At 36.5% G+C, this 143,628-nt stretch overlaps 1 protein-coding gene across 1 annotated transcript; it reads right to left on the bottom strand.

Annotated features, from left to right (window-relative positions):
* Window positions 1-12,860: 12,860 nt before the first annotated feature.
* On the bottom strand, window positions 12,861-109,679 carry LOC141438765 (zinc finger protein castor homolog 1-like). The gene is made up of 28 exons (XM_074102721.1): window positions 109,231-109,679; window positions 45,227-45,321; window positions 43,913-44,798; window positions 43,681-43,837; window positions 43,333-43,465; window positions 42,724-42,828; window positions 41,552-41,611; window positions 40,588-40,591; window positions 26,978-27,062; window positions 26,029-26,155; window positions 25,585-25,725; window positions 25,040-25,241; window positions 24,590-24,812; window positions 24,147-24,282; window positions 23,573-23,715; window positions 23,146-23,296; window positions 22,254-22,658; window positions 22,074-22,175; window positions 21,471-21,990; window positions 21,037-21,380; window positions 20,813-20,923; window positions 20,484-20,632; window positions 20,041-20,166; window positions 19,288-19,407; window positions 18,408-18,503; window positions 17,792-17,880; window positions 16,711-16,860; window positions 12,861-15,879 (listed from the first exon to the last, which is right to left on the bottom strand). Exons 3-28 carry the CDS (start codon window positions 44,757-44,759, stop codon window positions 15,722-15,724), a joined length of 4,884 nt encoding a protein of 1,627 aa, XP_073958822.1. The 5' UTR covers window positions 44,760-44,798; window positions 45,227-45,321; window positions 109,231-109,679; the 3' UTR covers window positions 12,861-15,721.
* Window positions 109,680-143,628: the final 33,949 nt, after the last annotated feature.

The raw sequence follows: 143,628 nt of genomic DNA on the forward strand, positions 1-143,628 counted from the left end.
TTTGCCATGCAGTCGAATAAAAAAAAATACTGTGATGATAGGATATGTCAAGACGTGATAGGTATTTTAGCTCCCAATCTGGAATGGGCCGCGTAGGAATTACGGCCCAAGCCATCGACCTCTGTATCTCTCTATATCAATAGACTGCATGTTTCTTACATCAAAACGGCGCACCAAATTTGTCCACAGCGCGGATTTGTGAACCTTTCACTTCACTTCTGAGACTTCACTATAGTTTGTTGATGTTCGTGACAGGGGTTGTGTCAAAATAATATTGATAATTGATGCGCCGCGCGTTTTGTTTCAAACAGCCAGTCTAGTGCCGCAAGGTACATATGTAGATGTCAATGATCCAAGCCCTCTCATTCTGAGAGGAGGCCTGTGACCAGCAGTGGGACGCATACAGGCAGGGATGAAAGATAAAACAAAAATAGACTCAAAGACGCCCACACTGACTCTTTTGTATACGGCAAAACCGTTATGTCTTTGTCATGGAGGTATTTGTATCGTGTGACAACCGAACCGTAAAGCGACATCGCACCTATGCGGCCAAATTATGTCAAAATGTCAGCGTAGTCAAAGTTAAGCCACGCCCGAAACAGGGTTCCGTAGCCATAACGAAAAAAATAAGTAATATTCTTCTAAGGATTTCTTATTTTGTACGGAATATTCCAAATTTAGGTATATTTTATACCATAGGCTGCTATTTACTCTTATACTACTAAATATTCTCGAGAAAACTAACCCCCTTATTCATAAAACTTAACAAGCCTATGTTAACTAACAAATGCTTTGTCCCTTTCTAACAAATACAAATGTCGAAGTGACAGATAAGGACAAACGAATTTTAGCGGCATTTTAACTAAAATAGGTTTAATTGTCGTTTATGAATAAGGGGGTTAACCGTTATAGTTTTCCTTGTAAGTTTGATATACTTACTGTCATTTTTTAATTTTCCACCCACCGGTTTAGATTTTAGAGGGGGGGGGGGACGCTCGATTTCAATGAAACTTTGCACTTTAATGTTGAATATTTTGCAAAAAAATCACTGAATCGAAAAACCGTTTTAGCAACCCCCTAATGGTTTAAAAGACCTATCCTAGGATACTCCACACTACAAGATTGGATATCACTTTATGTCTATGGGAGGAACCCTAAAAAAAATTTCTTAATTCCTTTGAATAACTTTTGACATTTATTCGACATCTCTTAGAATATCAATGTGCTGTCAATTTTGTTTTGTATCGCATACATTGAAAATTAGGTACATTTAATCTGTATAAAAAAATAAATTAACAGTGATCATATTATCTTTAAAAAGTTGCTGGACAAAAGTAGATTAGTTATGCGAGTAGAATCGAACCTTGGATTAAAAGCTCCATGGTCGGGGACTCCCCGTCCAGGTACACAGCAACATGTAAATCGACTAATTATAACATTCATGAAGAAGATGACAAAAATAAACTTAAAAATAGACCCCGCTAAAATAGACTTAAAGATAAAGGAAGAACTTTGCGCGCCTTAAGTCTATCAGAGACCCACTTATACCACAACCGGCTTGCCTGGACGGTATATGAATAGACATAGAATATTGAGTTTAAAAGAAGGACGATAGGAAGAAAGTTCTGAGAACATCTAACAGAATAGATAAATCGCTCTTTGAGGTAGCAAGGGGAGGATTGTCAGGAATATTAGACTTAGTTTGACTGAGGTTGTTTTGTTTAATTTCGGGATTATAATATTCGAAAAAAAAGGGTGTAAGTAGGCCGCCAAGTGCTATTTTACAAGCCTTTTTATACTACCAGCGCTTTCGAAAAAACTATCATTGCCAAGAAGAACGCGCCGCAAGAAGGTCGGCACAAAGTTATTTTTTCAGAACAAAATTCATCGGTTAAGTACAGTACAATTCACCTAACCTTAAAGTAATACAAGCGAAGCAAAATTAATTAAAAAGTCTAGTTACGTATGTAATGTACAGTGTAACTGTTATAATTATAATTAAATTAACTTGACAGGCAGAGACTGGAATTTGCATCACAAAGTCATTTTCTATTTCTATTTCTCGGAAACAAACTGTACAGTCATGGTCAAAGATACCTTTACACATTAGTACTTTGTAACTGTATGCCTTCTGTCAATTTTATATGCGAGTTCAAATATGAAGTGTCAGTGACAAAAGTGTAAACATATTTTTAACCTCGATACTGAATTTGAACTGTTGTATCTAATAATAAGCCATACGAATAAATAAATAAATAAAACCTCAACTATGCAGGATGCCTTGAAGCAACAAAATTTCCAGTTTAAACATTAGAAGTAATTCAGCAGCCATCTTGTCAACAAGCAATGGCCGACGTTGACAAATGATCCCGCGACGGCCGCGCAGTTTGCATACTGCAATGAAGGATAATGGAAAACAATTAAGGATGGTAAATGGGATTCAAATTGCCAAGAATAAAAAAAACTTTATCTTGCGCTGTAAAAAGGAGATTCTGGATACCACTAATGAATATTTCATTAAATGTTAAGTAGAGATTTTAGAAAGTCTTTAAAGTTCGATCAGCTTTCGAGCTCTAGGTACTTTGGTAGTTGTTTTTTTGCATGGCAAAATTTGTTTAGGTGCATAAACCGACGTACCTATATATATATATATATATATTTTATATCTATATATTTTACTAATCTAGTTGGTTAAAAAATGTTCATCATTAATTAATTATTACATTATTATAAATGTATGCCCCTATCGGATCAAGCCGTAACCTCTGGGTCACGTCACTGAGCTGCTAATCTCACATAAGTAGGTACGTACGTGTCGTGACCTTACGATACACATGTTAGATAAACAGAGATAGGGTTACTAACTCTATAACAAAGGGATCGCGGTGGACGCGGAAAACACAAGACCGGTCTGAGTGTCCAGCAGTGGACGTCTTTCAGCTGACATGATGATGATGTGGTATATTAATTACTAGCTTTTGCCCGCGGCTTCGCCCCTTACCTCAGGAACTGCGCATTTTCCAGGATAAAAGTAGCATATGTCTCTGGCCCATAAACTATCTCTATGCCAAAAATCACGCCGATCCGTCGCTCCGTTTCGACGTGAAAGACGGACTAACATACAAACACAAAAACACACACACTTTCGCATTTATAATATTAGTATGGATTTTGGGTACTTTTCCTTAGGGCCTGTGTTCACCTCGAACGGGTATAGGTACCTACCCACTCACCGAGGGCTCCCTTTCAGGCTTAAAATAGCACACTTATCATTTAAATTCTACTTAATTGTGTTCGTTAGCGGGGCGTATATTTAGCAGGTAATGGAGACTGGGACATGCATTAACTAGCTAATTCATTTAAGTGAACGTTTCATTAAAGTAATGTGCTACATAGAAGCACGGGCTCCGTTAAAAGCAGGATTTGAAACTGGTACTAAAATAAGGCATGACGTAGTCATAAGACAGCCGTGGTGGCCTAGTGGTTTGACCTATTGCCTCTCAAGCGGAGGGTCATGGGTTCACCTGCGCTCGCAGCTCTGAGTTTTTCAAAATTCATGTGCGAAATTTTACATTTGAGATTTACCACGAGATTTACCAGCAGCTATTCATTGGTGTGCGTGAATTTCCCAATTCACACTGGGCCCGCGTGGGAACTAAGGCCCACGCCCATTCATTCTGAGAGAAGGCCTGTGCTCAGCAGTGGGGCGTATATAGGCTGGGATTATGATGATGATGACTAAAATAAGTACAGTCACCAGCATTAATATCTGCTACAGCGGGGCGTGCAAAAATATCTGACACGTCCTTCCGGCCTTGAAATAGAGTCGTATCAGATATTTATGCTTCTTGTGTCAGACATTGGTATTGTTGACTGTACCTACTGGCTACAATGATAAGATATTCACAAGACTACGATAAATGCCTATACTATACCTACCTATCTTGGGATCCTTAAGAATAAAAAAATGTTTTGGTTATAAATAGAATAATTTACTGAAAAAAAAAACAGAAATCAAAAGTAAGATGAAGGGTCTACGGAAAGAGTATATTGTCTAGTCGTCTTAGTAGCTTTTTGAGTTATAGCGGTTTGAAAGTTAATCATCATGAACAATTACTATGGTTACCATTTCTTTAAAAGTTAAAAAAATATGTTTTATATTGTTTTCAGATTATTTTAGACAATGGTGTCATAGTACTTTGCGAGCTCTACATTTTGAGATGAAAATCTCAATTTTAAAAAAGGTGACTATAGTATAGACATGTTTTTTCCGTGGCCCCTTCAGATAGAAATAATGGTTGATTAAATTAGTAAGAAATAGATATTTGTTGGATGAATTTTTAATTTCCCTAACTGTACCTACCTAAAAAAAAAAAACACACAAACACACAAAAACAGTGTAATTACACACTGACGTCAGTAAAGATTACAATCTAAACCCCTGAAACACATAGGTTACTTTTTATCCCTCTCCGTCTAGGAACATAAAATTCTACACGATTTTTCTTCATAAACCTAAATGAAAATCACGTTATTGGGAATTCTATAAAATCCCGGAATTTCACGCCAGATTTAATAGTTTACGCGAGCGAAGTCATGGGTAAAAACTAGTTACCTATACAAAGCAATGTTTCTGAGTGCAGAGGTTGCTCTTTTTAAGACTAACAGAGGGCGCATGTTTCGGCGCAGGGCACATGTATAAATATACATATATACGTATGTATTGACCCCATTTTGTTCTAGGTCAGCGGGGCGAAATGAATGAATGGATCATTGTGAATGAATGCTATTTAGATGAGCAGTGAACAGAAATATATTTGGAAAGGTCAGTCTTCCTTATCAATATCAATATGCCATTACTGATAAAAATACTGAGATGTTATGTGAAAATATGCAGCAATCGAATTTGTAAGAAATTCTTTGGTTCGAAACCGTGTTGCCTATCTATACCTATTTTGGATTATTTATTTATGACCCACTGCAAAGCACAGGCCTCGTCTTAGAAAGAGAGAGCTTAGGCCGTAGTTCTCACGCGAGCCCAGTGCAGAATGTAAACTCACACACGTTACTTTCATTCTTTAATAATTGGCATTTAGTTTACAAAACGTCATTACTTTGCCTTTATACTCTTTTTGTTTTGTTGTGATGTTTGTGTTTTATGTTTTCTGTACATTATATTTCAGTTTTAGTTTTCAATGGTGAAACGTATGTAACATTATAACATTCTTGAATTGATATAAATGATCAAAAGAAACTATTAAGTTTCATTCTTAGAATTTGTATGAAAAAATACGGTTTGAATGTATTTTAAATGTATTAATATAATATATTATTGCTGTAAAACATTGCTTTGGGGACATCAATATAATTATTATTTATTATTATTATATTAATACAGCATAACACAGTACACATACTTTTCATTAAATTAAATGTATTTAATTAAAAACGAAAACATATTTTTGATTTCATTTTACTGGTAAAATTCAAGCCAATTCAAGCCGTGGTGGCAGAGTGGTTTGACCTATGGCCTCTCAAGCAGAAGATCGTCGGTTCAAACCCCGGCTCGCACCTCTGAGTTATTCCAAATTCATGTGCGAAATTACATTTAAAATTTACCACGAGCTTTACGGTGAAGGGAAACCTGCACAAACCTGCGAAGCAATTCTACGGCGTGTGTGAAGTTCCCAATCCGCACTGGGCCCGCGTGGGAACTACTGCCCAAGCCCTCTCATTCTGAGAGGAGGCCTGTGCCCAGCAGTGGGACGTATGCGGTTTTATTTATTTATTAAGGATCACCAACAGAACCAACAGATACATCATACAAAAACATAAATATCAAGTAAAAGACATTCCAGGTAGATGTTTATCAAATTATAGGTAACCATAACTAACTTCTGTGTCATCGAACATGCAAAGAAGAAAAAAAAATACATGTGCTATAAGTCTTTTAAATACTTAAATAAATTTTTTAATGAAAAGTTAAAAACAGGAAGAAAATTATACAATATATGAGCAAACTACAGACATTAAATAAACAAGTTAATTCACAAGTTTTGCATGATCAGCAACCCGCCAGATCCTGGGAGCTGTAATGCCTTAAAACTGGTGATGATGATGATGATGGTAAAATTCAAGTGGCCCTTATATTCTTTTGAGTAGTATACACTTATTATATCTGTCCGGCAAAAGATATAATGGATACACGGATACAGTCAAATAATCTGTGAAACCTTTGTGCTTTTAATGCCGTACCTATTGACATCCCATACATTTGCCAATGAAATCACAATGAAATTGATTACGAAGGGTTCCATTCTGGTACGTAATTCAGTTTCCTCCACTGCTATTTTTATGTACAGGTATATATACTCGTATAGATAAAAGAGGGGCTGAACAAGACTACGAGACCTCTCGAGACTCCATGGCAATAGTATCCCAAAACACCTGTTCCATTCCTCTGTCCTGACTTTCCCTATCATATTTAGGTGAGCTTCCCATTTTTGGATTTTATTCTAGACTAGAACTACCTATAAGAAGGCAGACGTCGCATCAAAACCGAATGTATGGTGGTAATTGTGAAAACTCCGTTCTAATAATGATTGGGTCTCCAATTTGGGTTGGGGGCTCTTTACGCAAGACGGAACTCTTCAACGGTCAACGCCATTGACTTGTAACTTGGTACAGATGTAGTTTAATAAGATATCCACTGTTAGACATACAGAATATTCACTCTGTATTCCCATAATAGCCAATATGTTTGAAGTATACCTCTTTAGATTGTTATTTCCTGAAACGTCGGCTTCGTCTTATTCCGTCTTATTTCCGATAGATTCAAGTCCGTTCAATAATTTATCTCCATAAAAGGTCGTATTTCATTACTCCTTACAACTTACAAGTCAAATTTCAATTCAAATAAAAAATAAAATAAAAACAATACAAAGTGAAAATTGATGTAATTGAGATTTGAGTTTACCTTTAAATTTATATGTTAGAAATATTTTTTTCTCCCTTTATCTCACTATTTTTGTGACATGCAAAGGAATTGAGTAAGAAAGAAAAACTGGGCAAGCACGAGTCGGACTCATGCATCAAGGGTCCCGTAAAATTATTTATCAATCTATTGGTATTTGTTAGTAAAATACTATAAGTACTTACATAATAATGAAATTATGTAAAAAAACTGAATTTGGTGGCTTTTCTGTTTTTTCTTTTTAACAAAATTTTACGTCAAATTGCCATCCATATAGCAGTAGCGTAGAGTAAACATTTTTGTTAGACAAACCAGATAGTGAAAGCATCCTGAGTTATAGTTATATTTTATATTCGGATGCAACACCTCGCAGTTATTGATATGAAATGAAATAGTTTATTTTGCTTTACACATGGTAAAATTGGTCTTATAAATGGTGCTAGGCCATTGTGCAGTGACAGTCATGTCTAATCAGATAGGTACATTGGCAATATTGGCATGCAAACATTGTCTTATATGTATATTCTATAAGATAATATTAATTTACTCTCAGAAACTGTGTACATCAGATCATTAACGTCATATAAAAGATCCAACAGACAAAAGTTCTAAATAGGTTTATTTTTTGTACACAGCTTATCCCATAGTTGTCATCAATGACGTTCTTAAAAAATTTGAGATATTTGGTGGGGAATCGTTATGGTACCACGCTACTACCACATAGTCGACCTAACCCTATACTAGGTCCAAGATCCAAACTTTCGCTTAAACCTAGAAACTATTACCAAACGGTAGCCAGGCCATTCAGTAAAGCTATACACAGCTACCTAGTGGTTCATTCTGGCACCAGTTGCTCCATGAATGGGCCCATTCAATACTGCGGCGCGGGGCGCGCAGGCGTCGCATCGATCGTCGCTGCGAGGGGGGGCGTTTGCCATTGGTGCTTTGGGTTCGACACAAAATTTAATATATTGTCATAAGCTAAGACCATCTTGCTCGCTAATCCTGACTGAAGCAGCATGCTTGCAGTTTGTTTCGGCGTGGAGAGTAAGACAGCCGTGAAATAACTGCACTTGAGGTATTCATCTTAGGCCTCTATTGGCAACGCATCTGCATACCCTGTGTTGCATTGTCTAGGGCGGTGGATTCTAGCATCAGGAGACCCATTGCTCGTTTGCCATCCAGTCGTAAAAAAAAATTTAAAGTCCAGTTGCTTCTCCCTGATGCAACTGGTCTAGAGGAATGAATTTTAAAACGCTCTTGTATACCTACCATAAGATAATTTCTCTCCAGGCGGATGTTATGTGAGCTATGCCTATGTCCCAACAGTGGATCGCCTACGGCTGAAAGGATGATGATGAAGATTTAGAGAGTCAAGATCCGATTAAGGCATGATTAATATAAGCTAGTATCTTATCATATCTAACCTATCTTTAATTTTGAACGGATGTGTCATTTAGCGTAAATGAAGACCACAATGTTGTGAAATTTTGTAATTTAATTCGTCTGCCAGATTTTATACCTACTTCACGCGATCGAGGCGCGGGTAAGACTATAGTAAAATAGTGTACTATGGCTTATTATGTATATTATATCATTTCATTTTTTATTTTATATAAACAGTATCTACAACAATAAAAACCAACAACTTGAATTGTGTCGCTTTCACTTTGTTTTAATGTCATTTACAATGTATAATGACCAATGGTCCCAAAGGTAGATCAGTGTCGTTCGCAAGACCGGCAGTTTACTGATTTGGAACAATTTTGTGTCATGTGCGTTTTTTTGTTTTTTTTTTTTGTTTCATATAGCCATGAGTAAATGTTTTCTTTTTTTTCTTACAAAAAACATTTTTAAATGCAAACATGGCTGCACTCGTTCCGACACGGCCGTCTTCCGACACAGGCAACCAGTGGGCAACCGCCCCCGTCCGGAATGTTACGTTTTGGGTAAAATACTATATCTATGTGTCGGAGCCTTGTAGCCAGACCGATATTACTTCCACATAGTACGCCATAATTGGATTCAGCTCTATTCATGATCACGCACACAAAATTAAATCTATTATTAAATTAATTGATGGCCATTTTGGGCACCTACGTAATCATTTGTGAGGCGTATGGATTTTAACCGAGCTTGAGTAAAAGAAATCCTTTAAAACTCGTCAGGTGTTTCGCCGCGACTCCGTTTGACGGATCAAATAGAATTTGTTTATCGCTATCCCGCGGAAAGTACCTATGCAATTTTCCGGAATAAAATTATCCAGTGTCCTTCCCTGGGACTCAAACTATCTGTATATCGAATTTCATTTAAATTGTTTCAGTGGTTTAGACCAGGGACCCTACCACGCTCTCTTAATGCGATTCAGTTTAGGCTCTAAACTGAACTGCATCGCTATTTCGTACCACTACGTTGCTTTTGCGATTCAATTCAAGCACGGTTCAGCGACAGCGATACAGACATTTTCATTCACTCACTTCAAGCGGTTTTCGTTACCATGACGCTTAACTTGAGTGGGAATTGAATCGCTTCAGTGTCAAATTTAGCGATTCAGTATAAGTTACTCATTCTGAAAAGGTAGCACACAAACAAATAGACTTATAAACTTTCGCTTTTTAATATTAGTGGGATAATGGGACATATACATGTTTTATTTTATTTTATTAAAAGTTTAATAGTTTAGAACACAAATAGTAATAAGACGTTGATTTCAGTTCTTAAAGCGATATGGGAATAAGTACTTTTTTATTCAAAAAATTAAAACTTAAAACAATTTTGAATGTAGTGAATTAGTGATACCTACATTGCGTACATTATTAGGCGTTAACATCACGCCTGTATTCCCAAATGGGGCAGGCAGAGCATACGAAACGTTACCGCTTCGGAGCCGCTTTTAGCAATTTTAGGTTTTTGGGTGTAGAATTGTCATTACAAGTCATTTCAATTTATATATTTTCAATTATCCGATGATTCATTGTATAGTTGACTTAGTTCACGAAAAACGTTTTGTAATTTATTGTTTCAATTTTTTTTTCACATAACATAAAACTTATTACTTCATGTAAAATCACTAGAATACGAGTTATTTTTCAATTATCCTAACCTACTTTTCTGGTATCAGTTCAATTGTGCGAGGGTCAGAGTTCTGACCTAACCTAACCTAACCTTGTCTTTTGGTAACAGTTTGATTCTGCATGGGTCGCAGTTCTAACCTAAACTAACCTACTTTTCTGGTAGCAGTTCTAACATCTATCTAAAAATATGAAAGGTCCACCCTAGTACACGGTTTCCTCAACTGTACGTGATGTCGATTATTTTACAATGTTTTGTAATAAAACTTCGAAGAAATAAACATTGTTCTTTACTAATTCTGCCATTTAAAAACTTGAACAGTTTTTCTAATTCGGTGATATTCAAATTTCAATTCGATTGCTGGATCTAATGATTTACGAGTGAGTGAGATGCCGCGAATAGGCAATAGTTACAAAATAATGATTCACTAGTCGATAAGTAGGAAAGATTGCTACGCATGGCGAGATAGAGCAATCTCCGGAACTACTGAACCGATTTTAATATAACATAGACAACATTCATTTTCTCGCACTGATTGGTACACGACGGGTATCTTTTTCGTCCAATCATTCGCTTTTAGGGTTCCGTATTTAAGAAACCCTTTTAAATTCGCCATGTCTATCCGTCTGTCTTTAGCATTACAATATACATCTAAATCAAACCGCTATAATGTAGATGAAACAAAAATTTGAAAACAAAGGATTTTAGGAACCAATTCAATCGTGCACCATCGTGGAATCTTTTAACAAAAAAAGTCATAGTGAAACCGTATTATTTTACAAGGGAATTGGTTATGAAACGTACTGGGAGAACGTTGTAAAGAGAGTTGGAAATCAAGTTTTACAATGGTTTGATATTACATCCCACACGTGTGGTAGTTTTTTTATCAAGTAGCTGGCAAACGAGCATGCGGGTCACCTAATGGTAAGCGATCACCGCCACCGATGGACACCTACAGCATTATTAGGACTGCGGGTGAGTTGCCGGCCTAAAGGGGAGGGGGATGGAAAAGGGGGGAGGGGAGTTGGGCATCCGGATCTCCCACTCACCGTACGAAACACAGTAGCAAAACAACTAAGTATTTCACGCCGGTATTCTGTGGGAGTAGGAGTGTGGTACTAACCCGGTCGAGCCGGCCCATTCGTACCTACTGCAGCAGCAAGTGGTTACACTGATTCGTGATTGACCTCTATCTCCTGGTTATAAAATTATTTATGACTTATCTCGATAGACGAGAAGACTAAGCTTCTAAGTATCATCATCATCCCAGCCTATATACGTCCCACTGCTGGGCACAGGCCTCCTCTCAGAACAAGAGGGCTTGGGCCATAGTTCCCACGCGGACCCAGTGCGGGTTGGGAACTTCACACGCACCATTGAATTGCTTTGCAGGTTTGTGCAGGTTTCCTCACGATGTTTTCCTTCACCGCATAGCTCGTGGTAAATTTCAAATGTAATTCCGCACATGAATTTCGAAAAACTCAGAGGTGCGAGCCGGGGTTTGATCCCACGACCCTCTGCTTGAGAGGCGATAGGTCAAACCACTAGGCCACCACGGCTATATATATTAACATGTACATCTACACTATTTTTACGAGTATCTTTACAAAAACATGTTTTGCACGTGTTATCGCGGAGCAATGAACTAATTGGTTTTATTTCAAGCAAAGGAACGTTTGATTTAATTAAGTACTTTATTTTTTTGTTTTATGTAGGTATATCAAATTTAGGATAGGTAGTTTTATTTTAATTTAATTGTTATTTACCGTTTTCTGTTGTATTGGCTCTGTGCACGACATCAGCGCCACCTAGCGTCCGCAAGTTTGTCGGCTCTGAGGTTCTGACGTTTTGAAATTTCATTGCGACATTGTGAGAAAAATCAAACCTATACGTATTCATCTGTGATACCGTGATTTGGGTGTACAAAGGGCTGTGAATTCATTTTTGGTCATTAAAATTAAATGAGGTAAGTAAAATTTATTGCAAAAGTGTGTTTTATTTTGGTTATGTCAGGGTTTGTTTATTTCATGTTTAGTCGTACTTTTATATTAAAACAAAAAGATAAAGCTGCTTTAATGGTTTCTTTGAATAATAGTAAACATAATACATATAATTGACGACTTTTAGACGACCAGATGGCCTAGTGGTTAGAGAACCTGACTACGAAGCTTGAGGTCCCGGGTTCGATTCCCGCGTCGGGCAGATATTTGTATGAAAAATACGAATGTTTGTTCTCGGGTCTTGGGTGTTTAATATGTATTTAAGTATGTATCTATCTATATAATTATATTTATCCGTTGCTTAGTACCCATAACACAAGCTTTGCTAAGCTTACTTTGGGACTAGGTTAATTGGTGTGAATTGTCCCGTGATATTTATTTATTTAATTGTTTTATTTAATTTTGACGACCGGTTTTGTGTGTAAATATAAAAAATCTAAAATTCTCAATATAAAATTTCAACCAGAAACCGTTTGAAAAGGAAAATTGTTGGTATCTGCTGGACATGTGCGGGATGTAGAGGAATTAAGAACAAAACAGGGACTGAACACTGACTGAATTCAAAAAGACAAACATCTATTACTAAAATTAGAGCAATTAAGTCTACACAAATTGCTTTGTAATAACAGATTCATATGAGTATGACAGACGACAGAACCTACATTATTTCTACTTTTGGCCACTATAAGCGCTGCGATAGATTTCATTACCCCCACTAAGTACTTCGCAGTCTTCGCACCCAGCGAATAATAAATTATATTTAAGCTATAGGTTACTTCCGTCATGGTTTGTAGGCATTGTGATAAATAAAAATCTTGTTTCGTATATTCTCGTTTAATTTCTAGAACTCATGAGGTAAACAACACTAATCTATTTTTCCATACCAATAGTTTCAATCGCAAACAAACTTCTAAAAAAGGTATTCGGAATATAAACGGATTCTAGATACAAGGTTACAAAAATCAATTTTGTACGAAACATTCATTTTTTATTTGTTCAATATTCTAGAAAAACACTCCAGTCCTGTCTCGTATATTTTGTGCGTTATAATTAAGAAATTATTTATAAATTATAATTACTAAATTTAAAGCTACGTATGCTAAAATACATAAATACGCGATTAAATTATTTTTAAAAGTGTTTATGACAGGTGAAAACTTAAAAGAGTCGAAATAAAAACATTAAATGTAAAATTAGATAACAAAACAAGTAGAATAACAACCAATAATGTGAGAAATCATATTTTTATTGCAAATAATTGTGACTTTTTAGCTGCCAATGCCTTTTGTAAATAAAAAAAAAAACGAAAATTATAGATGATTAAAGAGGAATCTTAACTATTTTTGTCGAAATTAATCGTATTTTTATACCATGACTACTTTTATGGCACGGACTTTTACAGAAACAAAAAAAGTTTACATATTTTACATAAATAATGGGGGTGCAAAAAGTTTCAAAACATAATCAGCTGTCTATTTATTGATAAAAATGCCCATTTACAAAAAAGAAAAACTCAGATATCCAGATTGTCAAGTGTATTTTATTCTATTTTATGGAGGGGCATACATCCGTCTCATAAAATATCTAATATCTGACACAGGATTAGCCTCTAAGATGAATTCGTTTTATTAGCTAATTATTCCAACCAACTCATAATATCGGATAAAAAAAAACCACTCGAAAACATTATTCATTCTCATTCATCTGTGCGAATACAGTTGTAATTGATATATTTAAGTGTTTTGTCATATCAGATATCATGAGTGTACCTACGGCTGAGCTAAACGTAGAAAAAAAAACAAAATCGTTTCATTTGGGGAATCCATTTTTTTTGAAGTAAATGGGCCAAGTGCGCATAAAGTGACAATAGGAACAACGTGAGAGAGCTTACTCTAAAAAATACTGATACAAGCTAGGCGTAGGATTCATACAGGTTTAATCACTAACTGTCACATTTAGAGACGTCAATGAACATTAATCGTTTATTAAACATTTTCCGTAAAAAAAATTGACTTAAGAACAAATTCTTGTCTTCATCTATCCCGTGTTGATCGAAGTCTCTAAGTGTGGTAGTTGGATATTCCAACGACACTATATATCTACCGAGGAATGGATATGATAATAAAAACGCTGGGAACAAAGGAATGCAAAAGGTGCTCTCTGAAGGACACTTTTGACTAATACTGACTTTAATTTCAGTGATTATTACTAAACATATTTGTATGAATATGGCATTTTATGGCTACCCCATGAATCACAAACTTCAATCGATCCATAACTGTACATGTACATTGTCCAATTTCTTTAACATTCTATATCAATATATATTTTTATTAACAATGATTTTAATATATCTAATCTTATTTACATTGTTTATAAAATTGACGAATTTTAAATACTTTTTTGTTAAATTAATATTTTTTTGCACGCTAACCTAATGCGCGGTAAATTTTGACAGGGAATTTTGACAGTACCTTTTCGTACTCTGTCAGAAGATACCACAAGATATTGTCGAGTTCATGCGTCAGGCACATTGGTAATTTGAACCAAAATGTAATGCCTTACTTTAAAAATTTTACGAAGCCTAAATTAATAATACTATTCGTAAAAATGTCTTTTCTTGGGATAATAATAAATATATTTTTTATATAAACTATCATCTAAGATTGGTCGGGAGTTAGGAAAATACACACGTTCAATATAATTAACATGCAGTTTTGTAACTATTTTAGAATTTTCATCGTTATCTATTAAACCAGTTTATAAAAGAAACGAATATTCCAATTAAAAACGACTTTCTTTAGAGGCGTGAACATATAGAAGTATCTGAATTGTATTTATATATCATTGTCAATAATATTAAGGACTCTTTAACATTTTCAATAGGAATAATATAACCTACAATTAGAAATGAAAAATATTAAACTCGTATTTAACGGAGTTATCAAATTGCAAAAGTAATATAGTTTTTTATAAAGTACTTTATGTACTTTATGCATTTTAACCAAAACTTTAACACGTTCACGCCTCATTTAAACACACAATTACACATTTTCATTAAATTACAATATCTACTTCAATAATTTGAATAGTGTTTTAATTTAATTTTGGCACATTTTTGCCACAGTACTAAATCCGTTCAAAGCATCTAAGGCACTATATTGAGGGACAAACACACATCGTTACAAAATACAATCAAACTTTCTTTTATTGCTCTCGTTTCAATATAAGTCATAATCATCAAAATAGTAAGTTCCGGGTCTACTAAAGTCATTTATGACTACTAGTAAAGTCGCATGACTACTCACAAAGTCATTTTATGACTACTAGTCTTCCGCAGTAATCACTCACTCAATGTCTTTTCACTAACGACCTTTAATAAAGTCATTTATGTCTACTATTAAAGACACTAAAAGATAACTGGCTGTTTAATGCCGTTATAATTCGTGACTGAATAGATGTATGAAGAAAATTTTAATATAGTGTGTTATTCCATCACAAATTTTCTTTTTAACACAGGATTTCGTACGGCACCCAAATGCTTATAATATCCAGTATACAATACAGTACCATACAAAATGCTATTTTTACAGTCATCATTCAAATTTTACTTTCACTTTAGTCATAGCTTAGTCTAAATGACTTAACCCTTTCGTCATTGGGTCGCTGACGCTAGTCAGTTGGTCGAGCTGGTGGAAGGTCCGAGGTTCGCTTCCTGGTGCTTGTACTTGTGTGACGTCATCTGCGAGAGGCCTAGCACGGCGAAGCCGCACTGAAGACAGTGGTAGTGAGTCTGCTTCTTACTGTGGATGCATTGAGGCTCGTACCCGCATGCTAGAACGGAAAAAAGTTACAACGTCAGAGCAGAGATAATAAAATAGTCGGGTAGAGGTGTTTTTGAGGTTTTAATTGAATAGTTTCCTGGGTGGAAGGAGGTTAAATTACTTCACAAGACTTAGTCTAGAAAGTCACACGTCGTTTCACTTTAATGAGCGCATAACGACAACAATTTATTACTTATTAACGTAGTTAAGTAAAACGTAGCATCTTAACTAAGTAAGTAGGTATAACGTATTTTTTAAATGAAGTTAAATGAAACCAAAGTACGCAATATACATTCGAAATTTACCACGAGTTTTACGGTGAAGGAAAACATCGTGAGGAAACCTGTAGACACTGGTGAAATTTAATAACCTAACCTAATCGAAAATACAAATTGAGACATGGATGCACAGAAAAACCAGAAAAAGAGACCAGCGCTGGGAATCGAACCCAGGTCCTCAGCAACCCGTGCTGCGTGCTATAACCCCTACACCACCGCTAAATTTTTCCTGTGCACACATATCTCAGGTTGCTTTTTTCCACTACGCTACTTCAGCAGCAGCACTAGCGACATCTGTCTCAGTTTGTATTTTCGATATGGTTTCACGGATACCCGTAAAAGTAACAAATTTGGAGTTGAAATAAAAAATACAAAAAGACTCCAAAAAACCAATCATAACCTAACCTAATCCGCACTGGGCTCGCGCAGAAACTACGGACCAAATCCTCTCGGTCTGATAGGAGGCTTGTGCCCTGTAGTGGGACGTATGTAGGGCGAGATGATGATGATGACGACAATGATGATGATAATAATGATGATGAATGAAGTACGCAATAACATACCTTTACTAGGCGGGAACTTGTCGAAGCCAGCAGCTTGGATGCTGTCCAGTTTCTGATGCTGTCGACGATGCGCCACCACTTTGTTGGTGTCGGTGCAGACGAACTCGCACTTGAGGCAGTGGAAGTGAGAGGCTTTGTTCTGGCCCGTACCTGCAAGCCGGCCTTCACTTAACATAGTTTTGCAATAGAGCAGGAGCAGTCGGGGAACTTCAGTAGGTTTGTAATATCGTCGATTTTACCACAGTCACCAGAACCAATATCTGAGACAACAAAGTGTGCGTACCTATAACCGATACAATTCTATTTGTAGGGCCGGTAGGCCGTGTGAGATAATTTAGCACGCTCCCCTGTGGCAGATATTAATGCAGGTGACTGTCCAAATAACGGTAAAGTTTAATAGATTGGAGCTCAAAATTATCTACATTGGTATACTTTCACTTGTATCCCTTAGGGTGGGCACTTGGGCAGAGAGGTTTACTAATGTTTCTGCGAATAACGTTTGGCAACCTGTTTAATTTCGCAACTTTTCATTTCCCAACTGTTTAATATTTCTGAAACTGTAAATATTTCAGGATTTTTATAAAACTAACCTAACCAAACCTAAAGGGTTCTACACGATGGCCCTAAAATAAATCCTGAAATATTTACAGTATTAGAGTTTGCGAAATGAAAAGTTGCGAAATGAAACAGGTTGCCAAACGTTACGTTGCGAAAAGGCAGTACCCGGGGCAGGTTATGCAGAATATTAAACGCTACAGTTTTACACACCTCATTGAAATGTGGTGAAACCCATTCATGACTCTTTCAATACAAGCTCGTCGGTACGGGTACTTCTAAACTAAAACGAACTCTGATCATATTTTATTTAAGTATACAAAAATAGGCATAAATTAAACCACAATCACGCCTGATAGTAAGCTTATTCACCCTCGAAAAAGGCTAAATTTTAGCGATCAGGGAACACAGACGCAGGCAGGTAATTCCACTACTCACATTAACTCTAAACGATACTGGCAGTAAGCATTACAATACTCTAAGAAAACTTATCAGTCAGATTCAAGTAATATTGTGTGAAAATTACCGAAAGTCGACGCATGTGGACAGTCCGGACGCTGGCAGTACACGTTGGCTCGGTACTGCTGGAAATCACCACCCATGAGTGTATCCAATCTGAAATATTAAGAGATCATTTAAAGATACGAGTACATCAATAAACTTTACCCTCCTAGGTGGACGACATTGTGGGAGTTGCGGGTAACGGGTGCATGCTGGAGGCAAGCTGGGCCACATCGAACCACGAATAACAGATAACCGTTAGAGGAGAAAATTCTTCGAGTGGCGACCACGAAACGAAAGACGAAGCGTTGGCAGGCCTCCCCCTAGATCAGGCTTTTTTTCATTGAGCCCCTTGCAGATTATAAATAATACTCCTTGCCCCTTTAGTATTTTTATTGCTAAAAACGCGTTAATTTTTTTTATTTCAATATAGTTCTTGCCCGCAGCTTTGCCCCCGTTCCAATCTTTTTTAAATTTGTTTAACATAAACCTTGTCCTGTCATTCGCAATTATTTTATAAGCGTACCTGTACATACATTTCATTTTTATTTATATAGATACCCCCCCCCCCTCCTAGAGGCGCAGCAGAGGACATCTCCCGTCTGATGATGATGATGGTTGTCAAATAGATTCTTCCTTACCTTTCATGCCGTGCAGTGTGCTGCACGAATCTGGTCTTATCACAGAAGGAGTAGCCGCAGTCTTTGCGGGTGCAGTGGAAGTGCGTCTGGTGTTCCCTGCAATAGCCAAACCTCCGGTTAGGAACAGTATCGTAAAACAATAACCTAACAAACTTAGGGGCTGTTTTACCACCCATTGTTTAATTTTATTTGATAGATAAATGTGATGCCGTCTCGACTATTCTAACAAAACAAACAGAGGCGGCATAACATTTATTCGTCAAATAAATTTAATCCAGGCATGGTGAAACAGGGGGTTAGAAAAGTTTAAAAACGCCCGACGCTGATCATTTCAAAGTTCAATATCTCAAAAACGGCTAAACGAAATGTAGATAGATAGACATATGTACAGATATTGGCGTCAGCCGTCAAAGTTATAACACCCTTCTTTTTGCGTCGGATGACACACACGATGTTTTTTTTGCGCTTGTTGGTATCGATACAAACGCAAGTCGAACGCTCAGCAAACGCAAGAAAGCCGTCATGTTTTAACCACACGATCCACGTTTTTCGAACACAAGCGTTTCTATCGCGTTTGAATGGCGTCTGTCAACAATCATCGTTCCCCCCTCGCTGAGGCGCGGTGCATTTGTATAGATACAAACGCGCGCTTACAGCGCGTTTCATTTGCGACAAAAAACGTGTAAAAATCTGCCAAAACGCGATGATAACGCGCAGAGGACGGGCGCGTCGTGAGCGCGTAAAAAAACATCGTGTGGAAGGTCCCTAAGAAAAAAATCACAATTAATGTGTTCCATTGTGAAGTCAAATTGTTAATTTTAAGAAATTTGATTATGTTTCTAACTTTCTTTTTTTGCAACAAAAAATAACCGGATGTTACCTGTATCCGCAGTGTTGGTACGCGCAATCCTCATTGAATCGGAAACGCAGATAACCCTCAGGGATTGGCTCGTCCTTCAGGACGCGCATGTGCGGTCCCCGCGTCGTATGTGTACGTCTCCTGGAAAAACAAGTAGGTACAAATGTTTACTTTAGTCGTATCGTATAACTCAATATTAAGTTACTGTCTGAATGATGTAACTGACTAAAAGACAACGCACAGCCTAAACTAATTAGAGCTAGAGGCTCTAAATTTGGCTCTCTACTCCTCCTTCTTCGTTCATCCGTTCCTTTCTTAATTAAGGGTCACAGTAAACTACTTAAGGGACTTTTCAAAATAACCACGGGCTAGGAAACTCGCCTATTTCTATTCAACTATGGGGTAGAGCCACCAGAACCAGCTATTATGCTATAAAAATATTTACAGCCCCCAAGTAATTGAACGGTCTTTCATAATAATCATCATCATCCCTACCTCTATACGTCCCACTGCTGGGCACAGGCCTCCTCTCAGAGTAAGAGGGCACGATTAAGAGAGAGGGGCACGGGGGAACGATCTTTGTAAAGTGCCAACTTTATGCTATCATCAACATAAATTACTAAAATGACCCAGTTCCTTTACATGAGAGGCTTCTATGCCATAACTTACATATTCTATGGTATCTTTAGTTTATTATTGAATTCTATATATTCTAAGGGTTCAGTTAAATGAAACAAATTAATAAATAAAATGAAATTTGCAATGTATCCTTACGTTTTAGCAATCATCTCGGCCTCCTTGTCCAGACCAGGCGGCATGCCGTGGCCCTGCAGGAGGCTCTGTTCCAGGAGCAGTTCTGGGGGGTACAGCATCGTCGGGTACAGGGGGAAGGGAGAACCGCTGAAAACAGACCATCAAAATTGTTAGACTAAATGTCTGCCTAAAGGTGGGTTAAAGTCTATGGCGTGCATTGAGTAAGCAGCAGGTAGGCAGCGCTAGTGCTGTTGGTGCTCTGCGGCGACGCAAAGTACCAACTGCCTACCCTGGATTCGACCCAATACAATTATATCTTCACAGAAAATCTTTTACTGATAATACTAAGATTAAAATCACCAATTGCTATGGTACATACTTCTTTGAGATGAGACTTCGAATTTATTTTGTCAACAAAATATTTTATTAATCAGATTAATAAAATCAAATTTTATGAATCTTACCCTTGGCCAAATAGAGCAACTTGTGCTAGCCCTGGCAGGCCGGCCAGTGAGGCAGTGTACTGCTGCTGCATTTTGAGTTGATCCTGAAGACTGCCCTTCCTTCCACCAGCTAGGTACTGCTGGAGAAGTAGACTCTGCACAGCTTGAACCTGAAAGAAATGAAGACGTCAATGATTAACCGTGAGAAGAGAAAGGTGATGTTGAATATTGAGACTAACCACGAAAGGCCAAATCATAGCGATTGGTCATGTAAGTGGTAATAATTAGAAATAAAAAGATGTTTGGCTAAGAAAGTACATTATAGATGAAACCAAATTGAGTTTTAGTACCTGATCAGCTGGGTTCGGAGGTCTATGACCAGGCGATGGAATTTGGCTTCCCGATGATGAAGCCGTGGACGGCAATATCGATATTTCTGGATATTCTCTTTCCAATGTTTCCTATAAATCAAAAAAAAATCAGCAATGCGAACAGAAGAACACAAACAAATTTATTTAAATGAATTTATTAATAAAGTTACTCGTAACTAATGTAATTCAGCAACTTAGTTTACCTTAGTAGCAGCCAATCCAGCTGGTCCCGGGTCTATGGAATTACTATGTTTCTTCACCATATGACTGAACAACACTTTTAAATCCACGTATGGCTGACAACAATGTGGACAATGGTAATGCAGGTTCATCCCTCCAGCATTCTTGTTCAGTGGACATGCTTGATCATGGCAGGAAGGCGGGATGGTTGGGCCAGAGGTCTTTGGTGGGTCGAAAGGTTTCTTCTGGTCGTAGTCCATTCGTAGTTTCAGATCTTTTGATGGCGAAGCGTCGTAAATGCTACGCGGCGACGACGTATTGCTGCGGAGGTGAGACGACGGGTAAAAGGTTCCCGTCGCTTTTACTACTAGAGAGAAACAAAAAAATGTAATTAGAACCGTTTTTTCAGCAATGACTTTGAAAATAAAATTGTTATATTTTGAGGAAAAACGCTCACCCGACATGTTATCTTGTTCTTTCTCAATTTCACTCTTAATAGAGAAATTGGTAGGCGTGTATGATTCATTCATATCTTTCATGGAGCCAACACTGTCTACTGATGCTCTCTCTTTTAATGAATAGTCTTTCACTTCTTCATAAGGCTTATCTTGTTCAGCCTCACTTTTAATTACTGGAGTACCTCTACCATGTTTATGAGTAGCTAAAGCCGAGTACTGAGTTAAAATTGCAGGGCAGTTGTTTCCTTGTGCACAATGGAAGTGGTTCCTCAATTGATTCTTGAAACAGCTCTTTCCACCACAGTGGTCAAATGAAGCGAAGTAATCAAAGCCTTCTAATAGTGGGCTAATTGAATGAGATTCCCTCATATGAGTTTCCATGATGACGTGGGTTTCTCCAGCAAAGCTACAGTTGAAACAGTGGAGATGTAGTCTCGTCATCCTCAGTTGGCAGTTTGGATATGACTGTGAGCATGATTCTGGTGATGTGAACACTTCAAAATGCTGAAATTTGATGCGCTGTAACAAAAAATAAACGATGTTGTGTTTTGAACACCAGAATCTTCTGAAACTCTAGTACTCTTTGATGATAAAAGACTCACCGGAAACTCTTCAATAGTAGCTATAACAGGAGTCTGTGGAGCGGACGGCAACTGGTTGCATTTTGGTAATTTGAATGACGTGAATATAGCTTGCGGTGTGACCTGAAATTACAGTTTCTTTAGTCCTCGATCGATACAACCAAAATTCAGTTTGTTATTGTTAAATGCAGTAATACTTACATTGTCGGTCCAAACTTCAACTACCCTATTCTTGGGTGGTCTTCCTCGCTTCCTACTAAACATTTCATCCAAAGATGTTGAAGGGTTCACATGCTGAGGAACTAACCCGTGATTGGGTCCAAGGCTGAGTTGAGCTTGCAAGTTAGGATTCAGCTGAGAGCTGAGACTTGGCGTCATTTGAGCCAGCTGGGCCAAGTTAGGAGGGAGGTTTGGTATATTAGGCACTTGGCCGAGCTGAGCAGCGACATTAGGGTGTAACTGAGCAGATAGTTGAGGAGTGAAGTTAGGTGCGAATCTTGCAGCTAGGTTAGGTGACATGGGGCTTAAAATGGCATGTTGCCGGTGGTGCTCTAGACGTCGGAATGGGTGCTCTTCTGAGGACAGTATGACAGCTCCGCAGTTTTCCTGTAAACAAAGCAAAACTTATTAAGGTAATAAACAATTTAATATAAAGAGGTAGCCAATGTTCCAGGTCCTTACCCGGCATTTTAAAGCTGATGGCCATATGTTTATTTTTTTAATGAAATAAGACATGCAAATGGTCAAGTGGGTTCAAGTTGCACCTAAATTAGAACCAGTGCCCATATGCGTTGGCTCTGATCTGATGCACCCAAGTTGCCCAAAGCCCCACAGCCCAAAGGCAATGCCTCTGATGCTATTTTTTCCCGAATGCTTTCGCTCCACGCCACAACAAAATACTGCAAGTACCGCAGCTTAGAATCAAGACGAACGAGTAAGCCGATGAACTTATCTTACCATCCGTTAGATTGTTAGAATCGCTAGATTATCTAAGTATGAACTTACTGCAGCTTAGAGACGAAACGATCAAGAAAGACAATGTTAGCAGTTTAGATGAACTTCACCAATCTTTAGATCTAGATTAAGAACTTACCCAAGTGCAGTGGTAATGCGTAATATCCCTGATATGCTGGCAAGCAGAGTTGCTGCAAGGGTTACCGCGCGAGAAGGTCATGAAGTAGGCTTCGGTAACTTGGTTTTGCTGCTCGTGCTCCATGGCGTGCTTGACCATTGTGTTGTGGCAGCTGAGAAAAGAACAATTGTACATTACATTTAACATCGCATCTAGATGTAGGCATAACAATGCATGCACTGCCGGTTACGTATGTTTTCTTTTTTGTATTGCTACTGTCACAATTTTGCAGGAATTAGAAGCACATATGCGTAAGTTAATAACAAAGTTAAGAATATTATTAATTAATTCTATAAATAAACTGAAACTATTATTTCGTAATGGGACTAAAGAATAATGATTATTGATTGACTGACTCCCAATACCTTAATGCGTTATTGAAGCATACCTGTGGGCCATTTTGCAGTTTTCAGCCAAGCAGTGGTAATGCTTGTTGAAGGCACTGCATTTGCTGCATTTGTCCTCTGCTTCAGTCCCACCATTAAAAGTCTCAATGTACTTTCGTGTCACTTCCTCAACTACGGCTGGGTTCTGTAAAAAAGATTATTCGATAAAAATCTGTTGGTACTTAATTGGAAAACCAAAATATTTCCGAGCTAACCGTAGGTAACGAAAAAAATAAAAAGCATATAATAAAAATAAGAGATAAATAGCAGTTGTTTTCAAGCCTATCATCTTCATCTTAGACTATATGTACATATACAGGTACAGGCATCCTCTCAACTCCAACAATCAAGTCCAACTTACGCGGGTTGGGAACTTTACGCACACCGCCGAATTTTCACAGTAAAGCTCGTGATAATTTTCAAATGTAAAACAATGTTTAAAAAAAACTCAGAGGTGCGACTCCGGGGTCAAAGCTATGACCCTTTGTTTGAGAAGCATCGAACCAATAATCTACCACGACATCAGTATAACCTAACATTTTGATCATATTGGAGATCCTAAGTCTGATTACTTACGAAAGGGTAAGGATAGTCAGAATCCATCATGGAGTTGGACATGTCGTCGTCAATGTGTAAGTTGGCGCCGGGAGAGTACATGCTGAGGTCAGCTCCTTGCTGCATCAGGGCGTTCTGGATCACCGAAGTTGGAAGACTGTGAAGTATGAAAATTTAAGGTAAAGTAATGATAGATAAAAAACTACCACCTACTTTTACGAAATGACCGTAAAAGTAACAAAATTTGGAGTTGAAATAAAAAATACAAAAAGACTCCAAAAACGAATGTTAAAATCGTAGTTATCAGTGACCTGGTTAAAATTTAATGAAATAAGTTATCTTTTCAGTAAAAAGCAAATTACTTTAGCAATAGATGACAATTAAGTAACATATTAGATAGTTATTTATAAGTTCTACAGTATTCCTACAATGTTACTGACAAAAAATCACAGGTCTTCACTTACCCAAAGCTCATTTCCTGCTCTTTCCTCTCGTGTTTCCTCTTATGTGTGAAGATTTGACTGCTAGAGTGTAACACGTAGTTGCAGTGCGGACGGATGCAGTGGATGTGGTTGCAGGTCCTGCTAAAGCGACAGTCGCGGTAGGGGCAGGCTTCGTTCTTCATGTATTTTTTGAACCCGTCCTTTGATAACGCTTCGTCTTTTATATGATAGGTCTTGTGTTTTTCTAGAAGATGGTAAAAGATTAGTATTCAAATTTTGGTAGTATTTTGTCACTGCGTGGTCAAGAAATTTGCTAAGATTGCTCTTGAGACTTAGGAATGGAAAGGAAAATATCGAAGATAAGGAAGGCGTGGAGAAGAATTTGGACCTTCAGGAGTCTAACAATAAAGTTAACGCATTTAGTATTTGAACTTAATCAAATTGCAGCTAAGAAGTTCTCCATCTACTAACCCATGTCAGCTTTATTCTTGAAAGTGTACGTGCAGCCTAGCCTTCTGCAGTGGAAGTGCGTAGTCCGCTGGCCAGCAAAGACACAGTGAGGGGCGGAGCAGCTCTCAGTAGCCCTGAACCTTTGGAAGCCTTCCTGCAGAATAGCTGAGTCCTTACGGTGGTAGTTCGCGTGCATTTGGACATCTGATGTAGAGATGTAGACCTGGAGAAAGAAAAATGAAATTAAAACTAATTAAATCAAACCCAGAACATGTAGTTTAGTTGTATTCAGTTATAATACGAGTACCGTATGTTAGAGCAAATACTGTTTACTTATGTCAGTTGCTTAGAAATATGAATGATGAAAGATATGGGTAAAAGATGTAAGACAAACAAGAAGAAGAAGGAATGATGAACATGAAAAGCAGAGGCAGAACTATTTTGAAGAAACTGGTAGCTATGGTATCACACACAAAACGAAAATTGAATTGACACAAAATATTGAACCATCTAGTAAAACTGTCTAAGAAGAGAAAGATAAAAGATATTAGTTTGACAATGTTTACCTTATCGCAGCCATCTTGAATGCAGTGGTAATGCGTCTGGCTCCTGTTGTGAGGGCAGTCGCTGAAACGTTCGGAGCAGTCGTCCAATGGGGAGTATCTCATGAAGCCATGGGCTAAGGATTCATCGCGTTTCTTGTGCCACTGGATTAAAAACATCATATTTTAGGATTAACTTTATGTAAAACTCTCTTTGTGATATTTAAGATTCAGATTTACGTAAATGCCTGGCAATCAAGAAATATGCTTTCAACAAGTATTCCAAGTTGATTTTCATCTTAGTAAATTTACAGAATAAATAATGCTGCCAGCTCCTTAGAAGATATTGAGCCTGACGTCATGTAGGTTGAAGATAGTTAGATGATTTCTGCTGGGGACGGGATTTTACTTAAAATACAAAACAATATGGAAGAGCTAGAGGACAGTAAAGACCAAACTTCCACTGACCTTGAAGTGCCTGATCATCTCTTCTTTCTTGCAAAACACTCGAGCAGGGCAGTCCATGCAGTGGAAGTGTTCCCGGTAGCCCAGGTCTTTGCAATATGAGGAACCACATTCGAGTGTTGAGCTGTACCTGTTAATGACGAGTTCATTGTGAATGATTTTCTAATAGTTAACAGTGGAATTATGATAAAAATAGGAGGATCAAAATTAGAAATAATTTAATAAATACAGTTTTTTTATGAGAATATTAACGTCAATTGGAAGAAACTCAACGTTAAGCTTATATTGCGATAAAAGTATTAGCAAAAGTAAGTGATAAAAGTAGTAATAGTTGTGTAACTATTAAAATTTTAAGATTTAGAAGTGACAACTTTCTAAACTACTATTGCGATTACTTAGTCAAAGCTCATCGTGAGCTTATTACGAGAACAATGCAAAAAATATTTTTAATTGTGTATTAATAGTATTGTTTACAATAATAAACATTCAAATATCAATTTATACGTATGTGGAAGAGCACTTCGGTGGGGAACCTAAATCGTCAACAAAGTGTCTTCCTTAATGTTGATTACGCAATTGGTGTCACTTATAAAGAGTGACATAAAAAATGATGTTCTTTAAATTGATGATTCAATACTTTACAGAATATGATTCCGAGTATAAAGATGCTATTGGACACGTTTCCTACACGACATTCCTTAAGGTTACAGGAAAATTTTAAATAACTCAATAGCGTAAGGTTGCTTGAACAATCATGGATGTTGTTAATAATTACTTTTCAAAACTTAACTTCTATTATGAAATAAAACTTGAAGTTGCTAAATCAAAATTCGTACGCGAAACAATGACATTCATTGTAATGCTCAACTGTATTATCTATTTTGAAACTGCTAATCCATATCAGCGTGGGTTGTATAGTTGTTTTTAAAATAATATTACAAATATAAACTACCTCTTGACATATCTAGAGTAATCCACAGTCGTTTGCAGAGAGTTCTTCCTAGCTTGATCCAAATGATTCAGAGCCGACAGCAAACCTAAAAAACACAAAAAAAACATATGCTAATATCCTTGGAAACAATCATAACTAACGATACATTCAGGCATTCCTTTTCCGTCAAAACTTATTCTTTTGTTTGGAACAGGCAAATCACCTCGATGCATCATATTCAAACGAACAATGTACTGTTTTCATCGTGTAGGAAATATTAACGTCATGCTATACGTTTACGTTATAGTTTCTATCGTTAAGAAGTTTAGGTCGAGAAAAAACCCAAAACTTTGTTGGTTACACAACCGGCCCCTCCCCGTATCAAGTTTTGGAGTATCAAATAAATTATTATGGTAATTAATCAATGTTTTCTCCGAGTCACTCTAGAGCGGCCATTGTGAGTGATCGTTGACTCTGCTCTAGTGCGTACATTGTAACACGAAAGCGTTTTTGTGTGGCAACTGTTCACAAGTCGCCGGGCCGTAGCATTTGTCTCAAACGAAACAATTATAATAAATTAGCACCAATATTTTATCAACTCCATTCAACTCCAAAAACGTTTAAAAAACAAAAAATATTGAACGTTTCTGTCACATTGTTAATTACGGTTTGTCTTGGCGACGCAGTTTTTTCTCACGCGAAACACTTTTGCGCACGACCTTACATCATCCACATACACACACGTATCGCATTGTATTGAAAATTCGGATTATTCTCGAGGAGATTAAACTGGTGTTTGTGCTCCAAAGCGCTGTGTCGACACACCACCTCTGCCTTTTTTTACAAATTCGTTTTGAAACACGAATTAATACCTATACTTATGTAGATTAGCGCTCAACACAATGGATGTTAACATACAGCTTGATAATTTGGTGTGTTACATAAGTCGTGCATGAGTCGTGATTGTTACCGATATTAGAGAGCAGGTTATTATTAATGAACGAAACAGATCACCGGTTTCCGAGATCTTTCTACATGTTAATGGCTCACGATTTGGTAACACTGCCAAATTGATAGAGAAAAATAAGCATTGTTACACGTCAATAAGTGTTAAGAATCAAATTTATTGCCTTTAATTTATGGAGATTGAAGATTAAGTGATGCGATAAGCATTTGACGAAACGTCCGAGTAAGATCGTGAAATTTGAGAGGAGCGTAATGAAATTTTCGATTCGTTGCAAGAACCCGTACACATTGATGAAAATAAAAAGACAATGGCACGATCTGACATCAGATAATGCCCGTTCGACATAATAAACATTTATAATACGAAGGTGGTTTTTAGGAAATTTCGTAAGATATTGTATTAGTTCATTCAGCCGAAACAATGGGGTCCTCATAATGTTCTACATAATGGGTTTTTGAACTCGCTCAATGGAACCTCGCGGTGATCGACGAAAGTTGGGATTTATGATTCAGTAAGAAAAGGGTGTGCGACTTCCTTCCTCGAAGAACGCATTCGTGCTTTGGTAAGGCATTGTGCAACATTCGGTACTAATGTTTAAAAAAACATCATCTCGATAAAGAATATTGGGTATAATTACTTAAGACAGTTTAGGCAAAAGTTAATTCGTATCCGGAAACGTTAAATTCTTTCTGATCTGTTACTAAATTACATCCGCGTATATTATTATCCTTAATAGTATCGGCTTTTATAAATTTGTTCACACGACTATTAACTTCAAAACGTTTAGTGAGAAGTCTATGACCGTTAATGCCGAAAACTAAACCACGGTTCTGTTATAATCCCTCACTGGCATTTACTTAAGTGAAAAATGTTCAAATGTCACTCCGCTTGTACAGCTTTACAATTCTGTCACTAATTGAAGTAAAATGTCATTCGAGATTTAGATAAATGCTTGGAAATGTTTGCTTTGGAAGAGCGGTGTGGGTTTTGAATTGCATCTTTGTTAAAATACCTGGTTTATTCGATACAATAAATAATCAACTTCAGATAGAAAAACTAAATGGTTTAGGAAACTTTTTGCTACAGTTATCCTATAAACAAGCCATAATGTTTGCAAAGGAAGTTGTGAAAACGTTTGAGAAAAGGTTCTACAGAAATACCTGATGCTAAATGTAATGACTGCTATGATTTTTTCAGTGTCAGCTTTTTAAAAATAGAATATCATATTTAAATGACTCCATATTCTGCGGTCCAGCCGTCAACAATCAGGTCATCATGAGTTCAATAACTGCGTCTTCAATTCCTCGTTCGTCTCTCAATTGACATTTTATTCTCTGCAACTATCTCTAAAATGTAAATGCGGTCTACAGACAACTACAACGTTACAATCTACAACTCGTTCACCATCGTCATTGAACTTTGAATCTTATTATTCAACAACAAGATGTTAGTCTATATCGTTAACGGTAGAGTTATCGTTGTCTACAAACTTACATGTCCGGTGTAACTGGAGACTTGATGCTGACTAGTTGACGTGTAATTTTATTGAATGCAAGGGTTCATGTTATGTTGGAAGATGTTCAGTATAATAGTACATTTTATAAGGCTGTGTATCGTATAGAGGAGGTAATGAGGCGGTGAGGCGGGGCAATGGGTGTATGTACGGACAAAGATATGGCTATTGACATGTTGCAAGATCATCTACGTATATATCTTTAAGCACCTTTAAGCTTATTAACTACTTTTATAACGAGTTTTGTGGACTTAATAAACTATTGTCTTAAGCCTTGTTAACTTTTTACAACCGCAACTTAAAATTACTCTGTAACTTTAAATATCCCGTTAATAGAATTACATCCACAAAATAACGATGTAGTAATGCTTAAATAAAACGGGTTAACTGAATATGGTATTAACATAGAAGTAAATCTAATTGAATTAACAAGGAATCTTGTAACCCTATTTGTACGTGCTCCAAAACGAGATGAATCATGCGATCCTCAGAATATTACGTCAATATATGTGATCGATGACCAGGCTACAAATATACTTAAACAACATAAGTATAATGCAAACGTAACTTTATCTCCAGTTGATATGATTGTAAATGAAGGAACGTAGAATACACCTGGTACCATTAAGTTTGCGGCAACATCGTACTTTTTGTAACAATATTTCGTTTTGGAGATACTCCGATAAGGCCAGACACGTCTAGTTTCATTTTTCCATATATCGATTAATGTATTGTTGGTACGAGATTGGAAATATGTTTTTAACGTTTTCCTGTACAGATAATTTTAGTGCTATTGTTATTTTTGTTATTTGCATCTATCGCGTGAGATCTTTTTGTGTGTTTTCTGAATACCAGTTATTATTGTAATAGCGTTTACGTATTTGTTTTTTTACGTCTTCAGATTTTTATCTCTGGTATTTCCAAGAACAAGCACGCCTATTGCTGTTTTCTTGTTTTAGCATACAATTTTGCTATAAATTACCTCTTTTGACTTAGACATTTAGCGATTTGTTTGTTTTTATCGCCAACATCTATCATATTAGTTTCTTTATCAACTTTTAAACTAGTTACTCTTAACTTTTAGCTTTCGTACCTTCACTTAGAGGCACTCTCTAACTGCGATGAATGGCCGATGTTAAACTTTAATTAGACAATAATTACAGCATTGTGTACACCATAGTTAATAGTACATATCAAACGATCCATTAGTCAGTTGCCAATATGATTTGAGACGTTTACAGGGGTCCCTAGCCCATAAAGTGAGTCGGCGGATGAAAGAGCTTGATAATTATGAACGTACGCATGCATAGATCAAATCGGGTCCGTCGATAGATAAAGGATCTAGATGTGTTGCGCTCGCGATCAGACGCTGTTACGTGTCATTGAAATCGCGCATGTTGCTATGGGCGGTGAATGAGTTAAGCATATTTTTAATTGCAGATGTTATGTTAATGACGTTTCACATACATTTTGAAAATGTATGCATGCATACCCCTTTCCTTTAGCCGAAGAGATACTTAAATCACGCTTCTCTCACTTTCTGAGTTGCAAAAAAAAAAGTTTACCCTTTGCATGGGTTTATTATCGTTTTCCTATCTATCAAGCTCAGTAGATACAGAAAAACATGACAGATCAAGATGGTAACAACTGGTACTGGTAAGTAGTCATTGTCTTGTAAATAATTTATAGTAAAAACATTGTATGCCAAAAACTGGCTGATTGTGATGGTTCGTTTGTAAAAAACCTAATTGTAACTATGGATCTAACTGCTTTGCCCGATTTGCTGATTCTTGTCTTAAAAGTTAGGCGGGGCGCCACTTTCATCGTATATCAACCATATTTAATGGTTGAACGCAACCGTAAAGCCCAGTTTTAAAGCTCCGCCTGAGTCTGACCTGCGCCCAGTGCTAATTGCCATGGCTTATCGGATTCAACCGCGAGCGTCTCGGGGCCTTCGTCTCCGCCGGCTCGGCGAGCGGTGATTGGAGTAAATGATTCCGCATGATCTTGTTTGGTGTACTTTCTGGTTTACCCTGTCTTCAAATGCCATATTTAATGGTGAACGCAACCGAAGCCCAGTTTTAAAGGCCAGTTCACCATAAAGTTGACCTGCGCCAGTGCAATTGCCATGGCTATTCCCATCACACGTAACCGCGATCTGTCTGGGGCTTCGTCTTTGTTCGGGTGTCTCCGGCCGGCTCGGCGAGCGGTGATTGGAGTAAATGATTCCGCATGATCTTGTTTGGTTTTTGCTCTGTTTACCCTGTCTCACTTGATGGTTCGCTTCTCTGTTTTTACTGCTCAGTAGTCAATTAGTGTTGTTTTGCGAAAGTTAGTTGTTTTAAGTCGTAAGTAATGATGGGGTGCATTAGTTAGTTGTTTCGTTTCCGCAGCTTTTTGCACGGAAATGGGTAGTTGAGGGGACTTTTACTTTCATCTCATTTTTGATATGATCTAATAATCATCATCATCATCGTCCCAGCCTAGTTACGTCCCACTGCTGGGACCAGGCCTCCTCTCAGAATGAAAGGACTTGGGCAGTAGTTCCCACGCGGGCCCAGAGCGGATTGGGAAGTTCACACACATCATTAAATTGCTTCGCAGGTTTGTACAGGTTTCCTCACGATGTTTTCCTTCACCGTAAAGCTCGTGGTAAATTTCAAATGTGACCGCACATGAATTTCGAAAAACTCAGAGGTGCGAGCCAGGGTTTGAACCCACGGTCAAACCAATTGGCCACCTCGGCTTCGGATCTAATAATGCTTATATTAAATGAAGCTCACAGAACTCTTCAAGTTTACAGAGAAAATGTCAAGTACCTACTTTTGACTTTGCGTCTGTAAAGTTAAAATGACCAATAGCCTGGTGGTTAGAGAGCTTGGTCTATGAAGCTTGCGGTTTCGGATTCGAGCCCAGGTTCGATGTCAGGGCAGATTTAATGTTTGAATAATGCAAGTTTGTTTTGTAATCTAGGTTATTTACTATGCATTTAAATATGTGTATCTCTATACATATAAATATGTATAGAATTGGTGTAAATTGACCCATAGTAATTTAGATATTCTACTCATTAAAAAATTGTTATGTGAACAAATTTTTAAAGAAGAGACAGTGGTAAAGTTCTAAATACGCTTAATGTTTTCATTGGCCAACGGTACGTTTTATACAAAATGCATCACTAAACAAACCTTAATTACCATTTCCCGACTTCGTCCCGTCCTTTAATAAAATAAAGGTACAATGATGGATATAGACGCGGAGCCGATCGCATCGATAGTATCGATACGACCGAATCGATTATGTGGATTAATGTGGCGATAATCGAGAACTTTGCTCAGTTCGCTCGTTTTGTTCTTGCAATCGATTTTTACATCGAATACGCAGGTGATGTACAAAGGTTCGAATGCGGTTTTGTTTTAATTTCAATAAGTTCAAAGTATTATCTCGATGTTACTCGCTTTACCGCGGATGATTAAGAAGTTCTGGAGTCTGTTTGTTTATTTGCAACTAGCTGTTGCCCGCGATTTTGTCTGCGAATTTGTATAACGTTATTCCATGGGAACTATTTATGCATTTTTTGGGGATAAAAACAATTTTATGCCCATTTCAAACTATCTCAAACAATTTCGTGTAACACAGTTGAGCGGTTTAAGTATAAAGAGGTAACAGACAGACAGAGTTATATTAGCATTTATAATAATTACTATTATTAAGGATAATAACGACGGATGTGGCATCAAATTTAACTTTAGCCTCTAGAGCTCTGAAATATATGTAGCGTTTCAATTTATATTTTTATCCTAATTGTACATTTTAAGAAGAAATTTTTAAATCAAATCATTATATAGGTAGCCATAATACTCGTATAAAATTAAATTATAGCCAGTTAAATTCAATATCTTAATGATTTTTAAATGCGTTTGGTGCCAAAAGCCATCATTAATAAACCTCTTCAAGCAAAATCATCATAACAGACCGTTCACATAAACCCAGACAGAAATCCAGTAACACGTATAAAGTATAAAATCTGCATGACATTATTATTCTGCGCATACGCACAAAATGACGGGGTCACATGCCATATGACTGTCATATTAAAGCGCATATTTGCTATTATTGTACAAATTGGAAAGTCGATAGTGCGAAAGTCTTGCCTCATTGTATGTCAATGAATATGACAATAATTTGTTGTGATTGTGAACGTTAGTTTTGTTCAATTTGTGGACAATTCTTATTTTGATGATTTTGTGAATACGACAAATCGAATTGGGGTATGTTAACGTGTCAAACAGTTAGTACAGAGTGAATATTTTTTCGGAGTATCAACAATATAATTAATAAAGTTAGTTAATCGTATAGTAATATTAAATACAATTTTAGGATCTAATGAATGGAAAGTGTTGTTGTGTTGTCGTGGTTAGCGTTTTAAATTAGTGTTAAGTTTAGGTCAGTGAAACAGATAATGGGCCACAACTCTCGTAATTTTACAAACTCGAAGGTTTACTTTACAATTTATTTGGAAAACTTAAGGAGTGAAAAAAATTTTGTTTTACTTTTTTTTGTAAAAGTTTACAATACAATACAATAACTCTTTATTACATACCAACACATAGTAAGCAGTACAGAAAAAACAGGTATACTTATAGATATTTTAAGGTAAGCAATAGGTGGCCTTATCGCTTCAGAGCGATCTCTTCCAGGCAACATTTACAATGGACTCAAGTAAGGAATAAATTTTAGCAGGTGGTTAAATTTACAGTAGATTAGAGCAATATCAAGATTAGATAAAACTAACATGTGTTGTATTGTATGAACAATACACATACACAACAAATGTAAACAGACAACAAATTCTAATTTGCCTACCAATTAACCAGCTAATTAATACCAGTTTGAGTAATTTCAATTTGGATTAATAAAATTACACATCAAAGTATTATTTTTAAAGAAGCAAGGCAGGCAAAAAAGCTAGAATTAACTCTTAGTATTTTACAGAAACAATCTATTTTGATAGTTAGGTATAACACGGGATAGAGTAAAAAGAACCAAAGAACACTAGTATCTGCCTTTTATAACGCAAAACGAAGAAAACGCTTCGGATCACATAATGCATTATAATTTTATACAAAGATACAAACTGCAAGACTCAAATGAATATGCAAAAGCGATGAGAGTGTAGTGCAATTGAGTTATTGTGATCGTACCCTGGTGTGCGTAAAGTGCGTCGTAGATACACTGTGGGTTAGCTTGCATGTGTGCACGTGTTACCGGAGTGTGCGTGCAACTCGTACGCATCCAAAGAAATGCATATTTTATGACGTCTGTTCACATTCTGCGCGGTGCCACAAAGAAATTATACGCACATTAAATCTGTGGAGGTGCTTTTTTTCTTTTTTTCCTACGCTCCTTAGTTATGGAGGAAAGTTAACGAATCGCCTCGGTTTATAGCGAATCGATGGTAGACGAAGCCTTTGAATATTAATAGCTCTTTCCTAGACTAGCTGGCTCTTTGTAAAACAGATAAATAGTCGGAACAACGTCGTAGAGTCGGTATAACTTGGAAAAATATTTAAGTAAAATAAAAAAAGAAGAATAGTATTGAGAACGTGATTTATTTTTAATTTAAAATTCACCTTTTAATTGCATTGTAAACAACTATAAAAACATGCGTTATCATTTCACCCGTTATAATTTGATTCACGGTCTGCGCGTACGCAGTCGACTGCGAAAACTTTTCTTTGTTAGAACATTTTGATAATTAGCTGTATTGTAAAAGACAATAAAGGGGTTTCTATGAGGGTTTATTGTTACAAATCTATGACGAAACATAAAAAGCATGTTACCGTTTTTCTTCTGTGCATATTTTTTACATAAAACTGTCCTTTTTTACATAAAACTGATTCGTGATTAACCGCTATTTTACCTAATGAAAAGTGTAGATGAGATTAAAAGTGTAAAACAACAATTAAGAATAAAAATATATATCTCTTTTAGTAGCTTTTCACTTCATTCGCATACTCAACCAGCAATCACTTCTTAGCTATATCAACCAAAAGCTATGTAAATTATGTTTTTCACAAAAATAATACAAAAATATTTTTAATTACTAATTTATTTTACTCAGGTCGTCTCCATATCTCCACTGTTCCTGGTCGACAGGATATGCAAGACTCTAAGTTAATTAACAAAAGGGCTCGCAACTATACTTTATTCGCTATAGTACACACGCGTGGCCCGCGGCATCGCGCAGCATTAACGATGTGCCAATGTATAACAAAGTCTTGAAATTTACGATTGATCGGGTATATTACAATCAGATCATATATGAGTTCGTTGGAGATGGAATTGGTTTGGTTTCGTATGTAATATTCAACTAGTGGTCTTTTGAATTGTAGAAATGAGTCATGTTTTACGTTCTCAGCCCCGGTGCTCCCGCCAGTTCTTAAAATATCTAAAAATCGATTAAATTCACGCGATTTCGATTAATTCGCGTAATCACCGAAATTGCTTACGAAAGAATCGATTTAGAAAAACAGTTTGTTATAATCAGTTGGAGTCATAGAGTATCCACGATTTAGCCACAATAGACGCCAAATGATTTTAGCTAGCATGACTACCATTCCTATTCTAGTTTTGTACCTGTAACAAACTGCCGGATAGAAACATGGGCGGTTCCTCCTATCCTCTCTTACTCTAAAATCCACGCAATAGCAGAATAGTTTGCGACAATAGCTTTTACTACCGTCGTGGTAAATGGCACTTGTAAAATCCTAATTCAGCCGGGATCGTTGCCCGTCCCGCGATATCCTGTGGGGGAGCAATAGGCAAATGGCGTTTCCCATTTACTGAACAGTCTAGGTTAGCATCCGGCGGGTGACGATTTGTGACGATTTGTGCTTTATTGCCGTGCGACCGGCGGTCAGGCGATTGGCTGGACTACGAGTATGTTACTATTGTAGACTGTGCTACGAACGTACACAATGCGGTGTCTTTTTTACATTTTCTTTGTATGAAACTGACGCGTGATTGATTAGCTCGTTGAAGTGGCTATGGGCTGGCCATTTAGCACGGAGAACAGGGCCGTTGGGGCCTAAAGGTTCTCGAGAGGAGACCGCGAATCGGCAAGCTCAGCGTAGGATTTCCACCAATAGCGGCGTTAGAGTCGGGCGCGGGGGGGGGGCGACCGCCCAGGACGCCGGACTTAAAGGGGCGCCTGAAGCCCATATTGTATTGGGGGCGCTGGAAGTGCTAAAACCGGAGGAGGAGGTCCTACGGTTGATAATATGATAATGATGATGCTGATCGACCCCTATCTCTCTCTCTCTCTCTCTCTCTCTCTCTCTCTCTCTCTCTCTCTCTCTCTCTCTCTCTCTCTCTCTCTCTCCTGTATATATCTATCCTCCTTTCTCCACGATGTTCTCTTGTCTACCGCCAGAGATCTCTCTCTACGCAGTCCTTCCACCACTTCCTGGGTTTTCCCTTGGACACTTTTTGTTGCAGGGTCCACGTTGAAAGACCCCTATCTCTGTTAAACATCATGATGACAAGATTCTAAAGTAACTTGAGAGTAACTTGGGAATTAAATTGGCTGAATGTACGTACAGAGCCTACCAGGGGTGTTAGTTAAATTATCTCAACCTGTGAACCGTTCCATTGCTTTTAGTACTTACTTCTACGTCTAATATTATATAGGTTGTGTGTAGTTAAGGTCAGCAAAGCGTAATGGAATGAAAATGTTTAGATCTCCATAATCAATAGTCTATGGTGAAACAAAACAAACAAATATTTTTGTTTACAGTTTAATTATAAATACAGTGTGTATCCGCCAATTAGAAAACAAATAGTCGTACAACGTTGAACATTATTATAAATTATAATAACAAAAGATTATAATGCGATAACTAGTGATGTTTCATTAGTTGTAAGTAGTTAAATAAATTGAATAACATTTTTGAGGCAAAAGCTACAAATTTTATAGAAACATCTGATCACACTAACGTATAATTAAACCATATATTTGGCGATACAAAAAAGGGTAATAATAGAATTCACATGTCAGTAATTAATGGGCCAGCACAAATTAGAACATATTGGAAAAATCAAACGGCGCCGCCGGCAAACTCACTGCCTAGATATCGAATGACAAATCGATTGTTTGATAAAATCATCGATTATCGAGTCGCAACCTCCCACCGGACCCAGCGTTCCCACTATCCCCATCCCGCTTCGATATTTCCGTTAAATATCCCTTTCTTTTTCTATAAATTATTATACCGTGCGCTCCTAAGGCGATAGAGATATAATTTATTAAGAATTCGTTAATTATAGCAATTAAAAACACGGCTTCTTCTATATTTCCGATGTTTATTGTGTGCCGTGAATATTTATCAATATTACAACGTTTTACACCTACATACAAAACTGTTTATGAATTAGGTATTCTAATTCGGGGGACGGTGCTCCACGCTTGGCTCGATTAATTAATCGATTATTTAATCGATTAGGTTGTTGTACTTTTAATTTGATTTTGGAATGATTTCTTTATTACGACTTAATTTGGATTATATGGAGCAGTTAATAGTACTGTTAAACCGACTGGTTGTTTAAGAGATTGATTATTTGCGTCTCTCGAATTAGGCAGTACAGCGGTTGGAACATGAGACTTAATGTAAGTTTGTCATTTTGTCCTTAAGTTTATGTTAATTTGATGACAATAATCAATTACCTGATTGGGGTTTATTGACTCTTTTGAAAGTTTCTTTAAATGAATTCAAACTTTTCGTTCCTATCTTCTTATATTTACCCGCAAAAACTAGGTATTTTATTTTAAGGTTGATGATATAACATTTTAGGAACTTCATGGTCACCCATTTTAGACATAATCATGGTTGACGACGCTGGGCAGTCGTGTATTATTATGATTATTTTTATTTTTATATCATTTTATTTTAAGTTCACGTTTGTCTTAATTGTACCTACCTACTACTTAACACCACCTGTCCTGTTATTATTATTTTCACTGTAACTAACCTCTATAGATTCTGTCCGGAATAAATGGCTTATTATTATTATTATTATAGATAGGAGTATGATAAGAAAAATATCGTGCAGATCGTGAATGGGTTCCATCTTGGTACATATGCTACTGCAAATTCAGTCGATTGGTACTTTAACATTACCCAGTGTTAGATACAGCGCGTCTCTATCACTATGTCATTTCATCTCAACTGAGTCCTAATCCTTGTTACCATCGAAATGTATCACACACGCGAGATCCATACAATCTCACGGTAGACATTGATGACACTGAGATTGGGGGCCCTGGGCGGGTATTTCGAAACAGTTGTAAACAGATCTCGGAGCCCCTCAATTGAGTGAACTGGCTAGATTGAGCAGATTAGTTGTATTAGGCCGTGGTTTCCATACGCGGGGCCGCTAGCGACGCGGTAAATAGCTTGTATCATCATCATCATCAGCCGGAAGACGTCCACTGCTGAACAAAGGCTCACCCTTAGAACGCCGCAATGAACGACAACTCGCCACTTGCATCCACCAGTTGTCCGAAATTCTCACGATGTTGTCAGTCCGTCTAGTGGAAGGCCTGCCAAGTGCCAACGCTTCGTCTTCCGATTTAAAGTCGTCACTCGAGAACTTTTCACCCCCAACGGTGATCTGTTCTTTGGGCGATGTGGCCCGCCCGGTTTACTAATGTTTCGGCGAATAACGTTTGGCAACCTGTTCCATTTCGCAACTTTTAATTTCCCAACTGTTTGTTTCTGAAACTGTAAATATTTCAGGATTTTTATAAAAGTAACCTAACCTAACCTAAAGGGATCTACACGATGGCCCTGAAATAAATCCTGAAATATTTACAGTTTTAGAGTTTGCGAAATGAAAAGTTGCGAAATGAAACAGGTTGCCAAACGTTACGTTGCGAAAAGGCAGCACTCATCATCATCACCTCCTCCTCCTCCTCCTAGACCTCCAGTTGCTTCGGTTGGCAGCGGCCTGCATCCACCGTGAACCCGCGGCTTTAACCAGGTCATCCGACCATCTTGTTGGTGGACGTCCTACACTGCGCTTGTCGATCCGCGGCCTCCACTCGAGAACTTTTCGGCCCCAACGGCCATCCGCTCTCCGTGCTATATGGCCCGCCCATTGCCACTTCAGCGAGCTAAGCGAGTTAAGCGAGCTAGTAGTATAGCGTCTAATAATATTTGTGTTTTGTATCATTTTCTCATTCAATTTAATTATTCATTTATTTTTTGACATACATTTAGTATTTTTTTGTGATTTTCCATATTTTTGATTTTAGTAGTAATTTTCATTAAAGTTTAATGTAATATTTGTTTTGTTATAATTATCATTTAATCCTAATGGATTAAATGATTTATTTACTAGAGAGAACAGTAATATTGTTAGACTTGTCATCTTTGAGGATCCGGGTCCTGATGATGATGTTTTTGTGCGAAGTATTCTTGGCAATGATAGCCTTTTCGAAAGCGCTGGTATAACCAAAGAAAAGAAATATAAAAGATGCCATTTTTGATTTCGATTTCTGCGATCCTTTCTTTCTTACAGATGGCTTCATTGAGAGCTATGAGTAAGAATGACAGCTTCAAGTAAACATCGATGACAAAGTTGACATTATTGACAGCTCTCTACGGGTTTACTGACCTTAGTAAACATTTGTGTGGAATCGATAATTAAGCCGAAACTACAGAAACGGTTGATCATCGAATAAATTAGTGGACCGACACTTTTCACGATACCGTGTAAAGAATGTACACAATTGTGGAGAACATTACTCGTAACATTTAAAAGTAGAACGACTGTCATCAATTGCTTGCCTTACATTGCGGTGTCGTTTGTGACAGAAACCTAGCTAGAGTTATGAAAGGCAAACTAAACAAGCGATGTATGGTAAATGATGAGAATGACTGTAAAGTGAAGGATGGTTTATTTAAATCATGTTTAATTTGAATGCATAATTATGTTACAGTTATGTTCTTGTTGGCTTAGTAAGTTAACCGATAATAAAATTTGGTAGCCACAAAACGTGAATGATAATTTGAATTGAAATTGGTTTTAGGACATAGACTCTATTTACGTGAAGTAAAACATCGTATTGAATGAAAACAAGTTAATTACCGGACTTAAGTGGTTGTAAAACTAAGTGCTTGATCTGGAAAATAAACACGCAAATAGCAAATATTTTTTTAATTATGATGTTTTCGAATAATGATTCTGAAAACTAGAGAGGATTTTGAATTATCGTCAATTTAAAGCTTAGCACTTTTAGGGGGAGGTCTTTGTTCAACAGTGCATGGACGTCTTCAGACTGATGATGATGATAATATTGGAAATGAAATTAAAATGTTTTGTACGATTTTTTAAGAATAAGCCAAAGCTCTTGGGACAATGAATATTCAGTCTCATATTAAGCTGTATATTGTCCGTTTTAATGCAATTGTTTGTTGTCTTGATTTGCACAAGAGTAGCTATTGCTCCTTATAGCCGGATACATGAACTATTAAATTTGACATAACGTTCAATATAATAGTAAAATAGGAATTCTTTACAACAATGTAACTCATAAGTAAAATAATATATGACACTAGGGAGTTGCAATGACACACAGACACAGTTTCCCCGTTAAAAGACACTAACAAGAGGAAAACCTGCGCGTGCGCGCTAATATCGATAAATACTGGAAATTAGCGGTTGTGTATGACAGAATGCTTAAGAAGTGACTTACGACATGAAAATAAAAAAGTGTTTTATTTATTGAATCCAATAATTAGTTTTTGGCATTCACAAAAGACAATGTAGCTTTATTTCGTTAAGACCGACCCGTCATCACATCCAATCATAAAAAATATAATTTCACGATATAATACGTACTTTTAAGATTATCCGTAAACAATACCTAACTAAACTATTTAAAAAAAAATGAGAGCGTGTTAAAAATCTTTACTTAATTCCTCTGATGTCATTGTATGTCATCCTTATTATAGTTTAATAAAAGAAATTATAATTAAATAATATTACGCTTTAACTTACCACTGGCCTGCTAAATGTAAATAATATTACGCTTATTCAATAAACTTACCACTGGCCTGCAGTTTCTTTCTTGTGAGTCATCGGCGTCCATCATTGGTTTTTGGAAGAAGCCCTAGAAAATAATTAAATATGAATGTCGACCCCTTATTATCATTACTATCTAGCCTGGATTCATGTCCCACTGCTGGGCAAAGGGCTCCCCCTTGTCCTCCATTTCTCCCGATCCAAAGCGGCCTGAGCCCAGTAGTCGAGAAGTATGTCCAGGTCGTCCCGCCACCGCCGTGGCCTACCCCGCCGTCGCCATCCGTCTTGTGGCATCCATTCAGTGGCATTTTTAGCCCACCGCAGAGGATGCATTCGGCTGACGTGACCGGCCCAGTACCACTTAATAATTAACTTAGTAATACCAATTCATTTACATTGTTAAGTATACATAGCTCCATCAATACTTTCTATGATTCCGTCTATGTCTGGGTTGAAAGCGGTGTATTTTTTTTATTTAGTGCCATATTACGTTCGATTTCGTGACATACAACTTTCTTAATTTTTAATACCTTTTTGTTATGCTACGTTACTTTGTCACGAATAAATGATTTCTATTTCTATTTCTATAAAATCAATTACTATCCATTTTAGATAGATAGGTATTAGTTATCGAAAATACAAACTGAGACATGGATTGGGAATAGTGCAATCCGTGCTGCGTGCTATAACCCCTACACACTGCTGGACAGGAATCTAGACACGATTTCCTATGCATACATACAGGTTGCTTACTATGCTACTTAAGCATCTATGTTTCGTCGACAGACGTCACACTCTTCGGAACTAACCGCTCACCAGTGTCGCTACTAAGCAATCAAAGTATGATTGTTTTTTTGGAGTCTGTTTTAGGTATTAGTTAGCCAAGAAATTCCTTAACATTTAAGGTTCGCTGTCAGTTGAACGACTACAAATATTTAAAGTCTATCATCATTTATAAGTCAACGTGATAATTATTTTTCTTATTTGTTTTTGTAAGTGCTAACGGTCATGTTATATTGAAGTCATTATTCGAGCCTTTCAACGGCCTACACTTCTACTAGATAACCTGGAAATCGTAACAGAATCTTCTACCATGTTAACAAAAATGTGCCCACGAACATTATACGGAATAAACGTTCGAATAATGACCCTGAAACGTTAAATTAAAGATAAGTAGTCTCCAACTAGATGTGGCTGTACCTGCATTTGTAAATTAGCTAAGTCCTCCAGGTTCTTCCGCATGAGCAAGCTTTGCTGTTCAAACTCTGATACGCTGTTCCCGGTGCTGGAAGTCGTCGATTGTTCCTGTACAAATATAATATTGAATGATTGAAACGTTCAATTTTACAAGTCTTGTGTTAACTTGTAGGTATGTTTTCGTCATCATTCAAACTGATGACAACAATAATAATTTTGACAGCGCTAACTACGTTTAACAATCAATACTTACTACCAAAATTACTAGCGAAACTTTAATAGTAACAGAATTTTACCAAAGCAATTAAGATTAAAGTCTCATAATTAGTGCTCCTAATTAGTTAACTTTATTCAGTGTTTTTTAAAGTTTGGTTTAGTTTACATATTTTTTTGAGCTACAAAGTTTTGAAATTGTGTATAACGTCTAGTAGTAATTGCGTGATACGTACACTCGTAAAACCAAAAACAGATAAAAAATATTCAATTGTAATTTTGTCCTTTCATTAACAGTTTATATGTAGTATAACATAGTCATCATTATTTACTTGAGAGACATGATATATTTCTCTTAAATTGCTCTGAAAGTAACTTTAAACATACTTATATTCTTACCTGGCCGTCCGTGTCTCTGGAGACACTTAAGTCCAGGGTCTGTTCTCCATCGTCAGAGCCGCTGCCTTCCTCTTCAGGAGTTCTTCCAAACAGCCTCATCGACTGCTGGTTAATGATTTGTAAAGCCCTTTGCCTAAAAAAAAAATAGTTATTCCAGGAAGATTGTCATTAAATAATGAGCCCGATTGGATAATAAAAAGATTATAATGATTATAAATTGTTACAGCTGGAAGGTGTTTAATAGAATCTCTAGTACAATGCTAATGATAATTTCATTATGTTTATAAGCAACAAATATACACTTAGGATATGTTTAACTAAACGATAGGTCAAGGCTGCAATATCTACCTTTGAGCTTCAATGTCATTGTCTGGTGTTTTCGGTGGAGTAATATTAGTGGAGTCATCTTCAGTAGCTGATGACGATCTTCTTCGAATCTTGTCACCAACCTCCCCTGAATCATGTCTTCTCTTCAGGCTCAGTGGCAGCTGAGTGAATGGTTTCCCTATTGAAGAAAGAGGAATATTATTTTGTTGTTTAATATTAATTTTTACTGATCGGTAATTTGATATTAGTTTACCTTGAAGTGCTTCCAACGCCCTAATTTGTCCACTAATAGCGTCTGCTACTTCATTGGAAGACAGGCCATATATACCCAATAGTTCTTTCATAGTATTCATAGCGTAATCCCTCAGGATTTTATTTGTCGCATTTGAACCATCTCCATTCTGCTGCGTCTCGCTCACCTCCATGTGCTCTTGATTCTCTAACCTATCATTCGCGTTAATGTCCTGACCTTTATTGTCATCATCAGATTCCGACTCCCTTCTTCTAGGGGGCGAGTTAGTCTTAATTAACTGAGATATTGCAAAAGGATTTTTGGCACAAAAAGATTTATTTTGTAAATTACTAAAGTTAAGAACAGTCCGGTCCCTTTGGGCTTCTTGGCTTATTTGTAAGCTATCTATGTATGAGCGTTGGAACGAATCAACCTTCTTTTCGTCCGGTAACCTATTTTGGTAATTTGAATCTATGTTTTCATTTGAGTCCGTGCTCAGCCTCCTACTTAGGTCGACGGCGACTCCTTTGAGGAAGTTGAAGTTGGTGACTCCTATTTTAGGGTAGTCATCTTCAGTTTGGTCCGGCGTTGTCCTCTCGTTGCCGTTAACGGGACTCTGTTCTCCATTGGCGCCGTTGGAGTCGTCGGAGAACGTGGTGGCGTTGGGAGCGCATCGCGGTTTGAAGTTCTTCCTCTTGTTTCTTTTTGGCATGTTGTAGTAGGGGGAGGTGTCGCTGTGGTCGTCGTGATCCTGGGGGTCGTGGGGGTCGGGGGCGGGCCAGGCCGCACCACGGTGCAGGAACAGCGGCTCCTCCGCCGGTTGCAGCCTCTCGTGCAAGGATTCCTGGTGAGCCGCCATCGCAGTCATCGCTGGTCTCCGGCAGGGGCGTCCTCGATCGATACCGACCTGTGAAAACAAGAATTCAGTTTGTCATAAACAATCGAATTTAAATGAATACATTTTAGCGGGCAATCATAACAGTGATTCATTTTGGTTCGATGTAAATGAAACAATGTGTCCAGTGAACAATAGACCTTTGTTGACAGTCAGATTAGCTGAATGCTGTGGAATGTTTTGAATTTAAACTTTAATTTTCTCGGCGATGTTTTTATATAGCCGCTGATTCTGCGTGTTAGGGCTGTCAATGAACGGAACAATACATAGTATCTTAATTCTAAATATGACTAGCTTTAAAATTAATTTTAATGATTTTTCTTTCTTTAACTGATAGTGTAACTTTACAAAAATAAATTAAAACTTATTTACGTACATAAAACTATTGCACTTAAAATACTTCAATTAAAATGTAAATAATTATTACATTAATTTCGTACCTGGGAGTAAACTTCATGGGTCACTCATTTCTTGACTACTTGGCTTCATGTAGTATACTAAATCAGTCTTCAAGTTCAGCCAACAGTTGTATCATCTGCAACAAACAAAGTTTGAGTTAAAAAGAAGCCAAATATTGCATCTTTAGCGGCTGAGTGCCGGTTTGCGGCAAATACCGTTTTAGCTACGCATTTGTAAGAATAAAAACTGAAAACTAAAGTAGGTACAGTCACCAGCACCAATATCTGACACAACAAGCGTGCATAAATATCTGATACGACTCTATATCTAGGGCCGGAAGGACGTGTCAGATATTTTTGCACGCTCCGTTGTGGTAGATATTAATGCTGGTGACTGTACCTACTATCTGCTAACAAAGTGGTTATAAGGGCTGGAATAAGCACTATTTTAATCTGTTTTAAAATATTTTTCTCTGTATTTTTTTTTAAACATAAGAGAACAAGTTAAATGTCTAATCAAAAGTAATTTCATTAATCCGCTCTTTAATAGATAGCGTTGAGATTTGTTTGGTAGTAAGGGTGCGCATCAAAAAACGTTAACCCTGGGTTCGGAAACACAGTGCCATGCCATACATTTGGACACTATTAACCTCGGGTTAACTCAGGTTTAAGTAGCAAACTCAAATCTGACCAAGCCCGTCGACAGGACCGTTGTGGTTTGACTTTGGTGAAAGCGAGTTTTCATGCGGTGGCTCCTAGCTATGTTTCATTACAATCTGTTCAGCCATTTTTGAGATATTAAACTTAAAAATTACAATATCCGGGGGTATTCAACTTTTATAAGATAGTTAAGTTTTTTTTATAGGACTTAATCGGATTTGAACGCGGTTTTTTTAATTGAAAGCAGGTTTTCTAGCGATGGTTCTTAGGCATGTTTTATCAAAATCGGTTCAGCCGTTTTTGAGATATTGAACTTTGAAGTGACAAAGTCGGGGTTTTCCAACTTTTTATTGGTTAGGTTATAAGCAATTAACTTCGTAACAGACAGGGTTCAGAAAGTAAATGTCTTCTTAGCCATGCGCGGAGTTTGCTCGCTAGACGTTTCTATTCTTCTTATAGGTCTGTGGAGTGCATAGTTAGCTAGTTTTATTTTAAATCAATAAGAAGGTAAATACGCGGTTCGGGAGTTTCTCTCGGTAGATTGATAGTTCGACCGGGCGGCGAAGGCCGAGTCGTTGTATTAATTTTAATAAGTAATTGTACACCGACCACGTTACCAATTTCAACTTGAATACACGTTCTTTTTTTGCCTTCGCCCGGAGCAATCTCGTTTTCTCGAAAATAGATCTAATATGTTGAATATAATTAATTTTATACCGTCCAAGTTGATCGATGCGTGATACATCTAGTTTTTTTTTCGTATCATTATTCTTAAATTACAGTACATTACGTCAATTCGTCTAGGAAACGGGACGGGTTTTTTGCCCCCAATCGGTTTACGCCAAATTCTTGAGTTTGCCCAGTTTTTTGCTGTTGAGTTTTGGCCATTTCATTATAAAAGTAATTTCGTGTAATGATACGGGATCCGATCTAATGATTCAGCCTGCTTTGAAATCAACTAAATTAAGTATCAGATACAGTTACGAGCTGAAGTTTTGCATAAGCTTTTAAATTGCGTTTGGGCACAACTAATCACTGCGGTCAAATTTTCTGATAGAATCTTGACAAGTCGAAGTTAAAGTCACTTGTAATTATCAGTAGATATCACTACAAATATTTAACATTTGAATAGGTACATACTAATTTTATTTTTGTTTGATTGACACCAGTAAAAAAAATACAAAAAAACGATTTCAAGAATAAAGGGCAAGTAAAAACCCGTCTATCCCACTAGTCCCATTGAGTTGTCCCATCATGGGGATTCCCATCCCATCATCATCATTGGGATGATTACGTCCCAGTTGTCCCATGGGACAAGTGGCACTAATATTTATATCATATTGTTGTCCCAAAAGTCCCATTACCGTCATATCAGTCATCACCGTACATAATTATCTATTTTTCTTTAGCCGTGTCGTGCCTCTTTGGTACCTATTAAAAATAATTGAACATAGATATGATTTATAATGCTATGACGGTGTCACTTTAAGCATACCTCCCAGTCTATATATGTCCTACTGCTGGATACAGGCCTCCTCTTAGGATAAGATGTCTTGGGCCGTTGTCCCCACGCGGGCCCAGTGCGTATTGAAATCAATACATCAGTAATTTAAAATAAGAACCAAATTCGATTGCTTAATAACTCTTGCAATATGCATTGCCGTTAATATTAGTATAGGTATTTATGTACATTCTATATTATTTATTTTTGTTACAATTCATCATAAATTACTTTATTTACCTTGTCGTATAAAACATATCTACAGCCCGCGACTCTGTCAGCATAGAATTTGTTTCTCGCTATCCCGCGGGCATTTTGCGATTTAACGAGATAAAAACTATCCTGTGTCCTTCTCCGGGACTCAAACTATCTGTATGCCGAATTTCATCTAAATCGGTTCAGATCAGTTCAGTTTTATAGACACGGATTCTTAGTACAGTTTTTAACAGATTGATGTTTTTGCACGTTAATTATCTTAAAATAGATGTGTTATTGTAATACATTTTGCACTTGACATTTATGTGGATGATCTAATACAGGGCTTGTTGAGACAAAAAACCGTTCTTATTCACGGAGTGTAGGCAAACGGAATTCATTATACATTCAATTAACACACATGTATGGTATTAAGGATTCTGTAGAGATTGACATTGTTTATATTGTTCTAAAAAAAGCACAGAAATCAACATTGCTCAAATTTCCTATTTTAGACAGTCGGGGAAACTGAATAGTGTACCAGGGTGGGACCTTTTCATAATCAATTTCGCTATGATTTCTTTGGTAGATGTATGGAATATGACATCAGTAGCTCAAAGGTTCCTGGTACGTGATTCAGTTTCTTTGAATTTTTATCAACAAATATTAACATCAATCAATGACGATGCTGCAAAAGTCAATCGTTGTATAAGTTAAAGGCTTGATAAATTACAAATCAAATATGACACATTAACTAACAAAAATGTTGAAATTAAAGTTCAAATAAAGGATCATCTCGCAAGGAAAGTCACACCATTAGTGTGTCACAACTTTCGTATGAAGTAAGTAATGCAAATTTAAATACAAATGTATGTTATTCGTTTACTTTTTTGCTATAAAAATTAACAAAAAAAAGAAACCTGATTGAGTTCGAAACGCGTCAGCTTAGTGTGGTGGTGGTGATTTGATTTGTGTGTGTTCTTACAGTGTGAAGGTGAAGGAGCTGCTTGAACACACATTTGTTGCATAGACGTAGCTATCGAAAGGTTACGAATGAGCAAAGTAATTGTCTATACTTAAAAAAAGGGATTGTATAAATTAGTCGGTTTATCGAGTTCCTTTAGTCGATTAAAATTATAATGTCAAGATTGCATTCCGGTAGTTATTTATTTTTAATAAAACTAAAGGTTAATTCATATCTAACGATCGCATAAACTGAGGAAAAAACCAATCCTGCGCATTAGCTAAAATCAGTGACATACGAGAAGATCGCGGTTTCAGACACGGCTAAATTAAGTCACAAAAAACAACTTCTGTTTGTTTTTTAAGGTTCTGTAACCGAAAGTTGACAAGCGAAACCTTATTGATGTCACTCTATACCTTCCGCCGCCTAACTTTGCCTAAAAGTCCATTGCCCCGAGTAGTCATGGTGTGGTGCTAGTACCACAAAAACTATAAAGCGATAATTCCAATAATTGAATAGGCACTATAACGTTAAGCGATTCGAACGCAATCCGTGAGTAACGTAAAGACGTCGCATAAAAAAATTATGTCAAAAATGCGTCAAAACTCAGTATTAAGTAATGAACTTTTAGGCAGATTTATATGGCGCGTGGTATTACTATCGGCGATATCTTTTATGCCTATCCATTTGTCTGTTTGGCAGCTAAAAGTTTTACATAATGTATATTTCTATTTTCGCTACAAAAAATATGAAAATAAAATAAAACTGAAAATTATGGGGGGTCCAAAATTAATCAATGTAAAATGACCCCACTCATATACATTGCTTTGAAGCAGTTTTGTCAATATTAGACATTAATGACATTGTAATAGGAACCACGGCACGCGTCATCGTAAATGACTCTACCTATCTTTAGTGCACAAGTTCAAATTGCCCTTGGTTGCTTTTTAGGGTTCCGTACCCAAAGGGTGCATACGGGACCCTATTACTGAGACTCCGTTGTCTGTCTGTCTGTCTGTCCGTCTGGTTGACTGGTGCAGTTTGCGTAAGGGATAGGTTCGCCTTTGCATATGTATGTATATCACTCAATGGTTGTAATTTTTTTTCTTTCTTTATTTTTGTACAACGGCTTACATACATACATAATAATAATAATATGTTCATACAAATTATTATCGCATAAAAAATTCTAATGCCATTTGGCACGCATAAGATAGTAGCCAATATAATTGAAATCAACCTGATATATTACGAGTATTTACATAGTATAGTTCTAATAGACTTTGAGAACCATTTTATATAATCTCTCATCTGTAACAAGTCATTCTCTTAAATCACCACAAAAACGTTTCGTAATTGCTTTCTTTTACTATGTCTAAACACGAATCGATCGACATATCGATAGTAAATGTCACTTCACTATTGACATCTCCGGTTGTCAACGTGTCACGTGCCTAGCGCGCATAATTTAGCCGAAAAATAATTAATTTCTTTTTAATTCTGTGAGTCACTTGAGGACAATACGAGTTATACCGAATTTATTAACAGGAAACAAGCGATGATGTTAAGCTTATTCATTTTACTCATGACCATAGGGTTGGCGCATTATTTTTTCGCGCTACATAAACGCCCAACATCCAGCGCGGAAATGCAGCCAGCCTAAAGCCGAGTTTAGACCTGCAAGAAAGATCGTGCAAGTTGCATTACATTGCGAGGCTATAAAGCCAACGAGTTTGTAGTGGTCAATCGAGCGCCGCAATGTATGCAACTTGCACGATTTTTCTTGCAAGTCTAAACTTGACTTTATGGGCACGCTTCCGCAAGGTCAAAACTTAGGCGAATCCATACTAATATTATAAATGCGAAAATGTGTACGTAGTTGTGTGTTTGTATGTTTGTCCGTCTTTTGATTTGTGATTTTTGGCATAGAGATAGTTTATGGGCCAGAGAGTGCCATAGGCAACTTTTAATTCCGGAAAAATGCACAGTTCCCGAGGGAAAAACTAGTTGTAAGTTTTTAATTCAACGGTCGCGCTTGAACGCTTCGCTAGAACGCTCACGAGATTGCTAGCTAAATGCTTCAGCAGGGCTACTACGAAAATCGAAACTCGAAGTTCGTATCGTACCGTCCCTCTCGCTCTCGTATTAAACAGTGTAAGTGTCAAAGGGACCGCATGACACGAACTTCGAGTTTCGAGTTTCGTAGTAGCCCTGCTGATTGTTTTCTAAGCTTTTTACCTGTAATGTAACCCTCGCTATGCTCAAGTTTATTTTATCAGTACTTTTATATTTTGATGTCAAAAATCGGGCAAATCAAAAGTCAAAGTCAAAGGCGTGTTGTCTAGTGCACAATGTCTTTGGTGGTTGACTAGACCGATGCAAGAACGACAAGTTCGTCCACAGGCCTGACAAGAGAAGTCTGCGGATGATGATGAATCTTGGTGAATAACATTATTAAATTTACTTTAGGTAAAACAAACTCAATTTTAGAACATTAGATTTGTTTGCATGCTAATATATCTGGTTAGACATGTCATAGCTCATTGGCACTGTTTTAAGACCGATTTTATCATGTCTAAAGTAAAATAAACTATTTGATTTCATATTTAATTTCATTTGCAGGTGGTAGGGCCTTGTGCAAGGTCCGCCCGGATTGCTACCACCATCTTACTCGCTAATCCTGCCGTGAAGCAGCAGTGCTTGCACTGTTGTGTTTCGGCGTGGAGAGTAAGACAGCCGCTGAAATTACTGGCACTTGAGGTATCCCATCTTAGGCCTCTAGGTTGGCAACGCATCTGCTATTGCAGATGTTGCAGACATGAGATGATGCCCCTGGTGTTGCAGATGTTTATGGGCGGTGGTGATCTCTAACCATCAGGATACCCACTTGCTCGTTTGCCATCCAGTCAAATAAAAAAAAAACATTACTGTCATGGCAATGTCAAGTAACACGCTAAGGACAGTAGGCTGTATTGATTTATCATCCTGATTCTATTTCAGGAAAAATATAACGCATTTTTTTTCCAGCAGCAAAAAGCGAACAACTAGGTGCCTATATCAGTTTCTTATGAACAAACTTAACTACACGTGCTTTTAAATCTTAACTTACGTAAGCTACCTTGGAATTGTAACGAAAGAATGTCTCAATGAAAACTAGTCATTGTCCGCATGGTAGATAAAAATTGTTATTAAAAAAAACTTTTGTTTATTACTTAGTGGACTAATTGTGGGCACGGGCAGTGTTAAAGGTCAAACATAATTAACTTTGAGCTTAGTAAGCTATTGTAGCTTATTATGAAACCTTTATAAAGCTTAAAAGTGCGATTGTGCGATAAGTTGCTAAACTTCGATTTGATTTTGAACGGGGTCACTTTTTTGTGTAAAAATTGTTTGTGCTAAACCGGGTCTTGGTTTATATAGAATTTTTTGGTCTCGTAGCAACCATTTCAAATAAGTCTAGAACACATGCAACACATAACAATTCATTTAAATAAACGGTTTCAAATGTAAGTTACTGGAGTTTTGTCGTCTTGTCATGTTCTGTCGGTGTGTGTTGAGGATGTCCTGAACTCGTGTGATTGTCGGTGGCAATGGCAGCCTAATCTTCACAGAATCCCAGCTCCGTCCTCGCAGCCAAGGGCTTTAATGTGCCTCCTTGAACCTCCCATCCTTATGGACAACTGCTCATATGATTGAGATCTGTACTTTTACTTTTAGCCAATAAATATAATAATCGATGGCCGGATGGCCAAGTAGTTAGAGAACCTGACTAAAAAACCTGAGGTCCCGGGTTCGATTCCCGGCCGGGGCAGATATTTGTGTGAATAACACGATTCTTTGTTCTTGGGTCTTGGATGTTTAATATGTATTTAAGTATGTATTTATCTCGGGCGAGCAGAGCGGTGGCGCGTAGTGTGCGTGTTGCGGCAGCCGCCGAGTCGGGTGCTCCTGAGAAGAAGGGCTACGAAATAGCCCGAAACATGTCGAGCTAAACTCGGTTTAAGACGTGAGTTATCCGTTACAATATCATTTAATATGAGTGAGTCTCAAGGTAGTTTCATGTTCAAAAAATGTATTTATCTATATAAGTATGTTTATCCGTTGCCTAGTATCCATAATACAAGCTTTGCTTAGTTTGGGACTAGGTCAATTGGTGTCAAGTGACCCATGATATTTATTATTTAATTATAATTTGCAATCTTCGTACGACTATGTAAGCAAGTCATTTTTAATGTAACTAAGTTGAATTTTACCTATTTGTAGCGATCGGTTTTTTTTTTCTGGTAAATATGGATATGTAGTTAGTTGATAGACGTAGTGCCCTATGTTTGACCTATGGCCACTAAAGCAGAGGATAACAGGTTCGTATCCGGGCCCATCCTTCTAGAGTTTTACCGTGCAAAATTATATTTAAAATCCATGAAATTCAGAAATAAAACTTGATGTGATGAAACCTTCATGAACATATTATGCGAAGCAATTAAATGGTGTGTGCGAAGTTCCTAATCGGCACTGAGCCTCTCGTTCTGAGAGGAGTCCTGTCCCCAGCAGTGGGACGTGTATAAGCTGAAGATGTAGCGTGCTTGTAGAGAACAAACTGTCGTAGTATTTGATACTTGTAGAGTCGAAAACTCTGTATCGCGTACCAGGGCATATCAGTTTCGCTATAATTTTTTTGGCAGATATATGGAATGTAAAACTCTGAAAAAAAACGATCGCGCGTACTCCTACTTAAAAGGCCGACAACCCACTTGTGACTCTTCTGCTGTTGCAGGTGTCCATGGGCGACGGTAATCGCTTACCATCAGGCGATCCGTTTGCTCATTTGCCCCCTATTCCATAAAAAAAGATTCCATCCTGGTACACGATTCAGTTTATTTAACTGAACAGTCAACAGCAGAAGTGAATGAGCACCGCAACTGCTCATCCACTTCTGTTGCTGACTGTACGCATGAGACGTTTGTTACGAGAAAAAACGTGTACTCAGAGTACGAGCTGCGCCCGCGTCGATGGCGGTTTATTGTTATTATCGAGTCTCTGAAGGTCGCTCGGAAAAGGGCCGGTCGTACAAACACGCTCTTTGTATGCGTGTAGTACGTGCTGGAAGATACAGCTGGCATTAAAAGATGCTTAGGCATAGTTTTCGCGGAATTTCTAGTACCTATCGAATAGGAATAGAGTAAATAGAATGCTCTGGTCATTCTCAGTTGGTCTTAAACAGTAAACAGGGTTTTAATCCATAATTACATTTTTTTGCAGCAAAAAAGTAACTTTTAGTTCGATGGAGCGACGACCTGGTTAAGATCGCGGGATTGCGGTGGATGCGGAAAGCACAAGACCGGTCTGAGTGGAGAGCCTTGGGGAAAACCTATCCAGAAATTGACGATAATGAATCCATTAAATTATGGAGTACAATTATAATTTCGGGATTTTATAAAATTTCCATGAGATTTCCCATAAATTAGGTGCCAAATTTCATAACTCTAAACCTCGCGGTTGAGATTTAATTTTTTTATTCCGATACCATACGAATATTTAATAATATTGTAAATCTGTTTAAAAACAATATACCTCGTTGAGTTTCTTGCCGGATTCTTCTCAACAGAGGTTTTTCCGAACCGGTGGTAGATTTTTATTGACATTCATAAGTGCTTGTTATAGCCTAAATTGAATAAAGATATTTTGACTTTGACTTTGAATATCGGAATAAAGCCCGGGCATTTGTTATACTAGACGTCCAGCTATCTACATACTTTTCGTTCAAGTCCAGCCGTTTTAGCGTGAAGGAGTAACAAACATACACACACAGAGACTTTAAAGTTTGCATTTTTACTATAAAATATACATCTTTATACTTTTTAGGGTTCCGTACCAAAAGGGTGCCAACGGAACCCTATTACTGAGACTCCGCTGTCTGTCCGTCCGTCTGTCACATGGCTCTATCTCTTGAGCCGTAATAGTTAGACACTTGAAATTATCACAGACTCTCATGCTCCAACTTTGTCCGTCACCAAAAATGACCAAGTGCGGGTAGTTCGTGATACGAGTGCCGGTACTATTAGTGATCAAGTGCGGGTAGTTCGAAGGACTCGCGCTGCTAGGCAGACTTGACACCCCACACTTCAGTCTACTCGTGACCACGGCCACTGCAATGTTGCCGAAACGTCGAGGTAAATATTACTTGTGTGTATTAGCGTGATAAGTCCCGTTGGTGGTATTTTGACTATGAGTGAAAATCGCGAAAGTTTAAAACGTTATATGTATTACAGTGGCCGCTATAAAAACAAATATTAAAAATAAAATAAAGTTAAGAACTATAGGGGGTCGTCATACAAGAAACGTGTTTTTTTTAGCGTTTTTCATGTACAAGTAGTGTCTAAATAGCTGTTACTCATCTGAATTCGTAATATCACGGAATTCGTTTATCACAGTTTTGCGAGAAATTTACCATTATCTCGAATATAAAACAGTCTTCTGCCTTTACGTACTTAAGTATTTTTATGAATGGATTATTAAGTATAAATTGCGCATATTTGTTACGCAGTTTTTATGACTTATTTTGCAATATTTACCAATTTAACGAATTAAGCGTTAACGGTCTATTGGCAATCGGGAATATTTGTGTAGACGCCGCAGGCACTAGAAAGCTAGTCTTCAATAAAATCGAACCTAAATTGGTATAATTGTAACATAATACGGACAGCGTCAAGTGATTTAATAATAATAAAGTACAGTCAAACGCAGTTGACTTTTATCAAAGGTGGAGCTGATAGAATTGTTGCCACTTGCAATAAAATAACACACTTCTTGACCTGATCTGCAATCCTGAAATTCGGAAAAGAGCTCGAGTTGTGGATGTGGGCAGAAGGATAACACAATTGAAGTGGAGATGGCGGGACACTTGGCGACACGCACCGACAACAGGTGGTTAAAAGCGGTTACGAAGTGGTGGCCAAGACTGAGTCGAAGAACGGTGGGCGTTGGTCGGATGACATCTGACAGTCGGCCGGTAAGCTGTGGATGAGACTAGCACAGGACCGGGCAAAGTGGCGTGAAAATGCAAGAGGCTTTACTCAGCAGTGAGTGAATGTGAGCTGATTTGACTGATTTAATTGACGATAAAATATATAACATTACTAGCTTTTGCCCGTGGCTTTGCCCGCGTGGAATCCAGTTATCGTGTGCATTTTTCCGGGAAAAAAGTAGCCTATGTCACTCTCTGGCCCATAAACTATCTCTATGCCAAAAATCACGTCGATCCGTCGCTCCGTTTCGACGTGAAAGACGGACAAACATACAAACACACAAACACACACACTTTCGCATTTATAATATTAGTATGGAGTATGGATATGGATATTTAACCAAATAAAAAGTAAAGATATAATTCTGCGACCTCTGATCTGCAATAAGTGACGCTACAACTATGTCTCGCGAATCGCGCGTGTGTGCGTAGGTCAGCTTGGTTGTATTTTTAATTTAGTATACAAAGTGTTTAAAGCAACTGGAGGTCTATGGGGAGGCCTCTGTCAAACAGTGGACGTCCTACGGCTAATACAAACTTGATGATAATACAAACTTTATAAAATATGCCGACTGTACTTAAGTTAACAGTTACCTAATCCATCTTGCCCACATTTGTTCGGAATGGCATTAACTTGATAAAACTAAACGCCGCCTAGAGCTACCAATAAATTATGGTAAAACTAAAAACCCGCCGATTCGGAATTGCGTTAACACCCGGGTATTGCTTCCTTGACGGGTTTTTATGGCAAATCATATAAAATCGGCCAAGTTTTAGCCTCATTGGCGCACTGACGGTTTCGTTAATTATAACGAAATAAACTATTAAGACTGGAACTATTAAGGTCCGTTAATATTTAGTAGGTACAATATTGATAGTAGGTAAATTTACACGAATATGGGTCAAATAACTTTTTTTTTCTTATTTCGCCCCGTTGTCCAAGAGACAGAGTGACAGAGTTTCTTAAAGAAACTGATATAATAATAATATACTTTTAATAAAACTCATCGAAATTGAAGATCATTTTTTTACAAGTACAAATTGTGGAATGTTTGCAAAACATGAGGAACAAAAAACTTATGGAAGCTGTGTGTGTAATAACCATGGATATTATATGGAAATAGCGATAAAACTCGTTGGTATTCGATACTACCCACGCGTCTATATCTAATAAAAATTATGTATCGATTCCGAATCAATGGAGTCGCTCGATTACAACACGGTTAATCGATTGGCATCGACTATCGAGTTACTTTATTAATTAAGCCAGTTTGTGTCAATGTAGGTGGAAAGCGTGAATTTTTATGTATATTTCATTATGTTAATCATTTTATTGTGGATTAGTTCAACAAATTTAAATAATAACTTAATTTGTCTTCCGTGAAAAAGCTATCGGTGTCTATATCAATTTAAACTTATTATCATTTTGGCGGTTCCGAAATATAATTTACAAATAAGAAATTAAAAAAAAACATGCACCTTTTTTCGTCACTTCTTTAAAAAACACCATGTGAAATTAGAATTGAAATTTAAAAGTTGGTAGAGTCGATTTATGTTCGGCTGCCGTTCGGAACTGTTCGGAGCTTCTCGGGATATAACTCAACACAAGCGATCATTACGGGCCGTAAAGCCACCAATAAAAACGATTAACGCCACATTTGAATATTCAAATAATTTAAATCGAACGATTGCTTCTTTATTTGAAGACTAGGCTCTACTCGTGACATTCGTTCATTATTTCTTTTTTGAAATCGTAGTAATGTGAACTATTTATTTGTAAGTTTCAATTTGTGTCATAGTACGAATAACAAGCATAAGTACGAATTTTAATTTTGTTTTCAGATTAAATGTCCACTAATTACCAATAGTAAATATACCTCGTTGTTTCTTGCTGGATTATTCTCAACGGAGATTTTTCGGGTGGTAGATTTTCTTGACATTAATCAAGTGCTTGCTATATCCTTAAATTGAATGAAGATATTTCGTCAATTTTTTTTAAATACATAGGAGTTCTAGGTATACTACATAAATTTACTTCATAATAAGTAGAACTTAGATTTAATTTAAACAAAGTAATTATGATAGATTATTCTTAATTAGGCAAACTTAAGAATTGTGATGTATTGTTTTATACTAAATGTTGATTATTTAATTATACTTCAGTATACATACCAACCATTTTTGTAATCAAAATCCTAGATACAAATAAGGATTGAATATAAAATTTAATTGAAATCGGTTTATTTATTTTAACAGCAACAAACTAACGCACTTTTGGCTCGAGTTATTAGTAACAAAAATGGACAGAGTGACACCAAATTACGTGCAACGGTTTTTAATATTCCAATTCGCTATTTGAAATTTTAATTCGTTATTCAAAATCGGTTGTTATTTTTTGCTTTGTTGGTTTTATATTAGCATAAAACTTGGCATAAGCCTGTTATGAGTGACCTTTAAATGTTTTGAATATGCACTTATATTACTAGTTTATGATTATGAAGGTTTATTATGTGTGATGAATTAATTTGATCAGATAAATTACTCAAACGAGAAACAGATTAGACAAATTGTTATTACTTAAGTAATACGCTTCAAATGTTTTATTTCAAAGCGAAATACATACTTAGCTCTAATTTTCATAAGTTCCTATGTATTTTTATTCAGCATATCTTTTAAAGTGATCTGATCAGCTTAAAAGTGAGGTATCAGTGTGACAAAAGAACCAAAATATGTATGTAATTTTTTTTTGTAAGTCATACTCATCTTTATTACGTAGCGTCTACGAGATTCATAGCTCTGCGCGCGGCGGAAATGCGCGAGCACCGTGAATTAAGCGCCATTTCACCTGCAGTTCCAAATTCGAACTCAAAGATTAATTTTTATTACCGGCCAGCGTTTAAATCCGTCATATTATTTGTTTCTCGAAACACTTCCCAAAGGTCACGCGTACGAAAACAAATTCCTTATTCCCCACAATTATTATTTTAAACGTCAAAATGTAATAACAGACATTATAAAGTTCTTCATCTACGCCTAATTGGCTAACTGTCCGTTCTTGAACCGCGAGAAATTAATCTCTTAAAAGCTGTCAACCCGAAAAGCGGAGAATTTGAAAACCAGTAGTTATATCTATTTGTTAACCTCGCTTGGTAATGGCAACAAAAAAACTCACATTCTCAGCCACAAAAAATATTAAAAGTCAACGTTCTAAATTCAAAAACGGCGTTCGAATTATGATTTAAAACGTGTTCCGGAGAAACTCGACGTTTCTAAAAACGAACATCTAGCCGCCGTCATTATACATACGGGTAATGAGAGCTCACACACGAGTGCAGCGGACTACCATTTTATCACGCTCTTTTATGTTCAAAAAGCTCAACTAATTACATTAAACTGTTCATGATATTTGCATGAAGGTAGCATGATTAAAAAAATATAATTCATCATTTAGATTGCTCATCGATAGCTAGGAAATAAGAAGTAATCACTCCGATCAAGATGATCTGTTACAAATATGAATCATAGAAAGTTACAAGTTCACAAAAGTCACTAGCTCATCCACTTTAAATGTAATAATTAAATGGCCGCTTCGCTCTTAAGTTAAACGAAGATAGTGTACTTTATAATAATATAATGTTTCAAATATTTCAAGGCTAACCGTTCTCAGCTGTCAATCATAATAAGCTATCCATCTTTGTCTTATTTACATGAAGCCTCGGACCTCTCGCTCACACGAGCTTACGCGCCCGATCGACTGCTTCGAGTTCTTTATTTGAAAATTTGATTTTAAATGTGGAATGAATAAGCATTATCTTAAGGAATCCGTTCTTTTATTTGAATTTTTAATTTATTTTTTCGGTCTCACTACCGGCTTTGTGATTTTTTTGTTTTAATCATTTTCGGCCGGGATTTTGTTTCGCTCGAAGATTTATTGGGAGATGTAAATGTGTTCGGCGAGCGGTCGAACGTTTAGTATTTATTCATTCCCAAAGTGTCGGATCTTTAACGTAAAGTACGACGCGTGTGATATTTCTACATTATTAAGAACAATGTTGTTTACGAAAATTGATACATATGATACGTAAGGCATGATACAGTAGGAATTCGTTTAAGAGGAATCCGTCGAGTTTGTTTTTACAAGGCAATGCAATGCAGCGCATCGCACGTGACCGCTAAATAAGCAACTATTTACGCCCACGGCTTCTAAACTGTAGCTTTGCCTTTTGCCGCAGATTAAACTGTTTCTTTTAATTACTATTGTTCAACGAGAAAAAAAATATTAAATAAATATTATAGGTAATTTAATAAACGTAGCAGCTAGCTAGTGCTACGACCGCTACGCCGTAGCATTAGAACTAGAATCAATAAATCTAAATATTACGCGTAATATCCGCACCTAAATTAACCGTTACACTTTTACTACATTTATTACTTCAAAGAATTGTCACAAAACTTGAAAGGTTAATAAAATTCTGATGGTTAGACCACCTCGACAACGGACCCACCGGTATTTCTGATAAAATCCTACGCACAAATCCCCCAACTCTTAGTAACAGTAGTAATCTTACACCCAGACATAAACACAACGCAAAAATGTTATTGTTAAGCCAAGAGGACCTTAAGTTTCTTCTGAGAAGCATTCTTCATATCAAAACATTAATTAACCGACAATATGCTCACATCTAAAATAACTGCTAAAAACAAACCTTAACTCAACTCAACAACGTTGTAGCTCATTTCTCTGAACGCACACTTATAATTGTGGCAATAAAGATTTGAATTTAAGTTGAAATAGTTTGAAATTGGAACGAGTGCGTCGACGGAGATGTGATTTTGCTGCTCATTTAACTTATTAAGTGTGTTACTGCGAAGTGATAAAGATTGTTTTGCTGTGTCGTCTGCTTCATCAACTGATAAGGTGGTGGTTTTTTCATAACTGAAACAAGGTGCGAAATGCGAGTTGTTTTTTTGCGTGGTTTTTGTTTTTGTCGACAGTCAGTTATTATAATTATAAGATGGCTAGATCATATCTTAACAATGTTCAACAAATTACCTATACCGAGTAAAATCTTCGATGTCATACACAATGATTGTTTTAAGCGGTTTTGCTGATATTAATTAATAGATATGGCATATGATAAAATTTGGGATGTTCAAACTTTGTTAAAATGAAGTCACGGACAGTCACGAATCTCAATAATGGATACTACAGTTTTAATCAGAAAAATAAAAAAAAAGGTAATGCATTATATTTGCCCTGTGCATTTCAGTGCATTTATGTACTTAATACTATATGAAATATTGATTGAATTGCAAAATTAAGGAAGGTACGATCTAATTCTGCTACCAACCTAACAGTCTACGTAAATAAATAAATAAGTAAAGGGTTGCCAGACTAAAATATTGTGACAAAATAGGTAGGTTATTTCATAGAGTGCCTACGGTGGTTTTACTGTTAAATAGCAATTGATACACGTATGAAATATTAAAAAGTTTACCGTTTGCCATTTTCCTGTCAACGAAGGACAGAAAGACGGACATTTTGAATGCGTTCGTCTATTGCATAATGTGTGAGGAATATTAAGTGTGACACCATAACATTTATTGCTGGCGTATTTAAATTTGCGTGGACATTGTCTATTCAATACTTATTAGATATCATAATTCTAGTGAAAAACGAACAACAGAATTTAGCCAGTTGTTTGACAACTCCTGAATTTGCCGTATCCTATATTTTTATTCAGCCATTGATTAGTGAAGAAAAAAATCAGTTGAGAAGTCCCCTCCCTCGTGTAGTTCCCACGCGGGCTCAGCGCGGATTGGGAACTTCGCACACACCATTGAATTACTTCGCAGATTTGTGTAGGTTTCCTCATGATATTTTCCTTCACCGCACAGCTCGTGGTAAATTTCAAATGTAATTTCGCACATGAATTCTGAAAAACTCAGAGGTGCCAGCCTGGATTTGAACCCACGATTCTCTGCTTTAAAGGCTCTGCTTCAAACCACTTTTTGAGCAGTATTGCTATCTTTTTACCGTTGGTAATTTTGACTGTTTGCCTATATACTTGTAAATTTTCAACTAGGTTAGCTAGATGAGATCCCTTATCAGGGACAAGTGGAGTCCACGCTTGTATTTTTATCTGATAATTTTACTTTTGTTTTTATTTTTATGTGCAACTAGCTTTTGCCCGCGATTTCGTACGCGACATAGGATAATTTCCGCAGGATAGGACTAAGTGAGTATAAAAAGCTACACTAGTAGTTTTGCTACTGTGCTTCGTACGGTGAGTGGGAGGCCCAACTCCGCTCGCCCTTCTCCTCTTTAGCCCCCTTTAAGGTGGGCAACGCTCCCGCAGTCCTTATAATGCTGTAGATGTCCATGGGCGGCGGTGATCTCTTACCACCAGGTAACACGCATGCTCGTTTTTCACCTATTTGACATAAAAAAGACAAAAAAGACTCTGTCCCTGATTAAATTGAAACAGGCTTCTTTTATCCCGGGAAATCGCAAAGTTCCCGCAGGATAGATAAAGATTTCGAGAAAGTATCTTGTTTAATAGTTTCCTTCTTGTATCGATCGTATTTCCTTTATTCAAGCGCATCAAAGTAATTCAGTTTATTCTCCGAGTGAACCAGAAAGAAACGTGTTTTGAGGTTATATAACGATTGCGTTATATAAGGTAACGTCACCAAATCAAACGGCATTAGGCCGACAATGAACAGAATTTGTCAACTGTCATGGGGCCAGTCAAGCGCTCTGTCAAGCTTAGCCGCACAATGCAGAGCGGTTTCCCAAATTTCTTAATCTACTTAAGTGTAAGACTGTAGATTGTATCAAATTGAATGTGCAAGAGGTTTCTGGAGTTGTAAATAAATAGCAAGTGGTAATTAAAACTATCCCATGCTACGAAAGCCACCGACGTAGCTCAAAGAATTAGTTCGCTGAAGTGGCGTTGGGCTGGCCACGTCTGTCGCAGGACCGATGAATGGTGGAGCAGACGAATCCTCGAATGGCGACCACGGAAGAGAGTCGCTGGCGGCGGATGGATGCGAGGGGCTGAAGACAGTGTTGTGGAGCGCCATGGAAGAGGCCTATGTCCAGTAGCGTACTGCTGTAGGCCGATGATGAATTAAAACTAGAACCAAGTGACCTAAAACATACACTACAGTACTAATATTTGAGCGCCTTGACCGCTCAGTTGAACGTCACTACCTGGGCGACCGAGCTTTGCTCGGGCTACAACTCGACAATACTCGTAAGCGTATTCCCAGAGATAAGACCAAGCTAGATCGATTTGTCATCCCCGAAAACCCCCACACAGCAATTCCATCGAAATCGTTGGAGCTGTTTCCGAGATTTTGATTATATATATACAAGAATTGCTCATTTAAAGGTACCTATTAATCTTTAATATTACCATCCACGTTTATAAGCACAAGTCGCAAGTCGCAGGAGTTGCAAGAATTTTGATCCCGTTAGATTTAACATCGGTATTGTCTTTAGTTTGCATGAAAATTTAACCCTGAGCATCGTATAATTTATAATAATACTTGCCAAAACGGCAATACCATGTCCGTACCATGATACCAAACTCGCTTCTTAATCTCGAGCCAGCAAAGTGGCTTCATCGACCCTATTGTTCTTTGGCTATCAAGTTTTATACCAACTGGTTTTTTAAACCTATTGCTACATATTGTTGCAAACAGATGCGCAAGATTCAATTGTTTTTGAACAAATTTAAAGTGAGAAAATATTGTATTGTATTGTAAAACTCTTTAATGTACATAAAACACATGAAAATAACAGAACACAGGATAATAAATAAATAAATAAATATCAAGGGACAATTCACACCTTGAAGTGACTCTTCCAGTTAACTTAAACTAAGCAACGGATAAACATAATTATATAGATAGATACATACTTAAATACATAGGTATTAAGCACCCAAGACCTGAATAACAAGATAATAATTAGAAGAACAAAGAGATAATAAGATGTACAAAAGCGAACTTATCCCTTAAAGGGATCTCTTCCAGTTGACCTTAAAAATAAATAAGTAGTATTTTTTTGTTTTAGTCATATTGTTTTGCCAGCGTAAAAATTGATGTGGCAAATAAGAGTAACCGAAGCTACTGAAGGTATACGGAGGAGCCATAATATGTCCTAAGGTGGACGTCCTGCGACTAATGAAACAAATCAAAAGCGCCTGTCATCTAAGAAACGTATAAGCAACATTATAATCATCAAATCCGTGATTTTTTTTTCAGTAAAATAAATTTCACTCATTGATACCTATATTTTTATTTAATTTTTGAGCACCTTAATTTTTTTTAATGAGTCTCCGCAGCCGCCGCCTCTTTGTAGAGGCTCTAGAACTCCCCAGGGGTGCCACCCGTTGAAAAATACAACACAATTCCAATACCAAAACCCACTAATCTTCGTTCGCTCTTGCCCAAGACCTAATTGGGCTACATATGACAACTACAAGGCGTGGCCTCACACGTGACACACGGACGCACCGAGTAAGTCCCCTTTGTATGTTAATTCGGAATTATCTAGCTGGTCGAAATTGTAATCTTATAACGTTGGAATTTCTATATCTGTTGGTTAGGTTTTGTTCGTCTCGTTCCTTGGAAATCGTGATCCAGAGTGAATATTCGAGCGTTTTGACCGGTCGGTTAAACGTCATTACCATTCCACGTTTATTAGCACAACGAAAGGATAAGTCGCAAGTATTTTGATCACGCTAGATTGAGCATTGGTATAGTAAGATTGGTATTTTGGAATCTTTTTGTATTTTTTATTTCAATTCCAAATTTTTACTTTTACGGTCATCCCGTAAAACCTAAATTGAAAATACAAACTGAAATATAGATGCACAGAAAAACCAGAAAAATAAGACCATCACTGGGAATCGAACCCAGGTCCTCGGTATTCCGTACCGCGTGCTATACCGCTACACCACTGATGGTCAACGGTACAGACACGAATTTCCCCTATGCACCTCATATCTCAGCTTGTTTGTTTCTTATTTTAGCCACTTAAGCAGTGACGCTAGCGACATCTATACCGTAGCGCTGGGTTCGATTCCCAGTGATGGTCTTATTTTTCTGGTTTTTCTGTGCATCTATATTTCAGTTTGTATTTTCAATTTTCATTGGTATAGATAGTTTTTGGTTTTCGTAAAAAAGTAATCCTAAATATGATCCTGGGCATTATCTTTTTCAATATCACTTGCCGAAATGGTAATGACGAAATATAAACGCCGTAAAAACGCTAAATATTTACCCTCCACCATAATTATTGTCTTGCCACACAAAATTATATCTTGAAGTCGGATATAATATAAAAAAAACTAATAGGTAGGTAAACGCATTTAATGATAAAACGAATTAAAAGATAATTGGTCAATAATTTTCTCCCATATGTAGATTGTTTGTTAATAGTAAGTTGTGACGTCATCGATATAAAAGCAAATTAATAGCTAATTTTGCAGTTACTTAATAGAAAACAACTCTTTTCAGGTGGGGAGGATCTAAATAAAAAAAATATATTTTTGAAGTGTTTTTTTTTATTACATTTGTTTCTCGCAATCTTTGTTTAATGGCATTAACTACAGTATACGCTATGATTGTTTTGGATTCCTTTGATTTACCCAACAACTCTTATTGGTATCAAAAAGTTACTTTCCAATTATACATTTACATACCTACACATTTACGTATTGATTGTCAGAAAAATCACTTTGTACCTTTAAGAATATGTGAAGTTCTATAGTATACTACCTATAGTGCATGAATGAATGTATTTATCTAAACTCTTTATTGTACAAAAATTAAGGAACCAACACAATTGACAAACGTTGAGATACAAACAAAGGCGAACTATATAGTCGAATTTATTATACATAATAGATATATTGTTTTTATACGACATGGACTGCTGACCATGGTTAAAGCCGTGGGCTCACAGTGGATGCAAGTTGCTTCCAACCGAGGCAACTGGAGGTCTATGGGGGAGGCCTATGTCCAACAGTGGACGTCCTACGGCTGATGTAATGATTGTTTTTATGTATAATAATAATAATAAAAGTTTATTGTAGACCAGGGTCCATAGATTTAGATATAGGTACCTATTTGTCAAGTTTTGTCAAATACATATTGTATTTTTGTTACCGTGATTGTAAACGGAATCGCATTTAAGTAATTTATTGGATTAAGTATAATTTATCATTGGTCTTTGCTATCAATTTAAAAAGCTATAAATATCTATGTAGGTACGTGACCGCCGTAACATACAAGTTTTGTTCTAATTAATTACTTATTCCGGTGTTAGGTCGTTAAATATACGAATTTGGAAGTTAGAAGTAATCAAATAAGTTATACGGTTGGCAATCTTTAATTTAGTTATAAAAGTAGGAAGCATGCGCCTGATTCACTCTTGTAGTTGATTTAGACTATGACTATATTTTTAAAATATAAACATTCATGTTAACGCCACATAGTAGATACTAAATCTATGGATCAGGATCATCCATAGTCGGAAATAAAAATGATTTTCACACAGATCAAGATCACAGACTCTTCTTCTGTTCTTGCTTATGTGTGAATTCTCCTCAACATCGCTCTCATTCCATAGGTAATTATGTAAATGCGTCTATATAATGTATACCGAATGTACAAAAAACTTGACTCATACGCGTACAATTATCTACACATCTAAAACCACTGTCAATCTTAGAATATCACAAAAACCTCCCATTTCGAATAACATACATAATTTTCTCGCTGTTGGCTAAAACCGTTCTGTCAATCTAATATTATCAGTAAAACCTCCCATTCCGAATAACTGTCAAAACAAGGCACAAAAAGAAAATTGTCTATGCGGCCAACCGTATCCGAAAACAATAAGTCAATCCGAGTATTACCATAAGACCATTCAATATTTATGTAACAGAACATCAGGAAGACTCGTCGAGACTTACCTCGAACTCTGTCATTAAATTCCTAACACTTTCTCATTTAAATTCATAAATTTCCGGTGTAAGTGAATTGTGATTGGTGCCCACGTCACGTTCGACCGATTGTGCACACATACACGCACATTCACGTACGCACATTCCTTTACACATCCATTATTCCGTCATAAGTTCTGAAGCTTCGCGGAATCAGTTTTTTTGGATGCTTTTTGTCGCCAATTTTTGAATATGGAATCGTACTGGCCGGCAGTAACCATATGCGGTTTTTTTTTAATAAAATTGACATTGAGTGAAATCAAAATTCGCAAAACGAGCTCATTCTAGTAGTTAGTAATGTTTGTGCAAACAATGCTGTTCAATGAAAAGTGAACTCTACATCGTCGTCCTTTTATAGACATTGTAGGTCAAATTACACTGGCGATTCTGAATAGGTCAACGCATAGTGCACGTATTGCAATGAATTCCATTTAGTACACAATACAATAGAGCACACACGATTCCGAATTCAAATTTCAATTTGAAAAAAGAACAACGCGTGCCTACATAGGTCGCAGTTGCGCGAATTTCAAATATGGAACACATTATACTGATTTCGCGTTCTTAATATTCCGAATTCAAATTGTTTCGATTGCCGTGGGCCGCGCGGAACGAGATTGGTATTGTTACGATAATTAATAATTGTTCTTGTTTTTTGCGTCAATTGTTCAGCTTGTTAATTTAACAATAGAATTTTTATTTTCTAAATCATTCGTCAATTTAATCGTGTTGAGATCCATAAAACTTAACGGTTGTGGGAGTTCGATTTTTGAAAAGGTTAACTTTTATAGCAATAAAATTGTGTTTTGATTTAAAAGTCGAGCGAAACTTAACATTCAAGGCGGCAAAATAACGAACTTCACTAATTAGAATGTAAATACGAGTACCTACCAGCGCCGCGTGACGTCACCGGTCCACTTTCGACAACATACATACATTTTTCAATCTAAACGGACAGTTTCGGATCAGTTAAGATTAACGACCTCGGTAACTGTTAGTCAAATTTCCCAACATTCGGTTAATTTACCGGTACCATTTGGTAATGTTATAGACAATTTGACTTTTTTGCTGCCTTGTGTCAAGGATAATGTTTCAAAAACGACTGGATTAAGAAAACTAGGTTAGCAACTTAGGTTTAGTTCAACAGTTTTATTTCTAAATAAAATTCATCAGTGTCGTCATACCTAGTACCTATCAACTATGTATTCCTTTTTAGTAAATATAGAGCCAAAATGATTTAAGAGTAAGTATCATTTTTAATACGTCTATAAAGTTGAAATTTCTCAAATATTCCAACAGCTATACGAATAACAGACACAAGTTGGTAAACAGAGCTGTTATTATAACAGAAGGGAAAAAACTACGAGGTCATCGACCCACGAGTGTTCCCAGCCACTCGACGGTTTTATAGAGAAAACACTTCAAAACGAATATTACTATTTCCATACTTTAATTACGTACTTACACACCCACACATGGGGACGGCACGCACACACACCCGGGCTTATAATTATAAGATAAACATATGGCTTTTTAAGTGAAGCAGCAGTTGTCTTGGATGTGTTCCGTCGTAACTTATAAAGCAGTAATATTGGATCACGCCGCAAAATATATCTCTATTTATAATTTACCCATAGGTAATGATGAAGTATTTACAAACAGAAGCTTTTTATCCTCGAAACTGCACGTACGTCGTCACCATAAGTGTGTTTGATTGTTAAGAATTGAACAATAAAACACTGAGGTGTAAGAAAAATTGTTTATTATTATAATTGCTTATTGTATTACAGTCTATGGAAATGTTACTGGCCAACATGCGCGGCCCGACAGGAAAAAGAACTCGTTCGATATTCAAATTGGAATTGGAGTTTGAATACGCGATTGTCATTGGTTGACAATCAATCATTACAGTTTTTAAATTTCGAATTCCACGCTATGAGTTTTTGATTTAATCAGAAACGAGAGTGGCCAGTTTTTGTTGCGGGCCGGGCATTGTTTCGAATAGTGATATTGAAAATTTGTTTTAATTATTTTTGTAATTCGAAATAATATTTATAGAGTCGTCAAGAAGGTGACACTTAAGTATGTGAAATACAAATAGGTGCTACTTTTTTTCGAAGGCACTCGTTAATGTTGTTTTTACAATCAAAGTAGGAATATTTGTTTCGGTGCTCGACGCGGTACGTGAAAACGTAAGAAACGCAAACACTAGAGGCTGAGGTGTCGAAAAATTTACATTTTCTTGGTCTCATTGTATTGACTTAAAGATTTAGGAATGCTAACTAAGCATTCTAAGGCGTTTTTATGGCTTAGTTCGTACGATGGTGCTTGAAACGTATTTTTATTTATTTGTTTTAACAAGTTAATTACATAAACCCATCTTAATTGGATAGCCAGGAGCTGAATATTAACCTCGTGTTATGAACCACCATAAAATGGATTTAAATACACTTTTTAAACAAATTTTAGGCCGTCATTTGCTAGAGCAAATTTGCTTGTAAAGATTTGTGACAATTGCATGTCAGTTGCTCATCATGAGGTTTTTAAGATAAATACAATTCACGGTTCATATTATGCAAGTTTAACACGTGAATTTATTCAAATTCCAGTCAATGATATTTTTTTCTAAATGTTCTTTTTTCTTTACCGAGAAGCAAGTAATTCTATAATAATTTAACACGGTATTTTTATCTAAACAATGTGTGTTTTGAATGACAGGTAACTGTTTTACATCAATGTAGAGTTTCTAATCGACTATGTGGAGTGGTTGTACCGTAACCGCCTCGGGCTTTAGACGTATAACAGTGTGTTTGTACGTGTAATGAGTGCCAGCCAATTCCAAACAGATGAACAGAATTTTTACTTATTATATAAAATAAAAAAACACAATTATGGTCACCCTGTTTTTGCAATGAGTTAATTTTTAGATCTTCCGCTAGATGGCGCTAAAATCAATTGCGAATTCCTTAACAAAAGTAGGGTAGCTTTAAAACTTTTCTCAATGTGATTCAGAGGCAAGATGAAATTAATTCCACCGAGTATTAATTAAAAAAAAAGCTCATTATCATCGAATATGAATAATGTAAATGAACGCAGTTGTGAAACAATTCATTGCGATAAATACAGGTAATGCAACGTACGTAAGTACAATAATGTAAATAGCTTCGCGTTCTGTATGCTAATTCGGCTATGTTCGGTTTAGAATAGCATATTTGCAATTTAGTTAATATTAATAATTACATAACGCATGTTTTGTTTATGTGTAAAACAAATATTTTGAAGACCGGCTTAACTTTTAAAAAAGATTAAATTGTGTCTTAAAATCAGTGAGTTTACTAACCGAACTTAAGTTAGAATGCTTTAAGGTTCAGTTTAGCATATCCTCCTGAGTCCTCAACTTTTTTAACAAGTGTACGTAGTACTTAAGACCTAGACTTGGGTCACGAACTTTGCTATTTTGAATATTATTTCCACATTCTTAAAATTCTTTATTCAATGGTCAATTTGTGCTATATTAAGGGGCTGTTTCACCATCCTTTGATTAGCGTTAACCGACGGTTAAATGTGATGCCGTCTACGTCTATGCGAACAAAACAAATAGAGATGGCATCACACCTAACCGCCAGTTCACACTAATCAATGGATGGTGAAACAGCCCTTAAGTATATTCGGCCGTTGATAGTGTTATTTTGTTTTTTATAAAATACGCGAGGGATTCTCGAGGCTATTTAGGGGCTGTTTCACCATCCATTGATTAGTGTTAACTGATGGTTGAATGTGATGCCGTCTCTATTTGTTTTGTTCGAATAGACGGAGACGGCATCACATTTAACCGTCAGGTAACACTAATCAATGGATGGTGAAACAGCTCCTTAGACTAAACTGGGGTATTTCAAAGCTGTGTTTGAAATATATCGTCTCAATTTTTTTTTTATTGAATGTTACTTGTACTTAATACAATAATAAAATAGGTAAGATAAAATCAAACATGAAGCATGTAAGGCTATTTTGCTGTTTAGGTTTTGTTACATAAAACTGACCCGTAATTGACCCGTATCTCACCTGAAATATAGTATATATAAAGTCTGGAAATACATATAATGGGTACTGACAACGGAACAGAATTTTATCATTTTTGTTTTCTTCCAGAACCAATAACTTCGCTTTATCCTCTCTCCTTGCTAATAAAATATAATGCTCAGACTTTTTACCAACTATTGGCACTCATAAGTGCATTGTAAACAAATATAACACGCTGTAGACTAAGCCGAAAAAATTAACATGCTTTTTTAACCAGACAGGCTAGCACTTTTAGATCATGTAATTTTTTTAGTTCTTAATTCTTATTAGTGTCAATTGGTGGCAATGCTCGCAGGACAGATGGCCGATGGGGTCAAAAGGTTCTCGAATGGCGTCCGCGGACCGGGAGACGAGCTGTCGGTAGGCCTCCAACAAGATGGAGCGACGACGTGGTTAAGATCGCGGGATCGCGGTGGATGCGAAAAGCACAAGACCGGTCTGAGTGGAGAGCCTTGGGGGAGGCCTATGTCCAGCAGTGGACGTCTTTCGGCTGACATGATGATGATGATGATGAGTCTCTATTTAGACGCACGACAAGCACTAATTTAACGTAGTACGAGTAGTACCATATTCAAATAGGGCGCTTGGTTGTAAACAAATACTAGGAACGATGTTAGGTATCTACTTAGCTAGATAAAGCTCATTATAACGAGATAGGCGATATGGCACTTCAGAAAAATCTTAGTTGTAATGGCCCGAGAAATAGGACTAGACACGTGGTTGCTTACGGTCGGCAAAACAGGCTACTTAGAAATTCTAAATTTATAAGCATCTCTCTCATTCTCATATTAAAGTTTATTAGTGTGAGCGAGACGGCATGATACTAATTTTGAATTTTGAAGTTGTTATCAAGTCATTGGGAATAAGTATGGAGTTGAATTTTTACATGGTACACATTTAGTGTTTCTGCAGGACAATATTGATTGTTTTAATTAGTCTGATTGAATTTAAGATATTCGTATCTGAAAACTCAAAAAGTAATAAAAAATAATCAATGCATTTATATATTTTACATTGATAAATTTTTCGGAATTCCCACGGGTCAAGGAAGTAGCCTAGTTGTATTCCCCCGCGAAGACGAAGCCATTGGGCTAAAATTAGGTCAAAATCATTTAAAAAAATCATAAAAAAGGAGTTAAAAATATTTTTAACAATTAATACTTACGTAAATTTTTACAGTGCCAAATGCGAATTTATTTGCTAGCGATCTAATTTTCATTAGTGTATTTTTTTTGTACGGTGGATAAATGCGGTACGCCTCTAGACCTAATCTGAGATGAAAAAACTAAAAACGTAAGACAAAAACGGTTGCCCAATCACGCGAAATTTGCCTAATTACGCGTGACAAAGTCTTATCATCAATCTCAGTAAATCGAAGACAAGTCGTACCTACACAACACATTGCGTCACAGATACATGTCGAGTCAACAATCTTTGATCCGCCGCGATCCGTGATTGATCCGACAACGCATGAAATTAATTATGCAACGCGATAGCAACCAGTTGGTATTGTACTGGTTTTTGAAATGCCCTTAGGTATTAGACCAATTAAACATTGTAAATATACACCCATATTAAACTTTTCTTAGATTTTTTTATAAATTAGGGGATGACCCGGTGGGTTGCCTGTGGAAGAACTATCACTGCCACTTATGGACACTCATAACATTAATAAAATGGGCGCGTTGCCGACCCTTTAGGGAAAAGTAGGCTTGTTTTTTCCAGTGCAATACTTATCGAAATCTTGTAAATTTATGCTTTTGTACTCGGTTTGTTTCAACACTCATTGATAAATTTTATGTGATAAATGTGATGCTGTCTCTATTTATTCGGATAAAATAAACAAAGACTGTATCACGAATATTCTCCACATAAATTTTATCAATAAATACTGAAAAAAAAGCCCTAAATATTGGCAACGTGTCGATTCTGTGAAACTAACAATACAGACAACGTTATAGATTTAATTTTAACTGCTGATTCTAAAATGGCACCAGTTGACTTCTTGCGACCTTATTAGTAGTACTTTTTAGAAGCTTTTATTTGTAGTAATTATCGATACCAGTTTTTATGGACAAGTATGTACTTATACTTTTTTACGTCACTGATTACCGGTACCAAACACACTATTTTCTTTAAAGTGGATGTTTGGCTTTTTTTCAGTTTTTTTTTTTAAATGTAGTTGGGTGGCAACAAGTAGCACGCCGTGCCCAAACCTTTACCGCGCATGCGTGTCGTCACAAACCGCCGCAGATGATCGGCTCTGCTGACGCTACGCTTATCGCAATCGTGCATCGCAGTTAGCATTATTTTGAGAAGTAATTATTAATGTAGGTAGTTACCGAATTTCAGGTCGCGGCAGCACGGTCGCGCAACAATGATCTAATGAATAATAGAAAACTGGACTGTCCAAGTAGCTGATATCGGCCACAGATAAATGATGAATGCGTTTTCGGTAGAGATTTTTTTAAAGTAATTATCGATAGAACTTATTTTTTTGGGCGAGTGAACTTTCTTTTTTTGATGTAGCTGTTCCCTGCGCTTGAGTGAACTATCTTCTTAATTTTAAGCTGCGCTAAGGATGCCACGCGTTTCTGGTGGCCGTATTAAAGATTGTTATTTTCATGTAATAATAACTTTTTACATGTTCGCCTTCTATATCGCGACGGATACGGCTCCCGAATATGCGCCTGCTTCGGACATAATAACCGACAGAAAAACAGTAGACGATGATTTCTTTAAAGAATCCGTAAACGGCCACTTTATAAGGAACTCCGTAAATTTGACAAAAGAATTTTATGAAGGTATAAATTCGCGACGGCGGCCGCGGCCGATCGGTACATTTAATACTCGCGTTCGGAGAAACTTCGGCTTTTTGCCCGAAGATCGCAAGTCGTTCAATTACAGACGAAATTAATGATTGAACACATTTATCGTATGAGTATTCACGGGACGCACACAAGCGCACGGCCACAATAGGATTACTTCGCCATAAATGGATCGGAATAACCAGTTATGACCGCTTATGATTCTCCTATAGTAGCTGCTTAACATTTTTGTAGCTTTTGTTTCGAATAGAACTGTGTTCTTGCATTTTAATTCGGGCTTACTGCCTTATGTTCTACATGAATCATATTTTTATTAGTGTCGCTACTTCATAAAGTTGTATGGTAGAGTTGTATTTGTCGTCAGTAGCGGCGTAGAAACTAATATGGACTCGATTTTGACGCTACGCCTTTTAACGGCCAAGATTTATGACCGTTCTATATTAACAACTTCGCCTAAATCACTTCAAAGTTCATACTCACTGGTTGCGAAAGATCGCAAAGTGAAGTAAAAAGATCAATTAAACAGGATCTAAAGCTCTCGATCTGGTGTAATTACAAATATCAATCTTAGTAAAGACATAAAGTTGTATAACGTTTTTTACGTCCATTTATTCGAATTTTATGGATAACCTGAGTCATTAAGAATAAACATCAAACGGAAGCTCTAACAGCATATCGAGTCAAAACTAATATAAAACCGATTTGAATTTGGAATAAAACGTTTATGGCCGGGAGTCCTGATCGAACGGGCAATATTTCAAATTAGGAACAATTCGAATCAAATCTTCGAATTCTCGTTAGAGCAGGACGCCCGTAGGGTTGATGACCCGTTGATATGTCAGCACATGTCCGTCTCTGTCACTCTCGTCGCTTGCACGTCAGACCATCTCTCTCTTTCTATGAGATGTTGATCTTGATACGTCACATTTTTAATAAACGAACGCCGTATGACATGGCGCACGGAAATTCGTTCGAATGATTAATATGGCCGCTGCGTTCGTATTCGAAACTAATTATGCTTTGTTTTTGAACGTTATTAGAAATATTGATAGTTTCATGTCATTGTTCGTGTTTTTGATTTCTCGATAAACGATTTGAAGATAGAAAGTTGCTTTTGGAACAATTGAGTGCGCGAGAGGTTACGTGTAGGCGATAAGAAAAATGTATGCGTACCCTCATTATTTTTTTATATTATTGTTTGTTTATTAAACTTTCAATCAGGTAGCAGAGATTTTTAAGGTTAGCACTTCTTTTAAATCAAATAATAGCATAAACAATTTGTATAATATTTACTTTCATCTTTACGCACATAGTGTTATGAAATTCCTGGAATCTGTCGGTATTTTGTCGATAAAATCTCACGCATGACCGCCTATTAATTACTAATTAGATCGTTGGTCGGCTGAGAGGCTTTAATAACGTAATAATCTTGTCGCCCGTGGCGCTGCTCGCTAACATTACACTTAACTTTATTTTAATTTCGACATTAATACGTGTGGCGGATCAGCGTATAAAACAAATGAAAAACGACTGACGTGATCCCACAAAAAAGCTCAAACATGTACTAGACATCATACTGAGCGGCGTTTCATTACAACCGAAATAAAAAAGTTCATATTTGACGTTTAACAAATTGTTCCTTTTTCAAATCGACCAATGAGACCATTGTGTTCACTCCTAATGGCGTGTTCTATTTTCAAATCTCATTCTCTTTTCAAATCTCGCTCGCCTTTCAGATTCATTCGAATTTGGAATGCGTCAGTCGGATATACGTACGTTTTCCCACACGTTCTTTTTTCAAAGTTGTTTGTCTTTTAAATAAGTTGATTAATAGGAGGCTTCGTTGTCTTGATTGTTGCAGTTTACGGCCGCGCGTTGTATCGCGGTGTACGTACGTACAGCGGTACACGACACCGCTGAGACGTAGCAACCTGCCGCTAGAAGAGACATCCCCGACACGAGTACTCACGTACCTACACATGTAGCGGAGTATGTACGCATGATAGATCGGAGCCTACAACAAAAGCGAATACTAAAATGATTTATCGGCTTCAAATAATTGGCAGCCGGCATTATCGCGCGGGTGGGCGCGCGGCATTAAACTTTTAATCTAAAATATGCATCTGTAAAATCCTCGAAACGGCCAAATGTCGCCGTATCTAGCCGGCCGGGAGATATTGCCAAAATGCATAAACATCAAAGGGGTTTTTGTTAAAAAAAGATTTAAAAAATTGAAGGGCGCGTCCCCTAGTAGGCAAAATGGCGTCCGAGATTATAATAACGATTTTAAAAAGTCCCCCTTCGTTCTTTTATTTTTATATTTTTGGAAGGGTTCTGTAAGTGGACGCGGGGACGTTAAAATTTGACACTAACACTTTTAAAAAATGGGGTGAGTCTGCATGTTTGTGTCCGAATAGTGCGTATCCCGATCGATAGGGATTACCAGGGATTTGCCCTGTGGACCGACATGGAAATATGTCCGTTTTCATCCCACTATATTTTCAAATAACGCCCCGAGATGGAAATTTTAAGTAGAATCTTGATCGAATTCAACTAGTTCAAATAACTTAAAGTAAGTTATGTTAAGTTCAGGCTAAGTTATTTCGATAAAATTAACTTACTTTAAGTAACTTACTAACTTAACTTAGTAACTTACTTTAAGTAAGTTAATTTTATTTACTTAAAACACAAAAGTTTGTTTATTAGGGCTCATAAGCTACTCATCAGTATTTACCGTGTTATCATACTTAAACAATTTTCAGAACGTGCGTACATTTCATAAAGTTATCCGACAAATCGAGGCCGCTTGTTCCGTGATTCGTCCAATTTAAGATCAAATCCGTACCAATTGTTGTCGCGCGACGCTTTTATCAATAAAAATAAAAATCTCCGAGGAAGTGACCAATTTGTAACAATGTTTGATGGAGAGCCACAGCACATGCGCTCATTCGAATATCAACCGTACACCCACAACTCCAACGGTGAAATTCAGCTGTTGCAATCGACTTACGAATTAAGAACCTTTAAATTGACGACGTACAAAACATAATTGTGAAATCAATTAAACGTCCCTATTCTGATTCGCCGCGCGTTCAAAATTCGAATCCTGATCGTAACTTGCGTCATAAACAGCCAGTTATTTTAGCCGTACAAAGGTGAGTTTACGAAAACGTCGTAGAAAGTCGTAATAATATATTTGACGTCGCACGAACGAATATTTTCACCGGGACGTGAGCGGTGATCCCGTGCATACTGATTGACTGAGTTATTGCGACTTTTCCGACTAACACGTATCGATGCATGTTATTGAAATGGCACTATTTTACGTCGCAGACGGACGGATAAACATCGCCCAGGCTTGAACAGGATTGCTTGAGGGATACTTACTGGAAATATTATTTTGATGAAGCAATTCGCAGATTTTAAAGGGAAACGTCACATTCACATTAGAAAACAGATTGATGCGTGTCTGAATTATTTTGTTGACCTTCTTTATATTTTTGTTAGAGGAAAGATCCACTAAATACTCATGAGTGACATGCGGACTTATCTGGTCAATCTAATAAACTGTCATAGACCAGTTTCAATTGCTTAGAGAATGTCTAAAAAGTTTACAAGTTTTGCTTCAACTTTTTGGCATTTTATTGTGACCAAAAACAGCATGATGTGTCTGTGATATCAGAGGCTTTACCTTAAAAAGTTATAAACACAACTGTATCATTCGGTCCGTCAATTATTGCTATTGGAACACGGCCTAACGATAACTCTAGCCACCATTGTGAAACGCCAATACCGCGCGTAACCCGCATATTAAAAACGCGACTAAACTAACTACGAGCGAAAACGGGAAACAATCGGCCGTTCCATATTTGAAATCCGAGTTTGAATATGGAACTATTTAAAATTTCGAATCCGTTGCGTTATCGGTAGGACGTGCAGGCGTTTTCCGATTGTCCTTTATTTCTCTGCCGCTGCGAATGTAAAACGGCGTATGCCCCTGAATAGTTTCATGAGATATACGCCCTTTTGACAAATCACAGTAATTCTGAATTAGGACGCGTTTCGTATATCCGTTTGAGTCGGTGGCTTTGTAACGGTCGGTTTTTTGAACGAAATATGAATAATTATTGGTTTTTGTGCCTACAAGGATATGGATATGCTAAAAGGACGATTTGTAAAAGGAAGGACGCGTCAATATTTTAATTATATCAGCTACCGTGGATATCGGGCGCACTTTAAGTATTTATTTAGGGAAGAAACAAAATGAACTACATACTTACAACCTTTCAACTTGCTTCTCCACTACTACTGGTGGATGATAGAACTACATCTTTTTTATCACATATCTAATTTATATGGCAGAGAGTTGTAGTTTGGTTTATGATGATTAATAACAAATAGAAAGAGAACAAATAAAGATTTGTCTTAAAACATAAAACTAGCACTTACAACAAACATCAAAATACTGTTTTTCTATGCACCAGATATTGACAGCATTCATATTCATTTTAATTTCAATTAAATCGTTACATTTTCAATAAGGAAAACTCAGTTCATGTAAAAGGGTATTTAATTACTTTAAAACATTCAATACCGTTCATTTCACCACCTTTGATCAACAAAAACTAGTTTTTCTTTTACGGGGCATTCTTGAAACGTCATCGACACGCAGTTTGTTTAAATTCGCGCAAGTTTTTACTTCGCAGCCCATGGCTCCACGGGGATCCGATTTTCCATACGAATTGGAAGCGTCGGTAATTGAGGCAGCAATAATCACATTGTTGCGAAGTATCTCACGATCCAATCATCGCCGATTCTTGGCTTAAAACAAGCACCGTTTATTACGATACGAATATGGTAGGTATTCATAAAATCACAAATGCGGTACTATTGCGATCCGAATCAGTAAGATGTTTTCGATTTTATTATACGAAGAATGACAAAAAACAAACTGAAACCATAGATAAAGTTTACCGCCCAAACAAAAAAAAAACCTTCGTTAAACCCTTACCAAAATTTAAAAAGTAGCCAATGGATTATTAACGGCTTTTGGCTATTCACTTGTTTTACTTTATTTTCACTCTACATCGAAACCTAAAATTTTTATCTATTGTGTTTTTGTTTCGACTTAACTGAATACATATTATTGTATTTTTTTTGTAATGCAAGCGGAATCTAAATTTGAAGTGTATTTAATATGGTTCACTGGACCATGCATGCTGCCACTACACCATCTGGTCCCCTTTTACCAATCTCAAATTGTTTACTGCTTGACTTTACATGTACTTTGGTACAGAATCCGAACTTTCTGTATTGTTTCAAAAAAAAATTTTCTAATTCGAAAACAATGGAAAAACTTCCGACAGCCGGCCGTAGTGACTTGTCCGATGGCCGACATAAATAATGTTAATGCGGTATAAAAGGCGTTTTTCGATAAATTTATACCCAAAAACGTTCACTTTTGTGGCGAAACGCGGCCCGGGAAGTATAAAGTTGTTCATACATTATTCATGGCAGCGTACACTTTTGGAACTTAGTCACCTTTTACACTGTAATGCAATTCTGATAAAATAAACTTCACCCTGGCTGTAAAGACGAAGATGCCACGCAACGGTTTCTTTTTAATTTCCGTCCATATACGGCGATCATTACGGCCAGTGTCAAATTTGAATTTAGATATTGAGTCTGACTTTACGATCAGTGTTGCCCGATGAGAAATTTCTAATCCAACACATTGTTGCGAGACAGGGCAATAATTAAAGAAAATTATCTTTGGAAATTGACTAGAATAAAAAATTAAACACAACGTTTGTGAATACAGATGGACAGACAAAGGGGCCGCTAAACGCAAGTCACTTCATACGAATTACGGACGCTTTGTTTCAGTGGAGGCACAAAAATACCATTTTTAATATCGAGTCGATTATCGATTGTAATTGTACATATCGATTATGATTGTGGCCGCGTAGAGTCGCCGCTAATTAAGGCGTTATACTTCCTGGATCAGACGTTAAAATGCGTGTTGAATTTTAAGCAAATTAATGAGCTATTCGTAATAAATGGAACTAATTATAACTATGTTTAGTTTTTTTTTTACTGTGATCTCTTGGCACCTGTCATCGTAGGATATTTGCATTCTTCGGCGCGAGACTTCTATTTAGTTACAAAAGCTGTCAAAATTTGTTGTTAAAATATTTAACACTGATTCTAACATTATTATTCATTTCTTTACTAAATATTTATGTTATTCATAATACTTACCTAATTTGTTACGAAAAAATCTAATACGCCGTTTTCGAAAAAGCCAAACAAAGCGCCGAAATAATGAAGTGTCAGACTCCCTGTGTTCATCTATAAATTTACATCTCATAGATAACTAGAGCATATATATGTATATGTATGTGTGTGTGTCTGATCCCCATAACGGGGAAACGGGATTACTAAAGGGGTGAGTCCAGTTCCATCATCAATTATTTTAGTGAATGCGCTCGGCTTTCCAATTTTAAAATAAACTCATATTTTAAGGAAGGGGATAGTAATAAAATTACATGGGGGCCTTTCGAAGATAAATCTTTTTAAAAACGAAGCTCGCTGTTTTTAGAATCTTTTATTCAGTGGATTTTTTTATGTTGACGTCAAGTTCGGACTTCGGAGTTTTACCGACACTCACTTACCAAAACGTTTGTGACGTTTTGATTCGGTTGGTCAAGTTGCCCTGGCATCGAATAAACTCGTCAGCCATACCTGTAAAAAGTAAAAAGAGTTAAGTAATTACACAATTATCAAATTTCGAACTTTATAACTCTATTTCCGAGAAAATTCAAATCTATAAAGATTGTAAATAAGAATGATGTTCTAATTGGGAACGAATCGATCGCTTCCAAATTTAAAATCTGATAACGGTTGAACTGTGCAGCCGAATGCTGGTACAAAAGACGGAACGAGCATGACGGGTCGAAAATTCGAAAATGGAATATTAGATAAAGTGAAGCCATTATACGCCCGAAATAATAACTATTGGTTTGAATTTAATAGAAAACGCGTAGGTTGTCTGAATTAGTGTCTTTTTTGTTTAAACTTTTTTGTACTTTACACAAAATTGAATAAACTTTATAACGTGTAGGCTTGCATGTGATAATACGCCAATTATAGGTATCATAAGAAGTCCCCGTTTGCGTATCGGGGTCGACGACTTGCGTATGCTGGCTGCGTGTGATGCTATGCACAAGTGACCTCTTAATGCGACTTATTGGTTACTCATTTAAAGTGTGCGAGTCACAGTCTGTCAGCGCCTCGCCGAAGGAATTCAAGACGCCCTCGCCACTTGTACGACTCTATTATGTTTCCTTAGGCTGTGGTCCGGCCTTATTAAGAATATCATAAGGGCTCATTGTAATACACGCGCAGCAATAAACACGAAATCAACCGTCGTTCATTTAAGGAGTGAATATCATTTTTATTATGGAAATAGCTCTTCATTAAGGTCGCGCGGCGTAATAATATTTATCACGTGGCAAGATTGATCGAGTCAAGTGTTGAAGTGATAGGCAAATAATGAGCTATGCAGCTATTTTAGATGTGGAAACACCGATGACACTGTAGATCTGTGCGGGCTGGTGAAACCGCCTATAGAAATCCGCCTACGCGCCGCGAAACAAAAACAGATTGCGCACCGTCCCACAAAACATCATTAAATTCAATATTTCGTTTAAAAAGCACTCCACATATCTGCGCCATTAATCACTAAAACTCCCGACCTTCAAGGAGAACATCGGAATAAAATCGGCAATCGAAATAAAGCACTTAAAGCGAAACGTCATTATCGCACAACATAAATAAAAAATACACTGAAATCGAACGCAAAAATTGAATATCGAACTCGATTTAAAACAGAATACGAATTTTAAAAATACGAGCACGGCCGACCGGCATTAATTAAAAATTCTCGGTAGAATATTCAAAAATAGAATTCGCATTCGAACGCTCCTTGTACGGGACTGAAGTTTGAATTTGGAAGGAACAAAAGGAGGAGCGCGGGAGCAACCCTTTTAGCGCTGATAATCTGTTCCTTGGCCGTGTTGTGTTTTGTTTTTTATTTGTTGTCACTTTTTTGTCCGAACCGAGATTGTACGCAACATTCTTTACTTCGGAACGGAGCTTTTTAAACTTGCGTCCTTTTATTCGTTTTAACGAGTCCTCGCGTGCGGTTTAATTGACGAATGGTCACGAGGGAAATGCTAATATATGTTTTTGAGGTACACTGGCTTTTTTCGGGTGTCACTTGGTGCGATCGAGAGCCGAGTTAAGTTATACACTGTAGCGTAGTATTTATGCTTACCACGCTGCGACCTTTCGAAAAGGCCGAGGTAAGATTTGTATATTTATATGAAATTGGGGGCTATGCTGACTCAGATTGTTTTGGGTTTTGACCAAAGAGACTTGTTTCACCTAATATTTCTTGTAGTAACGGCTAAATTGTATGTGCTGGTCTCGATGAATGGAGACGTAAAGGCATTGACGTTGTAATTTGTAAACATCCTCATAATTGATAATGACTTAACACAGGATATCCCTTATGTTCTTACTTTATGCTTTATTTGTTTCCATTGCGCATTGATGCTGTCTGTAATATGATATTGACCATCTTTTGTTTCAAAGTTTTTGTTTCAATTGCAACATTAAATAAGACCAAAAAACTACTTTACCAATTTTGATGACAAATTTTACCCAAACAAAAATTACAGAGAAAATAATTCCTTGACGTAACTTCCTATTTCAAAGGTTTTTTTTTGTGCTTTTTCAGAGGTTATTAAATCGAGTATAAGACATATAAAATCTTAAAGTAAGCATTTTAAAGCTAGCACAAAGAAAAATCTGGCTTCCACATTTTTTTATCTAACACGAAATCTACCCCTTCGTAAAAACTCCAACGAACTAGCTGGTTTGAATTGCTTCGAAATATAAAAATTCAAAAATAGAATGCAATCCTTCCGCCCTCGGTTAGTGCTTTACATGAAATATTATTTTATGGAATCAACATCTGTGGCGTGCGTGTGTGCGTGCGTTATGAGTGTGGTCGGTTTTATGTACACAAGTGAAGTAACCTACAAGTTAAAAGTTTCAAGTGGTTTTGGACGTTTTAAAAATACATTTGAGTTTTATTTCGGCTTGGTTAGTGATTTATTGAGTAGAACCGTATCATAGAACGGGTAAAGTACACTAATAAAGATTTTTGGAAGTTTAATTTTAAGTAGATAACTATTATGTACAGATCTAAATTATTACTAGTATTAGATACGTAAATTATTCTAATGCAATAAGCATTGTTGAAAACAAGACAATTGTTCAGCTTATTTTTATTTATTCCAAAACTAGTTCCTTCTCGCATTGCAGTCCTCCAACAATCCTTTTGAATCGTCAAATCACTCGGCATAGATCCATTTTTTTAAATTGGTTCGAAAAGGAAACCCTTCCATTTTTGAATTGGTTTCGTCATCGCACTCCCCATTGTATCACCTTTATTTAATCCTGGCACACAACAATGCGTGACGTAAGTACGAGAGAAGAGCCATCATTTGAATTTGGAACATGTATATTAGAAACTTATTTTTAAGAATTATTCAAAATTTTAAACTATGAAGACTATGTATTTACGTGAGTTGTACCTAATAATTTTTACGAACATTTTTTTACTGTTCTTGTTTAACTAACATCGCTTTTCTTTTAAGCGCCGTATTCGCTTCAAACTGTTGGGAACGAGTTATTGTGAGATCCGCTCAGCTGTGTTAGTTTTGGTATTACGTTTTTTTTCGTCTACCCTTCTTTTTAAATTTAACTCTTTTGACTATTTTAATATTTCGGGAACATTTTTAACTTAGGGCGAGGGTTGTGTGGGTGTTTTTTGGTATTTTAGTACAATGGGTTGTACTTTGTTGGTACGAACCTATGCGGGCGGTGAATTAATATTATTTAGAATCGATTGAATGTAGTTGAAAGGGTTGGATTAATCATGGATTTAAAGCGTCTCAGTTTTTATTTCACAATCAGGACTTATCTCGAAAAATAAAGAGTTATGTATGATATACAAAACAAAGACCAAGATTTTATAGAGAAAACTTTTATTTAAAAAAAGTTGTATTAAGTATTTATTTTAGTTAGTTAAGTTGTTCGTAAATTATGTGATGTCATATTTTAAGATTGTAGTTAATTGATACTTTGTACTTAACACTTAATTTTTCTTTTCTATGAAACGCTTTTGTTTTTCCTTTTTGTACAATAAAGAGTAAGTATAAACAAACAAACAAACAATTGATACTGATTTATTATTTCGTGTACCTATTCAGTGCGCGACTAACTAAAAGAAACACACGTATTCCAAACGACATTTCTAAACTAGTTAATCTAATCGATATTAAAGCAATCTCAAACCCTTTTAGATGAGTTAACAATTTGTACAATAAAGACAATTAAACAAAATGACTTGTCAACATAACAGAAAAAAGTTGAACCCTTTACAATTAAAATCGAATAAAAATCTTCGGACCAAAAAAATCAAAGGAAGCGATCGGTTTCGAAGAAGAAAAAAAGCGGGTGAATGTCCTTGTAAAAAGGATAAGGGGCACATGTGGTAACTCGAGTCAGCGGCGGCAGTATCGATGAGTTCCGCGTACATTACCGCTTTACACTGGCCGCATTGTATTAACGCTATGAATTACTGCGTAATGGATTCGATTGTTTGTGAGAAGTTGCCGCGACGCATGGTTACAGGAAGTGCAGTCGAAGACACATGTTAGTGTCATAATATTACGTATTACACGGTTTCTTTGTAAAAAGATAGATTGAATCGCCAGGTGCTGTATGTGAGTTGATTTTAGAATTTTTAATTACGAACGCTAGGCGTTTTTGAATATGGAATGAAATGAAACAGTTCCATTATTGAAAAAGAAGAGTAGTAGTAGAGTATTTAGTAGAAGATATAAGGTACCGAAGTATTTTTCTTTGTCAAGTTTTTAAGTTATTTTATTCCAAATTAACCATTCATTGAAACCCGCAAATTGATGTTACTTCAAGCAATTTTCTGCGGTGTGCTCGTAAAATTTTATATGGCTCGTGTTTTGGCCGAAAAATGAAAAAAATACATATAAACTTTAAACGAAATTTAAAATTTTATCGTTCTCGTCTTAGTCATGGGAAATGCTTGTATTTCATAAATTATTGTTTTTAAAATTTAAAGTTGGACTATTAAGGTTGGCAGTTTCGGGTCTGTGAGTTTTGGAATGAGAACTTGAGAACCGTTAAGTACTTGATTCATGATCAAAAAAGAGTTCGAAATTAAGTGCAGGAAAATTGTCTTGAAAATAACTAAATGCGAGTTAAATGTTAACGCAAAAAGTTTTTGTACTTGCAGAATTAAATAAGTTAACAATTTTTCAAGATTTTCCTATTTAATAAAATTAGGTAGGTAAACAAACTTAAGAGTTTCGGGGAAAACAAGCAACTACCTTTTTTCAATCATCATTAAAGCATAATAAGAAAAAAAAATATTTATAACATAGGTAGGCTGTACGATGCAAGAGTTGTTAAAAATATTTTGTGATCTTGTAATGAGATTATCTAAAGCACACAATTTCTTCCTAAATCATTATCCCCCAAAATTCCTAATTAAACAATAACGCAGTACGCACAGACGCATAAATAACGTCTCCGAAATAGATGATTTTAATCAAGCAGCGCACACGTATTTCATTTTAATCGGTTGTTCCTAGTTTTCGCGCAATGCGCCCGCGCACCTGTCCTGCACTCTGTTACGCGCTTTGTGGTTCGCGCGTTTGTTTTGCGTCTTTACGTAATAATCGAGTTTTGTCTGTCCGAATGTTTTGTTGTCCGAAAATTACGTTTGTCCTATTTAACTTCACACGCGAGTGGGGTACGATACTTTATCGTAAAGTTATAGAGCTTTATGGTGTTGCCAATTGGCATGATTTTTGTCAAAAAAATGATGGGCACAGTAGGTAGTAGTACTTTATGAAATAATCGATACTTAAACATGGGAATACCGCCACATTATTTTCCCAATAAAGTCGTCATGAAGGTTCACACAACTGAAGGGCCGAAAATATCTACGAAATTCGATAATCGAAAGTTCTTTTGTGCTCGTTTTAACTCGTACTTTATGAAACAATCGATACTTAATATTTATTTTTTGCTTTATCTACCTCTATCTCTGTACGTATTAAATAATATTAGCGAATTAGTTCGATTTTCGAATTTTGTAGTAGCCCCACTGATCTTAACTGATGACCACAAGCACTCGGTTATGTATGAGTGTAGCGACTTAGTAAGGAAAAAATAAACCTAATCGGAACTTTTTTTTTACCACAGTTATTAATATAATGATAATCACTGTGTATAACGGGTAGTAAACGTACTAATTCCTACGGACACATTATTATGAAACGCGAACTTCACGCAAAAACAGCTGGATGGATTTAGATGAAATTGGTATGTGAGTAGTTGAAGGTTAGGAATATCATTTAAGCAACTTTTCACTGCAGTGTTCTCATACGATCGGCATAAAATCCTGAAATCGCAACAGTAGACCAAATTTGGCGCGAATATTTTTTATGCGACGTTATTTATAAAGGATATTATAGGATTTTGTACTAATTTGAATTTTGATGGTTAACGCATGCAAAGCCGCGTGTGAAAGCTGGTAGGCATTTCAATAATTAAGTCAAAACAATACTAAAATCTAAATCGAGAAGGCAATGATTTTCGCCCTTTTGCGTGAATTAATTATTATTAGTTACTTAGATGTCGCATTCATAGTAAATCTTTAAGCATAATACATCGTTTTAATGGACCGAGGCTCGCATTAGGCTGTCATCCACAACATTTAATTGAACATACATAATAATTCTACTAAACTTAAATAAGCACGTACGGTAATAGACTACGCGGTACCAGAAACTATAAATCTATGCATTTTTCGCAAACGCATAAAATCCGACGCACATTATTGAGGTATGGGAGCGCTCAGAAATATGGTTGTCTCGTTCTGGCGCGATAACGTACTCTCGCTCTGGCGGCGCGCGCGTCGCTATTGTGTCTGGGGCGACTCCGCGAGCTCGGTGCGTCTCGCTCGCGCGCGCTAGCTCTGTCCCGCTCTAGTGCGTGTCACTGCAGTTTATTGTAGACATTAATGGGTCTGATTACAAATGTAAATTTTCAGCGCGCGACGGCGTTGGACGGTTTTTTTCTATTCGATTTCTCTTTATGGCATTAAATTGTAGTGTATTTAATTCTGAATGTTTATGTCTCGGTTGCTTACAAGAATTGTTTTGTTCCAGCACGGTGTTAGGTTTTCATTACATTTATTTTGTATTTATTACCAAAACAATACCTACATGTAACAACATACGTATTTTTAAAGCTATTTCTTAATCTTTTCAAAGTAGAGTTCAAAAGTGTTTCCCAGAAAAAGCTCTGACTCTACTAACGCATTAAATACAAGTAAAGAAAACAAACACTCGAATGACATTTGCTTAAAATCTATTGTCGCACAGACAAAGAGAATTGGAACTGATGCAACTTAGACGAAAATAAAATAATCAAGAGTGTACATTACGCATGTCGAACGCACACTGACGGACGGACTTACCTATTATTCGCATATCAGGGCACTTTATTTATAAAACACGTCCAATATAACTTGCGCCATTCATTTAGCTTCAGCGCTAGGGTAGGCCGAGTCAACGGGGGTGCATCGGGGGTCTTGTAACGCTGGCTCTTTGGTACAACGGTTTCCCAACCGAATACCGTTCGCAAAAGATCTCAAACTGCTGCCAATTTTCAGAAAGACAGAGCTAAAATAATTGCAGCAAACGCGCCCTATTTCGAGCCGACGCACTACACTACAGTTTAGATAGAATTTAATTCTAGAACTAACTATTATTATGCTCGATCGTTCACCAGTTGTTTGCTGGCTGGAAAAGTCAACGTTCGAATTTTGAAAATTCGCGCGCGGGTCGGGACTGTTTTGTTTGGGTAGATAGATGGTTTTTCGGGTTTAGTATGTTTTTAATTTTCGGTTGTTTTTGGAATGACTACATTATCAATAAAATAATAATGTCGCGAATTTTTATAGATAACCTATACGTCCAAAAATAGCGTATTTTTTCAATAACATTTTAATTTTTTACTATAGAGATTTGATGTTATTGAATTTGTTTATTTTAATAAATGTTCTCTGTACACTAGCCAAACTATTAAGAATAGATAATTTAGATGGACATTTATGTCGCCCAGTCTCGTCACACGCCTAACGCCTCTAACAGCTGTAACGACTCCGCGAACGACCCATTACAAATAAAATTATTGTCACTTACATCAAACATGACCATAATTCCCACACGATGCGAATTTTGGCAGTAAATCCCCTGGCAGCCGCAATCGCATTACATGGAACGCATTTTCTGTTTACTTGCATTCGCATTTACTACACGACGTCAATAAACACTTCCTGTATTGATCACAGTTTTATTGCTTGTGAAAAAGTGTAGAACCACTGCTACCCATCTGGCGGAAAAAAATGTGAAAAATGTCAAGCACGGAGCTGCAATAAACTGTTAGAGGCGACGTAGCTCATCACGAGCGCATTATACGTCGTAATCTTTATGGAGGGCGCCGAACTAGCGCCCGCGCCCGGCAATAACCGACGCAACGACAATTACATTTGCACACAATAACCTACAACAGAAAGAAAGCAAAATCAGCTTTTCTAAATTCGAATACAAAGCGACGTTACGATACGAAGGCATCAGCCGATAGAGCTAGAGCGTTGCCAAAATGCCAACGCCGACGAGCGACAAACAATTAGGAATGCGCTTTATTCCAAATTCAAACACGAGTACAATTTGAATTTGGAATAAATTATTTGTAACGTCCGCGAGAGCAAGTTCGACGAAACGCGACACGTCCGAGTTCCATTTTACGAACAGCGCTTTAATAATGTGTGCGATGTGCGGTTAATAATTTAATTTATAAATAGGTGAGAGAATTTATTCCGCGGAGTATTTATAAATTCGTCTAAATGTCACGGGAACAATAGTGGCCGCGTCTATTTGAGATTGATGAGTAACGAATAATCCCCGTTGTTGTCGGAAGGCGGAAAGTCGTTGCGTAACGTCGAGTGCTCGTATGAGAATGTCAGATTACGGGCCGATAGTAGGTATTATTTTCAGTAAACGATACGTATCTCTGTCTGTTTGGAGTCGACGTTGCGTCTAATAGTTTAAGCATACCGAGGCCCGGTCCGCTCAACTAATCTTGACTGGCAACGGCGATTTCACTTAGAGATGATCGGATCTAATTTTTTTAACGACTCCGCGGCAGCGCAGAATTTTAATGAAAATCGTGATTGAGTTTCTAAAAGCCAAATTATATCGCGGACTCTTAATCGCCACTAAAAGACGTCTTAAAATTTGACGGGCGCATTCATCAAAAATAAGAAAATAATTAATACTCCGTTTGGAAGGAGCGCCGAACGCGGCGGACGCAACAATAAAACAATACGCGCTCGCAAACCGAAACAAAACACAGAAAAATATGAATTCCGATCGGAACGGCCCGTGGAAACAAAAGATGGCGGATTTAATGAAATGAAATAAAATATAAATTCCTTTTGCAAGCGAGAATTCTTACATTTTTAATTTGCTGCCGGGAACGGAGCTAAAAACGAGCGGATTCCGTCCTCATAAGCGGTCCGGTGTTCGGGACGCGAATATTCATTTTTATTGAAAACTAATCTCTGGCTTGCCGCCGACTACCAAATCTGCTAATGCTTCAACATTATACTTTTATTAGTTTTCAGTTACAAAGTTTTTTTGTATTGATATATCTGTAGAAATTTACTCGTTTGTACCACCTACCTATTTGCTTAAAGGAAATTCATAATTATAACTATTTACTGTACAGATGACGATGATAATAGCACGAAATGCAACAAAAAAGTGACATAAGAAGGATACTTAAACCGAGAAAATGGAAGAAACTTGCTAAAACAATGTGGTTAAAGTTGCCACGTAATTGCAATAGACGCGTCAGTTTTACTTAGCGGCCGTAAAACAAGTCTATAATTCCCCTGATGATTAAGTGGCAGCACTGGCAATACTCATGAACCAAACCATTTAAAACGGCGTGTCATCATCCTGATACCAATTACATGGCAATAAACGTCGAAAACGTTCCTAATTCAACCAAATGAATCATCATTGAATGGAACACTAAAAGCGTTTAATGATTTATCCCCACTTTTTCCTTCTGGGGGCCGATTTTCCGGAATGTCTGGAGTTTTCGTAGGTTTTATCAATCATGTTGACATTGATGTCGGGTTTACTGTCGGCGTAATAAAGTAACATCTGTAGAGTTCAATAATGCAGGAATTTATTTTAGGAGTCAGTATTGTTTGATTAAACAGCAAAATTATAATTTAAATTCGTTACCTATACAGATGCCCGCTTTTCACAGGAGTCACCTCGGAAACCTCTAGTTCAATAGTTTAGTTTCTTACATTCTTTTGGTTTACCTTTTGTTGTTAACCAAAAAGGATATGCAGACGGCTTGGACGCCTGTGAAATGGAGAGGCAGCAGTATGCAATTAATAGAGACGAGTGGAAGTAAGACGGCCTTTGGCCAGCAGTGGATCTACAATGGGGAGTGTTCTGAAGAACTCTTTAACCTTGTCCCTGCCCCCAAGTTCTATCATCGTAATACCCAACGAAAAAGTAGAGTTTGGCTAATGAAAAATGAACCCAGGTATTATTTGAGTGGCAACATTATTCAAATGTCATGACATGGGTAAACAGACCAAAGAGTATAAGAAAACAGACACTTGAGTTTGTACTATTATCTATTCTGTGACTTGTTGCGTTTAGTACCTTCGTGTATTAAAATAGAGTTTTTTTGGTACTGCTGAAACATGAGTGAAACAATCAAATTGGTGTGCGACAGATTGTTTTTACCATATGATAAGCAAATTCAAACAAAAACAAGCAGGAGGGAACCCGTGTTCAATTCAAAGAGAAAATAGAGTGTTCAGATGCGGAGACCGAATTTCCATCAAGAATCAAGAACATCTCGATGAATGGTGCTCCTCCACTATGCCTCGTGTGTGCAAACTTTGGAATGCTCTTCAAAAGGTGACTTGCAAGCACCAGCAGTTTCAAAGGTACTGTGATGGGTGGCGGTGATCAATAGTGATCATTCGACATCAGATGAACCGCATCTTTATTTGTTGGATTTTATACAAAAAGTGGAGTACTCAATAGGCTCTTAAAAACAAGTGAAATGCTATTTCTATCACGGTGATTTATATGTAGGTACTGTAGCTGCATCTTATTTGATAGCCCTCAAAACAGCTTCACCCTTTAGTGGGTAATTACCCTCTGGGATCAGAACATTGGAACTTCATAGCCGATGGTCGCTAATAACTAAGCTATCCAGTTCTAAACTTTACTATACCAACGCTCACTTGTTTCCCAGCAAACCGTATCGTTATTTATAATATTATCCAGCTTTAATGTACTAAGTGCAGATGTGTTTCCAATATTGAGAAACTGCAGACACAAGTTCCAGCTAAATGACTAATACGCGGGTTATTTATTTGTTCGTCGTTTTATGTGTAAACGCTGTCAGTCGATCGGGTTTCAAAATAAAATATCGAGAGTTTCTGTATCTATACGCGTTGGTAGTTGGAGAAAAAATTGAGATGCAAAACGGTTTATGTTTATAGTTAGTCGTAAAAGTAGGTCTGCTTCACACTTTTTAAAACACTGAATGAAAGAATAAACTGGTCGGACATGGTCCTAGGTGTCTGCTGAATTAAGAGTGGGTATTTTTCTTCTCTCAAATCTTTATTGGGATAGAAAAATCTTTGACTAGAATACTAAACTAGATACTGCAATAGAAAACAGTGCCACTCGCTCGAGTGAGTGGAATTTAGAATTGAAAATACAAACTGAAATATAGATGCACAGAAAAACCAGAAAAATAAGACCATCACTGAAAATCGAACCCAGGTCCTCAGTATTCCGTACCACGTGCTATACCGCTACACCACTGATGGTCACTGGTGGAATTTAGAAGTCCTTCAGGATTATAGATCAGACCTAATTTTTTTTTTATTCGACTGGATAGCAAACGAGCAAGTGGGTCTCCTGGTGGTTAGAGATCACCACCGCCCATTAACATCTGCAACACCAGGGTTATTGCAGATGCGTTGCCAACCTAGAGGCCTAAGATGGTATACCTCAAGTGCCAGTAATTTCACCGGCTGCCTTACTCTCCACGCCGAAACACAACAGTGCAAGCACTGATACTTCACGGCAGGATTAGCGATCAAGATGGTGGTAGCAATCCGGGCGGATCATATTGCACCAGGTCCTACCACCTGCAAAACTACCTACCTACTGGTGGTGAATTGATTGTGAAGGCCAAGAGACAGTTTGTTGCAGTCACCTATGATTACGGACAACAGTACCGAGTTCCCTCGAGTTGATGCAGTGCCATTTTTAGAAGAATGTGTAAATACAATGTAGTGTCCACAACTGGCGCTAGATGCTATTGTTATACCAACAGTTTACAAAAGACAACATTTTATAAGACAATAAAACTCTACAAAGAGAGACCAGGTTGCAGTCTATAAACACGATGACACCTCCGCGAATAGAAAACAATAAAAAGCGCGTTCCGATCGCAAATCGTATTCTAATTCTAAATTGGATCCCGCCAAACCGCGAAACTAAAACGCGAACAAATAAAAACGTCAATTTTGAAACATAATTTAATTGAATAAACATTATTTTTGGGAACACTGGGAACAGTCGAAATGGAACCGAAGTATTTTAAAACATCAATCCAGGAACGCGGCAATAAAATCAATCATTTTGTACGTAACGACTGTTCGAGATATGAAATTTTTACATTTGCCTCCCGTCCGATGAGGTATAACCGAACGCTTCAGTTTTGGCTTAAAAATAGATATTTTGAGTGCGCGCCGAGATAAGTTAGATAGATGGACGCCGTGTTTTAAGCAGACAGATGATCGGTTTATACATTTTTTGTACACGTGTACATTAAGGCGTGAGTGTTACGCTTTTAATCCTAAAAGCTCCAGTTACGTCGAATTAGTCGCCGGCGTTTACGCTCATTAATATTATTTAATTCGTTAGACCAATTACAGGACTGGCCGCTTTAACAGATGTCGTTTCTTTGGCGCGGTGGCATTCATCAAATTGTGTTCAACTGGGAGAGTTTACGTAAATTGAAGCCCGCGTAAGGGGCTTCTAACTACTCATAGGTACCTCATGTTTACGAATATCCGTAACAATTTGCCTTTGTAACGGTGAATAAATAACAATTAAGTACAAATAAAATATTGATTAATACCTCTTCAGTACATCATTTATCCACATGCCCGACATTAAGTCTTTCTCTATTTGAAAATGAAAGAATACGTACATAATTAGAATTACACTTTTAAAATTATTAACGTGTTGGTACTCTGAGTATCAAACTGAATTTTAATCATAAAAGTAACCTGTCCGACTTAATATGACGGAGAAGCTGGCCACAGATATTACAAAACAGTCCAAAACCTTTCATGCTACGGCTACGTTCATCCGATTTTCACAGCCAGTATGAAATTCGAACGTTCGACTTCGAGCATTTGCGCATTCAAAAAGTCGTAATTTCTGGCTAGTGCTAGCATCCCGCATTCCATCTTCAAACAAGATAATAATTAAATCGAACGTAACGTCACGTCACTTAGGCCGTAAGCCGTGTTTAGCGACAATGGCGGGCGTGGTCGCGAGCTAGCGGGGAATAATTATCCCCCGCTCAAAGCAGGGGGGGGGGCTCGTTCCTTCATTGAGCATTGTCTTCTGACCCCAGATGCGCAAGAGTTTGAGCTTGAACGCAAAGTTGGCGCGGTTTTGAAGAAAGCTGTTTATTTTGTTGTCTCAAACTGTAAGCGCAAGCGCATTCTAATGGTATCTAAATCAATCGATCAATACCGAATACTAGACTAAATTTGTTCGAGTTAAGAAATAGTAAAATTAACTAGGTACCTAGTTATGCAATTCCAATTATTTTAAAGCCTACAGCACAAAATTAAATTGGTGAAACCAAACCAACACGATGCAAATAAACGAGCAAAAGGAAACCCAATTCATTATAACACCGATAAATAGTTGACAGTTCGTGCTAAACAATCGCAATCCTAATTATATTATGGTAATAAGACAAAAACGCCTAGCAACATGACATTGGCGGGCGAATTTGAAGTTTTTTTTTAAGGCACGGTGCGTAAAAGAATGCGAGGGCCACCCCGCGTGGGTTACCGCGAACGTGAAGGCGGCGCGTGCCGGCCTCCGGCATACACAATACACACCACTTACGTAACTCCATACGCGTGCGGAATCACTTACTATTCGATTTCTCTATCACACCTTAAATCCTAAAACAATGAGCTAGACAAAATTTATTAACCACTAAAAATCGTCTAGACTGCACGCACGTTCGAAAACATTCAAACTTCCAACGCCAAAAAAACAAACGGAATTCTTTAAGTATCTCGAACTCATCGTTCCAAATTCAAAATATAAGTGAAGCAATTGAAAAACGAAACGAACTTAGTTCATATTACGAGCGCGTTCCAAATCCGAGTGTATTCAAATATCGAGTGAGGCGAGATGGATGGATTATGACGGGCGGGTTGTGGCTGGCTGGATGGAATACATCTTGATAATGCCGCGATACATTCATGTTTTTTTTTTCATTCTATTACCGTTACGTTTCGAGATTTATAAAAAGAATGTTTGTTCTATCGACAAAAAATATTTTAAAATTGCAAATTGCGCTCTACACGGCTTTCTAGTTGCCGTGTTACCTAGTTAATAAGTTAATATTATTTATTACCGGTCATCTTTCTTTAAAGTAACAAACCGAGACATTCAATCAACTAACGATTTGAATAAAATATTACTCAAACTTATAAAATCATAATTTTAGGCGTAGGCCAGTTTGGTTTCGGCGGCGATATGATTTCATTGATTGATGGGTGACCACGCGGCGCGGCCGGCGGCCCGGACCAGGTTTTTAATAACACATTCATATTTTGAGAGATCATATTAGAATGGTTATTTCGTACTCTAGTAAGGATGTTGACCCCGGATCGGCACGAACTAGACTTCCATGTTTTGGACATAATTAAAAAAGTAAAAAGTTTCTTTAACGGCGTGCCCCCGTGTTTGCGAATCGGCGTTTAATTAATAACCAAATGAGCAAGGAAGTTCATTTTATTTTAAAACAACTATTTTTCACTCGACTGGCATTTGGTTAATTTCCTGTTAGTGTCGAATAAATGACGCAAGCTGTCAAAAAACCACTCAGCTCCAGTTCCAGACATCGCAAGTTCTAAACGCAGTTCCAATTTCGAATCGCTCACGTTCTATTTTCAAAACAGAGATTTGAATATGAACCGAAAGTGTCGGGAATGCTCCCAGTGTTTGTAATTCGTCCATTTGGTAACAGCCGTATTCTTCTTATTATGAATGCGTTAAGGACGCGCGGGCGCAGGCGGCCAGCGGTTTAGTAACTGATGCATTAATGCCTCGAATGATATACTTCGTTTTTTTGTCCGACGCCTGGAGATTGGTCATTACACATCTGAATATGTGTTCTTCACAAAAAGTCGGATCACGATTCGGTAAAAACTCAGCGCGAGTGTAGTGATGTAAGTAGATAGCAAACGTGCTCTTTATGTTATTACAACTCCGAGTTTCCGGCTGATTGGTGAGTTTTGAACGGGACCAGCGACTCATTTTGGTTTCCAAATTGATTTTTATTGACTCGTTATGGTTGTTAAAAAAAGGAGCCCTGCTTCTCTTTCACCAGACTATTAAGTAAATTGGTTAATAATGAAATATCAAATGTCTTTTATTCTAACAACTCGTAGTCCGGGGCCCGCGCGTCTTGTAATTAAACTCTACATATTCCTTAAACACGGGAATTAACCTCAATTGAGGGATCGCTCTATTTAAATTACTCGTAACGTACTATTCAGCTTTCTGGAAGCGTTTGACACGTCACTTTAATTTGCTTCTGGCAGCTGAGAAACGGCCGCTCGTTTCGCTCCTCATTTGTTCGCCATTTCAGTTCGATATTCGAATTTAAAAACGAAATTTATGGAATGCGGCCACAAAAGCGACGTGTGTTTCAAGCGTTCCTTGTTTTATTGTAATACGCTATGTTTAATTGTATTGTCTTTATTAAATATTTGAAGCATTTCAAAATAAAAACGAGTGGGCACCGCCGACTGCTGCAAGAATTTCAATTTTTACCGAAACGAGCAGAGACCCCTAAAATTTTATGCTAAATAAGCCCCTGACGCGGGTTAGCAAAAATCGCAAGTCGTGTATTGCATAAATAAATCTTTATGTCGAGTTCAACCGGAGTATAAAGTTTAACACGTTTCCTGTTTTTGAATGGCTTTCTTTATAACGTTTCGCGGGCGACCGGTATATCGAGACTTATTTCCTCCCCACAAAACTACGGGTTTGCATAAAAATAATATTCCTATTGTGCCTTACAATGATGTTAAATTATCATAAGATTCATGAGGCAGACACGGGCTAAGTAATAATCTTATATTTGAGCCCGTCCCGCCGCCATCTTTAAAACAATGAGCGTTATTGTCTCTTCTTAATTCCATTTTTGAAAAAATAATCCATTTCGCATTTCATCGCGAGTCTCATTGATTCCATTATTCCGTTCCAATATGAACTTTACTGCTCCATATCCAAAGTACTTTTCTTATAAGATGTACGAGCACAGCTGGATTCCTTCATGTTGTATTTGCTTAACGGATTTTGGATCTTATCTGCTGGTTTAAAGAGTGAGAATTGTTTACTAATTGGTTTATGACAATTGCATATGTGTGGAGCGAGAGGGCCAATGTGCGAGCAAGAGGAGGAAGAGTGCACGATTTTGCAATGTGTTTTATTAACATAATTACGATTGTACTCGGACAAATCGGAATCGTACAATATTTTGTATGTATCTTCAACTGAGATACTTACTATCTTTAGATCCAGCATCTAAACTGTAATATCTTCTGTAGGTACCTGAATATAAAAATTATATAAAGGATAGATACCATATGACTAAAATCACCGAGACATGTCCTGAAAAGCTCCTAACTTGGCGGCACCGTCATCATCATCATCATCCCAGCCTATATACGTCCCACTGCAGGGCAGAGGCCTCCTCTCAGAACAAGAGGGCTTGGGCCATAGTTCCCACGCGGGGCCAGTGCGGATTGGGAACTTCACACGCACCATTGAATTGCTTCGCAGGTTTGTGCAGGTTTTCTCACGATGTTTTCCTTCACCGCAAAGCTCGTGGTAAATTTCAAATGTAATTCCGCACATGAATTTCGAAAAACTCAGAGGTGCGAGCCGGGGTTTGAACCCATGACCCTCTGCTTGAGAGGCGATAGGACAAACCACTAGGCCACCACAGCTTCCTGCAGCAGCTTGCAGGTATCCTTTCTATTCGGCCAGTAACTTTATATGCCATTTTCATAGTTTTTTTGACACTGTCTGGGAGCCTCAGTATTATTGTATGCCAGATCCTATTTTTTTTGCATTTTTTTTAAGACACTGTATTATGGACACTGGATGCATACTTGTACAGTATAGAGAGCTTAAAATATTAAACAATTAACAAGCGTGCGTTTAAGGAGAACATTTCATAGTACAGAAGCAGCCACAATGCGCTGTATATCAGAGGATATTATTATATCCCGGCCGCGTTTCCGCTGCCAATAAATTAATAAACTAATAGCTTAATGAAGTCATTACGGTCTGCGTTACGGACAAGCGCTTCCGATGCGACTCAGTGATTAGTTAAGAATAATTTTAACTTAATTTTCTTCGGATAATACGCGAAAACAACGGATTATAATGCAATTGAGACCGTTCGCAACAGTATGTATACTCGTACGTATATAGACAGATATTTAAAATATCAGGCGATACAAGAAATGCTATGAAAAGAAAAGGAAATATCAGTCATTTTGAAAAAGCTCGTATTTTAAAACAATACGCAATTTAAGCAAACCGAAATAAGTCCATTTAGTAAAATTATCGTATTTTGAGATTATTATTTTAAAAATAATAATATTGATCTGGTAGTTAGTTAGTTGTGGAGATAAACACTTTTCTTATGGCAACATTATACTTAATGTACCAAATTACAAATTTACTAAGACTACAATAAATGCTACAACGTACAACACTCGTTTAATAGTGACACGTAAATAATGTTAATTACAAAATTACACCACAATTGACTAACAAAATTATCAACAAAAAAGTAACAAATTAATAGGTCTCGAAATTTACTCTTAAAGTCACAATAATTATTACCTTTTTCAGAATAACTCTAATAAAATAAGCTGGCCATTTACAATTGTAAATAACAATTAATACAGACCGTACAAGGTCCGCGGCCCGATCTGACAGACAGACGGACGGACGGCTGATGTATTTGTAGCCCCGCATATGGACGTAAAGTACCCGAGATGAGTATGTCGCAACGTACGTCCAATACAAAATCGTAGTTAGAAAAGTAAATCAAATTAGTAGAGCAACCTTATAACTCGAAAAAAAAACATGACCCAATTAGATTCCTAATTCAATTCCACAGAAACATATTGAAAGCATTATTGGCTATTTAGAAAAGCAAACGTAATCAATGCACCACAATGCCGCACTGGCCGGTTACGGAAACAATTTTTCGAATATCGATTCGCGATTACAACCCATTAAGTTTACGCGTTCGATTTTCGAAAAGTGTCGAATGAATAGTTAAGTCAGCCGTTTTGAAAATCGAAAACTGTTTTATGGAAACCGTTTAAGCGTTCGATATTTGAATGAATCACGTCATGTGAGTCAAGTCCATTGTTCACGACACAATACTTGGTAGGTACCGAGTAAATTAGGAAATGTGTTTTTTATTGGAAAGGCATGTGGAATTACAAGTGGAAAATATTTATGACACACGTACTGGCTTCCAGTTAGTGTCGTGAGAGCATTCGAGTGATAAAGTTCGAATGGTAAATGTTTGATGGCGGTGTTTATTCATCTTTTAATGGAGTTCCGTCGAATATGGTCGCTACCGGATTTTTGCTGGCGTCTGCTACGGATACTTATTCGATTGCTGCATTTCTGTCTATTAAATTATATTATAATGATTGTGTTTAGGTTAGCTCGAATGGTTAACCTATAGTCGTAAATAAAACGTCTAATACCATTACATTTTACATTAGGTAGTTACACACAATGTATTTTCATCGCAAAAAGTCGGATCTCAATCGGAATACCTACGACCCCAAAGTGGCAATCGATTATTGTATTAAATGAGTGACATTTTCGTATCCATAATTATGGAAGTTTATTATTTAGTGCAAATGTCAAAACTGCTGTACGATAGGTACCTACTGAAAGCTAATTGAAAGAGCACGATACATAAGAGCTTTTCCGAGAAAATGCGGTGGAAAAACCATTATGACCTACACACATTAACACCTACATCATAACGCATAACATTAAATCCTACATCTGTAATAATAGCATTTTCATTTTTCAAATAAAAGTAATTTAATTTTTCTTCTTATCAAAACTATTTATGTCCTTGTGACATTTACAATAAGGGTTTTATAGAGTGGTGTCAAAAACCAGTAAGTTATTTTTTGTTACAAACTGTCACAGAGATCATCGGAAAGAGATTCTACGGTAATAAATTTAACAGCTATCCAAGGCACACCACACGACGTATTTTTAGGCTCCGACTAAGCCCGTTTTGGCGCCGAAAATTCTCAAAAAACTTGCACACAAGTGCTAAAATCTGCACATCTGAAAGCTGTTAAATTTATTATAAACTGCGTATCATCTGTGGATTACATTTTATTATTGCCGAATTTTAGTTTTAGATTTTCAATAATATTTAGATAATGGAAGATACACAAAAGGGAGCAGTCCCAGTACCTCGCCAATCAATATTACATTAAACTTGACCACGGAACCCAGCCCTAACCCGTGGATTACGCTTGACCGCTTTTGACGGATATCTCAGACTCGCATTAACCACGTGGACCTCCGGGATTTGATTGAGATTAATCGCACAGTTTTCCAAACTGATCTGTGCTTTTAATTTTCTTTTTTTGTTTGTGGTATTTTAAAGTACCTACGTACTAAAAACATTTAGTGGCCAGTATTTTTATTAAGCCGATTCGTTCTGTTTTTTTTATATTTATAGTAATTTTAATTGCCAGTTACATTGAATATTTACGCGACTTGTATGTAGAGATTGAAATAAAATCTTTTAATTAACAATAATTGCCTAATTCATAGATTATAAATACATTAAGTATATAAAAATGAGTGTGTGCTAGATTTTTTATTAATTAATGAATATATTAAATATAATAGTTTCATGTTCAAAATTAATAAATATTTTGAAATTGATTAATAATTTTGTACTTTCTATTCAGATAGAAATACAAGTAATTTAAAGTAATTAAAATGCATGAATCTAACACATTAAAATACTATAATTGCAAGGTTGACAAGCGGCATGTTAATTGATAATCACACTTACATAGTTTTTACCTACTTTTAAAGTGGCTCCTGAGAAATTAGTTAACAAGGAGGTAACTGCACAATTATACATTTTATAAGTAATTACTATTACAGTATGCGCGGTGTAAGCTTAAATTGTTTTGTTTTAATATAATCGCTGTGTTTTGAGAAAATTGACGTTCCTGCTAAACAACAAGTTCTCAGATTAATCAGATACTGTAAAATTGGGTTCTGTAGATAAACATGGAACTGACACTGAATATCTTACACAAAAAGGTGAAGCCAATTTAATGGGGATTCTTAAAGATAGTTGAAGAATGTGTTTGAAGAGTGACTTGGAAAACTTACTTATAAAGTGCAAGTAAAAGTGCAGTCGAATCAGATTCTAATATAACTTTCTTATTGGACATGATTCGTAGTTGGACAAAAAAAGGAAATAAAATCCCGATGTTACTTATATTAGCGTGCTTACTATCACATTAGGTGAAACTGTAGTGATAGAATGTGAAACAAACAAATAAAAAATACATCTTTTATTTTTAATCACTTGTTCGGAATGATTTGGCGTTGATATGTTTTTTTTTCTTTGAAACGTGTATCTTTTTTTAACTTTAAGTTTAAGTGATGAAGGTTTGATGTTTTATAAATCTGAACGGAACCCGACATCATACTGCTTCCAGTAATCCCCGCTGAATCCTAAAAACAGTTTCAACACGAAGCGGAAGGCGCGTAAAGCCCAAACTGTTGTTTATACCCGCGCAACTTAAACATTTCCCGCTTTCAATTGTTTTAACAAGAAAAAAATATTTTATTTATATAACAATCACGTTCTCGAACGCGCGGTGACGTCACCTCCGCCCGCCTGATAAGGTCGCTTCCGGTCCAAATCCTGTGAGTGAATGACTGACCGAATGACTGAACGGCCTTTTACGCTGGAGGACGTTCTGATAAGGTTTTTTGGTGCAATGCGATGCAAGTGGTCCGGCTGTTCGAGGTTTTTGAGTCAGCTGTGGCAAATTTGTTTTTTTCTGACGATTTCATTTATTTGAATGATTTGAAATTCGCTGGAAGTGAAGTGGCTGTCTGGATGTTAATAAGTAATCTGTGGCAGATGTAAACGATCTGTGGAGCGACCGAGGAAAAATCCACCAATAGCAAAGCAGCGCGGCGCGGGGCTAGGGAAATGAAGTAATCTTATTGGTGGTTTTTTCTTGCTTGTTGTTCCACATTCTCGCACATTTCTGGTAGATGCGCTGCCTTACCAGAAGAAAAAAATAACTTTTTTTTGTTCATATGTCTTCAAAATTCATAGGATATAAACTGTTTTAAATTAGACAAAAAGAAAATAATAACAAAGGAGACCTCATCAATTATTTTTATACTTACATAATTATATATAGGTAGAGTCATTCACGATGACCTGTGCCGTGGTTCTTATTACAATGTCATTATAATATTATTTGATTTTAAATTTAATTCCTGTAAACCGATTAATGATAGTGCCATGTAAATACTAATTCTACCATGTAAGTGTACTGTAATACTAACAAATTATGGGTTTTTATGCCTGAAATAAATTAATTGAATTGAATTGAATTATGGCTAATTTTGACAAAATCTCGCGTCTTCGTGGATGGCACTAGGTATATACTTAAATTATTTAGAAGCAGTTAGCGACGTTCACGGACAATTGTAAAAAGTAAAGTTTTGCGAGATAGCCACGTTAGTTCCGTTTTTTTGCCAAGTTCTTTAAAATCTTAGTCGCACTGTATCATGAGATCCGTTTGACAACTCTGACGTTTGTGGTTGGTTAAATAAATAAATATCATGAGACACTTGACACCAATTGACCTAGTCCCAAACTAAGCAAAGCTTGCACTATGGATACTAGCCAACGGATAAACATAATTATATAGATAAATACATACTTAAATACATATTAAAAATCCATGACCCGAGAACAAACTTTCGTATTATTCATACAAATATCTGCCTGGCCGGGAATCGAACCCAATAACCAAACCAAATAAGTCAATAAGCCAATCGCAAGCAAGAGTATATATAACGTCCAAAGGACATCAGGTTACTAACGCCATCTAGCGATATTTTTCTGTCAAGAAACTACTAGATATACTTATTTATTTACCTATTACGTGAAGAACTTGGAAATAATAAAAAAAATGGCAAAATTATAATTTTAACTGTGGGTTTTCACACAAATAACAATGAAGCTTGTTTGTTTTCTACTTTCCATACAATTAACTATACTTGGTTCGGATAGGTATTTAATGATGAAAATTAAACATTTAACAACGCAACACATGGATATTATAATTATAGCAGACAAATATAATTATAATATAATTATAGCAAAGCGATTTCATAAAACATCTGGCTCTTAACTTAAAGATTAAGAGGCATCTTGCAAGGACTGAAATTAATTGAACGAAAAATAGAGAAATAAAAGTTTTTGAACACGACCATATATTTTAAATACAACATTTATGTTTAATCGTGCTTCCTCTGGGTATGAAAATTAATTGTATATAATTCACCAAGCAGTAATTTTGCTATATTCTAAATACTAAGGTCCAAACTATAGGTACTATGGTAACATATTAGTATAGTTTGGATTGGACCTTCAAACTTTACTTAGTTAATTGAATCAGGCGTTACTTTGCGGAGGTCCATATCAATGAACTAAAAAAAAATCTTTGCTCACCCGCGACCTTATGATAGCTAAGTTTATGCAAGATATGCGTGTTCATGCAGTTCCTCCACCTCCACACTGTAAGAACACACACAAATCACACAAATCCATCTATCACCACACAATACACTGACGCGTTTCGAACTCAACCAGAGCTCATCTTAGTCAACTCAACCAGAGCTTATCTTAGTTTACTTTGGTAATAAATAGTATAGTAACCGTTTCGACCTTAATAATACTAATAAATGGTGTTTTCAATTTTATGTACTTATTTAAATTAAATCATTATCATCACCAGGCGGAAGATGTTTATTCTTGGGGGCCTCCCCCTAGAATGCCACAATGAACGGCTACTCACCATTGCCATCCACCAGTTTTTTACAACTCTCGCGATGTCATTAGTCTACCTAGTAAACCCACCTAGCCAACTATGTACTCCGGACTCCAGCACGTGTGGATGGAAGCAGGGAGAAAACACTACGCTATTCCACATCCGACAATCACGCGACTGTCAAGACAGGGAGTCCATCTAGAGCTGTCCATCCTCCCCCTCGACTCCAAGGGCTAAGAATTTCAGCTCATTAAGACTCCAAGTGCCTGCCAAGCACCAGCAGATTTTCCTGCGCTCCGACTTCTGGCTGGAGGGTGTGGTGTTCCGTCGTTTTAGGGTAGCGACGAAGACAACATCCAAAATCCCTAATTTTTTTTGGTTATGCACGTTTTTTTGTGTTTTTATGTCTTTTTTTATAATTTCATCTTTAAATCGCATTGGTTTTTACTGTAATCCTGTGATTTTTAAGTGACAAATAAATGAATAAGAGTTTTTTGCGTCTCCCTTTCTCTACAAGTATCTAATCTCAAATTATAACTTAAAAGTTTACTTTAGGAATATTTACGACGACTAGTTAGTTTTTAATTAAATTAAAGTACCTACATTATCTTGTGCGCAACATTGCTTTTAATTGTAGAGTAAAATTAAAACACACAGGAACTTTAATCACCTCGTAAAGTTAACCTAAGAACAAACAGTAAAATACTAGCTACTAGCTGTTTCCTGCGACTCCGTTTGCGAAAAAAAGTTTACAGCAATAAACTATTTTTCGCAGCAGTTTTGTAAAAATTATGCAGTTTTAATAAAATCTATTCTATATCCTTCCCAGTGTCTCAAAGTATCTCCGTACCATACAAAGTTCAAGCGAGAAGAGGGTCCCGTTTGAAATCCATAACATTGTAAGGCATAATTTTGTGATTTTTTAAGTTCATTTCATTTTTTTGTCTAGTCACCAAATTTTCAAAAATTTTGAATTAGCATCCTGTAGAACTATAGGTTAGGTTAGTTTATTTTATAACTATCAGGAACTATTTAAAGTTTTCAAGGAAAAAGAGCTTATGGCAAATGATCATTATTACATCATAACTCTACATTACATTATGACTTTTATAATGTATGGATTCCAATATAGACACGACCCGAGCTAACAGATAGAAAGATTACTAAGGATGTATTTAATTTTAATCAAGTTTCGCTTAAAAGCTCTTAGTACGGTAAAGTTATTGAATCTACGCTGATTAACCGGATATCTTAAATTACAAGTGATTACTCTGTTGAGCGTCATTCTATAACCGTTCAATTTATTTGTTCCGCTTTATATTTACACTAGCTTGAATTAGCGACTTAGTCCCGAGGAACTTAGAAAAATTCTCGTTCCAGTAGAATTTGAACTATAGCGCCTCCTGTGGCTTAACGTGCCAGAGGCGTCATACCAACTTGACCACCGGGAATCCGACTAACCAGCTGAAAATCATCATCGTTTGCATGCGCCAATAGTGGTGTGTGCTGCCATCTTTCGCATTTATCAGAAGTCACGACTCTTATGTTTCAAATAACTTGGAGTTAGTTGGTGTTTCATTATCATAGTATTGATCCTATATACCTAAATGTATATTTAATGTATGTTTATCATATGTAGAGAACGCGTCCATGCATTGACAATAAAAAAAAATGCCAATTCCATTTTTGACTTCGATTTGCAAAACAGTTTGCAGATAGGTTGAACAACACTAAGCTTAATCAACCTGGTTTCCCAAAATGTCCTTATTCATTTGTATGGAAACTACTTTTTTTTATCACCAACCATAGAGTTTTGCCAGCATTATTAGGGTTCCATAGTCAACTCGTTCATTTAGCCTGAGACACAGGAATTATCCTAGTTCAAGCACACGTGTTACATAGATTTTAAGTGAAATATTGTATTTTGAGCGGCAAAATGAAAAAAAAAGTTTTTTTAGGGTAACCCCAATTGACGTAAAGTGGGGGTGTTTTTTTTTCTCGACTAACCCTATAGTGCGGGGTATCGTTGGATAGGTCTTATTAAAACCATTGGGGGGTTGCCATGACGGTTTTTCGATTCAGTGATCTGTTTGCGAAATATCTTTAAAGTGCAAATTTTCATTAAAATCGAGCGAAAATTTACCTAAACTTGGAAGATTCCGTACATAATACGAAATCCTTCTAAAAATATTACTTGATTTTGTCGTAATGGCTTCGGAACCCTATTTTTGGCGTGTCCGACACGCTTATGGCTGTTTTTTTTTTACACAGTTTTTTACAGTAGAGTATTATTGTTTACCTTATAGTAAAAGCAATAGGAATTATTAAAACTAATAATGTAACTACTAATAGCGACTAACTATCCTACCACCACGCAAGTCTATGCGTCTGGTAAGTTGACAGTTTTGTTTATCTTCATCTGTTGTTTGTGCCTTTATTAGTCACAGACAAAACATAACTTTTATTTCAATTGACTTGTAACTTTTTATGATTATGGAGGTTAGTCAGTATTTTGTCATAAAATTAACCTTACGTAGTTGGAAAGTGCGCAGTCTTACAACGTGTAACCTTTTCTCATTAGTCATTAATATGATTTTAAATTAAGTATTTATAATTTGTTTTTCTTCATAAATCAAATCATGAGGCTTAAACCCAAGTGAATCAATCATATTTACATTCGCGGCATTTTCCGTAACGATTTCCTTAGAACTGTCAAAAAATACCAACAACAAAAAACAAACGATGGCAACATTTTTATAATTTGCTTATCATTTAAAACCGAGCATGCCAACTCGAGTATAAATTTACGGATTTGACGTTGAAAAAAAAAACAAATTCCGCGTAAAAAACCTTCGCATTCGTTTGTTTCGTTCGGAATTTTCGACATGATGCAATGCGTTTTATATGATTTTCATTTACTTGTAGGTATTTTGTGTAGAACAAAAAAGTTATATCCATTTTGAAGTTTAATAGCAATGAAGTGTAATAAAAGCTAAAAAATTTGGATATCTAGCCTCACGCAGAAAGCTGAAATGGCTCTTTATTCGAGGCTTGGCTTTTAATCTACCGGTGGTAGTTTTTTTTTTACATTTATAAGTGCTTGTTTTAGCCTAAATTGAATAAAGTTATTTTGACTTTGACTTTGAGTGGTTCAACCGCCTCTTTTTCGTGGGCACATATTTTTTATGAACGGACTGTAGAATTTGATGACATTTTCGATTTTTTTAGACGTCCTGTACTTCTACTAGATAATCTGGAAACTGTAACAGAATTTTCTACTATGTCAACAAAAATATACCCACGTAAATCAAATTAGAGCCTCGCTTTGTAATGTAAACAGGGAATAAGGACGGACTTTAATGCCCAGGTTTGAGCTGCAAGAAAAATCATGCGTGTTGCAATATATTGCGAGGCCGTAAAGCGAACGAGTTTGTAGTGGTCAATCGAGCGCCGCAATGTAATGCAACTTGCACGATTTTTCTTGCAAGTCTTAACTGCGCCAGGATACAAAGTTTTGCGAATGCAAGCTAGTTTGATACAATTTGATAGTAAATTACTTATGTAATTAGTTACTTACTTTTTAAATTGTAAGTTACGTATTATTCAGAACATAATCATAATAAAATATGAATAATCAGTTCTTGCAATACTCGTAACTAAAGAAGCTAGGAAGTTTCCATGAGAGTCACTGATGCTTTGCCGATTTTAGACGCTTGTTAAGTTTTTATTTTTATTTAACATTCGTTTGGATTTATCTGTCTCTTTGATATTTGTCTTTGCTAGACACAGACAAAACATAGATTTTTCGAACAACGCGCTTGTACAAAGCCGGGGTGTGGTACTTAATAGTAAAATTATGAGTGAGAATCACGAGAGTCCAAATCATATTATAGTCTTCCAACTCCATTCATCTTACAAAAAATGGAGATGTTCTTACAAAAAGAAAGTAGTTTTTTTGTAGATCGAAATTGATTTTCATGCAGTATTGGCTTGATCTTTAGCCTGCCTGACCCCGCATCTTCTCAGATAGCTCGATAAGGCGTGATGGCTACCCGACTGCGAAATTGTAAGTTCTGTTTGAAACTTTAACTGTTCTGTCAGAGAGAGATAAAACAAAGATAGTGATTTTAATCAGGATTTTTCTTTACTGAGAAGCTCGGCGATATTTTTTTGGATCTAAGTTTTGACATAATACTAAAGTGAAATTATAAACCGTGTGCCAAAAAACATTTCTAATTTCTGTCACTTATATTTTTCTTTTATATTTCATCTATCTATATTTTCCTATTGCATACCTGCTGCTCTAGTGAACGGTACATAAGTACAATTCCAACTGCTATACTTAGAGATATCAATTAATATACCTACCTAATGAATTCTTACCTACACCTACCTACATAAATTTTTATATAAAAAAATCTGTACAAAACTATTTAATATTATTTGTAAATTCATATGACATTAAACTCTACATTCTAAACAACCCGTACGAAAAAAAATCTTGTACTGAGGAGAAATGTAGAGTTTGCAGACCAAATTTAGACCTATTGAATAACAAATAAATTATACATTCAAGAACAAATGCGCAAAATCCAGTAATATTAGTATTATTTTGAATAAATAAAACGGTCCCATAATGTCTTGTTAGAATTGTTTTGTTTTAGCACAGCAATATTATTTCTCACCGGTTTGCTTACCGGCCAGTGACATTGCAAACAGTCAGCATCTTCATCCCTTGAAAGTGTTACTGGCATAATAAAATGCAACTTGAAATATTTTCAAATCTCTGAGATATCTTCGAGTAACTTTTTTAATTAAAATGACTTTGATGTTTAAGTTTTCTGGATTAAGAAAGTTTAAAGGAGTACCTATCGCGTTCTTAAAATTGGAATGGTATAAATTAAAAATCGATGAAAAACACATCAAATAATACTATTACAATAAACAATAGAATCGTAAAATAATGGGTTCATTTTATAAATAATAATAGCCAAAGTTATTATAAAAACTTCTTAATCATAAAGTTACAACCCGGCTAGAAGAAAAACTTTGTTTTGTCTGTGTCTGTCATTAAACTGACAAAAAGATTAACTGTTATTAATTTAACACAAGCTTAAAATGAAGTTAATAAGTAAGGGAAGACAAAAACTCTTTAAAACACTTTATATCTAAGTAGCAGAAAGCAAACCAGCCAGCAGGTCATCTGCTTGAAAGCATTCTCTGCTGCCCATAGAACCCAGGAACTTACCCCAGAGGTTAGAGGGTTTGAGGGGGTGGGTAGTGGAATTCCTTCCTTGATTCCAAAACATAAGAATGTAAGCGCTGCTGTTTAGCGGTATGAAGAAGATGGTGGTAGAGACCTAGACGGACCTTAGAAGAGGTCCCTTACCCACTAAAGACTGATAACACACCTAAGTGCCTTTCTAGAGAATACCAGAGACTAGATTCCGCGATCAAGCAAAACGTCGCAAGTTCTATTCTTAAACATTTCTCAGTTCAGTTCCTTTTGTTTCAACAGTCAACTGTTGCATTGTTCATTTTAATCAAAGGAGATAAAGCAATTAATAAATCTTATAAGAGAATGAATATATTAGTCTGTCAATCTATTTTCAGAACTAACGTTTCAGTTAGTTATGTTTATTACAAACAAGGCTGGTACTAACGTATCAAAATTTAAACGTGATAATTAATTGTATAATTAATTATTTTTATGTTGTATTAATTAGTCATTTGGAAGATTAAAGGTTAGTGTTAGTAAACATATTATAATTAGAATCTATCAATATATATTATGATACCTACTATTAACAATAAAAATAATTAAAAATACAAATATTCAAAGATCAAATTTCTATTATAAACATAATATATCCTAATTATAAACAGGGTACATTATGCTTATTGTCACTCAAATAATTTGCAGCTTAAGTAAATATTGGAAACCTCGATTCGTTTATCGGATGAAGTACCTACCTACTTAATTAATGTAATCAAAAGTAATTAAATAATCATTAAAAAATAAAAACTTACCTTAATCTAATTCATCCAAATTTCGACAGTCAGCACAGCGCAACGTCACAAATGTTCACAATAAATCCAGATCACACACACACTCAGTTTGCAAGCACGTTAGAAAAAGTTCCCAAACTTATTTACAAGTGCCCTGAAAAGTTTCAGCGTGAAACCGAGCGCGGGAAAACCCGACAGTGGAGGTACGGCCGCGCGTGCACACACGCGACTGAAAAAATCGCCAGATCTGCGTAACTCCGAAACTAAATCAAAATACTCGCTAGGAGAGGGACGAGTCAACTGAGGCCCCACCCTTCCCCCTCCAAGCCGCCACGCAAAAACATTCGTAAAAACCACGCGCGCGGCCGCGAAATTATCAATTGTTTATATCCGAATGCAAACGTATCTTTTATCTACAATTCGGACATATTACAACAATACGGAACACAATATAAATTCAAATACGAACAACGTTCGATACTACTTTATTTTTTTAAACTCGTGTTCTAATCAACACACTGGCCAGTTGCAATGTCGCGTTCGAATAGTAAACGTTTAAATTGGAACTGGAAATTTTCGAGTTTTCCCGCGCTCCTGGAAATGCGATTGGAATGTTTTGTTTACGTGCTCGAAGCGACCGCACGCTGCAGCCGACCGGCTACGAATGCCGTTCGGGCGACGACGCGTTTTTTCCGCCAAAAAACGCCGTAAGAAAGGGTCCTTAGTCCTTTAGGGTTAACAGTAAGGTCGGCGTTTTTTTGTGGCCAAGCAAAGTGTGGCTGGATCGGGAGCGACCTTTGACTCGGTACGGCAAGCTTTAAGTTTGCGAGCAGTTGACATTGAAGTTTTTTTTTTGTAAAGGAATAAGACCATGCTCGGTTTAATCAATGTTGGAATAGATATTGTTTAGTTTTATTTAGTAGAGACAAATACCTAAATTGTTTCATTATCTTTCAGTCCTTTTTAGTGAAATATTTTATTAATATTATTTCCTAACATTATTTTTTTGTAAATTAATTTACACATTTCGCAAACAAGTACTATGTTTAATGATGTTTGTTTAATATTAATGTTATATTGATCCGTTTAATAATTACATTTATAAATAACACGATTGTTCCATTATTCTCTCTTCGTGAGATAAATAAAGATTACTATTTGAAGTTTTTGCATTGAAACATTACACTTATACGTACAGTACTTCTTTCGTAGTTCATATTATTAAATGAATACTTTAAAACATACAAAACTACAAAAAAAAAAAACATAGAAGGAGAGGCGCTATAGCTAGAAGAAGATTGTAGAGAAGGCCAAGACCCACAAAGAGTTGTATCACCAAGGGAAGAAGAAGAAAGAGAGGCGAGAAAGTAGTGTCATCAACTCTAAATGGGAATAAAAGTGATGGCATTTTCTGTTCTACTTTTTAATTAGTTCTGTAGCGTAATTTATCCTATTAAATCGTATTACTTTCGTTACTATATAACCGTATATATAATAGCCGTAGTGGCCTAGTGGTTTGACCTATGGCCTCTCTAGCAGAGGATCGTGGGTTCAAACCCCGGCTCGCACGCACCTCTGAGTTTTTCAAAATTCCTCTGTGTGAAATTACATTTGAAATTTACCACGAGCCTTAAGGCGAAGGAAAACATCGTGAGAAAACCTGCACAAACCTGCGAAGCAATACAATGATGTGTGTGAAGTTCCCAATCCGCGCTGGGCCCGCGTGGGAACTACTGCTTAAGCCATCTCATTCTGAGAGGAGGCCTGTGCCCAGTACTGGGACGTATTATAGGCTGGGATGGGTGGATGGATATTCGTTACTAGCAATTACACCCGGCTTCGACCGCGTATACCACTAGATCTGTCAGTCGAATTGACCTACCAGGTTTTACTAGATTCCCATTCACAAAAATTACGTTGTAAGACGAACACCCTGCAGAAATTCATCTCTTCAGACTTAGGCGGTTAAAATTATGGAACTTTACAAGGAATATCGGGATAAAAAGTAGCCTATATGTTATTCCAGACGTACATACCAAAATTCACCCAAATCTGTCCAGCCATTTTAGCATGATGGGGTAACAAACATACACTATCTTTCGGTTTATAACGCTAGTATTGCGTACCCATATCTAACACCTGTAAATCAACTAGAAGCAAAAATTCCCTTCTTATTAAGTAAAAGTCAAAATATCTTTATTCAATTTAGGCTAAAACAAGCACCTATGAATGTCAAAAAAAATCTACCACCGGTTCGGAAAAACCTCTGTTGAGATGAATCCGGCATGAAACTCAATGAGGTATATTTTTATAGTAAAGTTAATCAATGAATAATCATACCTAATAGATAAGTAAATATCTCGCCTTTATATGGATAATTTTAAGGCGCATGTCACTTTAATGACTTGATTATTATTTTAATACGTATGTTGCCTAATTAGTCGTGTAATTATTAGTATAGGGGCGTAACCTACTCTTTTAACTTTCTTACGTGTATTTACCGACATAGCCAAGCGAATTAGCTCGTTGAAGAGGCAATGGGTTGGCCATATAGCACGGGGAACAGATGGCTGTTGGGGCCGGAAGGTTCTCGAATGGAGACCGCGGATCGGTAAGCGCAGCGTAGGACCCAACAACGAGATGGAAGGATGACTGGTAAAAGCCGCGGGTTCACGGTGGATGTAGACCGCTTCCCACCGAAGTAACTGGAGGAGGCCTATGTCCAACAATAGACGTTCGTACGTACAGCTGATATGGTGATGATGATGATTGATGGTATTTACGAGTTTTTCTTTCGGATGGACTGCAGTTGTTGGCCTCTGGTGGCTTATACAGTTTACCGGAGAGAAGTTGAGCTGCCAGATGGGCAGCTTAGCGAAGGGAGTAATTTACAAGACAGTCGTATCTTAGTAATATTATTATCTATATGTCGGCGGCCGATCGTAAAATCCGCCAGATCACGAAATTCCTAGACATATCGTGAAACGGCGCCTTTCATGAATTGTCTAAGGGACATCCGCCATATCGTTTGCTTCGCTCGCTAGTCTCGTGCGTTGTGGTCATAATTCATACTAACCACTCCTCGCTTCGCTCGTCGTACCTAAATTTTTCTTATTTTCGGCATATCACGATGTGTCCGGTATAGAGCTAGGAATATCGACGAATGCGTTGCTCTAATCGATCTGCCGTATTGTTTCTCAGGCACATCGTGATATGCCTGGCCAACTTTTTGGCATATCATGAAATGGGTATTTCGTGATCTGGCGGATTTTACGATCGGCGACCGACATATATAGTTTAATGTGTTGATTCAGAATGGCGACGTAATTAGAATAAACATGATCATCATCAGCCGGAAGACTTCCACTGCTGAATAAGGACCTCCCCGTCCCCGAAGGTGGGGAGGGGGGGGTTCTTAGCGCCACAATTAACGAAAACTCTCCACGCATCCACCGGTCAATCACAACACACGCATAATATGCAATTTCTAATCTAGATGTTTTTTATTGCACCAATAGTAGACAGCTTTCAGCAACAGATTTCTAGTACCACAGTCTATATAAAAGTTTCCTTTCAGACGAAACCCGAAAAAAGGTCATGGTTATATTTACTCGTATAACCTGACGCTTTCGGGAAAACCAACGTTGTCACATACACTGACCGGTGACGACACCTCTCCGTCACGACGGGCGTCACGACACGTATCCGTCACGCGCGCCAAAATAACCATTGACATTTAGGCATCGCGACCGATTGTATTTTGCAGTCGCAGACGGATTAGAACATGTAGGGTTCCCACCTCTCCCTGAATTCCGGGAGTCTTCCGGAATTTAGCAATCATCCCACCCCAGCCTATGTCCCACTGCTGGGCCTCCTCTCAGAATCAGAGGGCTTGGGCCGTAGTTCTTACGCGGGCCCAGTGCGGATTGGGAAGTTCACACACTCCATCGAATTGCTTCGCAGGTTTCCCTCACGATGTTTTCCTTCACCGTAAAGCTCGTGGTAAATTTCAAATGTATTTCACACATGAATTTTGAAAAACTCAGGAGCAAGCCGGGGTTTAATTTGAACCCACGATCCTCTGCTTGAGACGCCATAGGTCAAACCACTAGGCTTTTTAATTTAGTAATACTTTAAATATCCCGGCTCCCGGAAGGAATTGAAAATCAACAAAATTCTCCCGGCATTTCAAATAAGCGCGCTGGCCTATTTCATACCGTGTCATCATCATCATCATCATCATCAGCCTGAAGATGTCCACTGTTGAACAACGGCCTCCCCCTTAGAACTCCACAATGAACAACTCTCACGATATCATCAGTCCACCTAGTGTAAGGCCTGACAAAGCTCGTCTTCTCCAGGGATAGTACGAAACTCGAAACTCGAAGTTCGTGTCGTGCGGTCCCTCTGACACTTTATACTATTTAATACGAGAGCGAGAGGGACGGTACGATACGAACTTCGAGTTTCGAGTTTCGTAGCCCTGCTGGTTCGTGGTCGCCGCTCGAGGACTTTTCTCCCTCAACGGTTATCTGTTATTATACCAGCTCAAGTTGAACTCTCCATACAACCACAGCAAGACTAGGAATCTAAGTATTTTGGTATTTATTTTTTGAAATTACGCTTATAACGTTAGTTTTGAGTAGTAGGTATTAATGAATTTGTCTGTTTTTACAAGTTTTTCTTTAGCTTGCACTGTTTATTTATTTGTTTGGATCAAATCTTGGAAGCTAAATTTAACCCACTTCCAGCGGTCCGATTGACTTGAAAATTGGCATACCTACTTATGTAAATTCTGTGACAATACAATAATTTGGCAGTGAGATCATGGTGGTCCTGCCAGGATCGTCTCCGCAGGAGGGAACTCCTCAATGGTTAATAGTACCTACCAACTTGAAATTTGGTACGGATATGCAGTTTAGATGACAATGCAAGTACAGTCAACAAAAAGTACACTGAGCAAAAAAATATTTTATTAAAACTGTTTTTTTAACGGAAACTTATATTATTTGTTAGACGGAACTTTCACTGTGCGAGCCCGACTCGCCCTTGGCCGTTTTTTTATATCCCCAATTTAGAATAATAAAAGGTGGTAACCCTAGCAACACGTCAGTTAACTAGAGCCGGACTACAAGTAATTAATATATTTAAACTAAACTCTACACACGGCTTCACTGGACCATTTGATCTAGCAGTTAAAATGAAATTTCAAAAATTTACTAAATTCGAATCGTGATCCCCAAAATTACATCGTGATTTTAATAATGATGTATGAAGAACTTTCGTGTGAAATTAAAAAAAGACTGTTTGATCATACTTTGATCAATTTTATGAGAGATAATGAATGTGGTGTCATCTCTGTTTATTCGGACAAAACAAACAGAGACGGCTGATAACTACCTATGATCAGTTATCTATAGGTATCACATAAAATTTATAAATGAATGGTAGAACGAGCCTTTGTCTCGTGTATCGAGGCTAAGTAGTTGAGATTTTGATATTTTTTTATTAATTTTGTTTGTTTTTTTTAATACTTTTATCTAAGTAGTCGAATAATAAACAGTATTAAAAAAATTGATATGGAATTCTACTTGGGATTTCGTTCATGTCCAGAGGTTAGAGACACGTTATACCTATGATGTGTATGAAAAGTAAGGGTAATTTAAGAATTGACAAAGATTACACAAATTTTATTCTAGACATACTTATTATTTTTGAAATTGGAACCTCTATTTTATTTATTTGCAATCGCACGATCACATTTTGTCTGTCGCGCGGACTTTATTATCTACAAAGATGCTGTAAGTCTTAATAAAAATCAGTTTTAAAAATAAATATACTTTACAAAAGCAATCCAGATTAAAAATAAAAACGAAACAAAACACGAATTCAATCAACTAATCCTTCATCATAAGAATTAAAAATATCCAAGTTCCATTTTCAAAAGCCAATTCCAGTTTTGAACAAAAAATCCATAACATTTTCCCAAGTAGTCGCGGGCCGCGTGCTGTCTGTGTGTGTGTGTGCGAATGATACTTTCCACACATGAATTGTTGTTCGTGTTAACAATAAATCATACGAATGTATTTGTGATCGGACCCCACAAAGGGATGGGAAACTTGTTGATTATTAAGTTCGATATCGAGATGACGTACAAGTTATGAGAAGCCCAAGACTTCATTAACGTATTATTACATTTAAATTTTGAATGAAATTAGAAGGAGGCATAAATTGTTAGGAGTTATTAATAGTAGATTATTGTCGTGGCCTGGAAGTAGCCAATTGCTGGCTGAGTATGAGGCACGCTAATTTAATTTATTATTGTCGAGCTAGCGCCCCTGCAATCTTTTTAACTTTTTAATTTTTCGCTGACCAAAAACAATGCACTTCACTTTCTGATATGTAAAGAATAATGACAACTTTTACGGACATTTTTGAGAAAAAGTACCTATATTATTTGTGTAGTTTCATTATTTAACTTTTACGTTTTTCAATTTATATATGCACTAGCTGTTGCCCGCGGCTGCACCCGCGTAGAATTCGATTGTCGCGCGCTGTTCCCTCGGGAACTGTGCATTTTTTTCGGGATAAAAAGTAGTCCATGTCACTCCTGGGTCCATAAACTATCTCTATGCCGAAAATCAGCTCGATCGGACTCTTCGTTTCGACGTGAAAGACGGACAAACATACACACAAACACCCACACTTTCGCATTTATAATATAAGTATGGATTATATTGTATAGCCAGTAATTGTTGAACACGTAGAAGTGGCTGGAACATAAAACCAACTCTAAACGGCTTTAAACTTCAACACGTTCAATTTCACTACTCACCACCTAATTTACTGAAGAACTTGACGATCAAACGTTTAGTCTTTTCTTGTATGATTTTACACGATAGAGATAACATATTCTTAAACAATGAGTTTTTGTAGAAAAAAAATATAACTTGAGTTTTTCCGCTGCCTGTGCGTTTTGTTGACTGTACTTGCATTGAATGTAATCCAAACAGTTGGAATCAAATTTCAAGTTGATCCAATCAAAAGAAGTACATACTTAGCTTGAATTTTACTTGAAAGGTTTTACCTACATAAACTAGAGGTTCCCAAGCAATTCGTTTTTGCTCTCTGTCCTAGCCCAGGAGCGTCGTCAAACGGTACACTTGAGCCACAGTATATCTAAAGCTACACTTAGGTATTTTCTGTTAGAAAAGCGACGAGAATAAAGTAAATATTAAAAGAACCGCAGTATTAAAAATATTAGGAACCTCTGCGATAAACATATCTCTATGAAACTCTCGTTAAGTTTCTTGCCAGGTTCCTCTCAACAGAGGTTTTTTACGAAGCTTTAGTAGATTTTTGACATTCGAGAGTATTTGTTATAGGCTAAATTGGATAAAGATATTATAACTGATAAAAGCGCGGCTAAATTTACCGAGAAATAGTGTGCATTTTATTTTAATTTATTTGATTACTCTTCATTATGATTTTTTTAATTTAATGTATTGAACTTGATTTGATTTAGAATAACATAGATTGAATGTGTATACTTTATAATGATTTGTTAATTATTAATGTGTTCTTGATGTAGTGCTAATGTTATTTAATTAAATTCAATTTGTTTTAATTTGATTTCATTTAATTCAAATTATTATGTCTACACTAACAATCATCTTTAAGTTTACTACTAATCAATACTACTAGTCCGAAACAAAGATTATTATTTATTATTATTATCCTTAATGAATCATACTCCGAAACAAATTCGATGTATGTAAGTATGTATGTGTGCAATTGTGTGTTGTATTTTTGTATGAATTGTTAACTATTGATACTACTTTTAACTTACCATCATAGTGGATTAAACCCGGATATAACTCACTGCTTTACAATTTCGTAGTTTTGTAACGCTCGCATAATATTTTCGGGTAACAGTTAACACAATTCGTCACGTAGTGTTTACATTCTCACGTACAATATTGAGTTGTGAACCTGTTTTTAGGTAGCGCGGTATCTAGTCGTTTTCTAAGTTATTATCATTTATTTATTATGACTTTAGCTTTGATATACTTTAAATAGTGGAGATATAACACTGCTTACGAGTTTAGCTCGAAATTTCGGTCATGAATGTTGAATGATGTGTGTGTGTGTGTGTGTATCTGTATTTTTGATTCAATAAATTAACATGTCGAGCTAAACTCGATTGAAGACGTTTATTTCACTTTGATACTATTTTACTAAACAATCCATCGATCTGATGCAACCGCATCCCTAGCGCTCGTGTGTGCGCGTGTACACACACACCGCGCCAGTGTGAGTATCATGCAGCACTTCTTTATGCTCGTATTGTAATTTATTGGTCTGTAACGAAGTTAATTATTGCAATTTTTGTATTAAATGTTGGAAATTATTTTTAGCTCTGCAGATGGTTGTGCGCGTTTTTTACCGAGAAACGACTCTTCTTGCTGTTCGATGTCATCGGGTTGAGTTAAAATGTATGTTCGTGTACGATATGAGTTTTGTGATCATTTTGCAGTTTTAGCGCATATTAAAATTTACAGTTGCGAGAGCAAACGAGAAAAAATAACACGGTGAGACAACGATAGCTAGATCTCTCGGCGCGTAAAACAGAAATTTGTGGATTATCTAGCTAGTGCCCTAAAAAGTCTAAACTTAAGTAGTCCATCGGGTTAGATTATCAGAAAATATTAGACAAAAAAAAAATTTTTTTTTTACAATTTATTCATAATTTGTGAGTAGTTTTGTATGAGAAAAATGTAGGTGGGTACTTAGGGAGTTACAGTGAAAAATTAAAACGTTTGTTGTGGTTTTTTTGTTCTGAAGATGAGCTCTGGTTGAGTTCGAAACGTGTGAGTGTAGTGTGGTGGTGGTGATAGATGGGTTTGTGTATGTTTTTACAGTGTGGAGGTGGAGGAACTGCATGAACACGCTTATCTGGCATAAACGAAGCTATCATGGTCGCGGGTGAGCAAAGAAATTCTTTTAGTTCATTAATATTGGACAAGTATTTTTTTTTGTCATCCCACTATCCCACTCCCACTAATATTGTAAATCGGAATCTTCTAAGTTTAGGTATATTTTATACCTTAGGCTACTTTACTCTTAAACTATTAATAATTCTCAAGCAATCTTAGCCGTTCTAATTTTCCTTGTAAATTTGATGTACCTACTTAAACCATCCTGATTTTTTTTTTAATTTTTTCACCCAACAGTTTAGATTTTAGAGGGGGTGGGGACGCTCGATTTTAATGCAAATTTGCACTTTAAAGTTAAATATTTCGCAAACAGATCCTGGCAATCCCCAATGGTTTTAAGGTTTGTTAGATAATTTTCACAAACGCATTTTTTCCGAGTAGCGAATTTTCATATCGCCGTTTTTCACGATCGCAAATTTATTTTTCGTCTTTTTTCACGTAGCTATTTTTCATGAAGCGTTTTATAATGTTCGCGTTTATTTTTTTCGCTTATTTTACCAGTGGATTATTTTATTCGCAACTATTATCAGTGTAATACAGTGCGGTTTGCTAGATATTTTACTCGAAATCATTATTCTTAGCAGGTGGTAGGACCTTGTGCAAGATCCGTCCGGATTGCTACCACCATCTTGCTCGCAGTGCTTGCACTGTTGTGTTTCGGCAAAATGAAATAACTGGCACTTGAGGTATTCCATCTTATCTAGGTTGGCAACGCATCTGCAATACCCTGGTGTTGCAGTTGTCTATGGGCGGTGGTGATCTCTTACCATCGGGAGACCCACTTGCTCGTTTGCCATCCAGTCGAATAAAAAAAAAAATTCTAACTTAGAATTTCTAAGCAATCGTTACCCCTTAGTGTCCACATTATTAGTATTGTTACACATTAATAGATAGGTTAGGTTCGTTAGGCATCTTCAGATGCCCGAAGGGCTGACCGGCCAGAAATAGGAGCCCCGCGAAGCGCGGCTCCGTCGACATAAGGCGTGGTTTACCTAATGCTGCTGAAAATATATGCGACTGATAAAATAATCTACTGGTAAAATAAGCGAAAAAAATAAACGCGAACATTATTAAACGCGTCATGAAAAAAGACGAATAGTTAAATTTGCGATCATGAAATAACGCGATGTGAAAATTCGCTACTATGAAAAAATGCTTTTGTGAAACATGTCGCACAAATCCTATGGGAGATACCCTGAAAAAATTTTTTTTTAGTTTTATTTTTCCACTTTGTCGGCGTGACTGATATGTATATAGCACATCGGTTTCGATGACGGTGACCCTGACTAAATACATAAGTATATCCATTGTATAAAATTTTACAAAAAAATATAAGAACAAAGAAAAAGCTTATTTTCTAGCGTGCGCTCTAATATGTATATTCATGCCAAATTACAGCTTTCTAGTAGTAACGGTCTCTGAGCTTAGCCGCGGACGGACAGACAGACAGACAGACGGACAGACATAGCAAAACTATTAGGGTTCCTAGTTGACTACGGAACCCTAAAAAAGCCTTTAAATAACATTTTTTTTTAATAATTTCAGTCAATATCTTCGCGCGGAAAGGTGAAGGTTTCTCATAAACTCTGAAGCTTCTATTAAAGTCTTAATTATTGTAATTACTTATTGTATGTTGGTTGTTGTTTCATTTCATGTTTGTTACTAACTTTTACCCGCAGCTTCACTCGCATAAACAGTCAGTCTTATGAATCAGGGATTTTTTTAAATTTCCCTGGGAATTCCCAAAATAAATTTGTCTTCATTTTCGTTGTATGACGAGCACCCGTGAAAAATGAGAAGCCCCTAGCTTTAGCGGTTAAAATTTAATTGTTGTACCTACATTATAATTATTAGGATATATAGTAGCCTATATATGTGTTATTCTAGATGTCCAACTGTCTACACACCATGTTTAGTCAAAATCCATCCAGTAGTTTTTGCGTAAAAAAGTAAAAAACATCTTCCATCCCCACAAACTTTCGCGTTTGTTATATTAGTAGAAGTACATGGGTGACCGAGCTTCGCTCGGGCTAAAACTCGATAGGTAATAAGCGTTTTCCCAGAGATAACACCAAGCTAGATCGATTTGTCATCCCCGAAAACCCCCACATACCAAATATCATCGAAATCTTTGGACCCGTTTCTGAGATTCTGATTATATACATATAAGAATTGCTCGTTTAAAGGGTTATATTCTAAGTAACTGAAAAAAAATGAAAACGCGTTAAATAGCCAAGTAAACGTTATTACATTATTATCACAATTATACAAGTTTTTCAACAATTTAAGTAACAATCAACCCTTACAATGCTGACAGAATAATTATCTGTCTTAAAAAAATACTATTCGAGTAATTATTATAATGTCAGTGTAATGTAAGTAAATTATAAATATGTTGGTACGAATTTAAAAGCGTTTACGATACTTTTTATTTCCATTAAAATATTGCTGTAAAGAAAAATGACAAGTAATTTCTGTTTGTAATTTATCTGATCATCATCATCATCCCAGCCTATATACGTCCCACTGCTGGGCACAGGCCTCCTCTCAGAGCAAGAGGGCTTGGGCCATAGTACCCACGCGGGCCCAGTGCGGATTGGGAACTTCACACGCACCATTGAATTGCTTCGCAGGTGTGTGCAGGTTTCCTTACGATGTTTTCCTTCACCGCAAAGCTCGTGGTAAATTTCAAATGTAATTCCGCACATGAATTTCGAAAAACTCGAGAATTTCGAATGTCAGTGTTTGTAACTATGTTGACGATACTTCAAACCACTTTTGTAATTTATCTGATGATAGATAGTAATTGTTGTGGTAATGTCAATGCAGTATAGACAGATGACATAAAATAGTTATTTAAGTAAAAGGAATTTTCGAAGCTCCTTACTAATATTTTTATTTATTATTTTTTAGCTATTCAACGACAAAACCCTGCCAGCGGCTTGGACACAATGCCACGAGGGCCATTTCTATATTTAATTAAGTTTTAAGGAATTGGTTTTGATTAGAGTTTTAATTTAGTCCAGCGCTATTGAACTTAATTAAAAACTTGTCACAGTCAATATTGTCTCATATAATGACGAATATCAAAATTTCTCACAGATTTTTCATCGCTACATCGCACTTTCTGCACAAGACGTCAAAAGAACCGGATCGAATATCACAACAGCCGGGGTTAAGCCGAGCAGACCTCATCACCGAATGGGGTCACAATTTACCATTTTTTCGCTAAAAAATACAAAGATACCACTTTTAAATGATCTAGTTTCTTTGTTCGCGATAACCCTAAAATTGGGGTCTTGGGAATCGTGGGAATAATCATAAAGAGGGTTCGCGGATTCAAAAGATCAAGGTTGTTTTACATTAATTTAGTTTTTTAAAGAGTGAGATAACATAGTGACAGTTGGTGTGCAAATGAACGGCGTTATGAACCGTTTTAAAAATCACCCTTTATTATACAGGATGCTGTGTTCTTAATGTCATGGTTGACATTCTAAAACTTTTCGACTGGAGGCAAGAAAAAAAAACGTGATAGTAGGGTAAAAACTTGATAGTTTCAGTTGATATTGCTAATTGATTGTATCGTAAATCGCCGTGGTAGGCTTAGGGTTTGACCTTTAGCCTCTCAAGGAGACGATCGTGGGCTCATATGCGATACTTTTGGAATTTAGCATGAGCTTTACAGTGAAGAAAGAAACCTGCGAAGCGATTCAATGGTGTGTGTGAGGTTCCCGATCTGCAATGGGTCCGCGTGGGAACTTTAAGATAAGCCCTCTCATTGCGCCAAGAGACTTATGCCAAGTCAGCAGCATTAAAACAAATATGATTTCTATTAAATTGTAAAACGACTATGCGTTGCAGTGTAAGTACTGCCATTAAACATCTATCATCAAAACCCTTATACGGGAAAGAAAGGACATTTCAGTTCATTTCGGAAAACCATTTCGCTTCATTCAGCCAAACCACAATTCTTTAACCCTTCCAGTGCACAATGGGCTGGGCGCGTCTGACCCCGGGTCACACCAATATCGAATATCTAAAGAAACACACATTTCTGGAATACATTGTATTTTTTTACAATTCGCAAGGGTATCAACTGACCTCCTTGAGGTTGGAATAGACCAAAGAAATGACCCCATTTGAGAGTATAAAGGTGACTTACGACCCGAGTGACCTTTTTGCTATTTTATGTTTTTTGTCCGCTGGTCAAAGCTTTGTTGACAATCGACTCTGATTGGGCGAGAAAAAACACAATGGTGATAAAATACGATTATTTTTTTTTTAAACAAGGAGTTAGTATGAATCGTACTGGGCGAAAACTTTTAAGAGTAATGCTTTTATGAATATGTTTATTTATGATTACTAATAAGTCATCGAGATACACTATGTTGCAGCTTTACTAGTATCAACGTACAAATGTAAAAAATACAAATCCTAAAAGTAATATTTTTTGCCAAAAAAGACATTTCATTTCTCAAAGGAAGAAATGACGCAGCATCTTTTGTAGCAAAACCGTTATTAAATCTCCTACAATTCTCCAGAATCCATAAAACTCTCAAATTACTGCAAACAGTTATAAATCAAACGGTACAAAATATATATAAAAAAAAACTATCTCACGCGTCTCGCATCATCTGTGCCAAAAGGGGTGAATTTGGCCATTTTTTTTCGACGCAACGGTACCCTTAGAAATAAAACGCGGAAGATGTGAAGAAAAGGCGTTTTTTAAAAAGCGTAACTAACTCTTTCCCATGGGTCTTAACCTTGGCGAACTTTTTTGTCAAAAATTGAGACACCTTTGGCATCTTTCCGTTTTTTTGTAATTGTCATTTTTTTTAAGCTGCAGGGGCGAGGGTCGCGCCATTGTGCCGTCGCCGGCGCAGGTGGGTCAGGCGCAGTACGCGGGTTAACTGAGGTAAGATGCCATTTTTAAATCGAATTATTTTTACTCTTTTTATCACAATCTTTGGATGGAAAAGATCGATATCTTATGGGATAAAAAATGGTAATTGTTGTTTTTGGAACGCAGTATATTTAATTGGATTTAATTATTATGATAAATAAAAAATAAATGATCTTACTAACATAACATGTTTGTACGTTTCAGGTTATGAAGATGAACTTAAGAAATTAAGAATGACAACCACGATGTAAACCATACATATAATATTTAAATTTCTAGTAGTTGAGAAAGCTCTCTGAGAAAAATCTTAAAATACCTAATTGGTACAAAATTTACCAACACAACTTTCAAGTACTTAAAACGGTTCCTTTCAATAATTAAATCGCACGTTATGTAATTTAAACCAACCACTTTAATTCACAAACTAAATAAATGATACGGGGTCTGCAACAACAAAACAAGATCACAATTTCCCACGCTAATGACTTGCGGCTTCGAGTCGAAAATCGAATCGAAACCCGATTTTAATTCGACTTTGTTAGTCATTACCAAAACATTCGCCGACATAACACACTGATTACAAGCGGAAAAAGTTTTCGATCAAAATAGGCATAATTACAGATATTCGAATACACTCAACACAACTATTCAAACGCTTAAATCACACTAAAACACACTTTAATACCTTACGTTAAGTCTCATGGTGAGTGTAGTTTATTATTTGCAGTGGTAACAGCGGGCGACGAATTTCCCAAAAATTACGCTTTAGCAAAAACAAACGCAGTTTCGGAAAACAAGTAGCTCTGGAATTGCCAAATTGGAAGGTTTTGCCAATTTACTACTTCAATAAAAGTGTTAGTTAAATTGATTAGATTTTTAGCTTAGGTATGTGTGTGTGTGAATGCTTTTTTTTACTTGTTATTTGGAAATATATGTTGTGTATCTCTGTTAGTGATAGTTAGTAAGAAGAGTATTAAACATATTTATCACATTTCAATCACTGAAACGTTCAACACAGTTGAAAGGACATGAGTAACCGTTACGTGACTATGTAACTGAAGTGGAAATTTTGTTAATTGTCTACTTCATGAATACTTTGACAGAAGTAGCAAATAAAAATGTAAAAAACTGATTATTTCAAAACTGTTCTTGAAAATATTGCAATAGAAACTTACCTAGTACTTACTTAGTAGTAGTAACTTACGTAGAAGTTGCTACTACTTTCCCAACACCCATTGCTATCTTGCTTTCGTGATAGGAGCACCCTGCCTTCTCGCTCGTCGTGGCATTCAAAAATGGAACACAAAAATGTTTGCCGCCCAAAAATGACTGGCATAGTTGTCGAACTCAGAAATGTCAGTTTTGTTCTAAATTTGAAAATTAATAACGAGTGCCGCCGGCATTTTTACTCGTCCTCCTTAATTAGAAATATTTTGCGATTTAGAATTTTTTGCGGCCAGACACAGAGCGGGTAGGTCGCGTACTGTTTTAATTAAATACCTACCCTAGAAGTTAATTTAAGAATATTAGATATCGCGATTTTTTGTGTTTCTTTTAATTCTTTTTAGAAAAAAGAACTGAATTTTTTTTCAACCTGAGTCAAATACAAATACAAATAACTTTATTTCGCTTGAAATATGGTACAAGAGGTGTTAATTAAAAGACAATATTGGTTCACATATTTCACCATCATCTGGCATGCAAAATGTCATAAATGTCATTCTACGAAGGCTAAAGATTTAACTGAAGAAATTCTTATCATTAAAAAATGAGAATATTCTTGGTTACCTACATGATAACTTAAAGCGCGCTGTCATATTTCAAATAATAATCTACATAGTTTTTACGCAAAAAAGTATCAAACTTCCTTACTTCTTACATTGTGTTTGAAATTCCAAATTCAAAAAGCACCAGATGTCAAAGTGTATCTTTAAAAAAAAACAATCCTTTTATACCCGTTTTCTAAAGTTTTTTTACTCCAAGGTAACGTGACTCCGCAGTTTTGTCAAAATATTACTGTTACATGTTTTTGTCACAATTACCCCTTTGCGGAAGTTTTTTTGAATGCGACATCTGATATTTTTTGAAGATAAATCCTACGTAATAACGCCTTGAAAGAAACGGAAATTGTAGGTATGCACTTAAAATGTAATCGTACGTAGTTCGTAGTTACAAAGTTATATGTATGTATTGTATACCTAGTTAAAAAGATGTAGGTAATATTTTTTAGAAAATAATGTTATGATTGACTCTGAACTACATCAGAAACATCTTCTGTGAAGTTAAGAATACCATACGAATAATCATAATTTAAACTCGGACCATCGTCGTTAATGCATTATTTCAGCAAAAGAGAAACTTAAAGTAGAACATGGCCGTCCTCCGTTATGAATTGTTTTAACCAAAACAATATTCAGTCAAAAACGTAAAAGGAAGCGCCCGTTATTCCATATTTCGAAGTTTCGAACGCTCGTTCCATTTTCGAACTGTTTCTAAATTCAAAAGAACTAAATTCTTATTCAAGCAACGTCGCGTTCTAAATATAAAAAACTCTTTTTTGTCAAATATGGAAGGGTTAAGTTAAAAACATTCTATTTTCGAATTGTTAAAAAGTCCACATTGTATGGAATACGTCAAAACCTCATATGTAGCGCAGTATATGCGAAACGTGACGATGACTTTATTATTTTTGTTTATTGTTTACATTACTTACACTGTAAGGTTTATTGGTTTTTGAAATGCAGGCGATGTTATCCAAGTAATGATATGTTATTTCATTATATACGAGTATATTATACACATGAATATTTTAAATTTCGATAGCACAAAAGCCAAAACTGTTTCCACTAATGAACTTAGTATCATTATGGTTGCTCAGAAAAGATATATACATTTGTATAATATAAATAATTAAACTAAATTAAAAACTAAACTAAAATGGCTCAAGGGAATCATTTTATATATTTTGATACACTTAACGGTTTTTATTACTATATACAGGCGCGGCTCACTCCCGCGATTTTGTTCTCCGCTACAAGTAGATGTCTACGGCCCCCTAGAGTGTGCTATTCTGCCTGCCTGGGATCGCGCGCACGTACTCGCGCTTATTTTATTTACGCCGCAAGTGAAACGAATGTGTTTTTATTAGTATAATAAATAAGTGTATACGTGTGTAGGTATGTGTAAAAAAAGACGGACTGTTAATAAAATGAATAATTGCAATTATTAACATAAACCATTTGTTGCGTTATTTTATTATGTATAAAGTAATAAGATTCTACATTTAACCGCAGTAACGCACGCTCAAATGTGGTATAGTAGGTATATACTTTGACGGTATATATTTTTTTTTATCCAAGATGATTTCCATCAAAAATTGCCTAGTGCGTTTTTCTTGTCAAACCTTTCCATATGGGTATCAAATGAAAGGACTTGAAAAATTGAATCTTCACACAAAAAAAATCTGCTGCCATCACAAAAGCAACGTTAAGCAATATGTAATCTTCTGTACCTTAGTTCATATGCAATTAATTTAATTTAATTTAATTGTTAATTGTGCAACTATGCTCAAATGACATCTGATGATGATGATGATGACATTTCTAACCTTCACTAGTGTATTCCGGGCGTAGCAACCCTAGCACGCTATACGTGCTGCGTGTGAGTGAACACGGGTTATGCGATAGACAGAGAAGCATAAAGTAGGCAAGATTCTGATGCCTAAACGTCACTTTTGTACGGCAGTGAAGCTTCTATACTTGTGCTATTACTTATTCTGTGGTATATATGACATCTTACGTTTGGTTTGATGTGGCCATACATTGTAAATCAGCCAGTAGTCAACAAAATAACAACTAATAATACCTTAAACAAACTATGTAAAATTGTCTTTTTATTCGTCTACAGTATATTCAATCATATTTTTAATATATACATTATTTGTGTTAATATTTTCTAAACTAACTTTATTGTAACAGAACTCATTAATAGATACATTTTATCGACTCGTACTATTCAAGAATAGTATCGAAAGAATTACATCACCTATAAATCGTGTATCTTTACTGTACAGTTAAGTATTTAAATATATTTTTTAAGAATAGAAAAAGAAAAATATTTACACACATTTTGATAAACTACTTAAAATTGTTCTGCACTCTCAAAATATACTATACTAACATTATTCCTTTTTAAAATGATACGAAAGACACAGGAAGCTTGGGTTTTTTGTCACTTCCACATCAAAACCGTATTGATTCTTGACAGCCGTCTCTTTTCTTACCTACCATTTGCGCTCTGTGCGAAAGGGAGGCCCATAATCCGTTTGCTCTCAGGTGTGTTCACACTAACAGATGTTCAGAAGATGGCGGGCATATTACACAATTACGATTGTATTTAATTATTTTTTCTCGCGTCGTTTCTTATTTAGGAGTAAGCGTGGGCGACGTTAGTCTGTGCTAGAAGACAATTGTGGTTTTATTCTGTCATGTTTACCTTTTACATGGCCCCGTTAGGCGGTTTTCGAATTTTGAAATTCGATTTGACTTTTTAATAAGCCTTTGTCAAACGCAGCCCACCATTTCCTGGGGTTTCTGAACTCTCCGCTAAATGACATATTAAGTAAGAAGAGCAGTAAGTTAGACTTTTTAAGTTGTGAGTATTATGCGAAGTCATCGTAAATCTTAACATAATTAATGGTTGCGCTAATATTATAATTTTTTTTCATTTTTTTATTATTCGAAATGTTGGGATTTATGGCTAAAATTAATCGGAACGGCGAAACAAAACTGAAAACGGTTTCGACAAATTTAAAACCAGTCCACAACCCAACAAAGACACGTAACACAATATCTCATTATGTCGAAAAAATCAACGAGAAAATACGAGATTAATCGAAAAAACTTTAAAAGGGTTAATAGAGTGAGACGGAGCGTAAGCCAGCGTTAGAAGGAAAGAGAGCACGTTTAACCCTTTCACTGCACCTGGCCGTTTTTTGTGGCGCAAGTTTTTGTTAAATTTTAAAATAGTGCGAAATTTCTATGCGTCTGGGGTCAATATTGATTTTTAGGTTCAAACAGACACGTACAATGTGTTCGTTATCTCGCGGCTAAATGAGGTCATAACTCTTTCACACCACAATGGAAGCGTTTTCTAATAACCTCACATTTCTATTGAAGGTTAGAAAAATATTTCATTTGGCGTCAATTAGAAAGGTTCAATCGATTCACATTAATGTAGAATTTACGTTTTTTGTCAGTGATCTAATTAGTATTATAGTTTTTTTTTTATAGAAAGGGCCTGTTTCACCGCAAATTGCTAAAAAACCCTAAAAGGGTTCCATATATCCGAGTGATAAATCGATCTTGTAGGATCACTCTTGAATCTGTCTGTTTGTCTGTCATTCTGTCACAATTTGAAAATAAAGTTTAAAAGTTTGGCCAATTATCCCGTTCGATAATATCAAATTTAATGAAAGGTTGGGAAGGATGAAGGATCTCTATACATATTTTTTTATAATTTTAAGAGCACTTTTTTAAAGTAATTTTATATAATAGACGATATTTAACCGTCCCCCGTTTTATCTTCAAAATCACGTCTAAAGTGTCAACCAATTATTGTATTAAATAAGTAACATTTTTTTTTTTTTATTCTATTGGATGGCAAACGAGCAAGTGGGTCTCCTGATGGTAAGAGATCACCACCGCCCATAGACACCTGCAACACCAGGGGGATTGCAGATGCATTGCCAACCTAGAGGCCTAAGATGGGATACCTCAAGTGCCAGTAACTTCACCGGCTGGCTGCTTCACGGCAGGATTAACGAGCAAGATGGTGGTAGCAATCCGGGCGGACCTTGCACAAGGTCCTACCACCTGCAACCTATCCATGAATATTGAACTTTATTATTTATTAAAATGAAAAATGTACGGCTGTACAATGGGTACTAAAACTAATTGAGAGCACGGTAAATACGAAGTTTTCCGATAAAATACCAAAAAAAATTATATACTGTATCTTTTTTTGCTGCCGTTACGAAAGACCAGGGATACAATACAATACAATACAATAACTTTTTATTGCACACCAACACAGTAAGCATAGAGACTTTCTGAGGTAAGCAATAGGCGGCCTTAGCGCTTCAGAGCGATCTCTTCCAGGCAACCTTTACAATGGACTGGATGGAGAAGTAAGGATGTATTTGTCCTTGAACTAAAAGGATTTGCTCACCCGCGACCTTATGATAACATATCTAACATCTGGTAGCATTTTTTTTTTTATACGACTGGATGGCAAACGAGCAAGTGGGTCTCCTGATGGTAAGAGATCACCACCGCCCATAAACATCTGCAAACCAGGGGAATTGCAGATGCGTAAGAGGCCTAAGATGGGATACCTCAAGTGCCAGTAATTTCACCGGCTGTCTTACTCTCCACGCCGAAACACAACAGTGCAAGCACTGCTGCTTCACGGCAGGATTAGCGAGCAATATGGTGGTAGCAATCCGGGCGGACCTTGCACAAGGTCCTACCACCTGCAAAAGCCACCAGCATGGTGTACGGTTGTGTTGCTCTGAAGATGAGCTCTGGTGGAGTTCGAAACGCGTCAGTGTAGTGTGGTGGTGGTGTGGATAGATGGGTTTGTGTTATTCGTGTGTGTTCTTACAGTGTGGAGGTGGAGGAACTGCATGAACACTCATATATCTTACATTTAATTTAGCTATCATAAGGTCGCGGGTGAGCAAAGAAATTCTTTTAATTCATTGATACGGAGCTCCGCAAAGTAACGCCTGATTCAATAAAGTATTTGTCCTTTCCTACAGAGTTACGCGAGGCCAGAGAGGCTTCATTTTCGACGTGCCAATAATATATCTAACCTCTTTAAAAACATAAAATATCATTGATGACCAAGAACTCTCGAGGGCGTATTAATTTCATTTAATACCCAAGACGAAACATTCTAAATTCAAATACGTTTGATTGCCAGTTTATTCATAATTCCAAGCGGCCAGCGCAGAGACAAAGGCTGTTAACATCCAGCCTCGAGCACGTTCGATAAAAATATAAATTAAAACGTCTCAATGCGATACAAAATCGAGACGAACGAGCAGATAGCCACGTTAATGTAAAAACGGCGAGCCCTTTAACTTGCAAAAAATAAAAAAATATTACAATCAAATGAGGGACGCACAAAAACGGGAATAAAAGAGACAAAAAGCAATATGGCGGATTGTTTTTAATTATCGAGTATCGGCATAAATCGATGCGGTCGCCGCGGGCGCGGAGTCGCTGCGCTGGCGCAGGCTATTGTCAGAGTTTTGCAGAAACACTTGTTAAGTGATGATTATTTCGCAATGTTGCGCTCTTATCTAACTTTAAGGATGTTCTGTTTCATGTTTTGCTGTCGTTTCTCCAGAGATATTTATGTATTTGTATTAATATTATATATAAATATAATCTATGCGTTTATATAGCTTATAAATTTTAAAAATCATTTTGAGTATTAGCTTTTTACCAAATATCAAATATCACTTACATTATTTAAAAAAATATTAATTACTAGCAGTTACCCGCGACTCCATCCGCGCAAAATTCGTTTATATCTATCCCGCGGGAACTATGTAATTTTCTGGGATAAAAACTATCCTATGTCCTTCTTCGAGATTCAAACTATCTGTATACCGAATTTCATATAAATCGGTTCAGTGGTTTAGACGTGATGAAGTAGAAACAGACTTACTAACTTACGCATTTATAATACATATCATGGGACAATTGAACTAGTCCCAAATTAAGCAAAGCTTGTACTATGGATACTAAATAAATAAATAAATATCTGCCCCGGCCGGGAATCGAACCCAGGACCTCAAGCTTCGTAGTCAGGTTCTCTAACCACTTGGCCATCTGGCCGTCACTATCCGGTCGGTATTAGTGGGACTTGCCGTTGCCCGTGACTTTGTCTACAAAAAAACCCGCGGTAATTCCAAAAAATATATATTGAGGTCTTCAGTGGCGTTTTACTAAATACAAGTGTGCCGAATTTCATGACTTCTAAAAACTATATTTTACTCTAGATGTCCAGCTATGTACATACCAAATTTCGTTAAAGTCCATCTAAAAGTTGCCTGAAGGAGTAATAGAAATCCATCCATACTCACAAACATACGCGTTTATAATAAGTATTAGCATGATTTATGCAACCAAAAAATGCTTAAACAGAATTTCATACTCAACAAGTCTTATGAACGTTCAACATTTTATCCTGTTAATTTTACGACTGGTTTGACTTTTTTACGTATAGTTAAAATAACTTGTTATGGAACTTAGATACTCCACGAGACTACTACTAATAATATATTTACAATTAAACTGTAAACTTTATTAAATCCAGCTCCATTTTCTTACTAATTGTTAATAAGACACAATACTAAATTTCAGTTAAATGGAACTAAATTTAACTTAATTTACGAACAAAGTTAACCGCGGATAATCATTTGTAATTTAATTTGATTTCAAAAACATTAAAAAATCTAACTACATTTTTATTGAACTAACAATAACTCAGCCCCTCCACGCATCCCTTAGTCAGAATTCATAAAATTCATATGTATGGGTGAAGCCAGCGATCGCGGCGATGCTATACATTGTAGCTCACTCATACATACTCGTACAAACCAGCAATCCGCCCTGCCGACATGTCTACAATAGGAGATCGATTAAATAAAAGAGAACTTGAAGAAATGTTTGTATGATATTCGTACTCGTTATTTTGATTAAATTAAATCTTTGATTACTTTTGACTTTAACTGTTTGTTTTATTCGAAACTAGCATATCCCTCGAGTTCACCCCCGAGGTAGAAAAAAAATAGTTTAACATATTACTTGTCAAGAATGCCAGGGTTATTTTAAACTTATGAATGTTGGGAATGTTATTAAAAACGCAAATATCATCATCTTTTTTTATCATCATCAGCTGAAGACGCTCACTGTCGGCCAAAGGCCTCCCACTTAGAACGGCAACTCTTTACTTGCATCCACTGGTTGCCCATAACCCTCGCATGTCATCAAAATAAAAAATAAGACATTTATTTTCTAACAATGTGTTTACATTAAGATTGTTTTTTTGGAATCTTTTTGTATTTTTTATTTCAATTCCAAATTTTTGTTACTTTTACGGTCATCTCGTAAAACCTATATCGAAAATACAAACTGAAATACAGATGCACAGAAAAACCAGAAAAATAAGACCAGCGCTGGGAATCGAACCCAGGTCCTCGGCATTCTGTGCCGTGTGCTATACCGCTACACCACCGCTGGACAACGATACAGACACGAATTTCTCCTATGCACCTCATATCTCAGCTTGTGTTGTTTCTTATTTAGCCACTTAAGCAGCGACACTAGCGACATCTATGCCCTCATCGCCCTCATCGAGAAACTTTTTTTCTGGTTTTTCTGTGCATCTATATTTCAGTTGTATTTTCGATAAATGTGTTTACAGTTGTTGACGAATCTTCCTTTTATGTTTAGCACTTGTATTAGGAGGGATTCGCTCTTTCGTACAAGGTCGTGATTATGCTAAAGAATAATTTATAGAATTCAATTAATTAAGTACAACTAGATAATAAACTAGTCATCAATCCACCTAGTGGGAGGCCTGCCAACGCTTCGTCTTCCGGTTCGTGGTCGCTCGAGGACTTTTCTCCCCCAATGGTTATCTGTTCTTCGAACGATGCAACCCGCCCATTGCCACTTCAAATTGCATATTCTTCGAGCTATGTCGGTGACTTTAGTTTAAATATGGACGCAGACGCCGTATTGATTAGTTATTTATGCTCCTTGGAGACTAGACCAGCGTCATACCGGAGATGTACCCCAGACATCCCGAATAAGACCGTTTAAAAAAGTTTAAGGTTAGATCTAAATTTCGTCACTACTATTTGAAGAAAATCTCGAGTAGGTATAATAATAGGTATATATGTCAACAAAATTGATCCTTGAATGTTCATGAAGTTAAAATATTGAGGTACTTACGTGATTTTTGAAAGTGTATAAGCACCGATACAAAAAGAAGAGTGATGTAAACAGTCGAATAAACTGAATTGTTTAGTTTTTGAAATTCTCAATTTCGTTGATAAATGATTTCACAGCCATATCTTTGGTAGATGTATGATAATAATAAATATTTTGTAATTTAGTTTCTTAAACTATACTTTTCTCTATAGGTATATTATTATTATTAAAGTGAATAGGTATTTAAGAAATGGGCTGCCGATTCTTACTATTGTTACCTTAATGAGCAATAAAAATGTTTAATTTTGATAGGTAGGTACTCAAATGTTAAACAGGAAAATCATCCAAATTAAATCGAAAATTATGTACCTACAGATGCCGATAAACGATTTATTCCACATAAACATGAATGTGACAGTGAATGTCATGCCTAGCTTTTCGCACGCTGCTATGACGCATGCGCAAGCAGCCCAGCTACGATTTTTTGCGTATTCTCTATTCATTGCGTGATTAGAACGCACACCGCGCAGCTGTTAGTTCGCAATACTTGTAATGTATTGGAAAATTGCTCACTGCGCCGCCGCTCGCGCATGCTATGAGTAGCTGATGTGTAAGCGCCGTGACGGACCTACTTCAATGGTCCGGTCCACCAATCACGTTTAAGAGTTTTATATCGATACCTATTTATAATTAAAACTTTTGAATTAAAACTATCAACTTTTCTCGCAGCGACTTGCGGTTTTTTTAACACCTTAACTTCGTTATGGATATCTATCTAAATAATGTTTTATAAGTGATTCGAAATTTTCTGTTTAACTTGTGTGTTTTTCCGTTTCATATGGCAATATAACTTAAATTAAAATAAGCTACTTAATTATATCATTTTAATTAATATTATTACATAGGTAATCATGAACTTTTTTTGGCAACACGTATTTTGGTCATACACACACAAACACAAACATCACGCCTCTATTCCTAAATAGTGTAACCGCTTCGGAGCCACTTTTAGCAATTTTAGATTTTAAGTTTGACAAAAACGGTGCAATAGTGACAGGTTATATCGGATAAACATAATTTTTATCCGGTTAACAAATCTTACTTCGGATCTAAGACCATAACGAAATAAGAACGTTTTTATAGTAGGTACATAGTTAATGGCGAGTTACTTCCAAAAATGACCTAGACTTGGTGTTAAAATTTAGTTTACTCATCAGTTCCATATAAATATTTTAACATAACTAAACAAATATTATCGCTAAATCTAGATTTATTTTCCAGCAAGTGGTCCTAAGAAATATAAAACTTACATGAAATATTAAAAAGTGAACGTGCTGCCACACCCTCCCGCGGTCCTCACTAACACACCGAAGGGTTCTTCCAATTTTATAATCCCCGGCCATTGACCTGGCCCTATTGTCTCTGCCTACAACACGATATAAAAAAACATACAAAAAACGCCCAATATTCCGTCATTGTAAGCCTGTCATTGATCATTTTTCAAAAAACCAAAAATTCCTCTTTCAAATTGAATTTGGGTTGAAAAGGGTATAAAGAAAGAGGCACCAAAAACGTTGTCTGTGGTTTTTATTTTTTTTGTGGGCAGTGAATTTGTATGGCGAAGGTTTCGGAGGAAATGTGGGATTAGATCTTTTATTAGAGCTTTTATTAATATTTAGGGAATCGGAATTTCTTTGTGCGCCATGTCTTATGTTAATTTTGTTAAGATCTTTTGTTCCGTGCATTAAACGTTTTAACGGGGGTCTCTTTGTTTCTGTAATGTTAACACGTGATATGTTCTCGACGGGCAATAAACTCATTTTTTTTTATTTAAAACTAGTCATTACCCGTGACTTCGCATGCGTAAATCCTTAGGTCTTGCAATTCAATAGAAACTCCGGGATTTGACAAAAAAATACATGGAAATTTTCAAAAACTCAATCGTGAGTATCATTAACATTGTATAAAAATCCTCGCGTCATATTTTAGGCCCCTAATTCTAATGCTTATTACAACGCCTTGAGGTTACTTACATTTTTTTATAGTCTAAGTTGTCCTTCATTTTATTTGTCTGTGCGACTTTCTTATTTTTTCTCATATTTAATAATCTTTTACGTTGCTTTTTTTAGATTTCAGAAAATTTAAAAACATGGATGAAATTGGTAAAGTCGTTTTCAAGTAATGGCGTGACCAAGGGAAATGGGGATTAATTATCGGGTATAATTATACTACTATTTATTATTATAGGCAAGCGAATTATTATAATTATTGCATATAAGCGAAAAAAAGGGTTGATAAATTAATTTAGTGATTTTTAAAAAATCTTCATATCTAAGCTGTCTCTTTCTAAAACGCTTTTCTCTCTATGCGCTACTTGGGTGTGACATCATGCGCATTTCTTAATCTAATCGTGAATTTCAAAACATTATGAGTAATTCTGTTATACATATGTAAAGGTAGCTTAAAAAATGTTTATTCGTTCGATAACATGCATTGTCAAGCCTTGATTTGTATAATAAATAAACAACAGTCAAATACCCTAAGCATTTTTATTTTACCCGTTTTGTTTTCTTTTTTTATTAATTAGACCTAGATTATTTTATTTAGGATAAAATTAAAGGATTTTGATTACAAAATCGGCGCATTGTAAGATTAGTGTGGGGAATCGAATACACATGCGTTTTAAATCAACGCGTGCTGCGCGCGCGCAGAATAACGACGCCGCGGGTCGACGCCATAAACTATTGTAAACGCGGGCGCAGCGTGGCGTGGAGACGACACTTCACAAATAATATGACATAAAATATACCTACTAACTAAATCGTACCCCGTCATCATCATCTTGATTTACACGTGTTGCTCCAGAACTCAAGCTTCCTATCAGAATGAGCGCTGTAGTTCCTACGCGGGCTCAGTGCGAATTGGGAACTTTACACACATGATCGAATTTGGCAGGTGTAAGCAGTTCTCACCATAAAGCTCATAGCAAATTTAATTACTTAGTTGTTTTTTTAATGTAGATGTGAATGTGACTTTAAGTTTAGGATAATTAAAAAAACATAAATTTAAATAAGATGTGAGATGCTTTAATATTTATTTTTAATTATGGTTCTTAAGTTCGTTGCGTATAAATTCATACAAAAATAAAAATAAATGTTCATTAAGATTTAAACGACTCCATGCCGTTCTCGTTTCGACTTCGACATTCAAATAAGATACGGGAAAATTAAGACAAGCACGCACCGCAACGAACGTGCTAGGGTTCCGTCTGAACTTATATTTTGTTCATTGATCTAATGCTATTTCCAGAATTTTTACAAGCTATGTCCTCTATTGTCTTAAAATGTTTGTTCTTTTATAGTCTTTTAGAGTCTAAAATTTAGACCAAATCTTGTAGTTTGAATTGTAGGTACCAATCTATTTGCTTAGATTGACTTTAAATTCAATTTCCCAAATTGTTATTTCAACTTTAGCTAACTTTTGTTGATTGCGCACGAATAAAATTTAGTAAAAAATTCTAATGAAATTACTCCAAATGGCATTGGCAAAACATAGATGTGAAAAACAAAATGTTTTTTAACAACTGCTTAAATAAAAAAAGTATACTTAATTTTATTTTTTCTATACAGCCGATATTTAGTTCAGAAAAAATATAGTTCGACGGAAAATTTAACTTGTAGTATTTTTTTTATCTGTAAGTAATTATAATTTATTCACAACACAAGATCTGTATATCTGGCTCTTTCTAAAACGCTTTTTTCCATGCAGTAGATATTGCTATACTTGGTTGTGACGTCACACGTTAGTACTTAAATACAATACAATACAATACAAATATTCCTTACATATTTTTAAATATTTTGCTCTCTCAAATCACAGTTTAAAAATTGTATACCCTTCGATAGCTTTGACTTATATAATAAATAATAGGTATACAGTTCAATATCAATATATGTTATCAAATAAATGACAGAGAAAAAAAACGAGTTTCAAATCGATTATTTATTTTGACAAGGAACCCTAAAAGCGAGAAATGATTTGATGTTACAAAACTGAGTTAATACGTGCGCAGCCGCAGACGAGCCCGTAATTAATTACGCTCGGGTATGCATCTCTCATTTACAATATAAATATATAAACTGACACCGCCAAGATCGAGCACGGGTAACTATTTCCCCAAGGATTCGGAAAAAGGGGTAAAAAGACGTTCTTTGAGTAAATACGCGTTAGCGCTCGAGATCGTATTCTCCATCCCTTTCTACTTTCATCCTTCATTCTTTCGTTTGATAGAAAGAAGTGGCGAAAACGATGGTGATTGTGGTCTGGCTGTAGAAGAGGATAGTTAACTTGACACAATAAAATAGTAATTATAAGACGCATTATTGTAGCCTTGTAAACCAAAACACTTTCAATTATCCGCAAAATTTGATTTTTAGTTGTGCTAGAACAAATACATAATAATTCCATATGTGCCATACACGATTTATGGGAGAACTGTGTTTTGATAGCACATAAAAAGTACGTGAACTGATTAGTGGCGCCATTTACCCTGGTAAAATTCCCATGGAAATTCTCAAACATTAGATACGTCACAGTCTTCTGTTGTTACAAAGATAAGTTAGTAAAAGCAATACAAGACAGCTAGTACACAGTACACCACATTAGTACCTAAGCGATACAGAAAACAAGTAGGTACACAGAAAGAAAATTACAATTTAAGCAATAAGCGGCCTTATCGCTTCAGAGCGATCTCTTCTAGGCAACCTTTTTCAAACGAAAGAAGTAAAGACTAGATTACAGCTGGAACAAACTAAATACTAAGCACTGCAGTTTCCATTTTTTTATAACTCTTTATTGAACACCAACATATAGTAAGCAGTATAGAAAACACGAGTACCTATGTAGTGATTTTTCACGGTAAGCAATAGGCAGCCTAAATATTACCATGACTTCTATTTATCAACACCCCAAGGGCATCCGTCAAATAACTTACGATAATCGCTTTTTTCCCACAAATTGTCACCTTTGCATTAAGTGTCTTTACAAGCATCTGTGGTAAGTAATCACGCGCACAGCGATAATTGCCGACATCACACAACACTTTAATACTTAAAAACGGTATTCTTTAAAAATCCGAGCGCGCCTCGTAATAAGAACAACAAAACGCCTGGCATTTCGATTTTTGTTCGAAAACGAATGATCCCGCGATAAATATTGAAATATGGAATGGATTCTTTTTCTTTTTGTTTTGGGTTCTTAATGGTCGGGCTCTGGCTCGGCCACGCTACCGTTTTATTAGCCATTAATTCTACGAGCTCTATTAGCCTGTGAAGCTGTGATATTCAATTTAATAGGCTTCGGTGTAACGAATCTCAAATTGGTGCGTGGTTATGTGGCCGTTGGGTTAGTTTTATAGGTTTGTGTTGACACGCGTAATGCGGAAGCTTCTAAAGCACAGCAAGAAGAATCGTGCAAGTTGTATTACATTGCGGCGCTCGGTTGGCCACTACAAACTCGTTGGCTTTACGGCCTCGCAATGTAATGCAACTTGCTCGATTTATCTGGCAAAGCTAAACTGAGATTTACTGTTGGCTTAAAAATATCAGTCGCCGTAGTGATCGTTTGTCTAACCACTCAATTGGTTTTGGTAACTAGAGCTACCAGTCACGCTCTTATTTTGTTACCTATATAAATAGAGTTCAACTCAAAATTCGAAGCAAGTGAGTGGCTAAGGTAGATCGAAGCTTTAAGGTCAACGACGCGCAAAATATTGTAAACTAGCGAGCAACCTGCTGCAAGGTTGTAACTTAAAAAAAAGATGAAAAAATAAAGATCTAAAATGAAAAGCAGTATTTACCTTACCTTTTTCCAAAACTACACCCGACCTAAGTAGAAATGCGTTGCTAGTTAGACTTATTTATTACATAACTGTATTGTGTATTAATTATAAACTTCCCTTGAAAAGTTATCTAATTGATGGTGAAAATCATACTTTAAAAGATCTAAACATACATACCTACATACAAATGGCGGGAAGAGTCTTTATTATGTAATATATACTAGATGCTGCCCGTGACTCCGTGATCCTATCCTCAGACCTAACGAATACATACAAAAAAAAAACATAAAAATCAATCAAGCTGTTTCGGAGGAGTTTGGTCACAAACATTTTTGACTCGAGAGTTTTAAATATTAGAAGAAGATATAAAAATGTAGACGGGTGTGGCCTGTAATATGAGCAAATAATTAAAACATAGATCATACTCCTCAAACTGAACAACATCAGTTCAGCGACTTTTAAAAAAAATAGTTTTTTAATTTTTATTACACTTTTAAGTTTATTCGAAGAAGCAATCTAAAACAAAATGTTTGATGCTTGTAGCGTGACAGGTGACGTCAGTTGTGTTCTAGGATGGCGTACATTGATAGCAGTATTTAATTTGTATGAAAAAAGGAAAATTCAGACTCCATTCTTTTTAAAAGGCGCTGAACTAATGTTGTTCAGTTTGATGAGGACGATCTATGTTTAAATTTTTTGCTCGTATTACAGGCCACACCCAAGGAGTATCTGACACAGACAGACAGAAGTAAAAGATTAAGATTTTCAGACATCTCTCATAGCTACTTTCATATCAAATATCAAGTTTCTAGAACAGCCGGTGTACCCTATTGATTTTTGATCACTGTATCTTTTGTTGAGTTGACTAAGAAGTTTTATAATTTCTTCACTGTTTGTTACCCTTGGGGGTTACCCTTGGGGTAACAAACCTGAGTATTTGATAATAATTTCAGCTACTTCAACGCACTCCTAAGAAAAAGTTTCTTGAAAGACAGAGAGACAAACAGACAGACTGACAACAAAATATCCAGTAAGGGTTCTGTTTTTCTTTTTATATAACGTAACACTCAAAAATTTGTATAATTGTTCAATATTGGTTAAAAAAAACACTGCGAGCTAAGTATCGGATCAGTCGGGGGAGGTTAATTTATCTTTGCTTTACCCCGTTCACTTACAAAGCTGAGTCGAACATGAGTAGTTACAACATTATTTCAAACGCAACCGGATGAGATCCATCAGAATTCAACTAAACACAAATCATAGACAAATCCTCGTACATACAAAAACAAAAAAACCACGCTTTACATAATAACGAACGCGTCCAAACCGCTCCGTCATTCACTCATCGCCCGAACCGAATTAAAAAGTAAAAAGTACATCACTACAAACATATTTTTACCGGTGGACAAATAACGAACTAAGCATTCCACCTATCAAAAGTACGTTTCTCTACGACGGTAGCGACACAGCAGACCGCAGCGTTAACTTTGTATTTTTACAAAAGGAACAACCCGTTCCGAGGATTTCATATTTTCAAATGAGAATTGGTTTTGAATAAGGAATCCGAGTTAGTGCTAAGTCACGTTCGGGACCATCGACCTTGGGATAAAATAGTGTTGTCTGTTGCAAAAAGAAATGTTACTTATAAGTATGCGTACTTCGTAGAGGACCCTATTGAACTCCGTAGGTAGTTATTCATATAAAATAAAAACTGCAAATTTTTTAGAGAAACTTATAATAGAACGTGCATTGGGTCAATTCTAGGGTAGGCAGTGCTAGTTAGCGCCGCAGCACTGCGCTGACAACCTAGATTTGACCCAAGGCAGACCTATGAAGTTAAACTTACCTATTGACTAAATAATATTGAGCACCTGGTAGAGCGCAGCGTAGGACGTCCACAGATGGACGGCTGACCACGTTAAAGACGCGGGTTCTCGGTTGGTGCAGGTCGCTTCCAACCGTAGCAACTGGGGGTATACCTATGGGGGAGACCTATGTCCAACAGTGGACGTCCTACGGCTGAGATGATGATGATGATCTGGTGGTGAATGAGCACATCTAGCAGGTGCAGCTTTGCAGGTGGTAGGACCTTGTGCAAGGTCCGCCCGGATTGCCACCATCTTGCTCGCTAATCCTGCCGTGAAGCAGCAGTGCTTGCACTGTTGTGTTTCGGCGTGGAGAGTAAGACAGCCGGTGAAATTACTGGCACTAGAGGTATCCCATCTTAGGCCTCTAGATTGGCAACGCATCTGCAACACCAGTGGTGTTGCATCTGCAACCTGGTGTTGCAGATGTTTATGGGCGGTGGTGATCTCTTACCATTAGGAGACCCACTTGCTCATTTGCCATCCAGTCGAATACAAAAAAACATATCCATGGACACCTAGCATCATATAAGTATCCAGCACCAAAGGATACGTTTCCAGTGTAGACGACGCGAAATATTTCTGTAGGTGGGTTTAGTTCCCCTGAACCCTCCGGTAGATAATACGGGACCATTATGATTTCCATACGTTGATTGTACCGCATTAAAGGCGTAATTACATTTTGTGTGAAAAATTTTAAAAAATCTTTACAGGGGCGTTCAGTCGAATTAACCTTATAACAATAATAAAATAACCCCATGAAATACATACTACGGAATAACTTTAAGACATCCTGTATAATTAATACCTACGTGTCATACTTCCTAGCGGTGACATGGTGTCGTATGGAATTCAAATTCACATCAAAAAAGTGTACTACACGTAGTTACTGAGGTTTTTAGAAAGATTTTTTAAGAAACTCTTGACAGCTGTATCCAGTAAGTTTTTCTTGTTTTTTTTTTTACAAAAACAGCTTATCGCGTTCAAAATTCAATGAGGGCTATCGCGTATGAATTCGCCACTAGAGGCGTTAGTGTAGCGTGAGGTCTCCGAAATGTCAAATCTCATAGTTTTTGGGTGAGCTACGCGGGTTTATTTATAATTAGAATAATTTTGTGAATATTATAATATCTGAAATTAATTATGGCAAATATGCGTTCCGGGGCAATGAATGTCTGTGTTTTGAGACAGTTTTGTCTTTCAGAAACCTTTGTCCTCCCTTTTTTCCGAACAAAACAGGGACTATGCAACACTGTGGCATGCTCGATATTTTTATGGTACGGTTTTAAGGTGTATTAAATATGATTTTAATCTAAACTTTGTTTTCACGCCCGTAATAACAGACTTTGAAAGCCACACTTAATAACCTCACGCAACAGTGCGCCATCTAGTGAGACAAAAAACGATAGCCCTCATTGGTGCTAACCCTTACCCCTCGCCGTTGTCATATGCCTGGTCATTCTCTAGTTTTTTTGGAAACAATTCGATATAAGGCAATTTTTTGTATACGGCTTTTACGTGTAATTTTAAGAACCTATATTTTCGAATCCACCAAAATTGGGTTCCGGAAGAAGCTTAAAAAAAATACCCTAAAATAGGCGCCTTTTTTCACCAAAAATGTTATCAGTTTGGTGGATTATTGAAGAATATATTTGCAGATTACGTGACCTAATTTTTAATGCAAAAAAATTGCTTATTTGAATTAATGTTGATTTTACTTAAAGCGAAGGTTAGGTGACTGGAGTGTTATGTAGCGACTTTAAAACACTCGTGCTTTTGCAAGAAGACTTGAAAAAGTTTAGACCATTTTAGCTAGCAATGTGGCAACAGCTACACCACCGACTACCGTGTAAAACAATAAGGGCTCCTACACATTAACATTATTTGATATCTCGTCGTGCTACGTGCGTGGAAATCTATGAAGGATTGTAACGTGTTTTAGCACGACAAGACGCCGCGTTGTAGCACAACGCGATATCGTGTCTATGTGTAAGAGCCCTAAGGCTAAGGGGCGTTCAAATAAAATAACACTAATTATTTTTAGATACATATTTATTTATAAATTACGCGGTCACATGATATAAATTAAATTATGTACAATTAAATAATACAGTTAAATATAAAAATAATATTACGGACTCCGGCCAAGTCGCAGGATCGTTCCGCGGATACTTTTGGTGGCTTTGAAAATATCCAGGGAAGGGTCCAAACGGTCGTCGAAGGCCTCGGACAAATTGATTAAATTTCAAGCTTAAATTCGTTTAAAAGGAAGCTGCGTGTTAGGTGAACAAATAACGTAGTTGCAGGATAACGTCGATAGAATAGAATAAAATAAACGTGAACAGTGACTAGAGTCAGGCGTCGTAGGGCGTAACACTTAACGATACTTAATAAATTAATAAAATTTATTATTATATAAAAAAAACTCCTTCATACTTAGACTCCGAATTGTATAAAAATCATCCAGTTCATCATTGTTGCAGGTCAGTCATATCAGGGTCGTATCAGGGCCGTGTGCGACGACAGCGCCACATAGCGGTGGCAACTATGGGCATTATCGGGCATTATGTTGGCACAACTGTCAAGCGAGAAGCAAATATACATCGTAATAATTTCATCAGAATGTCATAATATTTATATATTGTATATTAGACAATTATGACAATTACGTTGACATTGTTGTTTTCAGTTAAAAGTTAACTTGCTTTAACAGAAACGTGGTTTAATTTCATTCTTGTTTCCACGATACTTCTCGTTACTGCTTTTTACAATTCATAACAACACATAATCTATTTATTTAATGCAA

Source organism: Choristoneura fumiferana, chromosome 19 (genome assembly GCF_025370935.1).
Source record: "Choristoneura fumiferana chromosome 19, NRCan_CFum_1, whole genome shotgun sequence".
In the NCBI taxonomy this organism is placed as follows: domain Eukaryota; kingdom Metazoa; phylum Arthropoda; class Insecta; order Lepidoptera; family Tortricidae; genus Choristoneura; species Choristoneura fumiferana.

Coding starts and splice junctions, on each gene's coding strand:
- LOC141438765 (XM_074102721.1), bottom strand. CDS start 44,759: ATGACTGCGATGGCGGCTCACCAGGAATCCTTGCACGAGAGGCTGCAA. Junction 43,466..43,680: donor AATGACATTGAAGCTCAAAG/GTAGATATTGCA, acceptor TTTTTTTTTTAG/GCAAAGGGCTTTACAAATCA. Junction 17,881..18,407: donor CACACTGCACGGCATGAAAG/GTAAGGAAGAAT, acceptor TTAATATTTCAG/ATTGGATACACTCATGGGTG.